This window comes from Phyllostomus hastatus, unplaced genomic scaffold (assembly GCF_019186645.2).
Source record: "Phyllostomus hastatus isolate PE091 unplaced genomic scaffold, TTU_PhHast_1.1 phas_contig_40, whole genome shotgun sequence".
In the NCBI taxonomy this organism is placed as follows: domain Eukaryota; kingdom Metazoa; phylum Chordata; class Mammalia; order Chiroptera; family Phyllostomidae; genus Phyllostomus; species Phyllostomus hastatus.
The window spans coordinates 15,678,919-15,823,097 of NW_025333872.1; the positions used below are offsets into that span (position 1 = coordinate 15,678,919).

Sequence of the window (144,179 nt, forward strand, 5' to 3'; positions counted from 1 at the left end):
AAGATGGAAGGAAAAACATAGAAAATTCATTAGACTGATGCAGATAATAGATGAATGCATGAAGATGTGGCACATATAAATAATGTAATATTACTCAGCCATAAAAAGGAATGAAATAGTGCTGTTTGCAACAACAGGGATGGACCTAGAGGGTATTATGCTAAGTGAAATAAGTTAGAGAAAGACAAATACCATATGATTTCAATTATTTGCAGAATCTAGAAAAAATAAACGAACAAACAAAACAGAAACAAACTCGTAGGTACAAAGAACATTTTGATAGTTACCAAATGGGAGAAGGATCAGGGGCTGGTGAAAAGGGGGAAGTGACTAAGGTGTACAAGTTGCAAGTACAGCATAGGGAACAGTCAATAGTACTATAGTGACTATGTATGGTGTCCAGTGAGTCCTAGACTTATCAGGGAGATCACTTTGTAAGTTATATAAATGTCTAATCACTGTGTTGTACACCTGAAGCTAATATAATATTGTATGCCAACTATGACTTAAAAATTTAAAGAATAATTTAAACAAGGCTGATACAGACATACAGAGTGGGGCAAAGGTAGGTTTACAGTTGTTCATGTGGAAAATAATACAATTAATAAATAATAACATAAGAATAAACTGCATTTTGCATGCTTACAACTGTAAACCTACTTTATCCCCACCCTCTATGCACATATATCTATATGAACTATACATGCATTCATATATAAATGCATACTTATGTACAGAGAGAAAAAGACTGAAGCTGACAAAGAGCAAAAAGAATAATAGAATAAAAAATGAACATTCATTTTGGTAAACAATAGAACATTCCCATCTATTGTTTACCAAGAGACTGCAGACCTAGGGGAATAAATCTAGAAGTAGATCATTGTATTAATGGGACTTTAGTTATAAAATAGATCAATATTGAATTTAGTAAATGATATTGTGGCAAGTAGCTATCGTGTAGAAGAATGTCAAATCAGACCTCTAAATTCTTACAATATACAAAAATTCACATGGCTCAAACAACTAAACATAGGCAATTCACAAAATATAATATAGTGGCCCACAGCTATATAAAAAGATGCTCAATATCTCTTAGGGAAATATGAAATAAAAACAATAATGAGATATTCTTTGACCAGTGTATTGTTAAACAGGAAAAACACTGATAATCCCCCGGCATGTTTTCTAACATAAGTGTCTGCCAAAGTTTTTGATATTCGGGTTGACCAAGGTGCCTCCGGATGGAAAACCGCACAAGTTCTCCTGTTTCAGGTTGTCAGTGGGGTCTAACGGGGAGGGCTTAGACCGGAAGAGATCCCAGGAGGCCCAGAATCTAACGGCTGCTCAGAAACACATTTCTTCAGTGACCTTAGGTGTAGACTTTCAGTGCCTTTTTCTCTATCTGAAACTTTGGGAGGATGAGACCTACTTTTTCCATGTTTCACTGCAATGTGATCAAGATTAATGGCCTAACACACAAAATGTCTCTAGCGAGCACCTGGGAAGACCAGGCACATTACTCAATGTCTGAGCCAATACATCTGGTGAGACAATCAACCTAATTCTCTTAATTTGGGAAAAGTGCTCACCTAAAACCACACAATTTTAGAATGGGCATTTAAAACTGATCAAACTCAGTGTTTTTCAAAATGTCCTTCAGACTGATGGTGTTAATTCAGGCTTAGGGAGCTGATTGGATATGCAAGTATATAGATTTGGAAGCCACACACATCATTAACTGAATCCGAACAGCTGAAGTGCTTGTCTCACATACACTTTCTCACCCTGAGGCTAGACTGTAGTTACTAACTTTGTGTGAACTAGCACTGAAACATTACAAAATGCTTTGTTGCTTCAATTTTAAGCTTTTACAGTGTAACACATTATTTTTCTGAAGTAAACTAAAATCAAATTTCTCAGGGTTCTGGCTACCTTCTTTAGCAACATTTGGGGGAGGAGGATCTTTTGTATTGTGCATTTGTAATAGATGAAAAATAATCCAGATTGTAAATCCTGCTTTATTTTCTTCTTAGAATTTAAACCATGTACAGCTTTGGCCCAACTTAAACTAAATAAAACAATATAACCAATGTGAGTCTGTTTCTGTAAGTAAGCATAGTTGGGTTAAAATACACTATATTAAAAAGCAGAAGCAGAAAAAAAAAGCTGCAACTCACCTAGAATCTATCCTGGAGGGTGAAGCTCCTCTCTACTTCTCCCAACAATTATACAAAACATTAAAATATCTCCTATACAATAAGTACTACTCTGTGCCAATGTTATACTTTAGTTTATTTCACCCTTAATACTCAACTTTCAGTTGGTGGATGAAACAACTGAGGCTTGAAGAGGTTCAGTAACTTAGCCAAGTTCTCACAGATGCTCAGCCTAGAAGTTGAAGAACCATATGGTGCATTCCTGCTTTCTTCTTCAAACAAAGCAGCTACATTAAAAAATTTTTTATTGTAATTTCCCCCTTACCGTTTAACTCATTCCCCCCTGCAATCACCACACTGTTATCCCTGCCCATGAGTCCTTTTTCCTTTTTGCTCCATCACTCCATCCCCTAAACTTCCCCACTCCCAATAGCTGTCATTTGGCTCTCTGTTTACAAGTCTGTCTCTATTTTCCTTGTTAGGAGAGTTTGTTCATTAGATTCCACATATGAGTGATATTATATGGTATTTGTCTTTCTCTGACTGGCTTATTTCACTTAGTATAATGTTCTCCAGATCCATCTATAGTGTTGCAAAAGGTTAAATTTTCTTTTTTATGGTCGAGTAGAATTCCATTGTGTAAACGTCCCATAGTTTTTCTATCCACTCATCTACTGATGGACACTTGGGCTGCTTCCATACCTTGACTATTGTAAATAACACTGCAATGAACATAAGGGTGATTATATTCTTTCAAATTAGTGTTTTGGGTTCCTTCAGATATATTTCCAGAAGTGGGATCACTGGGTCAAAAGGCAGATCCATTTTTAATCTCCATATAGCTTTCCACTGTGGCTGCACCAATCTGCATTCCTTCCAACAGTGCAAAAGGGTTACCTTTTCTCCACATCATTGCCAGCACTTATTATTTGTTGATTTATTGATGGTGGCCATTCTGACAGGTGTGAGGTGATATCTCACTGTGGTTTTAATTTTCATTTCTCTGATGATTTGTGACATTCATCATCTTTTCATATGTCTGTTGGCCATCTGTATGTCCTCTTTGGAGAAGTGTCTCTTCAGGTCCTTTGCCTATTTTTTAACTGGACTGTTTGTTTTTGGTGTTGAGTTTTGTAAGTTCTTTATAAATTCTGGATATTAACCCCTTATCAGATGTATTTGTGAACACATTCTCCTGTTACATCAGTTGTCTTTTTATTTTGTTGATCGTCTCCTTTGCTGTGCAAAAACTTTATAGTTTGATATAGTCCCATTTGTTTATTTTTCTTTTGTTTCCCTCCCCTGGGGAGATAGATCAGGTAAAAATTGTTATGAGCAATATCTGAGATTTTACTGCCCATGTTTCCTTGTAGGATTTTTATGGTTTCAGGTCTATTATTTAAGTCTTTAATCCATTTTGAATTTATTCTTGTGTGTGTTGTAAGGAGGTAGTCTAATTTCATTTTTCTGCATGTATCTGCCCTATTTACCTAACACCATTGTTGAACAAGCTATCTTTAGCCTATTGTATGTGCTTGCTTCTTCTATCGAATATTGACTATAAAAGTGTGGGTTTATTTCTAGGCTCTCTATTCTGTTCCATGGATCTATGTGTCTGTTTTTATTCTAGTACCATTCTATTTTGATTACTATGGCTTTATAGTAAAGTTTAATATTAGGTAGCTAGATTCCTCCAACTTTGTTCTTCCTCCATATCACTGATGCTGTGCAGGGCCTTTTGTGGTTCCATATAGCTTTTGAAATATTTGTTCTAGTTCTGTGAAATATGTCATTGGAATCTTTACAGGAATTGCATTGAATCTATAGACTGTTTTGTATAGTACAAACATTTTAATGATGTTAATTCTTCCTATCCATGAACATGGTATGTGCTTCCACTTAATTTGTATCTTCATCAATTTCATTCTTCAGTATCTTATAATTTTATGAGTACAGGTCTTTTACAAACTTGGTTAGATTTATTCCTAGGTATTTTATTCTTTTTAAAACAATTGTGAGTTGGATTGTTTTCTTAATTTCCCTTTCTGTTAGTTCACTATTGGCATATAAAAATGCAACTGATTTCTGGATATTAATTTTGTATTCTGCTACAAAATGAATTCACTGAATTCATTTATAATTTAGTGGAATCTTTGAGGTTTTTTATGTACAGTATCATGTCATCTGCAAATAAAGGCAATTGGATGTCTTTCCAATTTGGATGTCTTTTATTTCTTCTTGTCTGATTGTTATGGCTAGGACTTTCAGTACTATGTTGAATAAGAGAAATGAAAGCAGACATCCCTGTCTTATTCTTGATCCTAAGGGGAATGCTTATAGCTTTTGCCCATTGCATATGATGCTGGCAGTGGGTTTGTCATATATGGCCTTTATTATGTTTAGGTAGGTTCCCTCTATTGCCACTTTGCTGAGAGTTTTTTTATTATAAATGGGTGCAGGATTTCATCAAATGCTTTTTCTGCATCTATTGATATGATCACATGGTTTTTATCCTTCATTTTTTTATCTGTTGAATCACATTTATTGATTTGCAAATGATGTACCAACCTTGCATTCCTGTAATAAATCCCACTTGATCATGGTGTATGATCTTTTTGATGTTCTGTTATTTTTGGTTTGCTAATAATATTTTGTTGAGGATTTTAGCATCTATGTTCATTAGGGGTATTGGCCTGTAATTTCTTTTTTTGTGTGTAGTGTCTTTATCTGGTTTTGTAATTAGGATAATGCTGGCTTCATAAAATTAGTTTGGGAGTCTTCCCTCCTCTTGAACTTTTTCAAGTAGTTTGAGAAGGAGAGGTGGTAGTTCTTCTCAGAATGCTTGGTAAAATTCCTCCTTGAAACTGTTTGGTCCAGGGTTTTTGTTTGTTGGGAGTTTTTTGATTACTGCTTCAATTTCACTAGGTTTAATCTGTCTGTTCAGATTCTCTGATTCTTCCTGATTTAGTTTTGGAAGACTGTATGTTTCCAGGAATTTATCTATTTCATCCAAGTTGTCCAGTTTTTGGCATATAGTTATTCATAATATTTTCTTACAACCCTTTGTATTTTTTTAGTGTCCATTTGTTATTTCTCCTCTTTCACTTCTGATTTTATTTATCTGAGCCCTCTCTCCTTTTTTCTTGATGAGTCTGCTTAAAGATTTGTCAACCTTGTTTATCTTTTCAAAGAACCAGCTCTTGGATTATTGATTTTTTTCTGTAGAATTTTTATACTCTATTCCCTTTATTTCTGCTCTGGTATTTATTATTTCCTTCCATCCACTCATTTTAGGCTTTGTTTGTTGTTCTTTTTCAAGTTTCTTTAAGTATGAAGTTATTGTTCATTTTAGCTTTTCCTTGACTTTTCTTTGTGTGTGTGACAGGCTGGTAATGCTATGAACTTACCTTTTAGGATTGTTTTCCCTGTGTTCCACAGACTTTGGATTGTTGTGTTCTCATTTTAATCTGTTTCAAGGTATCTTTTGATTTCTTCCTTGATCTCATTGTGACCAATTCATTTTTAATAATATATCATTTAGCTTCAATGTCTTTGTGTATTTTTCAGTTTTCTTCTTGTGATTGATTTCTAGTTTCATAGCCTTGTGGTCAGAGAAAATGCTTGATATGATTTCAATCTTCTTAAATTTATTGAGACTTGTTTTGTGTCCTAATACGTGGTCTATCCTAGAAAACATGCCTGCCACATGCACTTGAAAAGTATGTATATTCTGCTGCTTTGAATGAAATGCTCTGAAGATACCAATTAAATCCATTTGATCTACTGTGTAATTTAAGGCTCCTGTCTCCTTGCTGATTTTCTGTCTGGAAGATCTATCCATTGAAGTCAATGGGGTGTTAAAATCCCCAACTATGACTGTATTGCTGTCAGTCTCCCCTTTTATAGCCATCAAAATGTGCTTTACATATTTAGGTGCTCTGATGTTGGGTGCATAAATGTTTACTAAGGTTATATCCTCCTGTTGGATTGTTCCCTTTATCATTATGTAGTGTCTCCCTGGGTCTCTTACTATAGTCTTAATTTGAAAGTCTATTTTGTCAGATATAAGTATTGCTCCCCCAGCTTTTTTTCCCTTTCCATTTGCGTGAAATATCTTTTCCCATTCATTTACTTCTACTCTTTGTATCTTTTGATATGAGATAGATCTCTTGGAGACAACATGTATATGGGTCTTGCTTTCTTCTCTATTCAGCCACCCCTATATCTTTTGGTTGGAGTAGTTAAGCCATTTACATTTAAGGTGATTAATGATAGGTACATGTGTATCATCATTTTATTTTTACACTCTTTTCTCTGTTTATCTTTTTCTTCTTCTTAAAGTAAGTCCTTTAACATTTGTTGTGGTACTGGTTTGGTATTAACAAACTCCTTTAGCTTTTTCTGGTCTGAGAAGCTCTTTATTTCTCCTTCTATTGTAAATGATAGCCTTGTTGGGTAAAGTAGCCTTGGTTTTAGGTTGTTGTTTTTCAGCACCTTCAATATTTCATGCCACTCCCTTCTGGCCTGAAATGTTTTCTGTTGAGAAATCAGATGACAGTTTAATTGGTGCTCCCTTGTATGTAACTCCCTGCTTTTCTCTTGTGGCTTTTAGGATTCTTTCCTTGTCTTTAAACCTTGCCATTTTAATTATGATACATCTCAGTGTAGGTCTCTTTGGGTATAATTTGTTTGGGACTCTCTGAGTTTCCTGGACTTTTTCCTTCACTGGATTAGGGAAGTCTTTGGTCATTACTTATTCAAATAGGTTCTCAATCCCTTGCTCACTCTCTTCTCCTTCTGGTATCCCCATGATGTGGATGTTGTTACACTTCATGTTGTCCCAAAGATTGCTTAAGCTCTCCTCATTCTTTTTAATTCTTTTTTTTTTTCCTGCACTGCTTGGGTGTTTGTTTTCTACTTTGTCTTCCAAATTGCTGATTCAACCCTCTGCTTCATCTAACTCACTGTTTTTTCCTTCCAGTGTATTATTTACTTCAGATATTACATTCTTTATTTCTGACTGGTCCCTTTTTATTGTTTCTATGTCTTTTCTCATGCTGTTTAGTGTGCTTATAATCATTACTGTAAACTCTCTATCTGATCATTTGCTTGCCTTCTTTTCATTTAGTTCTTCTTCTGGAGGATTCTCTTGTTCTTTCATTTGGCAGCTGTTTCATTGTCTTCCCATTTTGACTGCCTCTTTATGTTTGTTTCTATGTAGTAGGTAGCTCTGCAAAGACTGTGATGCAGATCTATGTCAGACATTGCCTGTGACTAGCATTGAGCAACCTGTTTGGAGCTGTCAGAGATTGATAGCTTGTAGCTTCCTCTGCTAGGCCTCAGTGTGTGCAGAAAGAACCAGGCTGTGCACTAGCACTGGGCTCTGGGGAGGGTCAGCTAAAGTCTCAGAGCTCCTAGAGAGCCACCTTAGTTGTTCAATTTAATCACTGATAGAGCCTCAAGCTGTACTCAGCAGCTGGGCTTAACCTCCACAGGGTGGTGCTATTGCTTCCTCTCAGGCTGATGTCACTTGGAGGGGAGTGCTCTGCCTGAGAAAGATGTCTTTTGCAGTATGGGGAATGACTCAGCTCAGGGAACCTGGCAGCTTTTCCTTCAGTTCTTTCCCCAGAGGCACCAACCCCAGACTCTCCTCACACATCTCTAGTCCACCCTGCCCTCCCTCTGCCAGAGCCCAGGGTAAGTGGCTGCACATTAAACGTTGTGTATTGGCAGGTTGGGACCCACCCTGCCTGGTTTCAGGAGCTGTAACCTCCCCCCCACCCCACCATGGGTAAGGCTAAAAGGAGCACCGCTTCTGCTCCTTTTTCCATAACTGGGCCCCAATGCTTGATCAGTTAGCCAATGACAGGTAAGATTCCCCAAGGGGAGCACAACCTAAGACAGGCATGATCATGTGGAGGCTCCGGGGAAAGACTTAGGGGGCTATAGAGAAAGGGGGTGATCCACCCTCACCCCTCAGCTTTGACAAAGCCTGAGTCCTCACTCTGCCTGCGAGAAGTCTTCTAATTTCTTGGCTATCTTGCTGCCTCTGCCTGATTTAAGCCTGAAACAATGACAGAGGGTGGTGCACCTCTGTGCTGGAAAGGGCGGGCTTCCGGGGCTATCAGGCCTGAGAAAGAATATGTAAAAGTGAAGCAGGTTTCCTGTGAAACCTGCTTCACTAAGAATGCTCTCAATTAAATGATAAGGGTCCAAGCAGGAAATGAGTTTGTTTCCCAAAGTTTTGTAGCCCTTTAGCTAACAGACCCTGACTCAGAATAAGCCCTCATAGTTCTTTGTATGCTATCTATTGTTTGATCCTTACTGCCTGACAATGATGAATGAACTTTACCTGTATTCCTGTGCAATTTAAAAGCCAGTAAAAACCTGTGAAGGGAAGGATCGGCATGCTCTCCCCTCAAGAGAGTGGCCTGCCCCTTTTTCTCCACAGGACTCAGTAGTCCCAGTGAATTTGTCCCGTATCCCATCCATAACACTGCACACACTGCCGACCGGTGTCTGTGTCATTGGCCTTTTAAGGGGCTCTGTGCATCTCTGTTGTATCTTTTTGGCAGGCAGAAACCCTGCTGCTTTTCACAGCTGGATATTACCTGGGTTGCTTTCCCAGCTCTGGTGCAGGAGGCTGGGGAGCTCAGCTTGGGGTTTAGATCCCACCCTCTCAGGGGGAACCCTATGGGCACTGAAATTTCCCTCTGGCACTTTAGTTGCCATCTGTGGGAGCCCAGCCAGCTCTATCGTGCTTCCTCCACACTCCCTACCAGTCTTGTTGTAGTGAAGTGGTTTCTTTATGTTCTCGGTTGTAATGCTTCTCTCCAGCTGATGTTCAGTTGATTATTCTGGATGATTTCTCTATAATTTAGTTGTAATTCCAGTTTGGTCCTAGGAGGAGGTTAGTGTAGCTTCCACTTACTTTTCCACCATCTTGGATCTCCCTATATTTTAATCTATTTTAAATATCAAGCTTTTGTTTCTGATATTGTTGAATGCCTTCCACATAACTTTTAGGTAAGTGATTAAAATGTAACTGTGTTAGTCTTTGCTTGAAACCCTTGGATAGCTTCTTATCACCTAAAGCAGTGGTTCTCAAAATGTGGTCCCTAGACCAGCAGTATCACCAACACTTGGGAATTACTAAAAATGCAAATTCTCAGGCCCTACCTCAGACCTCCTAAATAAAAAATTGAAGGTGCAGCTCAGAAATCTGTAAACAAGCCCTCTGGGTGTATGATGGTCAAGCTTGTTCTTTAGATGCCATTCGAGAGTCTTGTGTGATAAGGCTTACTCCACGGCCTTATCTTGCTGCTCACCACTTCACTCACCATGCTGCATGTATACCCCTGAAGGTACCACAGCTGCTTCCTGACCAAGGACAGTGTCAGCTGGTGGGTAAGCACAAGGATTCTGAAGTCAGACTGCCTAGCCTTGAATGCTAGGTCATGTACTAGCAGATGACCTCTGTCAAGTTAACCTTACCTGTCTGAGTCTTAGTTTCTCCACATATAAAATGGGATGAAGCATCTACTTCATTTGTTGTTGTGAGGATTACATGAATCACTGTATGTGGGCCACTTAGAATAGTGTCTGGCATACAGCAGTTATTCTAGAAATACATTATTGTACTCGCTTATTGCATTAGTTTCCTGTGGCTATAACAAATTACTACAAAGTTGGTGCAGGAATTCAACATCAGTTCCACTGGGCAGGTGTGTCAGCCAGGCAGTACTCCCTCCACAGGCTCTAGAGGGGAATCCAGTCCTTGTCTCTATTAGCAACCTGTATTCCTTGGTTCTGGTCATAGCCCAGCAATCTCTGCCTCTGTTTCCTTGTGGGACTCTCCCCCTGCCTCTCTCTGAAAGATTACTTGTGATTGGATTTAGGGCCCACCCACATAATCCAGGAGAATCTTTCCCAATCAAGACTCTCAATTTAATCACATCTACAAAGACTCCTTTTCCTTAGAAGATAACATTTGCAGGTTCCATGGATTAGAACATCTTGGGTGGTCATTATTTAGCATATTACATTTGCTATCCTGACTACAGGAAGTGCCCTTTTCTCTCAGTTTCCTCCTCTTTAAGACTCAGTGCAGGGTTTGCTTCCTTCAGGAAGTCTTCCCTCGCTCTCCCAGTGCCAGGTTTAGTTCAGCTCCTCCGTGTTCCCATACTGTCCTGAACATACTCTGTCACTAGCATTTTCTTAATGTACTTTGTTTTTAGAGCAGTTTTAGGTTTCCAGAAAAGTTAAGCTGAAAATACAGATCATTTCCATGTGCTCCCTGTTCTCATGCCCTCCTTATAGTTTCTTCCATTATTAACATCTTGCATTAGTATGATGCATTTGTTACTAATTGATTAAACAATATCAGCCATTATTACTAGTGTAAGTCTATAATTTACATTAGGATTTACCTTTTCTGTGTACAGTATATGGGTTTTGACAAATTCATAATGTCCTGTATCTACCTTCATCTTATCATACAAAATAATTTCACTGCCCTAAAATTGTCCTGCGTTCTACCTATTCATCCTTCTCCCCACCCTCCTGAATTCTTGAGTGCCACTGATTTTTATTACTGTCTCCATAGTTGTGTCTTTCCAAGAATGTTGTATAGTTGGATTTGTATAGTATATAGCCTTTTCAGATTGACTTCTTTTGCTTAACAATATTTATTTAAGGTTCCCTCCATGTCTTTTTGTGGCTTGCAAGTTCGTTTTTTATTGCTAATTAAATTCCATTGTTTGGATATACCACAGTGTATTACCCATTCTCCTATTAGTGCACAACTTGGTTGCTTCCCAGTGTCGGCAAACAATATCTGCGTGCAGGTTTTATGTGAACAGACACTGTCAGCTCCTTTGGGTAAATACCAGGGGGTGTGATTGCTGTGTCATATAGTATGAATATGTTTAGTTTTGTAAGAAACTGCCAAGATATCTTCCAAACTGGTTGTACCGTTTTGCATTCCCAGTAGCAACAAATGAGAGTTCCTATTGCTCCACATTCTTATCAGCATTTGGTCTTTCCCTCATTCTGTATTGTAGCCATTCTGGTAGGTGTGTGGTGATATCTCACTGTTGTTTTAGTTTGCAATTCCCTAATGACAAATATGTATAGCATCTTTCATGTGCTTATTTGCCATCTGTATATCTTCTTTGGTGAGGTATCAATTCAGATCTTTTACCCATTTCAAAATTGGGTTGTTTTCTTATTGTTGGGTTTAATAGTTCTTTGTATGTTTAAATACAAGTCTTTTATATGTGTTTGCAACGTATCTGATAAAGTCTCCCTGTCTGTGCCTTGTCTTTTCATTCTCTTAACAGTTTCTTTTGCAGAGCAGTTGTTTTTGTTTTTAATGAAGTTCAAGCTATCAATATTTTCTCTCATGGATCACACTGTGGAACTGTATCTAAAAAACCATTTCTAAACCTAAGGTCACTTAGATCACTCTAGGTAAATACATAAATACTCATCTAGATAAAAAATAAACTTAGCCCTGACTGGTGTGGTGACTCGTTTGGTTGGGCCTTGTTGCACAAAGCAAAAGGTCGATGGTTTGATTCCCTGTCAGGGTACATTTCTGGGTTGCTGGCCTGGTCAGAGTGCATGTGAGAGGCAACCAAATGATGTTTCTCTCACATGGATGTTTCTCTCTCTCTCTTTCTCCCCTTCCCCTCTTTCTAAGAATAAGTAAGAAAAATATTTTTTAAAAAACATGAATTTACCTAGATTTATCATCTTCATTTTATTCTTTTAAAAGGTTTTGTTTATTTATTTTTAGAGAGAGGGGAAGGGAGGGAGAGAAACATTGATGTGAGAGACAAACATTGGGACCCGGCCTTCAACCCAGGCATGTGGCCTGACCCAGAATTGAACTGGCGACGACCTTTCAGTTCACAGGCTAGCGCTCAGTCCGCTGAGCCACACCAGCCAGGGCTAGATTTGCCATCTGTAGAAGTTCTATAGTTTTGCATTTTACATTTAGGTCTGCAATTTCTTGAGTTATGTTGTTATTTTTTCCTTGTTTCTGTCTCCTACCTTGTTGTATCTGTGAGTTTTTCTTGAGTTTATAGATCTTTCTCATTCTAATAGTCTTAGTAACCAGTAGGCCTAAGTAAATGAGACAGTAACCTTCATCTTGCTCAGCAACTTGATCATTCCTTAAAGCCTTATGGCTGCTGGAGGCTTCCTATCCTGAAAAAAATGCAGCAAGCACATGTTGTGTGGAGCTTCTGTTTGCACGCCGTCATGTTCTCACGCTCACGGAACAGCTGTTTCCTCACACCTCTGGGGACTTGCACGGTGGTGCAGGAAGGCCTCTGAGACTCAACAATGCTGTCTTGTTAAAAAACTAAAATAGATGAGGTTTTTATTTTTGTTGGAATTGGATCTACTTTCAGTGGCATCCTACAAAAGAATGTTCTGTGGTAAGGGGTCAAGGTGGGGTTAGAAAGTCAAAAGTTTAAAAAGGGTTGTGCAGCCATTCTTCCATCAATACAAAGTGACTCACAGTTTCCTGGGTCAAATATTTTTTTCTACTTACATGCCCATGAATTTAGAAATAAAGGCAAGCCCCTTAATCAGGGGGAAAATATAGAATACTTTTTTGGTGTTTGAAAGCAGAGAAATATTTGTATTAACCCAAATTTTTTTTTCATGGAGAGATACACAAGAATGAAGTGTTCAGATTTTGCTGGTACAAGGATCAAATAGTATACTTTTTGGGTGACAATCTCAATTTTAAAGTGATTTAACTTATGCCTTTCAAAAAATTTAAATACCTTCTCAAATCAGGAAATTTTTTTTGGTCTGTTTTGGGAGGTGTCCCTGGGACTTTCTCCTGTTGGAGCCTGAGACCCACCAAGCAGACACCACAGTGCTTATGGGTTCTCCTCTGACGTGTGGGAGCCTGGGACTTAAGTTCAAGTTGTCCACCTCCACTTAATTATAATACAGCCATTTTTGTTTAGTACCAATGTGGTACTTGTAATGAAATCTTGTGGTGGTTTTATTAAAAAATGTTTTGAAAGGATTGGTGGGTTACTTGTGCTTGGTGAACTATTTAACCATCTGGAAGAAGTCAGAACTATTCCAGCAGGTCCTAAATAGGGAGTGCCCAATGGTCAGCTTTGCACAAGTTAGTGTCTCAGTTTCTTAATCTAGCATCTGTCTTAATAGGCCTGAAACTTCAAGCCTTGTTCAAGCCTCTTGGGTGGGGAGATGATTATCAGCTCTAGCAATAGCTATTAGGAATGCCCACAAGAGGAAAATAAATTAAAATATTTTGTCTCACCTCCATCTTTTTTTGCAGCACATAAGGAAGCTAATCAAAAAATGGTGAATTGTTAGTTAGATTTCCTGTTACTTCTAATAAGTCTTTATAGTACAACCAAGACAGCTTATAGGGTAAGGCAGGCAGCTGCTTCCGTTTGCTTCATGGACTTAAATAACTCTCAGCTGGGGTTTTCTTTAAATATAGGGGTGGGCAAAAGTAGGCTTACAGTTGTGAGCACACAAAACACAGAGTTTATTCTTGTATTCTTATTTATTAGTTATTGTATTATTTTCCATACAAACAACTATAAACCTTCTTTTGTTCACCCCATATATGGGCAGTTAGAAGGGTGATCTCAAAGAACACACTAATAATTTCTTGCAGTTCATATTAGGATGGGATCTTATTAGTCTTTGGATATAGAAACAAGTGGGATTATGAGTATGAGGTCAATAGATATTCAAGTAAACAGTTAAACAAATTTAAAATAATCATTCTCCGTGCTCATATAGAAATGAACATTATTTCTATCAATGGAAGGTCTTAAGATATAGGACAAAATACCAGTAGATATAGAATTCTCATTTTATAGATTTCTTAACGATAAAATTTCACACACACACACACACACATACACACGCACACGCACACACATCTTCCTGTGCATAGTTTATAGTTCATTCAGGAATGTGAACTCTGGCCTGAGGTGATGTGAGTAGGATGTTTCCATGAACTTTTCATTCTCAGGGATTTCTGGGATAAATTGAGTACCTTGGTTAGACTTCCATGCTCACCACATGTCTCCCTAACCCGTCAGTATCTGGTGACTTTAGGGCATACTTGATCTTAAACTAAAGTCTTGAGATGGTTTGAAGCCTAACTCTGGAGTCCAGGTTATCCTCCTACATGAAACCACATAGTCAGACACCAAATATGGAGACCAGAGGGTGAGAAACCACTTCTGTTTCCCTCCCTAGAACATTGGGCCACACCCAGAATGCTTGGGGTCCAAGTTCAGGCCTGGACTTAATAAAAGAAGGACTTACTGAAGGAGAAATAGGGTCTGAGGTGAGGTAGAGTTAACAGAAACCACACACCTTTGCTTGGCTTTTTTGGGGTTTCGCAGACCTGAGCTGGTGAAAAGGGTACTGCTCTCCTTACGTGGGGTCCCTGGGGAGGAGAGTAGTGACACGAAGGGAGGTGATAAGGTCAGGAAATATGACCACTTTATATGTTTCTGTTCAATCTCAGCTTCTGAGAAGGATGTATAGAGTCACCTAAAGGAAGTTTTTAGGTCACTATGGATTTCAACGTTTATGTGTAGTCATGCCCCCTATTACCAGGAAAAATCGAGAGTGAGCTGGCTTCTGGGGAAATGAGAAGCCAGTGATCTAATGATGGATGGTGATTTGGAATGAAAAACTAGGTGATTATTGTCCCAGAATCACTGAAGTCCTGAGAAGCCCCCAATATGCTGGCTGATGGATGAGGAAACTGCTGACTATGACATCCAGTCAGATGTTCCAGATTCTTTAGGTAAACAGTTTTATCTAATGGAAAATGACATCAACACCCGCTGCTCTGCTTGCCCTTCAAGGAAAGCTAATGAACAGAGCATGTGCTTATACACATTTTTTTACCATGATGCACAGTGAGAAGTACGTTTGACACCCTGGCCAGTTTATATACCCCCTGACACCCACACATATACTCGTGCACACACATAATGGAAATAAAAGTTTTAGAAGCAATACTCTTTACAAATAATATACTAAGATATTTTCTCTTCTTCTCAGCTCTATTGCATTGAAAGTAAACTCTATTTGCAGTACACTGAATTGCTCAACTAATGGGTCATAATTTGCAATTTGGACTCTAGTAATGGAGAGGGTGTTGGGGATTCAGACACTGTCTTGGCATTAGGGCAGGCCATCCTCAGGTTGGCCACAACCGTAGTTTGTCTGAAAAGCCAGGGCAAATTGTTCAGGTGGCCAGGGTGGTGGTACCTGTAGAAGGATGGGTCAAGGTGTGTCGGTTTCGTCCACCCTGTGGGGACAAGCATCTGGGGGTAGTGCCCTAGCTACCTGTTAGGGGACCTGGGTAGGTCCAAGATTTTCTACAGTGGTTAGAATTTATGCATTATATAATTTAAAATGTACCTTGTAAAGGTAAAGGAGCTCTAAAGGGCTAGGTAGATTCTGAATGTGCTGTGTTGAAGGACAGGTCCCAGATCCCAGCAGGGAACTATAGTGCAAGTCAGAACCCAGGCCGAGGCCCCTCAGTTTGGGAGGTCCTCCGAATCCTAGGTCACAGATCCCTTAAGGATAATGGTGTGGTTTACAACATGTGGTTCCCAACCAGGAGTACTGGTGTCACCCAGGAACTTGTCAGAAAGATAAAATGTTGGCCCCACCCCAGAAATACCGAATCAGGAACTCTGGAGGTGGAGCCCCAAAGTCTATGTTTTAGTAAGCCCCCCAGCTAATTTTAATACAAGCTAAATTTAAGAACCACTGATTTAATGAAATAGGCACTTTTACCAGAAACATGCATGTATGCTTATCATATTTTCCACATAATTTCTAATCTTTGTAGAGTTAAGAGGTGCTTAGGTCATAAATTAACAGGGGATAAGGAAACCTAAACAGGTCCGTGGAAATGCAGGTGTGTCCCGGAGAGTGTGTGAGGCCCCAGGCGTCCCGAGGGCGGGTGGGTTCCTACTGTGCGAGGAGTCAGCCTGCAGGTGCTTGCACCTGCCTAGAGGGAGTGGGGAGAGCACAGTGTAACTCCAGGAATGGGGTTATCGTTAGCAGTACAGCACAGACCTGGATAATGAATGAAGCATGAGGAAGACGAACGTCTTATTAAGGACACTACGCATATGTAGGTCCTACAATTTCCAGAATGACTCTGGTTCCATGTGCTTTTTCACTTTTAATGAAAATCAGTTTTTAATAGTATAATACATAGTTTTATTTTTATATCTCATTTAGGAATTTACAAATCAATAAAAGTGCCCTCTACTGGGACACGTGCCTTGGTTTCTGCTTCCGAGTAAGTGGTCACCTCGTCTAGATGACCAAGAGATGGTGTTTAGTGGGGCGCAGGCCCCACCATCATGGGTCCAGAAGTTTCAAAAACTGGAAGAAGTAGAATCACCTGGCATGTACTGCAATTTTCATGGCAAATAACATTTAAAAAATCAAGAGGAAAGTCACATAAAATAAAATTAATCGTTTGAAGATGAATAATTCAATGGCGGTGGTCCATTTACTACAAGCACCACCTCACCTAGTTCCAGAGCACTGTCCTCACTCCCTAATAAGGCCCTATACTATTTTTTTAAAAAATTATTGTTGTTCAATCACAGTTGTCAGCATTTTCCCCCATTGCTCTCCCCTGCCCTGCCTACCCATCTCTCCCACATTCAATGCCTCCTCCCATTGTCCTTGTCCATGGGACCCTTTTCCTTTTAATGCTGGGATTTGACTTCCTATTGCCTCCTCCTCTCAGCCTTTGGAAGCCACTGGTCTGCTTTCTGCTTACCTATTCTGGATATCACACATAAATGGATTCCAGCAACGTATGCCACTTAGCATTGGCTTCTTTCATTTGGCATGTTTTCAGGGCTCATCCATTTTGTAGCAAATATCAATACTTCAGTCCTTCCTATGGCCAAACAACATTCCACTGTGTGGCTATACCCTATTTTGTTTGCCCACTCATCTATTGATGGACATTTGGGTTGTTGCATCCTTTTGGCTATTGTGAGTACTGCTACGTTGAACATCACATATGCGGCTGATAACTTTTGCTTTTCTCCTCTTTGAGCCCTCTCAAAGGATGGGAATGGGAGGAATTTCTCCCAGCTCCCTTCTCAATTCTTCTGATGCTTAATGTCTTCAGTTTCATTCTTATCCCTAGCTTCAGCTTGGCTCACCACTGAGTGGGAACTGAGACAGTGGTTACATGACCTTTTTGGTGCATCACAGTATGCTTGCCACATGTATGTTCAGTAAGTCCTGCCCAGTAAGTTTGGTATTGACTCTGGAGATGGCCAAGAAATGCTGAAGAGATGCCTCCTACATTGTCACCAGTTATACGAATCCTGAATTGAACAATTCTTATGGTCACAAACAATTTGTTCAAAGCTCAGAAGATGCCACCTTTGTGGTGACATGCCACATTTTCTACCCTTTAATCCTTCTTGTCCCATAGCTACAGTTAGTTCAACCACCATGGTTCTCTGCCTTGTGTCCCACTCCGTTAAAACCAGGAGTGCATCCTTCTCTTAGAAAGATACTAACGTCTTATAAGGCAGAAAGGTCTGCTCCCCAGCACAAGTTCTTTGGGTGGGCCCCATGGCTGGGCCCCACCCTTGACACCTAAAGTCACAATATCCCCGGAGACTCTATCACCACGCTTCTTACTGGCACAATACTTACCTCTCCGAGCTACACTTATCTTAAATTATTTCTATAATCACTACCCCCATTCACATAAAATGGGGATCCTGACTCCAACCAGTCAGGGTTGTTACAGGAGTTAAATTAGACATGCAAAGAACCTACCACAGTTCCCAGCTCACATTTGATGTGAGGGATTGTGTTATAATCTCGCTGCCCCTTTCCTCTTGCTGAATCTGTCTAGGTTGGTCCCTCTGTCTGCCCCTGTAATTTTCCTTCCCTGCTGACACTTCTCTGCCTGCATGCTTGATTTCAGCTTCATTCCTGTCCCCACAGCTGGGCATGTCCCCAAGTGTACATTCCATTTCAATCCCTGTATGTCCTCTCCAAGTGTGGGCCTCCCTTGAACAGCAAGTCCCACTGCCTCCTGACCTCTCAATTTAGGATGAGCCCCTTGGGAAACACGACTGTAGAAGGAATGAGGGGCTCCTCAGATACGTCCAACCAACTTCTTATTTGAAAGGTTAAAAATGTAAAGTAAGCCAGCTCTTGCATTTCAGGTCTTCTCATTATCACTTGGAAGTAAATAGATCTCCTGTGGGAACAGTCTCACACACCATGCTAAGTGAGCAATTTGCCTGATTATATCTGTGACAAATCTCCCTTTCACAAAGGCAATCTGAGAAGTGGGAATCAAAAGAGATGGCATTTCATTTGGCATCATTCATCAAGTGCAGGAAACAATTTCAATACTTGTGTTAAGGGCAGAAACAGGTCTGTCTTATAATCAGTATAAGGTGAGCTGCTCTTTGTCACTCTTCTGAATAACTGTAATCAAAGCTGACCCCAAACCAGACCAAATTTTTATTATTTCTCAATTATATGAAAAGGAATGGGGATGAAATAACTTTTTAAATGCTGCAACAAAGTCTTCCAGGCCAAAGGTTTGGAGGAACAGAAGGCATAATTTTACAGTCTTTTCTAGTTTACAAACAACATTGCATTTTATCCTCACAGGACCCAAGGGTAGCATAGCCCACACTTGCACCTGAACCAGCTGTGAAATGTGTGTAAACAGGGTCTGCATGTAGCTAATACTTAACCAACAATAGTGAGCAGAGTGTGTGTGTGGGGGGGGGGTGCACAGAGAGAGGCCAAATGAGCATGTCTACAAAAATTCAATGAAGAATGGATTTTCATGAGAAATAGAAAATACTCTCAGTATTTTTGAAGAGCTATTATAACAAGAGTCCATTGTGAGAGCCTAAGAGAAAAACAAGCAAAGTGGGGTGGGTAGGAGGATATGAAAGATTTGTTTAATACCATTTATTAAAACCCACTCTTTGGGCTGTCCTTTGCACAGTTTTCTATCAGGTCAGCTTCCTGTTATGTAACGACCCTTCACATATTATCTTCACAGAACTCTAAAGCTCCTTGGAACAAAGCCATTCTCCAGGGCTTCAGTGTGCTTGAATCGTTGCCTTTCGGCCCACCCTCTTTCAGAAACCTCATTCTTTATCTCATCCTTTTCCACAGTTTGAATTAGACATGGATTCAAATCTTGACTCTTTAACTAGCTGTGTGGCCTCTGTGTATCTCGGTGTCATCAGCTGAAACACAGGACTGTGCCTACCTTTTAAAGGTATTGTGAGGGTTCAATGAGGTAATGCGTGAATAAGAGGTTCAGGGACTTGCACATAGGAGGTTCCAGAAATATTCCTTTCATTTCCTCTCTGGCTCAACCTATTCCTCTTTCCTCCTTTCCGGTATCAGTTAGGTGATCCTCCTGTAGAGGCCAGTGCATGGAGACACAGGCTGCCTCTGCACGCCACCCCCAAAGCAGTACGTCCTACCTCCGCGTTCGTCCGACAGAAGTGGACGAGCGAGAGCCAAGGCAGGAGTTGACCGTGGAGCTGTAGTTGGTCTTACAGAAAAATGCGTCAGTCACTTACTTTAAGGTCTACCCTAAGGTGGCCTCGACCCAAATTTTAACTTTTACTGCCACTACTCCAGCATATGCTTTGACCCTGCTTGACCATATCTCTGACCCAGGAACAGATACTCACTTCCACCCCCACCCCCACTCTGCCTTCTTCTCTCTCCCCTGCCCTGTGCTTTCACTCTTGCGGTTTCTCTACACAGAGCTTTTTCCTCACTTCTCCTTTGAGAGCCCACAAGTCTTTAAAAGCTATCTTCCCCAGGAAGCCAGCCTGCCCCTTTACCGAGCCCGCTGACTACGGTTCTCCCACCACGCCACAACCCCGCCAGGACCCACCTAGCACACACAACCGATGTGGTGTCATTTCCCTCGAGCCCTAAAGTTTTCTGTTTGTATCGCTAATGCAACGTACACTCTGTATTCCTGTCCTGACTTTTCCCAGAAAGTAATCCAGGCAGGACTTTGTACTTGCATTTCAGTTACTTCTGTGGCTCTACCTAGATTCTAGGTTGTAAATTCCCCAAGGGCAGGGATTACGTCTTCCTCATCTGTGAACATCCGCCCACTACCACACCAACCTTTCCCAATGAGTGAGGTAAAATATTTCTTAAATTTGGTTGAACTTATTTCCTCTTATTTTAGAGAAAGCTTAAAGAAGTGGGGTTCATAGGATTGTCAGATAAAACACAGGATGTTCTGTTAAATTGGAATTTCAGGTGAAAATTGTAACTTTTAGTATAAGGATGTCACAAATATTGCATTGGCTGTACTTACACTAAAAATGTGTTTGTTGTTTATGTAAAACTCAAGTTTAACTGGATATCCTGTATTTATATTTGCTAAATCTGGCAAATCTGACGCGGAAACATACTGCAAAAGGCAACAATGGGGAAACACAGCACATCCATTTGAAGTAAGTTGGAGGGACAGAGGGGAAGGAAATGTAGTTTTGACACTCTCCCGAGAGAACTGCTGTGCCTTTTATGCCCATTGCCAGCGTTCACCTTTTCAACAGCAGCATCATCACTCACCTGGGGAGACAGTGGACACACAGGTCGCTATGTCCCCTGTGAGTCTGCAAGGAGTCCCAAATCCTGCCACACACTTGGTCCTCCCTCACAGTTTTAATGAGCCAAGTCATTGGATCCCGCAAAACAGGGGCCACCAACCTCCAGGCCGTGGACCGGTACCGGGCTGGGCCTGTTAGGAACCGGGCCACACAGCAGGAGGTGCACTTGAATATAAAGTGCTTGGATCATCCCCAAACCATCCCCCCCACCCCTTGGTCCACAGAAAAATTATCTTCCACAAAACCTATCCCTGGTGCCAAGAAGCCTGGGGACCACTCTCATGGAAGGAGCAGGGAGGTGATTTTTCTAGAGTAAAGCACCAGATTAACACAAGTAATGGATCAAGCCACTAACACCCTCTTTCCCCTTTATTCAAATAGTCTTTCATATACCTGTCTCATCTATGTATACACTTCAGACAAATGAAGCTACTCCTTCTCACTAAAATGTTTTCTTTTTCCTATTTTCCTAATATAATATCCTTGTCTCATTTCTACGACCCTGAAGCCCACTTTGTGTGTGTATGTGTTTTAAATTACTTTATTGTTTTTATTGTTGTTCAATACAGTTGTCTCCATTTTTCCCCCACCTGCCACCCTCAGCTAAAACTCCCTTTCTCTGCTGTTTCACACCTTCTTGCATTTCCAAGAAATAAGAAGGCTAATTTCAGTAAATAACCCAAGCTAAAACCCATGTTTTAACCCATGTTCTCATCATTTCATATTCTGAAAAGTAAGATGATGAATATACACACACACACGAATTGAAAGTCGTCACAGTTCTCTTCTGATTGCTCTGAACTGCAGCCTCGCAGCCAGACAGTGCGTACCAGTGAGTGCCGTCCACCCTCAGCGGGCTCAGCTTCCTGAAGGGCAGCCACAGCAGGAGGGCGGCCATCTACCTAAAAGACTGGAGTCCAGCAGAGAACCCAGCAGGGAGCAGGAGAATGCACTGTGCTTATTCTCCATCAGTATCAGACAGAAAGCATCTCTGTTTCTTGTCTTTACCTTTTTTGAAACAAGAAGAAGTAAACCAAGGGGCGAGCGAACACCTAACCCCAGCCCTCCTCCTCTATTACATTTTTTGAAGATGCAAAAGTGTCTTTATTTGCATATCATATAATCTTAATAAATGTAAACCCCAATTTCTTAAAATTTTATTTTTCCATTACAGCTTGCATTCAGTATTATTTCCTGTTAGTGTCAGGCCGTCTATTCTTACACTTTCCAGTGTTTCCTGCCCTGCCTCTGCCAGTCCACTTTCCCCCTGAACTCAGTGAAGTCTGGCTTTTGCTTCTAATCTTTCAACTAAAGCTATTTCTTTCAAAGGTCACCAGTAAGGAGTGTGGCCAGAGACACTCCTGAGAGTGAAAGGAGATGCTAATAATAATTGTAATAGTCAGGACAACAGGTAAAACATGAACTGTCCCTGTCAAGAACCTCCCATCCGATGAATCCAAACCTCTCTCCCCAGCATCTTTCTAGAACTTCTGCAGCATCTGACACGGCTGCCACCCCTTCCCCACCTTCCTTTTCAGCTGTTGTTTCCCCTGATCTCTGTGACACCACAACTCTGTAGATCTGTATTGATCTGGCCTTTGTAGTGGTGGTTATTGTCGCTTGTTTGGTTTGTTAAGAATTTTTTAGTTAAATGATGCTGCCTGAGGTATGGGAAGACTAAAGGGGTGAGCACAGCTGCTCAGAGGCACTGGATGTGTCCTGAGCCTCAGCAGGCAGGCTGCCCCGCCCTTCTGGCACCCTACACCCACCATGACCTCTGCCGGGCAGAGGGCACAGCTGGCCCTGAGCAGTGAAGGCTGATGGAACTTGGGGTGCCAGGGCAGTGAGAGGGGTGGGATGTGAGCCGTTATCCCACCGGACAAATTCAAATTTAAAATTATTAAGAACTCTAAGGCAACAGCAGAGTGTGAAGCCCTGAGCACAGGGCCCATCTGACCACAGAGCCCTGTGTGACTACACTGGTCTCATGCCTGTGATGTCGGCCCTGATGTTGAGTAATTGAATAAATGTAGTGAAGTATAGCCCATTCTTTCAAAGGACAGGAAAAGGAAAGGGGACATAGCATAAAAAAGGGGAAAGGGGAAGGGGTGGGGTGAAGAAGCAAAGGTGTTTTCGGGTCTGTGATGACAGGGAGAGGAGCCTGGGAAAGGTCGTCCTGGGGATGGTGTGGTGGCCTGTGGCAGGACCGCAAGTAGGGGTCCAACCTTGGAGCTGACTGGGCACGTCTCTTGGCTAAGGCTGGAGACAGTGAATGAGTGTGGAAACAAAATGTTCAGAGCTATGGCACTTCGTCATGAATATGGGATGGAAAATGGCAGAAGTATTTTAGACTAAATGAGAGGCTGTTTCCTCTCTATCTGTGGATTCAGCCATTATTTATAAGACACTACTAAAGGCAAGACACTGAACTAGTTACTGTGGCACATACTAAAGTGAGCTGGACCCTGTCACAATTCTTGAAGGAGCGCACTTACAGTTACAGAGGAGACAAAACACAAATCTATCTGTATGTTTCCATGAAATTGAGGGCAGAATGTGTAAGTGATTTGGAAAACCCTTTTTAGCCAAACCAAGCTTCCTAGAAACATCCTCCTGCTAAAGATTCATCAGCTTGAGACAGATAACTCAGCTTGAGACAGAAGGAAAATGCAAAAGAAAATCAAACATGGTAGAGTCATAGCAAGAAAGGTTGCCTCAGGCTACCGCTTTATTTTCATTTCAGGGGCATCTCCCACAGTCTTTCAATAGCTATTTACTGAGGACCTGCTATGTGCCAGGCACTGTGATACATTGCAAGTGGGCTGGAGTTTGCAAATAGCAAAGGGTAGGGAAGCAGTTTGTAAAATTTCAGGTTGTCAGAGGAGAATTTTTAGCACTGGGTCTCCAAGAAAAAGCTTCCTGACCCCAAAGGTCCTGTTCTCCAAAAATTTAGCAGCCAAGACAGAGCAGTGCTCTACCTTCTCTAAGTAATGCCCAAGGAGGCTGTAAGAGAGCATAGGAAATAAATCTTTGCAAAGCAGCCCATGGGGCAGACTCAGAGTTCTTCGTGGCTGCGCTTTGGATATGATGCCAGGACCTTTAAGGAGAGAAGAATGCAGGGCATGCCTAGATGCACCAGAATAAGACATTAGAAGTCAACTGGGAACAACCTACAGTCAGCCACTGCTTACTGGGGTGCCCTGCATGCCAGGCGTCGTCCTAGGGTCTTATGAAGTGCTGGTGAACAAAAAGCCCCTGCAGCTATGGTACTTACATCCTACTGCATGAGGCAGGCGATGAACATAACACACAAATATGTGACATAAAGTCAGATCGTGGTATGTGCCTTGCAGACAGACCCAGGAGGCCAGGGCAGAGCAAGATGATGTGCCTGCAGTGGGCACGTCTATTTTAGATCAAGGTCAGTGAGGGCCTCCCGAGGGGGTTACCTTTACATGGGAAGAGGAGTCCATAGAGAGTTTAAAAGCAATAATAAAACCAACTAAAAGCCAATCTCTTTCATTATCACCGTTTACCTAGAATTCTAAGCAACATCCGTGGTGAAGCTTCCTTCCTTCTGCGGGGGGCCGTCCTTCCAGGACCTGCCTGACCCCACCTGCACAGCAGTGTAAAAGTCAGCGTATCTCTTGTATCCATTTCCTGAACCCGAAGTGCCACAGACTGGCTGGTTTAAGCCACAGGATTTCTCTCCCTGTTCTGGAAGCAAGAAGTCCAAGATCAAGGTGTTGGTGGTGTTGTTTTTTTCCTCCTTGTGTCTTCACATGGTCTCTCCTCTATGTGTGTCTCTGTTCAAACTCCCTCTTCTTAGAGGGACACCAGTCATGTCAGATTAGGGCCACCAAATGGCCTAATTTTAACCTAATTGTCCCTTTGAAGACCCTATCTTCTCATACAGTCACATGCTGAGCTACTGGGGGGTTAGGACTTCAGTGCATGAAGTATGGGGGGACACAGTTTAGCCCCTAACATCACTGATTCCATCTGTTTGTATTTGAGGTTGTATGAATGGTGAAAACAAAAATCCTACTTTTTCTAGGAAACTCATTTACATTTCCCAGCATTCGGTTATTGTAGTTATTACTGCAGCATTTCAAAAATGGGCTGCTAGGAAATACAGTTGCACAGCCATTATTTGACAAAAAGAGGTCCATAGTTAATTAAGTTCAGAAACAAAAAAGTAGCAGAGTTCCCCAGACTTATTTTATTATGGAACCCCTTTCTTATTGGCTTTCCTGTAAATGCCTTTCAGAAAGGTACTCTGTAGGACAAAGTAGAAAATATATAAGCTGGTTTATGGCAACATAAAAACTACAATGATATTTTTAGGAGTATATTTAATTTTCTTTTAAAAAACTAAACTAATGTCATTTGTCATTGAGAAATGTAATAATACTCTTGTATATGTATTTTACTGCCAATGACAAAAAGATAAATAAAAACTGGTAATATTGTTAAGACTACCTTTTCTGCCTTGAGTCTAGGACACAAACATGAACTTGAGAGTTGAAGAAGAGCTGATTGGTAGCAACCCTAATGTCAGCAAATTGAGAACCACTGGCTGACCCCTAGTTACATCTCATCCGGACTGAGTTCGAAGGTAGGGACGGCATGTTCCACAGAGGCCCTGGAGTGGCCTTAGAGCCACTAAAAGAATGAAAATGACAGAAAAGTATAAAGAGTACAGTAAACCCTCCCTAACTTTGACCAGACGGAGGGAGTCATTGTGCATATCTCACACTGCTTTCGTTCCCTCTGCTCTGCTCACCTATGTTTATCGCATAACGGTAATTATGCTGTGTGTTAAATTGTATGTGCTCTTTTAGTGCTTAATTTACACCACAGCCATTTTCTTATGTCATTAGAAATTGTTCGTAAATGCCATTTCTAACAATGCTGCACACCACTTATTCCATACCACAACATTTGATACCATTTCCTTGTTGGTAACTTTGGGTTGTCTCATTTCCTTTATTGTAAATAACACTATAAAGAGACATCTTTTACACACACACACACACACACACACACTGTAGTTCTGATAATTTTTGTAGAATAGATTCCTAGAAATAAACCTCCTGTATATAAAATATAAACATTGAATATTTTAAGACTTTCAGGTTTAGTGCTACTGAAGTGTGGGAAAGCACCCATTTTGCTATATCAGTGCCAGTACCAAATATGATATCTTAAAAAAAAACTCTGCTAATTTGATCAGCAAAAACTGATTTCATATTAATTTTCATTTTCTTAATTACAAATGAGTTTCTATATTTTCCCTTATACTCATTAGCTTTCCCTTATTTTTTATTTTTAAAATGTTTAATTGTGGCAAAATACCTATAACAAACTTTATCATCTTACCCATTTTTAAGGGTATAGTTTAGAAGTGTTAATTAAGTACATTCACACTGTTGTGAAACCAGTCTCCAGAGTTCTTTTCATCTTGTAAAACTAAACTCTATGTCCACCAAACAACAACACTCCAGCTCTCCTCCCCCGGCCGTTGGTAACAACCATTTATTTCCTGTCTCTATAAATTGACTACTCTATCGCACGTAAGTGGCATTATACAGTATGTATCTTTTTATGACTGGCTTATTTCACTTAGCATAATGTCCTCAAGTTCATCCATGTTGTAGCATGTGTCAGAATTTCTTTTTAATGCTGAATAATATTCTAGTGTATGTATTATACTACTTTTTGCTTCATCTGCTATCTGTTCATCTGCTGATGGGTGCTTGGGTTGCTCCCACTTTCAATCTTTTGTATATAGTGTTGTAATGAACAGACATGTAAAAATATCCTTTCAAGACTCTGCTTTCAATTCTTTGGGGTATGTACTCAGACATGGGGTTGCTGGATCTTACGGTAATGTTATTTTTGATTTTTTGAGGAATCGCCACACTGTTTTCCACAGCAGCTATGCCATTACACAGCCCCACATACAAGGTCTCCAATTTCTCACATCCTCCCCCCATTTGTTGTTTGGTTTTGGTTTGGTTTTAATGTATTCATCCTAATGGATGTGAGATGACACCTCATTGTGGTTTTGATTTGCATTTCTCTGATGATTAGTGATGTTGAACACCTTTTCATATGTTTGTTGGCCATCTGTATATCTTCTTTGGAGAATTATCTATTGAAGTTTTGTCCATTTTTTAAAATCCTCACCTGAGGACATTTTTTCATTGTTTTTATAGAAAGAAGAAGGGAGAGGGAGAGAAAGAGAAACATTGTTGTGAAAGCCAAACATTGATTGGTTGCCCCCTGTACATGCCCTGACCAGGAATCAAACCCACAACCTAGGTATATGCCCTGACTGAGAATTGAACTCGCACACTTTTGGTGTATGTGACAATGCTGAGCCACACCAGCCAGAGCTGTCCATTTTTATTTTAATGAGTTATTTGGCTTTTGTGTTGGCGGTGATAGAGTTATAGAAGCTCCTTATATTTCTGGATGTGTATATTCAGATACATGATTTGAAAATACTGCTTCTCATTCCATAAGTTGACTTTTCACACTATTGATTATTTTCTTGGATATACAGATATTTTAAAGTGTGGTATAATCCCATTTATCTAATTTTGCTTTTATTGGCTGTGCTTTCCACATCATATCCAAGAAATCATGGACAAATTCAATGTTTTGAAGGTTTTTCCTCAAGTTTTCTGCTAGGAGTTTTACAGTTTTAGGTTCGGCACCTAGGTCTATAGTCCATTTTGAGTTGAGTTTTGTATATGGTGTAAGGTAAGGGTCCAATTCATGTTTTTGCTTGTGATATTCAGTTTTCCCTGCAGCATTTACTGAAAGGACTGTTCTTTCACCTTTGAATAGTCTTGGCACCCTTGTCAAAAATCCTTTGACCATAAATGTAAGGGTTTATTTCTAGACTTTTTATTCTGTTCCATTGGTCTGCACGTCTGCCAGCCAGATGTTTGTGATAAATCATATTGTCATTATCGTTTGTGTCTGTGTATGTTTTGATCTCTCCTTTTATTTCCCCTTTGACCCAGTCATTGTTTAATAGTATGTTGTATAATGTCCATATATTTGTGGGTTTTCCTGCTCGCTGTTTGCAATTGATTTCCAATTTCAAAGCATTGAGGTCTAAGAGTGTGCTTGATATGATTTTAATCTTCTTAAATTTGTTGAGAATGGTTTTGTATCTATGTTTCTATCCTGGAGAATGTTTCATGTGCACTAGAGAAGAATGTATAATCTGGTGTTCTAGGGTGAAAGGCTCTGTAAATGTCTTGATGTATTATCCCCTTTATCATTATAAAATGTCAATTTTTGTCTCTTATTGCCTTTTCTATGTTGAAATCTATTTTGTCAGATGTAAGTATGGCTACATCCTCTTTTCTCTGGATGCCATTTGCTTGGAGAATCATTTTCCACCATTTCACTTTAAGTCTGCTATTTGTCTTTGCAGCTGAGATGTGTCTCCCAAAGGCAGCATGTTCTTGGGTTCTGTTTTTTGGTACAGTCCACTGCTCTTTGCCTTTTCATTGGAGAGCTCAGCCCATTTCCACTCGGGGTGATTGTTGATGTGTGAGGGTTTCCTGCAGCCCCTCTACTTGTGTTTCCTGGCAGCTCTGTGTCTCCATGGTTTCCTTTCCCTTGTGTTTCTGTCTGTTACTTCAGTTCGGTAGTATTCTTTAATTTATTCCTCTGTTTTCTTTCTTTCTTTTCTTTGATGTTATGTGTTTCAGTTCTAGATTTTTTGTGTTTGTGTGTGGTTACCATGAGGTTTATGCAAAAGAAAGTTTCACATACACGGTAGTCCGTATTCCTCTGAATGAATCTTATCTCCATTCCCCTTTGCAAATTCAGACCTTTACCCCCTCTCCTTGATGATGTTTTGATATAAATTTTATATCAAGTTAAAATTCACTATAGTTTTTGAATATTTTCTTTTCATTTAGGGTATTTTTTATTGTGACATAATTGACATATAACATTATATTAGTTTTAGGTGTTCAGCATAATGCAAATGGGATAATTTTTAAAACTGCACTCAGCTAGTACAGCAGCTCGTGTTCATTGAATGCTTACTACTCTACAGGCACAGTCTGAAGTGCTTGCACATACTGGCTCTTTTATCTTTACAGCTCTACAAGGTGGTACTATTATTGTCATCTCCATTTTACAGTGAAAAAACCGAGGCAGCAGGAGGCTAGGTAACTTGTCCAAGGTCACCCAGTAAAAGCCAAGCAGTCAGGGGTCAGAGACCTCATTCCTTGATCTCTGTCTTCTGTTGCCTCCCTTCCTTACCTATGCTTTTTTTCTCTCTACTCACGTTCATTCAGACCTCTTTTAGATTTATCAGGGAAAGTGAATAAGGAGCAAGGGAACTTTGCAGGCTCGAGGGAGAGTCTTTGCCGACCGTGAGGCGTGGTATCCTGCAGCCCTGAGAGGAGACCCGCTGCAGGCCCCGATTTGGCTGAGAGGAGCAAGGGTAAGAGTTTGTTCCTAGTAGGGTAAAACCAAGCCTGCCCCTGGAGCAAAGACCTTTTTTTTTTTAGCTTGGTGACAGAAAAGGGGAACAAGAAGCTGTGGGAAAAAGAACATTGGGCGATTGACTTAGAACTTTATGTGGCAGGGTTTCAGGTGAGCGACTGCTGAAGCTGGGCGTGGCCTCTGAGGACACTGACTTAAGGGGAGCAGCACTGACAGCCGCTCACTGTGCTACTGGCAACCTGCTCGGACCAGGGCTTGTGTGAGGCAGGAAAGAAAAGGGAAGAATCATCCCTATTTTTATTTTTATTTTTTATTTTTTTTAAGCTTAGGACTGTGCTAAACCCATCCTTCCTCTATCTATCAAAGAATGCACCTTAGGCTCTCTTGACCAAACTCAGACATGCTTTATTAGGGACTTATATTCAAAAGGCAGAGAAAGCAGAAGCTTTTGAATACCATTCTGGACCATCAGGATACCAAAGGCAACTTGGATCCCTATCCAGGATGGGGTTAGCACAGTGCTAAGCTTTAAATATCTTGTTTATTTTTTCAGGGAGAATCTTCTTTACACAGAGACCTTGAAAAAGTTGCTCCTCTCTGTTCGATTGTGTAAGTGATGCTTCTCAGCCAGTGTGGGTGAGACTTCAGTGTGTTCCTGATGGCTGTCTCATGCAAGCTCACAGGCACGTCTGTTACCTCCCATACGACTCGCCTGACCTGAGCAGCCAGATTGTGGGGCCCAGCTAGGGATTTATGCCTGAAAGTGACAACAATGCCTATTGTGTTGGAACCCTTAAGGCGGCAAAGCTATTCAACCTTCAGCTACAAAATGGACAACAGCGTCCTCTGCCCTCTGCTTTGTTTTTTGTAAGAATATTGAAGAGAGTTACTGGTGCCCCACTATTCTAAAAGACTTTGACGAAACGGCCCTTTTGTGCTCTCTCTATATTTTAGACATAAATCCAGAGGGGCTGGACATGAAGAAAATCTGAGTCCCAAGCCCTGCATGTGACAGTTGCTGTGCACACACGAGAATGCAGGGTTCTCGGGGCAGGAACTGTCTGTCTCTGTCGCCCTGCATTTCCAGTTCAGCAGTTCCTGGCATGGAGCGGACACGCCATAAATCATTGCTGGCGGCCTCATCAAGGCTTTCTTGGTCCCAGGGCGCTGAGGACCGAAGTAACCTCCCAGCTGCTCCAGGGCCCGGAACAGAGAAGGTGACCTAATGTCCCATCTGCAGTGGAGTGATTTAAAGGTACTCCAGTGGCCACCATTTATATAAAATTTTTCTTCACAAGAGAGACCATTAGCAGGAGGGGCAGCTGCCCCACTGGGAGGACTCGACTCACCTGCTCCAATATTCCCAAGCATGTGGGCCCCAGACTTGCTCACTCATACTTCAACACTGGCCTAAAACACAGGAGCAGTGCACACCCCTTCTTTCCATAGCCTATTTCCAGGGAGCAGTGACACCCCCACCTCACCCTTACAGGCTCCAGCAGAGAAAAATCAATCCCTGGCTAAGCAGCCATAATTATGGCTGTGTTTCTTTTTCTTTATAGGAATGATAAATGTATTTTCTATTAACAACTCCCTTGGTGTTTTCGTGGCTGGCATTTGAGACTCAGCCAAGGCAGAGTAGAGGCTGACATTCCTTGAGCATCTGCTTTGTGCCTGGCAGATCCCTGGCCAGAGGAGCGCCTCCTGCCGGAAAGGACTTTGCTAGGTAGATGTCATCATTAACGTGTTTACGGAGAAAAAGCTGAGGTTCTGAGAGAAACAAAGGGCATTTGCAGAGTCAGGAAGCTGGGTTGGACTCCAGAGACTCAGGTGTCTACCCATGCCTATGGGGGCAGGGAACAAGTCAGAAATTCCTTTTTATGTCCCCACTGGACTTTACACAGAACCTTGGTGCCTTTCATAGGGAATGCGTGTAACAGAAACCCTCTCAAAATAAGCTTAAACAAAAATGTGAATTTATTGGGAGGGACATTCAGTACCAACTAGGATCTGAGGAAGGAAGACAACCAGGTCGGTCATCAGTCATTGGCAGCATGAGTCCTTGGGCTTTCTCCCTGAGGCTCCACCCAAGCTGGGGCTCAGTGACCTGCACCAGGTGTTTCTTAGCTGGAGTCCTTGAGAGAGAACCTAACTGACTCCTGGCTAGCTAATGGCTTGTCTCCTTCAGTGTCAGGTGTTCACCTCTAGTCCAATCAGCTATGACCAAGAGTCATGAGACAAAAACATGACTTTTGGATGCTGCTTTTGTGGCTAGATGGGACAGTTCTCTAAAAAACAAACAAACAAACAAACAAACAAACCATTTCTGTGCTGGGCAGACAATCCAAAGGTATTTATTATATTTGTCTGTAGCTCAATAAATGTTTATTGCATTTTTTTTTTTTGTCCTGATCAAACACTTTGAGAACCTTGGCTGAATTACTCTGTTTTTCATTTCGTCCCTCAGCAGGGTTCATATGTGTTTAAGAAAAAGATGTGGTATTCCTACATGCCAGTTGTGCCCTTGTTCACAACCGTTGAGACAACTCAAGAAGGTGGAAATGAACTACTTACTCTGGAATGCTTGGTTCCAAGGGCACAGAGGAAGTGGGACAACGTCTGTGGCTCTGGCTACTGTGTTTGCTGCTGGAAGGCTATGGAGGCCACTTGTTAAATGGGTGGGCAGCAACACGTAGGTGCTTTGTTTTTCCCCATAGGAAGTTATTTTCTGGTTTTGCAAGTTTGTTGAATTTCTATTGTGTCTGGGGTAAATGTCCTGAATGCCTGAATCTCTGTTTTCCCTTCAGAGTGCCCTAATTTTGTATTTTACATAACTGCTCAGCTGCCCAAAAGCAATTGCATGGCTCGCCGGTTTGCTCCCTGACACCAAAGGCTACAAGCACATGGATTAGTTTTATACTGCCACCATGAGGGGGCTGCTGGAATTCCAAGGCACTTTGGGTTACAATGATTTATTATCCAATGTCAAGCTTCAGAAAGAAAAATGAGCAAGTAAAAAAAAATCATAATAGAACAATCTGCCCTGACTGATGTGGTTCAGTGGATTGAGCACTGGCCTGTGAACTGAAAGGTCGCTGGTTTGATTCCCAGTCAGGTCACATGCCTGGGGTACAGGCCAGGTCCCCTGTTGAGGGTGTGTGAGAGGCAACCGTATCTCTCGCACATTGATATTTTTCTCCCTCTCTTTCTCCCTCCCTTCCCCCTTCTCTAAAAGGTAATTAAATAAAATCTTTTTTAAAAAGAACACTCTACCTCCTAAAAAATGATCTTCTGAAAGTCTTAAAGGGGTACACAATTTTTCCAGGTGTGGTCAAGTTAGGTAGGTGAGAGTTTGAGATCTGCCTTACCTGCCACAGTTAGTGAGTGTCCTTAGACCAGCTGCTTGGGTTTCCTAAGCCTCAGGTGTCAAAAAGCAATGGTACTATCCATTTCACCGGGTTCTGTGTTGATCGAGTGGCCTTGCAGTGTCACTCTTTAGCACTTGGAAAGCTCTCAAGAAATGACTGCTATTGTTATCTGAAATTGGCTGTGCTGAGTCTTCCATAGGAAGAAAGAGAAAGGTGACAGGGGAAGGGGCGGGGGTGGAAAGGGAGTGCATCAGTAACCCAATAGAACCAAAAACTCAGTGTACACCCTGGAGCAAATGAGCAACGTTGTGGGCTGGGGACAAGAATAATATCACAGGAGATGGTTCTAATTGTCAAAATGGGGACAAAAACATTCTTTTTTTACTATTAATTTAGAGTCAGGGAATTATATAAATATAGAATGCTCATGTGGTAATGATTCTAGAAATGTACTCCAATTTCTTTTTTTCAAATGGAGCAATCAAGTGGTTGAATCACTTTTCAAATTAAAGTGTAGCTCAATCAGTAGCAGACTGAGATTAGAACCTAAGACTTTTGACAAATCATCTGGGCCCTTTATAAAATGCTGAAATAAAATGAACCAAGCAAACAACTAGAACAGGAACAGAATCACAGAAGTGGAGATAACATGGAAGGTAATCAGCAGGGGTGGGGAGGATGGGGGAAAAGGTATAGGGAATAAGAAGCATAATTGGTAAGTACAAAATAGACAGGAGGAGGTTAAGAATAGTATGGAAATGGAGAAGCCAAAGAACTTATATGTATGACCCATGGACATGAGCTAAGCGGGGAGAGATTCTGGTGGGAAGGGGGTTGCAGGGCAGAGGGGAATAAAGGGACGGAAAAAAATGAGACAACTGTAACAGCATAATCAATAAAATATACTTAAAAAAAAGATTGGCCAAATCGGACTGCCCTAGATTTTTAAAAAAATTCCTTAGGCAAGCCTATAGTTTCCTTACCTTCAAAATGGGGATAATAATAATATCCTACGTCAGAGGGTTGTAGTACAGATCAAATGAGATACTACATATAAAGCATTTTGAACTGTGTATTAAATGCTCACCAGTATGATGCCCTGACAGTAGAGGTCACCTCTGTCAACTGATCTGTCTCCTGGATGTGACCAGTCAGGCTTTGCCACCATTCGAACCATTCACTCCTGACTCCGGGTCTCCATGATTAGAAAAAACTGATGGCAAGAACATGTGTTAGTTACTTCTTTATACATCCTGGCAGATGGCACAACTACCTTTTTTTAAATTACGCTTTTTTATTTTGAGATAATTATATTCATATGCAGTTGTAAGAGATAATACAGAGAGATCGTGTGTCTTTTATCCAATTTTCTCCAATGGAGACAGTCTGCAGAATCACAGTACAGTATCACAACCAACATGCTGACATCGACGTAATCCACTGAGCTCATTCAGATTTTCCCCGTTTCAATTGTCCTCATGTGTATTTGGTTCTTTACAATTCTAGTACACGTGCAGGTTCGTATGTTCATCATCAGTCTAGGCTCAGAGCAAGTCGATCATTCGCAAAGGTCCCTCGTGCTGTCCCTTCATAACCACACCCATTTCTCTGCTGCACTCGCCCCTGCCCGTCCCTAAACTCTGGGGACCACTGAGGGGTATTGGGCCTACTGGGTCCTTTTCACTCCACATAACTCATGGGGGAGCCATCCAGATTGCTGTTTGCATCTATAGTTTGTTCCTTTTTATTGCTGATGAGTATTTGGTGATATAGATGGACCACTGTTTGTTTAACCGTTCACCCCTTGAATGACATTTGGGTTGTTTCCTGTGCTTGGCCACTAGGAGTAAAGCTGCAATGGAAGTTTGTATACAGGTTTATGTGTAGATATATGTTCTTATTTCTCTGGAATAAATGCCCAAGAGTGCAACTGCTACGTCAAAAGTAATTACATTTTTATTTTGTCTATTTATTTCCCACCCCCACTCCTGCCACATACCCACCCTTCCCCTTTGGCAACCGTGGGCTTGTTCTCTACATCTAGGGGCCTTTTTTTTTAAATAATTAATTTGTTCTGTTTTTTAGGTTCTACATTAAAGTGAGACCATATGGTATTTGTCTTTCCTTGACTTATTTCTTTAGCATAATAACCTCTAGGTCCATCCATGCTGTCACAAATGGCAATATTTCATTCTTCTTTATGGCTGAATAATATTCCATTTTACACACACACACACACACACACACACACACACACACACACATCTTTATCCACTCATCTACTGATGGACATCTAGGCTGCTTCCAGATCTTGGCTGTCACTAGTAATGCCTCAATGAACACAGGAGTGCATATATCTTTTTGATTTGTGCTTTGTTTTCTTTGGATAAACATCCGGAAGTGGAATTGCTAGATCATATAGCAGCTTTATTCTTAATTTCTTGAGACATCTCCACACTACTTTCCACAGTGGCTGCACCAATTTACAGTCCCAGCAACGGTGTACAAGGGTTCCTTTTTCTCCACGTCCTTGCCAACACTTGGTAGCCATCTGAAGCTGTGAGGTGATATCTCACTGTGGCTTTAATTTGCATTTCTCTGATGTTTACTAACATTGAGCATCTTTTCATATGTCCCTTGGCCATCTGTATGTCTGCTTTGAAGAAGTGTTTATTCAGTCCTTTGCCCATATTTTAATTGGATTGTTAGGGGTTGTTTGGTGTTGAGTTGTATGAGTTCCCTATATATTTATTTTGGATGTTAACCCCTTATTGGATGTATCATTCACAAATATCCTTTCCTATTCAGTAGGTTGTCTTTTCATTTTGCACATAGTTACTGTTATAAGAAACTGTGAAACTTTTTTCTGGAGTGACTGCCCATTTTGCACCCACCAGCAATGTATAAGTGATCTATTTTTTGGCACCCTTGCCAGTATTTAGTATTATTGCTACTTTTTATTTTAACTTGTCTACTAGGTATGTAGTAATATCGTGGCTTTAATTTGTTTCTCTCTATTGGCTAATGATGTTGTACATCTTTTCAGATGCTTCTTTGCCTCTTTCCGATGAAATATCTCTTCATATATTTTGCCCCTCTTAAAATTGAATTATGTGCTTTGTACTCGAATTTTGCAAGTTCTTTATATATTTTAGATATAAGGCCTTATGACATTTTGCTTTTAAAGTACCACAATCCTGTTGGATTATGAGTAGCATAACACATGTAGTAGTAAAATATATGACCATAGCACAAGAATGGGAAGGGGTAGATGAAATATACTATTGTGTGGTTCTTAGCATCACATGTAGACTGATATAGTGTTAATTCATGCTAGACTGTGATAAGTTAGAGATGTATATTTTAGCCATTTAAAAAAATTCAGAATGAGGAAACATAAAAAAACCCCAACCCAGACATATAACTAAGTCAGTAGAAGAAATAAAATGGAATAACCGAAAGAAGAAAGGGGAATTAAAGGAACAAAGAACAGCAAATACAAATAGGAAACAAATTACAAAAAGGTAGACGTAACCCTAACCATATTACCATATTACAGGAAGTGTTCATGGGTGTGCACTTCAGTGAAAAAGGATTTAAAAAGTAAGACCAATAACTGAGCTGTTTACAAGAGATACAACTTAAACATAAAATCATAGATAAGTGGTAAGTAAAAATGATAGAAAATAATTATTATGCAAACCCTAATCATCAGAAATTTGGTGCAACTATCTTAACATCAGACATAGTGAACTTCAAAACAAGGGGAGTATTACCAGAGATAAAAAGGGGTCCTTTATTATGACATCAGGGTCAACTGGTCCAGAGGACATAGCAATTCTAAATGTGAAAGTACCAAGCTTCAAAACACAGGACACAGAAAACCTGACAGGACTAAATGGAGAGATAGACAGAGCCACAGTCATATGTATGAGTCACAATCTCCAACTGAGATTTTTTCTCTACTCTTTAGTAGCTGCTAGTAAAGCAGACAATAGGAAGTAGAGAGGATATGGAGACCCTGGACAGTGATTCAGCCTGGTAAACATTACACATTGCGCATGTCAAACACATTTTCAAGTACCCATGGAATATTCATTAAGAAAGACTGTTGAGCTATATAAAAGAAGTCTAAAATTTAAAAATTTGAATACAGAATATTCTGTGGCCACAATTAAATTGTCAGACATAAATAATAAAAAATAAATCTAGAAAATCCCTGAGATTTTTTAATAAAGTAGCACACCACTAAACAACCCATGAATCAAAGAAAAAGTCACAGAGGATTAGAAAACATGTAACTGAACAACAATGAAAATACAACATAAGAAAAAAATGTTACCTCTAAAACAGTAATAAAAGTGAAATCGATAGCTTTAATTGACCATGCCAGAACACAAACTTATTTCCATTTCAAAGTGGGAATAGAAATAAAATAGATTTCAATATGGAATTTCATTTTATAGCATCTTTGTTCAGAATGAGTCTCTGAATTGGGAAGTATTTGTAAACCAGTGAAACTAAATAAAAAGGCAACTACAGAATAGAGCACCAGAGGGCACTATTATCTAACATGCAGGAAAAAGCTTTCATTGTGGAAAACTTGAGTATTACCTCTGCAACAGACCTGAGATAGCACGGAGGTTTGTATCCCTTTATTTTTGAGAGTAAGACAGTTGAGTCCACAGGGAACAAATTAGTTGCCAAACAGCACACAGATAATAGGAATCGTATTAGAACTAGAACCCAGCCTCCTGATTTCTCATGAAAGCAGAGACAGACCCAGACTTTCCTATAAGGCTTATGGCCCTGAGTTCTGTTCAGCTACTGAGCTGTCTGCCTGGAGCTGCCTGGCTGTGGGGAGAGGCGGGTAAGGAGGGAGGAAGCACGAGTTCTTTGGGGAAAGCCTGCCTGAGTGCAAAACCTGGAGAGCGGCAAGCGCAGGCCAGTGATGGAGCAGCTAGGGACTGGTGGCATTTGAGCCCCAATAAGCTGTGCTTGAAACTAGTGACTGCTTGGGTGTTTCAGTTGTGCAAACTGGCACCAGCTTTCACCCATGGGTAACCACTAGTGGGACTGAGATAATCGTCACTTAGGTCTTTGTCTGTTCTTGAGCTTAGAAATTGAATCATATTCTTTTTTTTTGTCTGACTTCTGAATGTGACATTTCTGAGATCACCCATGTTATCTGTAACTGTTCTTTCTTTTCCATTATTGTGTTATAGTCTATTGCTCTTTTTTTTTATGGAGGTATAATTGATGTATAACATTATGAGTTTCAGGAGTACAACACGATTTGATAGTTGTACACATTGTGAAATGATCACAAGTCTAGTTAGCATCCAACAGCAGTCACAAAAATGTGGTGTTTTTTCTTGTGGAAAACTTTTAAGATCTTGCAGCAACTTTCAAATAAGCAATACAGTATTATAAACTATAGTCTCCATGCCGTACACTATAAACCTATAATATATTTATAACTGAAAGTTTGTACCTTTTTATCCCCTTCACCCATTCACCACCTCTGGCAACCACCAATTTATTCTTTGCATTCACGAGCTTGAGTTTTTTGTTTTTGATTCCACATGCAAGTAAGATCATATAGCATTTGTCTGACTTATTTTACTTAGTGCAATATTGTTGCCAATGGCTAGATTTCACTTTTCATGGCCAAGTAATATTACATTGTATATATACTACATATTTATCAATTCATCCATTGATGGACATTTTGGTTGATTCCATAATTACCTTGGCTACTGAAAATACTGCAATGGACATAGGGGTGCAGATATATTTTCAAGGTACTGTTTTCATTTTCTTCAGAATTGCTGGGTCGTATGGCAGTTCTACTTTTAAGTTTTTTAGGAGCCTCCATACTGCTTTCTATGTGACTGTACCAATTTACATTCCCAGCAACAGTGCCCAAAGTTCCCTTTTTTCCACATCCTCATCACTTTTATTCTAGTCTTTATCAAACATCCATTTGAACAGGTGTGGAGTAGGTGACATCTCATTGTGATTTTGATTTGCATTTCTCTCATGTTGGTGATGTTGAGCATCTTTTCAGATACATGTTGGTCACCTGCATGTCTCCTTTGGAAAAATGTCTATTCAGATCTCCCCCTTATTTTTTAAATGATTTTTTATTGTATTTTTTCCATTGTCACTATCCCCCTTATATCCTCTTCCACCTCCATCCACCCCCACCCCCCACAATCACCAAACTGTTGTCTGTATCTATGAGTTCTTTTTCTTTTTGCGGATCTGCCTATTTTTAAATAGGATTGCTTGGGAGGATTTTTGGTTTTTTTGCTATTGAGTTGTACGAGTTACTTATATAATTTGGATATTAACCCCTTATCTGATATATGACTTGTAAATATTCTCTCCTATTTAGTAGGTTGCCTTTTCATTTTGTGGATGGTTTCTTTTGCTGTGCAGAACACTTTTTAGTTTAATGTAGTCCCACCTGTTTTTCACTTTTGGTGTCAGATTTAAAATAAATCACCAGACCAGTATGAAAGAGCTTACCACCTACGTTTTCTTCTAGAATTTTTCTGGTCTCAGGTCTTGATTTTCAAGTCTTTAATTCATACTGAGTTAATTTTTGTGGATGGTTACGATAGTGGTCGTTTCCCCAATGGCATTTATTGAAGAGACTACATTCTTGGCTTGTCATAAATTGACCATGTATGTATGGATATATTTCCAGGCTCTCCATTCTGTTCTTTAGGTCTGTGTATCTATTTTTAAGCCAATACCACACTATTTTGAGTATTATAGCTTTGCAATTAGTTTGAAATAAGAACAAAGTTGGTGGCACCATTGTTCGTTCTTAGTGCATCTTCCATACTTAGCTGTGTAATGTTTCATGTCATAGAATGTTAAGAGTGAAGGGGGCTTTAGGGATTATCCAGTCTATTTCAGCTCCATTTAACAAGAAATGTGAATGGGCTAAAGAGTGTATCTTTGCCAGCCAAGGCCGCCCACCCAGGTTTCACTTCTAGTCCAGACCTCATCAGCTCCCTTAAAATTTACACTTTTCTAAATATCGCTTGGCATGTATGTTCAGAGAATGTTAAATATTTACACAAGCATAATGGAGAGGAGAGAGCAGCTGGCAGAGCTCAGTGGCTTATCTTCAGGGACAGTGGAGAGAGACAACCTAAATAAAAAGCATATTAGCAGCACCTCTAACCACCTTGCAATTAAGCAGCCTATTTAGTTCTGAAAAGGGCCCCTTATCTATCCAGAACTGTGAAAGGCCTGGCATCAAAAGGCTCACTTCCTGTGGTTCCTTCCCCCAAGTCGAGCACTACTAGCTGCCTGGATGCTTTCACCTTCTCTCTGCAAGGTTTCAGGTCCCCAGAAATCTACCTACAGCTCAAGTACAGCCTAACCCACACCACATCCTGGATTTCCACATCTCACTTGGTTAATTTTTCATCAGGTGGCCATTTAGATGGGAGTGGCCAAGGCAAGCTCCCTCCATTTCTGAAGGGAAAGGCTCACTAATAGCTTCAGGGATGAGCCAAAAGGGAGGGGCACAGGCATCCTGGAGCCGGGAAGAAACCTCTTATTAATTCAGGAGAAACTGATGGGCAGGAAACTGGGCTTTGGGTTAGAAGTGCGGTGGGTTAAGTTTATTCTGAGGGTCTCAGAGTCTTCGCTGGGCCACTGAGGAGGGAGCCCGTTAACTTATCTTAGTGTTTCCAGCTCTGTTCCTAAAACTTGAGTCCTCAAGCTGTGTTCAGGCGATAAAGCTCAAGAAGGCGGAATTCACTTTGTCTTCTTAGAGACAGAGTACTATTTATTCCCTGGTTTTTAGCAGCAGAAAAATCTAGATACATTCCATTAATTGAAAAGCAAGTACCATCTGAAATGTACAACTGATGTGTCTAAAACTTGGGCATGGAAAGTGATCAATCCGCGTCACTGGGTGTGGACCACAGACCAGCAGCAGGAGCATTACCTGGGAGCTTACTAGAAATGCGGAGACGTGGGCACCACCCCAGGCTGACTGAGCCAGAATGTGCACTTGAATAAGACTCCCAAGAGATCTGTAACCTGACAAGCACAACCCCAGGATCATTCAGGTAAAGTTATAGCTCTGAAAAAGGTAGATTGGCCCCAGGAGGAACATCAGTACAGAACTCAGGTGTGAGAAAAGGATGTGGATGCAAAGCCAGGGGTTGAAAACAGCTCTCTTGGGGGACTTGCTGATTCTCAACTAAGTGCCCCCCGCTTGGATGGGAGTGTGCAACAGCACCCAGGTTGTTCAGCGTTCCCTGGGTGGCCACTGGCTCCCACAGGCAGCAGATTTGGGGGGGGGGGGGGAAGCACTTCCAGTGTCCCAGCAGTCACTTCGGTAGAACATCAAGTCCCTCCCTTCCTCCTTACAGGGGCTGACAGCTAGTAGAGGAGATGAGGCATCTGTTTTTGTTACTATTCTTTCCAAAAACATCTGAGGATTGCAATGAAAAAGATAATTTCACAGAACATCTGAACTAATTAAAAAAATGAATCCCAACACACACACTTGAAAGTTTTCAGACTGTTAATTCCATTCTTTATTTCCTCATACCACAAACACTTTAGTTTATCTTCCTTTTTACAACCTGATTTACAAGCAAATTGAAATGAAAAACAGGCATTCTTTAATCTTCCAAAATACAAGTAAGAAATATAGCATAGACCCTAGTATTTATACATAAATAGGTTTAGCAGAAGCAGCTTTAACACAATCTGGTAAAATTAGCATTATAGTTTAAATATTGATGCCTGTTAAGGTTTGCATAATCTATGATACATAGTTATTTCTGAAGCAGATAAGACTTTTAACTAATTGGAAAAAAAAACCTTCAACAAAATGCTCTAACAACAATTATGTGAAACTTAAATTATTTACAATTAAACATTTAGAGCCCTGATTCACAAACTTAGTGCACACCATGATTTATGTATGAGTTTCACAGACAGTAATAAGCATCATGTAGACTATCTGCCAGGTAATGTCTAGATTGTCAATATGCTTACTGGAAACTGAAAAAGTAACAAAACAGACACTTCAGCAACTGCCCTTGATCTGCAAACTGAAACACACAGCAGCAACCAGAATAGACATGGGCCACATCAGGAGCCCTGGTGTCATTTTCGACAACACTCTGTGGATTATGCACAGGAGGAATCCCCCCCCCCACTTAACAACAGACTCACCCCAATAATCACTACATGTGAACTCAGGGTAACAGGTTCCTGCCTTCCTACAGAGTTCCCTATACACTTAATGCCTGAATCAAATATATCAAATAAAGACAGAAGTATTGTATCTTTCCTAACAGGTATCTGTTCAACGGTGGCGAAAGTTTGGAGCAGGGTAGGGAAATGGCTAGCTATTCCCATCACAGCAGAAATGGATAAGGTGCCAGAAATCCAGGGTTAAGTTACCCCTGAAGTCCTTCAATGGATTCAAAGTGATTCTGCGTACAAAGCAAAGGTGATGACTCAAAGAAAATTAACAAGATGAACTGTTTTTAAAGTGAAATAATAAATTTCAGTGAATCAGGCTCCAGGTAAAGTCTTAAAAAAAAAATTTACAGTAAACATTGTGAACTCTGGAATGCAGGTATAGTACAATTACTAGTACATCACATTCACGAAACTGCTCAGACAGTTGTTGCTCCAGAGTATGAATTCAAAAATGTACAAGCCAGTTCACAATGACTTTAGATGTGTTAATAAAATACACTGTTAATCATAAAAATACTTTACTATGTACATGTTCACTGTATAAACTCTAGATTTACCTACTGACGGAAGCCTCGAACCCACTTGTGGCCGACGGCCCGGAAACAGCGCAGCCCGTATCTCGGCTCTCGCACCCCGCGCTGGCCGAGAGACTGCAGCCGGCTCTGCAAAGAATGGCCACACGTCCTCCCTTCCGCAAAATGTCTAGTTGGAAGAGTCAGTTTTACTTCCACTATATTTCACTTTCCTAAACGCTGGTCCAAGTAATTCTGGGCACTCACGTAATTCATTTGCAATTTGGTTACACTTTAAGATAAGGCTGTAGTTCATTTTATCAGTTATTACACTGTCTTGCTTGTAGTCAGGATGGTTTGCGATAAACTCCCTCATCCACCTGGCAACTGTCATTAGCTCTCCTGAAAAAAGAAATTTAAAGACACTTTAAGTTAATAGTAGGGCTTTTTGAAAATAAGTTGACATTTATTTAGTGGCCAGGAAAAACACAATCCTGAAGAAAAATCGGTTTGACCTTTTGGTGTAGCCAGATGGCAGGGGCTGGGGAAGAAGAATTTCAGGGTGCAGGCAGGCGCCAGAACACATCCATCCCATTGCTACCTGTTAGATGCTCCCCAGTGACTGACCCTGTCCACTGGTGAGAAACGGGAGCCAACTCGGGTGCCAGGACAGGGGTCCTCCCATCTGGCCAGGGGGCTAAGACCATATATGCTGGTTGGTGCCATGAGACTATCTCAGGACGGCAGGTCGAATTTTCCAGAGTGATCTTTGGTCAAAGATGTGGAGCAAATAACTAGTAAGTAGAGTGGGTGAAGAGAGAAACTGGCAGGTATGCCATTTGGGGGGCATGTCTTTGTGACTGCAGAAGGTTTAGAGAAGGCTCAAGTGAAATCAGATGCCATAACCGCCATCGCTGTTGCTCTTCTCACAGCTGACTGCTCCCCTAGGCCCGGTCAATGGGAGCGCCTCTCAGCTAGTAAGGCGAGTTGCTGGGGGTGCTTGCTGTACGCATGCAGGCTGATGACCCACACGCCCTAGCTGTGTTGCTCCTTTAGCCTCCGGAGTTACTGAGCCCTGAGAGAAGAGCCCGTGACAGTGCAGAGCGCACCCGGCCAGCCTTTGGTGACAGACAGGGCCCTCTACATACTGTGTGGCATTGTCTACGATGCCACCAACTTAAAAATGGATCTGTTTTATGAACCAGTATTAAAAAAAGAAAGCACTGCTAATTAAGCTGTGACTGTCGAGAGTTATAAAGTATATCTGACTGCAGAGATGTCAAATGTGAAAAGGCGTGCACTGATAAATGCACCTCTTGAAAGACCACTTTAAGAAACAGTACTGTAAGCCTGTGAGGTTCTGCCTACATTATGAGATTTTTTTTTAAAAGAAGAAGAGAAAGCAAAGGATACCATACCAGATGCTCTCTTCTTAATCAGCTTTAGGTAGTTCAGAATACTGCATCTGGTGTCCACATCCACTTCCATGCTTTCAAGGTAGGAGTTCAGAATCGGGATCAGCCCAGGAAACACGCCTTCCTACAAGAAGCAGGACATGCTGTCAGCCCCTCACCCGTGGGTGTCGTGGTGAAGGGTGCTCACAGGAACCCTACCTTCCCGTTGATGATGGTGTCGATGCTCATCAGGGTGTACTCCTCTGTGGCCAGCTCCGGGCTGTTCTGGGCCCTGCCACAGCCATCCACCACAGCGTTGCCGCCTGCAGGGGGAGAGCGGAGTGGCAGAGAGAAGCTTTTAGGGGCTTGGTGTAGCCTAAAGTGACCCGAGAAATCCCAGAGAACGTACCTTTGCAAATATCTTTCCTGAAATAGAACATTCCCTGCCGAACAGCATCTCGTCTCTGCGCTACTTTCATGTTTTCGTCAACCTGAGGGAGAAAACAGTCATGGCTAAGGCTGGGTCCCTTGACCGAACAGGGGTCAGGTCGTGCCTTCCTCACTTCTGTAGTCAGGACTCGCCCCCCTTTAGAATTCTGTCCTGTCAGTGCTCTCTGGTTGGAAGAACAGACTTTCTACTTTTATGTGGGGCCCTGTCACTCAACCACAAGATGGTATGTGCTTTTCAATAACAATGGGAAGTTCTAAGAGAAGCTTAGAAATAAAAACCCTACAATCACTAGGCTGCCTGCATTTCAAAGCACCTTTGTGAGGAAGCTTACAAGAAACTTGTCTTGTGTTGGTGGCTGGTTGTTTTTATACAATGGGTAAGGAAAGTCAGAGAACCCAGTTCTCCTGACTCCTCGTTCCACACTCTGCCCTCCCCTCCCCTGCAGTTTTGCTGCCCCCTCTGCTGTTGGATCTGGAACAAGGCTAGCCCTGCAGGGCTGGAGAGTCTCGAATGCTGTTTGCCCACCTAGTGGCACTTGCCACGTCAACTAATTCCTGAGGCCAAAAACTCTTCATTTGTGAATTTTCCATTTCTCCAGTAACTTTTTAAGACAAAGTAGAGCTTTTAAAACTTCTTAGAGTCCCTTATTTCCTATAATGAAATCTCAGGGAATCTCAATATATAAAAGACATAAGGTAGAGGGTAACATCAAACCAGCACTGGCAGTACAAAGTCTTTGCTTACTTAGCCTCTTTACTGTACTCACTAACTCTTATTGTTGTTGTCTGTGTGTGTGTTTAAACCTCATACCCAAGGATATGCCTGTTGATATTAGAGAGGGGAGAGTGTGGGGAGAGAAAGAGAGAAACATCATTAGTTGCTGCCCATAGGCACCCTGACTGGGGTTTGAACCTGCAACCTAGGTATACACCCTGACTGGGAAACAGACCCACAACCGTTGGTGTACAGGACAATGTTCCAACCTACTGAGCCACAGGGCCAGGGCTATTGCTTTGTTGTCTTTTTTTTTTTTTTTTTTTTTTTAAAGACACATATGACCTGAATAATCTAGGTAGTTCCAGGAGCATATTCAAACAGTCTAAAATTCCACCATGGTTATGAATGTTTTCATTTCTAATAATTTTTTTTAGTTCTAACAAAAGTGCTTAAGATCACTGCTTTTATTTTAATTTCTGCTTTTGTGAATTCCTTTTGCAAAGTATATTTTCCTATTGCTCTTTAGATCCTCACTTTGACTGCCTAGGTTTGTTTACTTTTCCATTTTTCTTTAAAGCATTTAATAGTGTAATTTTCCCCTCAGATTAGCTTTGCCAGCACCTCCCGGCCATTCACTTTCCTATACAATCTATAATTCTAGTTTTTACTTAATGTGAAACCAATTAGGAAAAACACTTAAATTTAAATTAACAGTTAAATTTCTCAACATCTTGTTGTTGTATCTGGGTGGGAATGCGCCCTGCATGGTATCTACTTTTTAGAAGTAAAGATTTTCCGTGATTAATTTTTCTAAACCTGCCTCAGGGCATCTGAATAAATGACGTACCATGGCACGAGACCTGCGATGAAGGTTGTGTAGCTTATTAACTGTGTCATTTCATCTCCCTGCAGCCTTTCTCCTTCTGTGTGGGACCTGTCAGTTACTGAGTAACACTCAAGGCACTCCTCTGCCAAGCGATGGACGTCCTTGACTCTGGCCTGGCTGACAGCCCCCACTCACCCGACCCTACACTTGCAAACCGAGGCACTGACAGGATAAGGAACCTGCCTGGGTAAGAAGCTAGTAAGGTGTACAGTGATTTATGAGTTTACTGCTCACACCAAAGTTGTGTCTTTCTTACCATACTACAGTGCTTTTAAATGCTGCCTCTGCTTCTCAGAACTGTGTACACTTTACAGTGTAAAAAGAATCACAAGCCTAACATTATCTTGGAAAAGCATAGAAAATCACTGTCTCTATTTCATTTAATACTTTTGATCTCAGATTTCATTTTCTGTTACTGATTTGTCATTCTGGCTATCTTTTTAAAGGTCACACTATGGAGATCTCTATTTTCCACGTTTATCCTTGTTTTCTGCCTATCATAGGCAAACAACATATGCCATCATGTGGCCATTTTATATCATGTCTTTTAGCATTTTAATAGAGTGTTCAGATCTGTTGTCTTCTTTCCTTTCTTGACCATTTTATGTTCTTGGAGCTGTCCTGTGTTACCATATCCCCGGCCCCACACCTCCTCTAAGGACTGGGAGGTTTCTTTCTTCTTTGCCCACCCCTTTTAGCTGGCAGGTTAAAAGTAGTAAATCCTACTTTTATACTATTTATGGTTTGTCTTATACTTTTAAACAAATAGTTTTAAAATTCTTTCTAAATGCCAAGCATTAAAGAGCATCTACCACCCCTCTCCTTCGCTATCCCTTCACGAGATAAGACTTCCAGCATACTTTTAGCCCTAATAGTCTATTAGGTTTTGTTAGAATAACCTGAGATTTAAAGAATAATTAGTCTTGGAAGAAAATTCAATGGTTGAAATTCTTAATCCCTCAGGATTCTGAAGACTTTTCTCAATCTCTTTTAGTATTTATGTTTTAGATGAGAAGTGATATCAATTGATTTTTCCTCCTTCTTGACAGCTACCCTAATTTTCTCTCCTATTTAGACAGCTGATTTTTTTTTCCTTTGAGATTCAGAAAGTTCTAGATTTAGATTTGTCTTTAAATATTTCTGTCTCAACCTTAATGGACTCTCACAGGGAAAATAACTGTCTTATTTCTATGACTATTGTATCTCGCATCTCTTTTATGTTGACCATTCTTTTCTTTTAAATTATTATACAAACACTGAACTTTCCAGAGTGATTCTCCATGTTTGGTTTTCCCTTTCATTCCTTTGCCACCTGCTGGGATGAATCTCAGTTTGGTTTCCTAAATGACTGACTTTGATCTTCACTGACACCTGCCCTACTGGTGCACATACTGGGTTTTAAATGGGTGGCTGCCATGTTCTTTGTTTCTGACAACTGTCCCCCAAATGCTCTGTGGTCCACAGTCCTTGTTTGTTTCATGGATGTGACCCCTCTCTAGAATTTCTTATAGGGCACTAGTCAAAATTTCTTAGCCCTGGCTGGCGTAGCTCAGTGGATTGAGCGCGGGCTGGGAACCAAAGTGTCCCAGGTTCGATTCCCAGCCAGGGTACATTCCTGGGTTGTAGGCCATAACCCCCAGCAACCGCACATTAGTGTTTCTTTCTCTCTCTCTCTCTCTCTCTCTCCCTCTATCCCTTCCCTCCCCAAAAATAAATAAATAAAATCTTAAAAAAAAAAAAAGTTTAAAAAAAAATTTCTTTAGGAGTTCTTTCCAATTTCTTGAATTAACTATGTTTCACTAGGATAACATACTCGGCAGGCCCAGCTGGGCCCTTCTCTTTAAGGCTATTAAAAGTTCTTAGTTTTCTATTGACTTTCAGACATCTAACTATTTATACTTGTAAACAAATGTTTAGACTGGTAGCTTTCACAGACTGTCTCAGATGGGTTTCTCTCCCGATCAGAGCAAGCAATGTGGGCCCACACGATTCTGTGGCCACCACTGGCCTGGATGGGAAGAGCACACAGGGACAAGCTGACTGCCAGACTTCCTTCAGGTGTGTGGGTGGGACAGGTGCAGGCTGGAGCACCCTCCAGGAGGCAGGAGGGAAGAGGGAGCAGATGCCAGGCTAGGCAGTTTTCTTCCTCCTTCCACACTTGCTGTGACAGGGCTGCTCTGCTTCTTTCTCTGCGCTAGCACCTCAGCAAATATCTCACTGTGCCCACCAGTGTCTCCAGCCACTCTCTGTGCCAAGACACCTACTGCCCAGGAACTGGAGGCCTCCCTCTATTTGCTGCCTGTTCCAAGGCTCTGCCTGGAAACTGCTTCCAGCAAGCTCCTTGGGCTGGGGCTGATTAACTCTGATCTGTTTTTCTGATAGTGCAGGGTCATCTACATTCTCCAGAAACATCTCTAGTTTGGTTCCACTGAGGTGACTGCTCTCTGCATATTTTCTTCTCCCATCCTAATTTTCATACCAAAACCAAAATGAGATTTGGGGGAGAATGAAATCAGTTTGTGGGACCCACTCTAGCCATCATCTTTCAAACAGGCTGAGTAAGAACTAATATTAGCACTTTCGTTTTTCAGGAGTCTCCACCAATGTATTGTAGTACCAAAATCTAGAGCATAAAATTAGGTTTAAAAGGGAAAAAAAGATAGGGTGGAGGGAGAAACATTTTATTCTACAGAGTGAACAATTCTAAATGAGGTCAGATTTAAAATGCATATATATATATATGAACAGAATAATCTACACATATCTAGAATATTATGGTACTGAAATACATCTTTACCTTTGACAGTGGAATGAGAAAATCCAGTTTGTACGAAAGTATCACTCTGGTGAGCAGCACCACAAACACCACATACGCAGAGTTCTCGAAGTCTGTTAACTGAACCTGGACAAGCAGGAGCCCAGAAGGGTTACAGACCAACCACACAAACGTGCTGTTCCCCAACAAAGCCCTCTGTGGGTCACGTCACTCCCTAACTCCCCATCTGCCCACAATCTATTCTCAGAAATCAATCCTCCTTAGCTTTTGGACTTGCTTATAGCACGCACACACTTGATTTGTATGGCCTTCCGACTAATTTAAGAGCCTCTGAGAAGAGCACCAGAAGGGTGGTGGGCAGTCAGAAGACAGGTTCACGTGAGTTGGTTCCCGCTGTCGCGTGTCTTACCTCCATGGGCCGGAATTCTACTCTCCATCCAATATCTGAGTTCGGAGGAGGAGGCTTAAATCTCATTGTCTGCCAATTTGTGGACTGAATATTCTATAATAAAAAGGCAGAGAATAAAACCACCTTTGTATAGGTCCAAAAAAATACTAAGATGATTTGATCTTTGATGAGGGAAGACTGTTCACTGTCCATACCTAATACTCTTCAATTTACAGTTATAAAAAGGTACAATTAAAGATTTTCTTGGAGTGTGACCTGCTAGGAAAACAAACAGCAAGCGTTCAACAAAAGTTGGGTGGTGTGTTAGCAGCACTGAAGTGACTGCTCAGGTTATTTTTACGCAGCATGTTTGAATGTTTCACCATTATGCAAACAAGAGAAAATACTGAACAAGAAATTCAGAATCAGAAATATAACCTGTATGAATCATAATAAAAGCACTTGAAACCGATTTAAAATTTTCCTTAGTTCTTTACTGCACTGGGTAACGTAAGGCATATGAGATTTCTACTGTCACTAAGGTATAGAAAACTGCCTCCATCTTGGTTAGTGAAATAAAAATGCATTTAAAACAGGAAATACCTCAAAATGGTCAGACTCATTGGCATCATCCAGGTGTATTTTCTCCTCAAACAGAGTCAGTGGGTCTCTAATAAAGAGATGAGCGACGTGCTGGGCCAGGAGATGATCAATGCCTGCAAAGAGAAGTCATGCTGGACTCACTTCAAAGCTCAAGACTCCACTGTTCTCTAAGCTCCGTAAGAAGACAGGACAGCTCAGGAAGTTTGAAGAGAGGGCATCTAGAAGCGTAGGCAACGGCTGGTTTGTTTAGTGTTCTATTGTGGAGGATTTTATCCTATGGGCCCTGGGGAAGTGCCAGAGTTTCACTCACTACTTACACAATGCCTGCTGGGGCACTGAGGTGGACCTAGATACAGACCTCCAAAGTAAGTTCCTTTTGCTAAAAGTCAAGTAGATCTCACAAGTGTTTGGAACTTGAAACTTTAGGAACAAGCAGCCTCCTAAGAAAAGTTAGAGACTTCACACTAAAAACAGAAACCAGACCAGGAGTCAGCAAAAAAAGTTTAAAAGAGCTTTGAAGAACTGAAGGCATACAATAAAAATCTAGGAAAAAAAGGCATGGATGCTCACCTTCCTGTAACAGCTGTTTGTAGATTTCTTTATCTATTGTCAAGTCAATGTCATTGTATTTCTCGCCACACTCAGATAAATAACTGTCTATTGAGTCATATCGGGATTTACTAATCCGATAGTTATTGTTCTTCAGTGGCTAAAATTAAAAACATGTGAGTGAATGTCATATAAAATCATCTGGAAACAAACTAATGCCCCAAATAATTATATTAAAAATGCCATATGTTTTTATATATAATAATTATATAAAAGCATCCAAACTTAACATAAGACCCTGAAAGAAAAGTTAACATTGAAAAATACTGTTAGGAAAAATTATATTTAAAAAGCCTGGAGACAAATTAAGTAGCCATTTTCCCTGATATAATTTAAATATACTTTAACTTTTTTCTTTTTTAAAGCAGATCAACTTCATTCTTGTTAAACTTCAAAAGTGCCAAATTGACAACAGAAAACCAAAAAAACAAAAACAAAAAAATCTGTATAAACAGTTTATAATGTAAAACACAGCTATCAAAATGATTTTTCCTTTAAAATTCTTTCATTTTACCCTTACTGGTGTGGATCAATTGGTTGGGCATCATTCCACAAAGTGAAAAGACACCAGTTTAATTCCCAGTCCAGTCCCTGGCGTTTACAAGAGGCAACCAATCAATGTTTCTCTCCCTCATTTTAAAAATTTATTTATTTTCAGAGAGAGGGGAAGGGAAGGAGAAAGAGGGAGAGAAGCATCAATGTGTGGTTGCCTCTCATGCACCCCCTACTGGGGACCTTGCCCACAAACCCAGGCATGTGCCCTGACTTGGAATCAAACTGGTGACCTTTTGGTCTGCAGGCTGACAATCCACTGAGCCACACCAGCCGGGGCCAAAATAAATTTTTAAAAAGTTCATTTATTTTTAGAAAGCATGTTCAACAACTTATGAACAATTACATAAAGACCAGAGCACAGTTGCATGGTCCTGGTTGAGAAAATCAAGACTGATTATTTGTGAGGGCTCCTTTAAAAACACCTGTCAAAGTTCTTGTCCTGGAGATACTCATTAGGTCTAAGATGGGCCTGGGGGTCTGTTTTCCAAAGATCTCCAGAGGTGGTTGTGACGGACATTCTTGGATGGAGAAATGCACAGTCACAGTTCAACATGCAAACAAGAGCACTAACCAACCATTATTAGGCAAAACCTAACCCTTTTATCAGATAAAAAAAAAATCTTGGATGACACAGTACACTTTCCATAGCAGAAAGCATCAAAAACAAAGCACTCCTGTAGCACGATAAAGCCTTGTGGTAAAAACAGCCATCAGCAATGACTTCCAAAATGTTAAAAAAAGAAAACAAAAACAAAAACAAAACTGCACTATTAATTTGAAACAAATACAGATGTCAACAAATGATGAAAATTAATTCCCCACTCAAACCAAATCACATTTCCCACATATTCACCCCAAAACAAACACTATAAAGCCAAGACTACAAACAAAAAGAGGTTTATAACCCATAAATTTCACCCTATATGTGACTAACGTATTCAAGGCAAAAAGTTAAAGGAAACTTCAAAATCGCAAGTAGTTACAATAACTCCATTTTACCTGCTTGATATTAAAAGGCTATTAAGGAAAATCATTCCCACCTCCAGGCCTCTTTCCTCCCGAGTTCTATCATCTACAGATGCAGAAATCACTCCCCAGCGACAATCAATGTCTGACACATAGCCTCGGTAAAAAGGAGACGCAGCACTCAAAGCCATCTAAAAACAAACAAAAGTCAGCACCTGCAGGTTCAAAGTGTCACTTTCATGCTGAAAAAAGCTCCATGCAATTATCTCTGATGAAGAAGACTCAGTTATGCAACACATACAGAGCCCTACTACATTATCTGTGGCTGTTTCTCACAATGAAATAAATACACGAGAAGGGACTCAAACCTTTGGATCTGATCCATTTAAATCACCCTCTCTGTCATGTGAGGACATGAAGGATGGGAGAGGGAAGATGGTTACACTCGAACTTGACACTTTCACACATGAATGTCTTACTAGCAACAGTAAATGCCTACGGCTTAGATTCTTAGTCCATTGGCTCTTTAACTATTGTCTGTGTTAGTTCATTTCTGAATGAAGTCTTAACTGGACTTAAATAGCACATTCAGCAAATTCTGCACATGCGGTCTTTATTTTATACAAAGTATTTAAAATAAGATGTGATTTCTACTTACAACAATTGGGCAGATAGTGGCCAACTGATCATATAGGTATCTAGCCTCAGATATGCTGCAAGCCTGGAAGGTTACCTGTTTAAGAATTGCAAGTTATTAACAACAAAGAATGATTAACCTCCTTCCCCAAGGAGTGAAAGTCTGAGAAGGCGGCTTGAGAAGGAAGGGGACCTGGTATGTAGTGGTCATTCCACTAATGAAACATTTCATACAGGAGTTTTCTTTAAAAGTGGTCTTAGATGAATTGTGCTAGAAAATGGTATTTAATCATGTCCACAACAATATCAATGACCATGTTCCTAAGCTAAGTAAGATTTTAAAAGGTGAAGCCAGAAAAACAAGGCACTAGATAAATGATGAAGTTCAGTAAGGCATTTCCTCTTCTGTTGAAGAGGAATTCAGCTGTCTTTCAAGAGCTTCCCATTCACTTTAGTTGGCTGAGGGGTTATATAGGTTCTGGTACAAAAGGGATTTGGAGATGCTAAGGATGGGTTTCAAGTTCACTGGCAGCAGTATGAGGAATGGCTTAGAAGGGCAGCACTGGAGAGAGGCTGAACAGTTCAAACACTGCCACCAGCTAAGAAAATGTGGAGCACACCAGAATTAAAGCAGCAGGCTCTTTACAGATAGTGTAAAGAGTACAGATAGTGAGGGCTTGACTTAGGACTTGGCTTGGGTGTTCCCAGGACAGACGGAGGAAGAAGCACCATGACAGATGGGGTTATAAGCCAAAGATCAGACAAAGAGGCCCTATAAGTGGCCGGGCCCCAAGGCTGGTGCCTAGCAGAAAAACCTGAGCTGGGGAAATATTTGGGGAGTAGACTCAGATGATGTCCTGAAGACAGGCAGATCAGCAGAGTCTGTGCAAGGTGGGTAAGTAGTATGTTCAAGAGTTAGGCAAAGAAAAAGATCACAAAACAATTACTAGAAATACTCCATAAACAATTACCAAAAAGAAACTAAAAAAAATGTCCTACCTTCTTTGGGGTGGGAGCACTGGGCATGGTGGAGGAGCAGGGTTACAAACCGTGGTTGTGTTAGCACATCTGTATTGACTGGACATCGGGAACAGTTCTAATTTCCTCTGTTGTTGTTATTTAATAATGACATTTTTAATTTAGTGTGGATGCAGGAAATGATTTAAGTGCTTATATTTGAAGTAACAGCTGAGTGAACATGTTTATTGTGACAATCCCAGTATGTTAGATCCAATAGTTTTAGCTGGGTCTCAGCTTTGCCTTTCTTAAATGCTGAGAAACTGTTGGAGAGTCACAGGTGTGCCTGCTCAAGCACAGTGGCATTTCATGTCCCTGTGGTAACTACAGAAGACAACCACTTAGACGAGTTCTTGTAGCATAACGAACCAGCCACTACCGATTAATTCAACATTGAGTAGAGCTGTGTCATAGTCATCAAGGAATAGGAGTATGCATGGTTAAAACAGGTAAAGATTGAGAAGGACTGGAAATTAGGTCACTGATGACAAGAAGAAGGGTAGTTTCTGCAAAGAGGTAGGAACTCAGAAATCAGCTTGTGGCTGGGTAAGGGTTAACTGAGAAGTGAGGAGATGGGGAGGTGAGTAGAGTATTTACACACTCATCTGCTGTGACCCACCACAAAAAGCTCCAGCACAGCAGAGATCTATTGGCCTTGAGTTCTCGATCTCAAGTGTGCAGAACAATCTGACATCTACTTAGCATTTAATAGGTATTTATTAAATGAGCAGTACATTGTCTTGAAGGACAGAGGATGCTAAAGAGAACACAGGGACAAAGATAAGTTGTATTTTTATACAATGGCTGAAACACTGAAAAATTATGACCTTACGGGCCAAATATATTATAGTACCTAAATGTTCCCCAAGTGTTTTGACTGCTGAATTCTTCTGAATATGTATCTCTAGTTTATTTAGGTCTTACTTCTACACTTTTGAGTTTTTTAGTGTGTGTTTTACTTAGTTTTTAAGAAGATACTATGATAAGCATCTTCTCTCTTCAGTTTTTTGACTGGCTTCTCTGAGCTGGTCTAGTGCCTATCAGACGACCCACAGACAGATCCTGGAAAAGTCTGTAGAAAAGTGCACTTCAGAAAATCAGCACCTGGAATTCACAGTGGAGTCACAACAGTGAAGGAACTTATACTGAATCTATTTACTAACATCTATTTGCTGCCAAGCTTCCTCCTTATTCTAGAGGCAACACAGTCATTACCAAACCAAACGCGACATCACAGTGGATAACAGCGTTAGTCGGGGGAGGGAAAACATGTTCCCATACCTTAAGAAGGTGTGAATATATGAACAGTTGGCTTCCGGTATCCTCTTACAGTATATAAAGAGGAGAAGCAATGTCACTAGGAGACTGATGATGGGGGGAGGGAAACGAGGAAGTATAGAAAACAGATGTTAGAAACCTAAAGTATCTGGAACCCAGTTTGAAGGCACATGATTTTCTTGAGGGCGGGAGACCTCTCACAACATGCATGGACTTACTGACATGAGCTCACGAAATGACACCTGAAAAGCTCCCCAAGAGTCTAGAATCTGAATGTGGTTACAATGATTTTTTTGCTTTGTAAAGTAAATTTTCCATTAATTTTTAATTACTTTAAAACTATTATTTCTGCTTTACTGTAATAAGCAGTTTCTTGAGTTCCACTTGAGATTCAAAGCAGGATTTCTGTGTGGATTTGTGGAAGCTGTCCCGTTTGCCACACACTTCGCATTATCTGTGCTGATTTTTTTGAGTACTGAAACTGGGGTCCTTGATGTGCCACTGAGAAAAAAAACTTCATCTGGAACCCATGTCAAAGCTTAAACTGGATGGGAAACTAGCAATAAAAATGGTAACTCCTACCACTAGAACACATTTCTTTATCAAATACAGGATTTCAAAGGAAAGAACAGCCCTCTGGAACAGAAAAACTGTGATGTCCGTGGCAACACACCCTGGTTTAATATTAAACTGAGAAAAGGCAAGTGGTACCCCCATGGCACCCGAACGCTTTTAAAGCCGTGCACTCTAAGTTCTAGAGCTTAATGGTTCCCTTTGGAAATATTTGTAATTAAGATAGGAAAGCAGATATTCAGTTAACAGTCAAAAGGTCTCTTTTTTATGAAGTATAAACATTTGTAAGGAAACCTTCGGCCTATGTTTGTTTGTAAGCCACATATTTTATACTACCTACGTAGTCAGGAAAAAATTTTATCCTTGCCCTTGGTTACCAAAGCACATTCACATGGAAAACTCTGACTCTGGCATTCCATTTTGATACACACAGCTGTAAAAATAAACACAGCAGAGATATGTGCAAGAAGGTGTGTGTCTACGTTGCAGCTGCTTTGGGATGAGGGGATGCTGGGTTTCCTGGATGCTGCAGAGAGTGCTCAGGCTTGAGGCCCTGGGGGCCTTGCTTGGGGCCAGGCTCTGCACTACTCCAAGGACACCTTTCTAATCAGACGAAATAATTAGAACTAGATAAAATCTCCTTGGAAAATAATAGGAGACCTCTATTTTATTTTTCAACTTGAAAATTTTTATTTTTGAATTTTCAGCTCCTGTTCTAAATCTTTTAAATAAATTAAAGGTTAAAACAAATACTTCTGTTAATAAAAACAATGAAATAAATATTAGTTTGGAGTCAGACCTAGAAGGGGCCTTAATATAAACCCTTCTTTCAACTGCTGAGAAAACTGAGGCCAGAAGAGCTGAAGGAAGTTACCCAAATCCCTGGGGAGCCAGACCTGAGCACCCTCACTGCCCGGGGCACCGAAATCTGATTAGACCCAGAAAGGCCCTCCCACCTCCTGTGTACCCGAGCCAGGGGCAGAGCAAACTGGGGTTGCTGATATTTATTCTTCATCTACTGCTAGATGGCCTTGCATGAATATAAAAATTTAAAGTGCAAAGGGCCCTTGCATTACACCCATCAGAGTTCATTTTCCGAAATAAGAGATTCGAGCCATGTTTACAACCTCAAAGCTGCACTGTCACTATGCCACTAGATGGCAGCAAAAATTGGGCATCAGAAAGAACAGAGACAATGACCTGAGAGTATTTTGCATTTTAAGCTACTTAAAAACTACCTATGTTTGGAGTGAACGATAGAGTCTGTAAATTCTGTCGAGAGATAGCTTTCAGTGAATTTACTGAAATAATTTCATTGGTTTTCAGAAAGGCATGCTAGCTACCATTGCAACTTGATTAAATGTGATTTTTAAAAAGGAAGTACAAATACATAGAGAAATCACACACAGAAATGGGTGCGGGCACTCTGCCTTGCTGCGGGTTTGACACAATACCTGAAGACAGCAATTGCCCATCCCGAATCCCATGGCATCCATGTAGATATGATCTGGCTTTGAGGCCTTTGCTGCCTCATCATCCTCAGGAAATGTTTCTATAAATGGAGATGGTGTGTTCTTATCCTTAAATACTGCATTTGAAAAAATAAAGTAAAAAAGGAAATGGTGAGACCCAAGGATTCAACACCAATGCAACAGGGACCTCTCCCACAGCCACCTCCCCGTGGACCTACTTGGAACGTTGATGACAACCTTTTCTCCCCTCCTGTGTCGGATATTTCTTGTCAGGGTGCTGAAAGAGACACCAAATGTCATAAAATCGGTCACCAAGGATCCACTGTGTAAAAGATGAATTTGCTCATATACTAGTAAATGAATGAAATCCTATACCTTCAAACTACTTCTGAGGCCACTGTACAGGTAATTTATGTGTATTAAGATACTTTGAGGGATCGCTGAATGAGGGCTTCACCTTAATGCCGCTTCCTTGGGTGCTTACTCAAGAACACCACTCTCTCTCGCTGGCTCAATCCCTCCTTCCCTAGCTCCTCGTAACCCAGCAGGCCAAGTGTTTCACGTCTGCCCTGGTCAGGTCTCACCCTACCTTTCTGACACTCCCCACAGGAACCAAACTTTAGTACTTGTTCTCCCTAGGCCCCAGTGTCTCTTTACTCCCACCCCAACCTGAGGCTTTAATACTTATCCCCTAGATCTGCAACGTTGAATCCGGAAACTACCGGGCAAATGTGGCTACCGAACACTTGAAATGTGGCTAGTTCTATCAAAATATGCTGTGTGGTTAAAACACACCAGATTTTGACAATTTAGTACAGAAAACTTTCTTATACTTTTTGAAATACTGAGATTACAAGTTGAAATGGTATCTTAGATATATAGGTTTAAATAAAACATTATAAAAGTAAGTCTCCATTATTTCCTTTTCAAATGTGGCCACTAGAATATTGAACTGTGGCTCACATTCTGATTCCACTGGACAGCGCTGCTGTAGACTCAGCTTACGTGCCACCTCTTCCAGGACGCTGCTTTGGTCCCTTCAGTCAGAAGCACCCTCCTTTCTCCATGGAGTACCCCTGGTGCTGCCACTTTTTAACACAGTGATAATCTATCTTTTTTTTACAGCTGAATATCTATCTGTTTTTTCCCTTGGCACATTCTAACATTTGAAGTTGGGAGCTATGTCTGTAAACCTTTGTCTCCCCCACAAGACTTTGCATATGGCAAGTGTGCAGGCTTCTTTAAAAATGAATACTGAGAAGTCCCAACATCCCCAACATCTAGGTCAGGCTCCTGGGTTCAGGATGATGGGTGAGACTCAAGGTACAAAGCCAAGATCAGACTGGTGTGGGCCCTGAAGTAACTTAAAACCTAAGAATAAACTACAAACTAATAGAGCTAGAGAACAGAATAGAAGGTAAAGAGTACCTATGATATGCATATGTACATATTTTACATTATCAAGGTAGAGTGGGATATGTAGATCACATATACTGGTGGTAACTTACAGAGGGAGAAAAAGGTAGAAATAATTAAGAGAAAGCTCCCCAAATAGGTGTTTATAGAACTAGGATCTCCCTAGAAAAGAATCTGATAATGAAAGGAGAGGACAGTGGCTAAGTTAATGATTTTAAGATGAGCTGGACTTGGGCAAGCCAAGCTCGGCACCAGAGCAACAATTGAGCAGCCTTGGCAGCACTGAGCACGCAATGGGGTGGGGTGTGTGGGTGTGCACGTATCTGCTGTCTTCTCTGCTCGATTACAAAAAGAGCCAGAAATCAGCAAATGCTCAAAGAGGACTCCTGTGCAGGAGTGTGGTCCCTCTGAGAAGGCAGGGACCTGAGTGAGGGGCACCTGTGTTGGAACAAAGCCATACTCACCTGAAGCGGGGGTGCTTGTTTATTGCTTCATCAGGAAAGAAGAGCGACTTAGAGGCTCCACCTTCGACCCGATTGGGTTTGAACTCAGGCAGCGTGAACCCCGGGCAGCCTAATCTACAACAAATTTAGGAACTAAATAGATAGGCATTTTTTTCAAGGGTTATTACTCCTGGCAATCACTACACCTGTGCACCTGTTACAATAACTTGTGTGTATTATGCCCCTTTTCAGAGGGTCAAGCACACAGACATTTTGTAATACTGGGCCCCATTACAACCACCTCTCTGCACTTTATCTTATTCACCAAGATGTCCTTTTGTGATGCCAGCCTTCTACTGACCTTGTCAGAGAACTTCCGTTCACACACTGTCTGCAGCACACCCTACCCATCCTTTCATTTAACAGCCATACCCACAGCACAGAAGTCCCTTCCCTTCATCCTGTCAATTGTCAGGAGTTCCAGGTCCCCTTCCCCCCACAGAGCTTCTGAGGCTTCCTCTTTTACTAGCTATAAACTCTCAACTTATTTTTTGACCCCTGCACACTGTCACTGCCTGCAATCTCTGAGTAAGTTTTGCCTGAATTTGAAAGGGGTCTGCTTTTTTTTTTTTATCTCTGCAGGTCACCTCATGAACCCTTCAAGATTAAGGACTGTCCCTACAGGTGTCCTCATCCACCGGAAGCCTGAAACCCGACCCTATTATCTACTGGACCTAAAGAAGTTTTAATTCCAGCCCAGAAAAAAAAAGCACTGGGTGTAATCCTAAATGCAGTGATACCACCAGTCAGTTCTTCAGAATTAAGAATTTTAAGGTCTTTGTTAAGTGCACTGTGAGGGAAGACAAAGACCAACAAGTTGGGGGAAGCAAAACTGGGAAGGCTCTTGACAGGGCTTTGGATCAGTGATGAGAAACTTTTGGTTGAGAGCCAAGACTAGTCTGCCTCATTTTCAACCCCTACCTTTTATAAAATGAAGTGCCAGTTGGCTGAACTTCTGCCTGTGAACAATTGAATTTGCTGATCTTATCTAGAAATAGTTCCCAGGGCTGCTGGGAGCTCCTGCAGTTCTGTGCACTATTTACTGTGAGCCCGTGCCCTTGGGGAAAGGCCCTCAGGGAAGTGACAAACGTGCACCTGGGGGTTCTCAGCCAGCAATTGTTGACCAGGCCAGTCAGAGCTCAGATCCATGCTTCTCCACTAGACCAACCTGCATGGACCGCAGAGCCTCCTGCAGCGCAGCCGGCGGTGTGAAAGCCTGCGGGTCCAACACCAGCGTGGTGGTCACTGGTGCGGTCACTGGCGGCAGGTGGCTACCCAGCCCTGAAATGCGGCTAGTGAATGAGGACTTGGATTGTTCAGTTTTTGTGCATTTGATTACATTTAAATTGACACAGACTATAATTCCACACTACAGTTTTGCCTCTTTACAGAAAGAACAATCACACCGTTTACACTTAAAAAAGTGTAAATAATGGCTTTCTAAATAGATTTTTAGAATAAAACTTTTAGTTTGTCTCAACTCTCCCTCATAATAACTTAAGAAAAAGAAGCTAAATCTTAAAAAGAAAAAAAAGGGGTGGTGGTGGCAACTATTCTATACGGAGCTGTTCTCACAGGTAGAAGACACATTAGATTTAATCAAAAGTTTCCCTTTGTGGCCCACTGCCACAATACTATACACTCCGAATTTTAAAGTATGAGCTAAAACCATTCTAGTTTGTATCACAAATGTCATTTTAAAACTTGCTAAGTAAAAGGCAGAACTCTAATGTTAAGGGGAAAAAGGAAAACCTAAGATATTGACTTTTCCAGTTCCCTGAAACTTGTCAAATGACATCTGTAACATACTTCTTGGCCTTTATTATTCTAAATTTCATAATAATTACTTAAACAACAGCCTTGACATCTCTCCTCTCTGCCCTAGGTTTGTTGATTTTGCAGTCTCTTGATCTCCCCACCCACCTCACGCGTCTGCAACTGTCCCCCTGCCTGAGGGTGCCCCCTTACTCCCCTCCCAGTGAGCCCCGCACTGTCCAACAAGCATGCTGACACCACAGCCCAAGTGAGCACTGCCGAGCTGAACTGTGATGTTCGCTGCCCAACCCAACCTTGCCAAGGTCTCCCATTGCTTTTAGGATAGCAACCAAAATTGTTAGCTAACACAATCTGGCCCACCAGCCATCTATCTGCCCAGCGTCACCTTACCCCATACTTCTACTTCACTCTCAGCATCCTTGGCACACCAGCCTTCTTCCAGTTCTCCAGAGGCTCGTGCTCCCTGGCTCATCCTAGGGCTCGTGTCCATCTGTGCTGCTCCCTCTCCCGAGGACATCCCTTCCCATTCTACTATTAAACTCCCACCAGAACTTGGGGCGTCACTCTAGTCATCCTCCCTGGGAGGGGCCTTCCTCGACGGTGCAGAGGCTGTCAGAGAACCCTGTCACACGCTATTTGCTCCACACCCCTTCACTACTTCCACTCCAGATCGCAGCCCTCACTACGCCGGGTCTGGTGTGCAGCAGGCATTCTGACGTCTGAGTGAATGGCAGTCATGATTTCTTTACCTGCTCCTTCAAACATCAGGGCAAAGGAACATACCAATTCTCTTCCAAGAAACCTGTTCACCCTCAACCAGCTGGGGAGTTTTATTTCTGGCAGGGAGAGGGGCGTGGTCTGCACAAATGGATGAAGGAATCGCAGAAAATAAGAGATGGTTTTCTAAATGTTTGGTGAGTTGCTTAGCATAGATTTCAACTATTCAGATGTGACAATGGAAACTTCAAAAAATTCTTCTTCAAGTGTCCTTCTGAGACCAATGGTATGTATGGCTCTGCTTGTGTTCATTACAAACACTTATCAGAAAAAAAGGAACATTTGAAAGTACGTTCAAACTGTTCCAGGCCATGGATACTAATCCCTACGGATGACCGCCTCCCCTCACCCAGTTCACAGTTAATTCATGTCTATAGTGCCCTGGGGGCACTGATGCCAGCCCTGCAACGGGTGCCCCTTTGATCGGCCACCAACATCATCATTTGCTGGTAGGCAAATGAATGAGAAGAGCCCTTGATAATCATCAGGGACTCAGCGACTCCTTCACGGGGTCAGAGCTGCATGGCATTAGGATGCACTGCTCCCACCACCCTGCTTGGGGTGAATGCTGCCACATGCTAATCAGTCAACCAGTCACTGTGGTCCTCGAGTCCTTCCCACCAGGCCCAGAAGAGGGCTCTCACCACAGTGCTCTAGGCCGCCACCACCCACTGACGCCGGCGTGCAGTTTTTGCCTATAGCTGTAACATCAGAGTCCACCCAAAGCAGGACTGTGCAGAACGACCTGTCTGTAACATATGAGAACTGCAGGGCCAAAGGCTTGGTCACGACGTACTCTCTTTATAAACTAAATGTCTGCCGGGACAGGTTCATGGAGGAACTAACCTGGGAAATGAAGTTATTGTGCAAAGAGCTTGATTTTCTTTTAATAAAGAAGTCGCCTCCTTCCGGCGTTTTCTCATGTTGTCTTCAACTGTGTTGAACTCGGACATGGTCCCTCCATACGGCTGTCCGGGTGTCCCTTCAATCATGTAACTCCCATACTCAGGTCTCCAAAGCGTAGGGTGGCTATAGAGGAGAAAAAAATTCGCTCCATCTTATTCTTTGGCTGCAGTCTATTCAATTTTTAGAAGTTCCTTTGTTTTTTTTTAAAGCTGCCTCAACAATTTTAGAAACTGTTAGGTATAAATGAAGCTAAAAACTTCTTTATAATTCCCGAAGGCCACTCATTTTTCAGTTCTTCAACTACATAAGGGTTGAAAGTACTGGGTCCAAAATATTTATAAATAACTGAACAGGCATACAACAGGGCACTTGCTGTCTAAAACGAGCTCGTCCACTTGGCAGGAAAGAGATCGGGCCTTCAGGGCTCTTTCAGTTCTACGCTGAGGCCCAAACTCAGGCGCAGCCCACCCAAATCTGGTGAGGAGAGGAAGGCCCCTTCGCCTCTGTCTACTTAAATATTTAGTAAACATCTTGCTAGCCAAACAAAACCCGTCTGCAAGTTTTATCTGGTACCATAGTTTGTGATTTCAGTAACGCTATGGCAATTTCTAAAAGCTTAATACTAGTAACAGGCTTTATATTGAGTTTACTATTGTAAGTGTTTTAAGTATGTTAAAGGATTTAAAATGTCAATACCATACATGGTAGATATTATTATTATTCCTACCGTACAGATGAGGAAACTGAGCTGCAGAGAAGTGACGTGACTTGCCTAACAAGGTAACCTGGCCAGTAAGTGTAGGAATCAGAGCCTGGGCTCAAAACTGCTATGCAATCCTGTCTCCTTCACATCTGAAGAAAGAGTCTGTTTTAGTAGTTCCAACAATTTCAAAAACACTAAAACAAGTCTTCAGCTTACTTTGGGTTTGTCCTTTCCCCCTTTTCTTGTAGAGTTTCAAGAAGTTCCTCTCCAAACAGGATCAATTGGACTTTTTCATGTTCATGATCAAAAGACACCAACATGTATTCCACCTATTGAAGAGAGGGAGAGAAAATTGAATGCTCTTTCAGATTGGTGCTCAGTGTGACCTTTAAGAGAAGAAGGCAGGAAAATGTGAAGTTCAGACAAGACCGACAGTAACTTGAGACTGTCACATTGCTTTATACTACAGCAAATAATAAAGTGTTTGCATAATGTGGAAACCTAGAGAAAATGGTCAATGGTGGCATTGTGTGAGGACAAGAACTCCTGTATCTCGATTTCCTCTTTCCTGTGTTCTACTCGATATCCTCTACAGAAAGGTTGAGATGCCATGTTGACAAATTATACTTCAAGAGAGAGGTATTTCAAAGCTGAGATTCTTTACAGCTGCAAGAAGTCCAATTTTTTTCAACTTTATTTTATTTATTTTTACTTCATCTTTACTGTATTCTTTTCCACTACCATTTAGTCCCCTTATGCCCCCCCCCCCCCCAGCAGCCACCACACTGTTGTCCCTGCTCAGCTGGCTTACTCTACGTTTATGGAGGCGGTTATCTGGGCATTCTGATCAAGGTACATTATCCTTACTCACAGGCAGTTTATTTAATAATCCCAGTGTAAGCCCTACTATTGGAGAGTTCAACATACCAATATGAAGCAGTTATTTTAGGAGTTACAACCTATTAGTTTGGGCTTTTCAAAAATAATATAAGACAACTTTCCGACTCTGAAATCAGATTAAATTGACAATGCAAGGTGCACTAGTGCATCTACAATACCTGAGGGAACTCTGATAAAAATCAAGAGTTCAATACCAAAGTAAGACTTTTCTGGGCAGAGTACAAACAGAACTTGCTTTTGTTTTCCCTGAAAGCACATACTTTAGATCATCATTAGTGATAATAAACAGTGAAGATTATGGATCATTGTGGTTGAAATAAAACACACATTATGTGTATGTAAGGGAAAGGTATGGAACTGGATCATTCAGGCAAACGTTTGCGAGTGCTTTTTGCACAAGACAAAGAGGAGGAGGCAAAATGATGCTCCATGAGACAGACCAGTGCACAGATAGGTTTTGTTTGGTTTATCCTAATATTTAAATTAAAATTTTAAAAAAGGCTAGCAACAACATATCTACTACCTGCCTGATAGTTCACATGTGAATCCAGACTCTGGAGTCCTGCAGGGCTGGGGCCGGGCTGCTCTCCTTTGAGGGGGCGCATGTGGTCTGCAGGGGACTATTCCCTCATTTATGTGCGTCTGCCCAGTCTTGGAAGGCATTTACCCAGACATCCCTATCATAGACATGGTAATGATCAGAAAACTGTTTTGCCCTTTAGCTAAGAAATACAATTATGAAGGGGAAAAAAGTTAGTAATGATAGGAAATAGCCTGGCAGGTTTAAACAACAGAAAAGTATACTTTCCATTAACTTTTATTAGTTGTTGCTATGGACTGAATGTTTGTGTCCCCCCGGCAATTTGTTTGTTGAAGCCCTTACTCTCCAGTAAGGGTGTTTGAGGTGAGGCCTTTTGGGTAATTAGGTCAGGAAAGTGGAGTCCTCATGATGCAATTAGTGCTCTTATAAAAAAGGATGAGGCCCTGGTGGGCAGTTCAGTTGGTTAGAGCATCTCCTGATGGGCCAAGGTTGTGGGTTAGATCCCCCATCAGGGCTTATACAAGAAACAACCAGTGAATGCATAAATAAGTGGAACAACAAATCAATGTTACCCTCTCTCTCTAAAAACAAAAATTTTAAAAGAAAGAGAGATGAAAAATGATCTCTCTTCTCAACCTTTGAGGACACACCAAAAACACAGCCATTGGTAAGCCAGGATGAGGGCCCCTTACTTGGAACTGAATCTGTCAACACCTTTGACCTTGGACTTCCCAACCTTTTAAACTGTGAGAAATAAACCTCTGTTGAAGCCACCCAGTCTATGGTATTTTTTACAGCAGCCTGAACTGACAAAAAAAAAAAAATGAGTTTAAGTTCCTATTCATATTCCTCGATTAGAATTTTTTACTTGGGGGAAAAAAAAAGTAAGACTACTTGATTTTGGTACACGAACCAGAAATGTGAAATTTGTACCTATACAATCACTCAATGTCAAATGCCTGAAACCTGTAGGCTGTAAAATCTGGAAGTACTCCCAGTTTTAAGTACAGGTTTTCAGATAACATCTACAGATCCAGGATTCCTGAAGAGCTAAAACATGATGGAACAGGAAACTTTAAGTCTCAGGATGGGTATATAAAAATATAGGTATGAGAAACAAATTTATTTTTAAATGAGCAAAATGAGAAAAGGTATAACATGAACTTTTCATATATGGATCCTAACCTTCAAACCCATCATGCAAAGCAGGCATGAACACCCTTTTTACAGATGGGCAAAGAGGCTCAGAGATGCTAAGTTTCCCAGGGCCACAAGTACTAGGGCAGTGATTTGAGCCCAGCTTCTCTGGACTCAAGGCCCAGCACACCTTGCTGCTAGGACTATAGAGGATGCCAGTCTTGGTTAGTGATAAGCTTTTAAAAAATTGTTGTAAGCTATATGAAGAAAAGAAAGGTTATAATACTGCCTGAAAAATCTCTCAAATTGACTACGCTTCAATTTTACAAAGTGGGCGTGACATTGTATCATAGTAGCTGAGATGTAACAGTTCACGGTTATAGATTTAAATAGAGGGGCCAGCCCATCTCTCAGGCCCAGGACAGAGCACACTATGCAGCATTCCTAACTTTCCCAGTTAGAAGGAATCTTCTTCAGCACTTCCTCCTTCCATCACCAGTTCCAACACATCTGCTATCGGGATTAAGTTATCTTCTTCACCAGATAACCTGCTTCCTGAAGATGAAAAGAAACTTCCCAGCATACTGGGTTCCCATCATTCACTATTACAATGAGCAAGAACTTTTACACCAACTGTATAACCTCAAATGCAATAATAACTTTTGTTAGTTTACTAGTTCTGAAATAGTTGAAGTCCCTAGTTTTCAAAAACACTCTTAGCCTACAATTTAGAGCATGGGAAAGGCAAAAAGAACAAAAAGCTTAAACTCAGTCTGAGTTTTAAATATCAGCCAAATGAATGACATTTAAAATACTAACAAACCAAATTCTCCTTAAAAAATAATCATTCATGATCTCATTAAGGAAATGAAGTAGAAAAACATCAGAATATTTATCAAGTGGGAAAGCAAAACAAACTTACTGTTAGTAGCCTTAAGAATTCCCTAAAGATTTCTCAAACTCAAATTTAAGGTGTTCTAAAGTAATTGCCCCCTTTCTGCACAAGTGTTCAAAATGGTTCTTTAACCTTTTGGCTTTCTGTTATTTTGTTTAATCCTTTCCCCACCAACTTCAATACATTTATGTTTATTTCCAATTCTAGTTCATGCACTCAAATAATTAATTCAATCTTTAAGAGTCAAACTAGAGCTGAACTGGATTTTGGTTCAGTAACCTAGTTGTTAAGAGATAATAAAAAGTGATACAATAAGATAATCCTTTCCCAGTATAAAATACCTACAACCACAGTAATTTATTTTCCTGTTTCTGGATTTTTTTCCCCAACCTAAATTTAAACGATGCATTTTTGCATTTAAACGATGAGAGGAAAAGACAAAACTAAAGAGAAAATAACAAAACAGGATGGAGAGGCCCTTCTGCACACAACACAGATTCTAAGGATTAACTGGCACCGGCTTCCTGACTTCGAGTATCACGCAGGCTGTTCACCCAGGGCCATAGCAACATCACATGCGGCGCACATGCACACTGCGAGGAGCGTATGCCCAAGGAGCATTATTAATGGACTGCAGAGCGACTGATTCAAGTTTGTATAATTACCACATCATTTGGAAGAAGCAAAAATAGTACTATTCTCAGTGCACAGACTACAATGCCCTGGATGTACCTGTGGAACACTACTATTTGGTGCCCATCAGTTATCTCTTTAAACGGGGGAGAATAAGCCCTATAAAAATAACCTACCTCTCCTTGTGAGACACTCAATTTTTTAAATGTACACAATTTTTTCTACAAATGAAAATCAAAGTCCTTTACATTTCACCGCCAATGGGCTTAAGTGGCTCAATTTTACCCCCCTAGAAGATTAGTGATAATCACTAATGAGCTGCTGAATCAAAGACAAAGGCACATTCAAAAGGCTATCATACAGTTTACAGTTACATACTGTTGGTAGGAATGGACTGGACAGAGTAACTCTCTAGTCATTTAATACAGGTTTGGACAAGCACAAGGTGCCTTACGCTCATCTGAAATTAGGCCAATAAATATAATCTTAATTTAGGGTGATGTAAGTATCCAGTACATTGCTGAACACAAACTGTGAAATACTCAAGGCATTCAAGTTCAAGATAACAGTTAAAATATTAACTGTTAATATCCCAATATTAAAACTTTTAGTATTTATGTTGTCTTTAAATGGCATTTAACCATAGTTCAAAATCAAAGTTTTCCTTTTTAATAACAAAAACATTTCTGATACTCTACCATTAAGGTAAGGGTTTCAGGTAGAGCTTAGAATTTAAGGAATGGCTCGACATTTTATGAAATACAAATTTTAAAATTTCTGCTCTCTGGAGGTGAAAGCAGTGCTTCAATAGGAAAACAATCTAGTTCTATATGACCCAGAAGCAGTTATAGGCAGTTCCCTACTCAGAGAGGTTATACTCTAGTCTCGGGCCACCCTACTGAAATCCGAATTCTGGGTGCGGGGCCAGCTCCTTCATTCACTGCTGGCTTTCTCCCACTGGCCCAAGCCTGCAGTCCTGAGTCCTGCTGGAACCACCTGCTGCTTCTCAGAGACCCAGTTTTCTCCCTACACTAACTCGGAAAAAAAAAGCCCACTGCCGTTTTGAGGGTTAAGGCTCTAGTGACAGTTGATTACTGAATCAGTGCCAAAAAAGCATCTTGCTGTCTCCCTCTCCTGTGCCCACCTCCCTTACTCCCCCACCTACCTTGTCCCTTCACCCCCTCAAGAAAGCCCTGTGCTGGGAATACTGTGGAGGGCCAGGCAAGTGTGGTTCCTGTTCTCAAGCTTACACTGCCGCTGGAGCCACAGTATTAACACAATAGAGCCAAATGATGTGTGGGAGTGCTTGAAATGTGCACATTACAGGAGAGTCAGATCCAGTCTGGGAGACCAGAAGGCTTCGAAGAGGAAAGCAACTCCCCGGGCAAAGGAGAGGGTCTGCTGCTGCTAGAGTATAAACACAGCCTCCCACAGGGACCCTGTGCTTTCCCGGCCCAGCATTCTAACTGCTGCAGCAGAATCACCTGCCTGGCTGGTCGGAGATGCAGATGAACTGGTCCCAACCAGCAGAGGTCAGGCCACAATAGTCCCTCCCTGGATTATACACTGTTTTAAAGCTAGTGACCGTGCTTTCTGTCCACAACACTGGTTCCCCACATGCCAAAATATTAATGACCAGTATTTTTGAGCACTCTCAACCACCTAATTGGATGGCATCCATTTCCATATCAAGCACAATATGGACACTTGGAGGGCCCAAAAAGGTGCTAGCCACAGATACACTTTCGAAAAAAATCACCTATATTTGGGGAAGACCTGAATTACAAGACCAAAAGAGCCACTGAGCCTAAAACAATGGCTACACGTCAGCAAGAAATTCTAACACAGATGTAATAAAATTTTATATGGCTCAGAATTTAGTCAAGCAGACTCCCAGGTTAGATGTATCTAAGGATGATATTGCTTCTGTTACCAAAACCAGTGTTTTATGTGGTGATATCTGAGCACTTTGGGGAAGCAAATATAAACCAGAAACTGTAACATGCTTTTTGTATCATTGTGTATATATTTCAAGATGGCAGTTGTTGATATGTCAAATTAAACTGTCCTATGTCTCCCAAAGAAATGTTCTAGTAGTGTAGACTAAAGTTGTATCAAGTTCTTACAATGGGATGTATTTTCACTCTCCCCCCACCCGTCACCATGAAATGTCATTTTATACCACAGACTTGCACAGGTGAGCTCCAAAGAAGTTCACACTTTTAGAAACCAAAATCAACATGGCCTCACCCTGACCTTATCTTTGCTGGTATCCTAGAATAGGACTTCGGCTTACAGAGCAGCCTAAGAACAATTAATTTCCTTTATGATTAGGTGAAGTAACTTCCTTGAATCATTATCTTGGCCCACATTGAGAAAACAAATTCTTCACATGCCAAGATTAGTGATAGGAAGCCTCAGTAAAAAATCTGACTTTGAAAGAGAAGACACTGGGAGCTGCTGGAAAAATTGTGGTGACTCTCATAAGAGGGACAATGATACCTTTCACTAAAGAGAAGTAAAAAAAATATCACGCTGTCAATTACCAGGCATGTGTGGCTTTTTTGAGTTAAAATTAATTAAAATTCAGTTCCCAAACCCCACTAGCCAACTATGGCTAGTGCAAACATTTCTATTACTGCAGTAAGTTGTACTGGACAGCACTAGACTGAACCCAACAGACACAACCTTTGAGCTGTACCTGGACACATGGAGTCATTACATAGGAAATCCCTGAATGTAGATCTGCTCTTTCATGGCCTACAGATGGAATGAGACATTTCATTTCTGGCCCTGAGAATTTACATTGGCTGACTTTTTTTAGAAAAACCATACCACTATACTTCAGGCCTATGTCAGTTGTAATTTTCCAATGCTTATAAAGACCACGTAATGTGACTCTTATTATTTCTGAACCAAATCTAACAGATCTCAACCAGTCTCCTCACACAAATGAAACTCAGAAAAAGCAGCAGATCAAGTGAAGTTATCAATGGTAATGTTTGCTATGGATGCCAAGGTAATGGAGACAGTCGGCAACTGAGAAACCTGAACCTAAAGCCAGAAGATTTTTCTTCCTAAAGAAACAATACCATAAATGTAAATTGTTTTTATTGACCTCAAACCACCTGTACTTTAGACTACAGTTTCTGGGTTCCAAGGACAAGTGAATTCCTGGGAACATATTCCCCTGCCCGAGTCCCAGTTACTGCATGGCTGACAACAAAGGGGGTATCCTGGTTCCCAGAGAGGGTGCTCCGGATCAACTGCTCTTCAGTGCTCAGCTGGATGTAGGGTAGGAAGAATGAGGGAGTGAGGCCACATCAAGAACCTTTGAGGTGACTCCTACCAGGTGCAGAAGAGCTTAGGACTTGAGCAGAGGCATGGCTATTGCTAGAGAGAACACCCGCCACGGTGGAGCCCAGCTCAGGGCCTGATGCACTTACTAGAGCTGAGCAAGCAAGAAAGCAAGCACATTCCCTTGTGACATGTGTTTATAAATTAGTTTGGTCTAACTTCAGGGACTGCCTATGTGAAAATCAGGGTTTTAGTTCTCAGCAACTGGTACAAAGAAGGGAAAGAGTGCTTTCTAAATAGACTGTGAGAATGAATGCTACAATACAGGAATTCTAACTCCCAAGTAATTGCTGTGCTCAGAGGGGGCCCACCATGTCCTCAGTGACAGTGATTCAAGACCTCCAAGTTTAATGCTAGTCCACCCTCATAAGAATCTGAGTGCAGTCACTCTTGCATGATCACATCTCAAAGGCAGCACCAGGGCTCCCCTTAGGGAATTACTCCTGGATGGCAGGGCAGATCCCACCAACAGGCCTGCTTCAGATGGGATTCGGAAGATGGAGACTCTTGCTACATAAACTCCTGCACTGCTGTATTTGAAATGCATGTTAAAGGAGCAAAAATACAAGTTAAGTCCAAGCTCCTGTCTTGGGCCTCTGATTCTGGCCCACTACCTGCTGCCCTGGGCCGAGGTAGGCACAGGCTGCATAACTATCAAGTGAGGTCAGCTTGATCTTCATATAAAGGGTGCATCCGTATCTGCCTTTTCATAGGGCTCTACTGCCAGCAGGAGATTAGCTGAGAAGGCCGTGGCCACATTACTAACCCTGTTAGCATTCGTCCTGCAGACCGAGACATTTACCAAACATATTCAACATTACAGTTTTGAAGGAATGCTGGCTCGGTGGTGAGTGTACATCTCCTGCAGTGTGCTTGGCAGCTGCTGTGCTACCTGCTCCCTTGCACAGCTGCCTATGGCTGATTCTCGATTCTCGCAGGCAAGTACGTCTACAGTGTGACAGTAGGGTGGGAGGGGCAGGCGGGGGTGTTCATGTAGACTGGTATGTTATCCTCGAAGAAAGCATGAGCTCCTGGGGCAGTGCCCCTTCCCAGATTCACCACTAAACTGGTGACTGAAAGCCTAAGGTTACTCCAAGCATCCCAGGGTAATGGTTCCTGCCACTTCAGGCTCTGACAAGAGCAGCCTAGTCATACTATTATGGTGCCCCAACCAGGGACCTGGCTCACAACCCAAGCACGTGCCCTGACCACCCTGACCTTGTGTTAACCGCTGACCTTTTGCTTTGTGGGACAACTCTCAACCAACCAAATGACGAGTGACAAATGATGAGTGACGGAGGATTCTGCTGACACAAAGTATGCCCTTGATCTGGTGTTAGGCAGATGCTAGGAACTTCCTGCATTAGCCAGTGTGAGCAGCTGTCAACTTCCTGGAGAAAAAAACTGCCTTGAAATTTGGGGGAGCTTAAATATCATTTAGCTTTCTCTCTTCACTTTGTCTTAAACAAGTACTTGGTTTTTTAAAAAAGATTCCAGTAATATATAGTAAAGAAATAATAAAAAAGAAAGAATGCTGGTATTTTATTAGAAGGGAACCACTGGCTATCTGGTAACAAAAATTACTTAACCCTGCATTTGTGGCTCTAAGACATTTACATTTTTATTCAGAAACAATCACCTGCCCCCAACCCCCAAGAACCCCTACTTTCTTTGTTGACACCACCTCTTCCTCTTCTTTTCCTCTTACCTTCGAGCTCATCTCAGCATGGAGCTGAGACCACTGTCAGAGCTCCTTTCCTCCCAGGTATCGGGATGTGCTCCCTGGGGAAGCAGCCAGGTGTGCAGGCTTTGGAGTCAATCCGTTTGAATCCTAGTAACTCTTGAGTTTCTGTTTTTTGCTTTTGTAAAAGGGGGATAGGGCATAACAGCTACCTCACAGAGCCACTGGGGGGAGGATGACAGAAAAGGATGCACGGAAGTACGCACACCACTCAAACGTCAGTGGTTATTACTTTCTAGCTCTAGGGTAGTGACACACTTATTGACATAGAACAGTGCCTTATAAATGTTTTTTCAATTCTGGTTACAGCCCTTTAGTGAGCCATGGTAGGTGGCAATCAACATTATAAAAAAGCTTTGAAATAAAGTAGAATAAAATATCAGAATATGTCACTTATGGGAAGGGAAGTACTATTTTACCAATATTGTTTCAAACAGTTTCAAATAGCACTTGTTCAGGTACTACTCGTCTCAGTCAAAGGTGAAAGCTGCTAGAGTAGAATACTGCCTAAATCCGCAAGAAGGCAGACCTGGCTGGGCTCTTTCACCAGGTAGATCAAGTCACTCCCTCCTGAAGCTTACAGGTGTTCCCACTCAGCAGAAAATCCAAAGCCCCTTGCCAAGGGCATTTGTGGCCTGTCTTTTGGCCTCTGCCTCCTCCATTTCAACCACCACCACCACCACCACCACCACTCTGACGCCACACTGTTTCTCCACCAACCACTTCAAGGCCTCAACACACTTTCATTCTCTCTATTGGGAAGATTCTAGCTCAGCCCTTCCAATAGTTGGCTCCTATGGGTCTCAAGCCCAGCGCCACCTCTTGAGAGAAACCTTTGCTGACACACCCCAACACTGTGACCCTCTTCTTGTCCCCACCCTCAAGGGGTCCCAACCACACTAGTGCCTCTTGGACTTGTGCAAGGTGGTTACCCTGATCAGGGCAATCTTAATTTGTCCTCTATTTTCACAAGTCTTACAATTATAGGCATTAGAATGTGTTCTGATTTCTGGGCCTTAGTTTCATCATCTGGAAAATAAGAAAAAAATGTCCTTTCTGTAATTAAACTCTTCTGGAAATCCTCTTACTATATAACCATCAATTTTTATTTCACTGTCAAATACATTACTTACTCTGCATTGCCAGGAACATAATTTCATTCAAATGCATTTTCTTGTTACTTATAGTTTATCTCCTCTTTTAAGAATACGATCTCTTAAAAACCTGTAAGTGTGTACTGGTGGAAATCTGTCTAAAATCGATTACATGCTCTTCCACTATCAATAAGGACATCTTCACTTTCCATTAAGGCCTCAGGCTTCATCAGCCACTTCAGTTCTAAACAGGGTCCTAACCGAGCCAGGTCCTGGAGGCCCACAGGGCTGCATCTAGATCTGCTTTTCACAGCTGCTCTCTGTGAATTGCTCTCATTTCTGTCTCACGTGATTTTTTGTAAGTTCATCCCGAGCTGGGAAAGGAGATGAAAGAGCTTGCAGGAATTGTGTATGAAGTCAGTGAGCTCTGGGTAAGGAAGGACTGGAGATGCTTCCAGGAGTCAAGTGCACAAATTCTGTACTTATAGGACTTTGGATTACTTTACAAAGTCAGCAGATCATGACCCCTAGATGGCCAACTTCACCTGATCGAAGTGGCCCTGGGGGCACAGAGGAGAGGACTACCATACTTAGCACAGGGAGGCCTGTTGAAAAGTATTAGATCGGGGTCCCCAACCTCTGTGCCTGTTGGGAACTGAGCCATACAGCAGGAGGTGAGCTTGAATGCAATACACTTGAATCATCCAGAAACCATCCCCCACCTCTCACCACTGTCTGTGGAAAAACTCTTCCACGAAACTGGTTCCTGATGCTGAAAAGGCTGAGGACTACTGTACGCGATAACAATATACCTTCCAAGTATCTGATTTGTGTAAATATTTAGAGAGACAAATGAGGGAAGCCCCCTTAAATAGCCTCTTTAGGTCATCTGAAACTTACAGTTCTCTCAGAGTATATACAAGATTTTAAAAGACAAACATAGAAAAACATCCCTTAACTTTGCAGTGTTTAAGGTCAACTGCTACAACCCCTAACTCTTTAAAAAAGTTTCCAAGAAGAGCCAGCCAGCTTTCATAGGTACTTCGAGATCTTCACTACCTCATCAGAGTGTTAGAATATGTGAAGTTCGGTGCACCCCAGCCCATGACCCCAACCCCTGTGAGTGATCCAAAAGTGGCAGAGTTGCAGCTCAGCTGAGTCTTACTAACTTCCAGGAAAGGGCTCATGGAATACCTCTTGCTTTAGGGTTTTGTTTCAGAGCTGCAAAATCAGCATCCAGTTCAAAAAGAAGTTAACTGACTCCAAAGGACTGAAAAAGGAGCTGGGGGAAGGGAGGCAGAGAAGACAGTGTATCTTTGTGACTACTTATGTAATCAGGAACATCTGGTTTGGGGGTTCTTTTATAATCTTGTAGTGGAAATAAGTTCAACTTCCAAATCCTGACCGTAACAGACACAAGTATCTAAGAATACAGAAAGCTTTCCCAAGAGTGTCCAACAGAGTGGAACCTTTGCCACATGAACTCTCCAAGGATATAGTGATCTGGACCAAGTTTTCCAGATACTTAAAAAGATGTAACCAAAATAAGCTCTTCTGGCTAGAAGTTTGAGGCTTATTCATGTTTCCCTATCTTCTTAAACAATATCTAAGAAAGCCGACCTTTAAGTGGAGATTCAGGGTCACCATCCCAGCATATTCGATCCATTACAATCAGTTTCAATATACAACAGAGATAACTTAGCAGTCACATAGATACTACACTTAAATGACCCAAGCTCATATGCTTTCTCAGTTCAATCCTGTTTGTTTCTGAAAATTATCACCCTGATTTCAAGGACTCTGCAAGCTGTGAAAACATGCATGGGCTCTGTGCTATTAATTTTTGCCTGAAACAAATTTTTGTTCTTTTCCCAAGTTCCTAATATGTTTGAGATAGGTTGCTGCCAAAGCCTCCATTTCTATCTAACTGCGAAATCCAATGGCTTCGCTTCAATTCCCATCCTTCCACACACAGCAGTCCTACTGCGCTCATCAGGATCCCACACCAAGTCCCTGTACCTTACCTATGTATTCATCAGGGGTCTGATTACCAGCAATGCTTCCTCTCTGGGCTACCTGGCTCCCCATCTTTAGGTTGTGGCTGTGTGGACACATGCACAGCCAGCTCAGATCTTGCTCCAGCTGTCTCCCACTGTCCACCTGGGAGAGGTAGCACTGGGCTCCTTAAATTAAGGGTTCCAAACACTACCCAAACCAGTTCCCTCAGAAACTACCTCCACAGGGATTCTTACTCAGTTGGTCATCTAAGCTACCTGGGTGAGAGACATAACCAGGTGCCAGGTACTCAGACTCCTCCTCAAAGTGGCTCTTTAACATGCACAACTCTTTCTGGAGCCTCAGGCTGGACTCCTCTCTCTGTAGAGATGTCCTGTGCAGTGTGGACCCCTGGTCCCTAGTGATCCTTCCAAACTCTTTTTCACACTATTACCAAAGGGGTCGTATCTAGAAAAAAATCTCCTCATACCCTTCCTGGACTTAAAAATGCCCTCATGGGCTATTGTAAAGGGCCTTCAATAGCCTGAACCCCGCCCACTTTTCTAACCCTACCTTCCAGCTGTTCCCTAGTCCCTGCTTCAGTCCTATGTTTTGGCAGTACTCCCTCAACTTTAGGCACCTTCACAGATTCACGTTTGCAGATGCCCTTTGAGAGCCTCCCCAAAGATCCCCATCTATGCTCCCAGGACCCATGTATAGAGCAAACCCACCCCACCAACCACTGGAATTCTTCAGGGGCAGAGAGCTTCTCTCTTTTCTTGGTTTCTCTCTTCAACCCCATGACCTAGCACAGGAAGCATTCAATACGTAGGAGGTATTCAATAAGCACTTTTTAATTTAAAAGTCATCTACTATGGAAACAAAGGCTTTAGTGTTTTACCACATATAAGCAAAGGTTAAGTCTTAGTTTTTCTAAGAGAAACATTTTGTGATACCATCTTGCTTTTTATAAAAAAATCTGTAAGGCTCAAATAGAAATGAGAACGCTAAAGAAAAAAAATTCTAGAAATCTAATATCTATGGCTTTTTGATTAGACTAGTTTCTCAGTAGCCAGGAAAATATGTTATCTTAGAAAAATCCTAAAACCCAAAAGGTGATAGGGCAAGGAACTAGATTCTACCATTTCTGTGTAATAGGCATTTCCTGATTTTCATTAGTTGTATTGCGTTTAAAGCATTCTGTCAAATTGTTAAAAGACACAATTAGAAATACATAAAAATATATGTTATCTGTATGTAAAAGTGTGCAATTCAAAACAGGATTTTTTCAATTTGTCTTACAGATGAGGAAATTGTGATCCTAAAAATTTAGGTTCCATATCTAAGATCACACAACCATTTGAGAGAAGACTCAGGGCTTGGACTCCTATCTTCTATTTAAAGTCCATTCTGAAAATGTATGCAAACTTTCAAAATAATTGTTTTCACCAAATACCTGCTCAATATAGGATGATAACAGTGATACCAAGTATTGAACATTGTAAGAGCAAAGAAAATCCTGACTTTAAAAATCTGTCTACATCTTGGTTGCTGGAGATACAACCACAAAGGTAGCCAGACTTTGGACAAAGTTTACAGACAAAGGAGAGCAGAGCTGAGAGAAGAGAATTTCCACTTCTGATCAAGATGGTGTAACAGCAACCAATTTTACCCTCCCATCTGAAATGGGGCAGGTGGTGGGGGAGAAGGGGAAGAGTCCACACAAGAAAGCAAGAGCATGCGAATAAATATGAGTGAAAATATAAAAGAATAGTTTTTTTTTCCAAGACACTGGACACCAGATAATCAAGGGCAGAAATACCTGAGATACAGGGAGGGGAAATTAAGTGAGCCCTACAATTGCCCCAACTTATTGACTGAGGGGAGACTCTAGATTGTGGCAGAGAGGTGAACCGAAGCATTGAGGACTCCCTGAATTGAAGAGATGGAGCAGAAGGTCTGAGGAAACCAAGTCAGTCAGAGTTCACAGGACCAAGTAAGTACCAAAGAGGAGAGAGCTGCACATAAAACCCCAAAGAGCTGCAAAGGGAACCCCTTAAGGATTCAGCAGTAAATCAACCCATGCATGTGAAGCAAGCACTCAAAGCAGTGACACAGTGTGTTCTCACAAATCATAATGGAGTAACTCCTAATGTAGGGCCATTGGGGAAAGTACTTGTGAAGGACTTGTCTCAGTAGAAGGGAGTAATAGCCCTAAACTGAGTTTTCTCTGGATCTGCCTAATAAATTGTAAAAGCAAGACCTAAGAGAGGAGTAAACTATCTCCCAATAACTATATTCCAGAACCAATACTTAAGAATACTTTTAGGAATACACAAATATCAAGTACCCAACAAGGTAAAATTCAGAATGTCTAGCACCCAATCAAAGATTACCACACATGTAAAGAAGCAGGAAAACATTCAAAATGAAGGGGGGGGGGGGGCGGACCAATCCAACCTGCCCTTAAATGACAAAGATATTACAACAGTGATTAGAGCCCTGACTGATGTGGCTCAGTGGGTTGGGCATCATCCCACAAAGCAAAACGTAACTGGTTCAATTCCTGGTTGGAGCACATGTCTGGGTTATGGGTCAGGTCCCGGACTGGTGGCATGCAAGAGGTAACCCACTGATGTTTCTCTCCCTCTCTTTCTCTCTCCCTTAAAATTATTAAAAAACAAACAAACAAACAAAAAAACAGTGATTACAACTGTTCTCCACATGTTCAAAAGTGAGTTTAGTAAGGTTGCAGGATATAAGACAAATATACAGAAATCAATTTTATTTCAATATACAGGATAGAGCAAAAGTAGGTTTACAGTTGTTCATATGGAAAATAATACAATATAAATAATATAAGAATAAACTGTTTCACATATTTACAACTGTAAACCTACTTTTAAAAATATTTTATTTTTAGAGGGGGAAGAGAGAGAGAGAAACATCAATCAGATGGCCTCTCGCACGTCCTGACTGGGGACCAACCTGCAACCCAGACGTGTGCCCTGACCAGCACCTTTTGCTCTGCCGGATGATGCCCCACTAACTGAGCTATACTAGTCAAGAGCTGTAAACCTACATTTGTCTCACCCTGTATTAGCAATGAGCAATCAAAAATCAAAATGTAAAAGTAATAATGCCATTTACAATAGAATAAAAAAAATGAAAGTGATAAATCTGACAAAGATGTGAAAGACAATGAAAACTACAGGCACTGATGAGAGAAGTTAAAGAAACCATAAATAATGAAGAGGTGTATTTGTTCATTGGTCAGAAGCCTCATTATGGTTAAGGTGTCAATTTTCCCCAAATTGACCCATAGATTCAATGCAATCCCAGTCAAAAAATCCCAGCAGGGTTTGTTTTGTTTGTTTTTGGTAGAAATTGCAGCTGGTTCCAAAATTCATGTGGAAATTCAAAGATCCAGAAGAGTCAAAACAAGTTCAAACAGAAAAAGTTGTAGATCTAACACTACCTGATCTCATGACTTACTATAAAGCTTAGCAATACGAAGTGTGGTTTTTGCCATAAAGATAAAGCAATCAATGGAACAGTACAAAAAAACCCAGGAATAAAACCACACATACACTAACAACTGATATTAGACAAAAGTGCAAAGGCCATGCAACTCTGACAGCGGAGAAAAGATAGTCTTTTCAACAAATGGTGATGGGGTAACATGTAAAAAAAAAAACAAACCAAAATCAAAACCCATACTTTGCACCATATACAAAAATTAACTCCAAATGGATTATACAACTTCTAAAGAAAACATAGTAGAAAATCTTTGTGGCCTGGGAGTTAAGCAAGATTTCTTAGATACCACACCAAAAATATGATCCATAAAAGAACATAAGAACAAATTGGGCTTCATGAATATGAACAACTTCTGTTCTTCAAAAGACACAGTTTAAGAGAATGAAAATAGACTAGGAGAACATAGGTGCAGAAGCATACTACTTACATCCAGAATACATAAAGAACTCTCAAAACTCACTAATAAGGAAATAGCTCAAATGGACAAACGATTTAACACAAAGAAGATACAGACATGGCAAATAAGAACATGAAAAGATACTCAACTTCACTGCTCTTTAGGGAAACACAATTAAAAATACAATGAAATACCACCACACACCTCTTTGAATGGCTAAAATTAATGAGATCGAGTATACCAAGTGTTAGCAAGAATTCAGAACTGGAACTGGTATATACGGCTGGTGAAAATGTAAAATGCGATACAACCACTTTGGAAACATTTGGTAGTTTTAATTTAAAACACATCACTCCTAGATAATAATCAAGATTGAAAGCATAAGTCCATACAAAAACTTGTATGTTTATGTTCACGAATGTTGTGTTCGTAATACCTAAAAATTGGATACAATCCAAACAGTGAGCTATGTTGAAACAAAGAAAATCACCTGGGGAAGGCGGGAAAGGAGAAAGTACAAAGGGCACAAGGACATGTTTGGAGATGAAGGATATGTTCATCATTTGAATTGTGTAAGGGTTTCACAGGTGGATACATATATCAAAAACTTATCAAACTGTACATTTTATATATGTGCGGTTTATTTTAAGTCAGTTATATCTACATAAAGCTGTTACAATGTTGAAAAACAAACCAAAAACAAAAACTTGGCCTCTGGTCAGGTAGCTCAGTTGGTTAGAGTGTCATTCCCATACACCAGGGTTGTGGGTTTGATGTCCAGTCAAGGCACATCCAAGCAACCGATGAATGCATCAATAAGTGGAACAACAAATTGAGGTTTCTCCCTCTCCCCCAAAATGAAAATTTTTTTAAAAACTTGGTTAAATCATAAGTGTATAAACAAAGAAAATTAATTAACAAGCTCATTAGGATGATATACCCAATAATACCAACATCAGTAATGCCCCATATACAGTTTTCTAAATTAACAACAGTCAGATGACTTGAGTATCTAAAAATGTTCAGAAACACAAATTCTGAAGTTAAAGGTTCAATTAATATTCTGGCATCTTTTATTAAGATGTGGGGTCTTAGTGAGCTTTACCTAAATTCATACCTCAAAATGAAGCTACACACAGGATACTAGCAATTACATTTGCTAATACCACTTCTTGACATCACTGTAAGTGGTATCAGAAGTAATACCCCAGACATTCCTCTTCACAGAGGTATGCAACCATGGTATGGTGGGGATGTAGTAACTGGTTCAGAAACGTTTTCTAGAGGAGCCAGATACACAGAAGCATTAAATCTTTTCTTCCACTCTACTTTCCTCATGCTTTTAAAATACAGCAAAACTGCTACTTATCCAGAACTACATAAAGACCTGTACAAACTGATCATACCTATTCACAGCATGTACAATATCTAAGTGCACATAACCCTCACGTGCCAATGTTATTTCTCACCTTTCTTCCTTTATCACAATTGTTTTTTTTTGCCTGGAAGGCCTTTCCTTCTCTTCATCTAATTAAGAGCCACACATTCTCAGGGCAGCTTCCCAGAGGTGGTGTCTGAAGAATCAGAACCACCTGGAGGGCTGTGTTTCTCTTTGTCCCTCTCTCACAAACATGTGCAAAGGAGCACAGGAGCTTCTGGATGGTGATGGAAGCGTTATAGACACAAATGTTATATTTTTAAGTTTGACAGTGTCGGCAGATATCTGGTCATATACACTTGTTAAAAGTCACTGAACTATACATTAAAATGAGTGCATATTATTTATGTAAATCATAAATCAATGAAATTGGTTTAAAAAGCAAGTCCATGCAAAACTAACACAAAATGAACAGCAAAAATCTGAAATTTACCCAGTCAAGCTCACATTTAAGCTTTAAATTCTCCACCTCAATACCTAATGTAAACACAGGGTCAGTTATCTGATTTCCTAACCTTCAAAAATGAACCTCTTGGTACAAACAGTAATTATGGGGGGAAAAAAAATCACCAGAAGGCTCCAATCATGTTCCACTCCTTTCCTTCATTTCACCACTGTGCTTTAGGCACACACCAATAAATGCTATTAAACTAAATCCACAGTGACAGCTAAGAAAGAGATTCAACAACTTTATGTGCCACAAACCCAAACTCTCCATAATGACTGTCAAAAAATAATTAATTTGTGCTCAATCTTATTCTAAGAAGTAAATGTCAAATAATGAATTTTAAAAATAAAATTTAGATTTTGAAATGCAACTTAGAAATACCATAAAAAATTACTAAACCAACAGATTATAATTATAGCTAAGGAGGCAAATTTCAGTTAATTAGTTTAGAAAACCCATATACATGAAATTCCTCATTCCCCAATGACTATTCTATTTAAATGAGATATACCGGATATTAAAAACTTTTCAAGTAACATTTTAAGCTACTATTTATGAGTATTTTGTAAACTATTTCATCAACATTATCTCACTCAATTTTATCCCTTAAGGAAGGTATTATTAATGTCCCCATTTTATAGATGAAAAAAATAAGGTTAGAGAGATTAAGTAATTGGCCCAAATCTACACGAAACTTTCTGTTAGACTAAAATGACTATGCTTTAGCCTATTCTAGATTTATAGCTCAGGATTACGTATTTTTGTTATAGGCTCATAACCATAATCACTGACAAGCTACACATTTTTTTTAATTCTTTAAAATATTTTTATTTTATTTTTAGAGGGGAAGAAAGAGGAGAGAAACATCAATGTGTGGTTGCCTCTCACACACCTCCTACTGGGGACCTGACCTGCAACCCAGGCATGTGCCCTGACTGGGAATCAAACCAGCGACCCTGTGGTTCACAGGCCAAAGCTCAACCCACTGAATCACGGCATGCATTTTCTAAATAGTCACTTAAGCACTCTTAACCTACACAGGCAAATATGTAGTGCAAAAATCAATGGAAGATATTCCAGCCCTTAAATCCCACCTCAGTTTTATTAGTTTTATGCCTGTTAAGAACATACTAATAAACATTAAAGACATTATATTTTCCTCTCAAAGTTCACATGCACTTTTCTACTAGAGGACAATTTACCTTCTTGCCTTTGAAAGCTGCACTACATTGGGTTAAAAAAAATTAGAAAAATTATGTTTGCTTTTAAATGCCGTGTTCTGGTACCTCTGTAGCCTGCAGAGTTTAAACTCTGTAAATGGAGATTTGATGAAATCTCATACATTGTAAATAATCCAAAACCTGGTATAAGGTGTTTAAGAAACGGACCTGGAGTCAGACAGATTTCAGTTCTGATAATGCCTCTGCCACTAAATAGCTGAAATGGCCTGGCAGGTAGCTAACAGTGGAGTGATTATTAAGAAAAATTCAAGAGTTGCATTTATTGCCACATTTGCAGCATAGATTTCCTAGGTTTGTCTTTTAATGTGCAGACTCCAAGTCATAAACAAAATCTGTAACTCAAAAGTTGTGTGTGAGCTGTGAAGAGAGAAGTGCTTACTTTTGGCATACACACGATGCTTAGCAGGCAACAGAGCACCCAGGAACATTCATCTTACTTCTCCTCTTTACCGCATCCCCCATCCTGGAGCAAAGAGAACAGATGAGTTCCTGGCACCTAGGAGTTACAACTTCTATTTCCCACAGAAACAGCACCATAAACGGTGGCAAAGCTTAGGACATGTCACACTAAAGGTGAAACACACATCTCTAAGCTGATCTTGGAATCTCCCTATTTACAAGGTTCTCACCTTTTGAGTTCCAATAAGCCAGCATACACACACCTTTATCATACAACCCATTTTTACCATGGCAGTCGATGACAGCTTTCTCTTTACTCGGCAGTCTAAAGATTATCTACAGGTGAATTTAAAAGAGGAACATTCTAGTTTGAAAGTTGTACACATTTAAAAATTTATTCAAACTGTACTTACTCAAACTGTAAAAGCTGGAAGGGAAAGAAGGTCCAACCCTCTCACTTGCCAAATGAGGAAGCCAAGGCCCAGAACCACACAGGCAGTTTTTGGAAGGCCTTGGAATACACAACACAAGTGAAACTCCAGATCCAGGGTTCTTTCTGAATAAACACTATCAGATAAATAACTGTCCTAGAAACTAGGGCTGAGCATTTCTAAAGTGGCAGTCTGTCCTTCCACTGTGCTTTGGTTTCAAGGCACTTTTTCTTTCTTTCTTTTTTTTTTTTAAACATTCAAGTCCATGCCCCTGTAAGTACACCAAAACTTCCCATGAAGAGCAGTATTTGGGTATCACACTAACAACATCCAACATAATCGCACCCCAAACACCGTTTTCTGCCTGGCACAGCCATTCTTCATCTCAGGGCCCACACCACCCACCACACCCTTCTCTACTCTTATCTGCCCAGCCTGTTTTTCAGTTATTGCCCAAGGCTTCTGCGTCAAAACAAAGCTTGCTTGCTGTCTGCCCCTGCCTGAAGACCACTATTCAACAGCTGTGATAGTAAATTCCTACTATGTGTAAGGATTAGTGCTAACACTGGAGAAGTTATAACCATGGCTCTTTTTTCGGAGGTTCATCTCATCAAGGAAGGCTTCCATGATAAACCTGGGACTCTTGACTTTCAAACTCTTAACTGTGACCATGGTAAGAAATAATTTATACGTGACCCAATTACACACGTCAAATAACTCAAAAGTGTGACGTGATAGTCTTTCTATGTATGATAAATCAATATTCTTCATCCTACTCCATTTTTATAAAAGCCCTGGATAGAAAAAAATCTAGGGGATAGAGAAGCTAGATAATAAAATACACAAAATACACAAATACTTATATAAAATGTCCAATGTAAAGAAACAATGAACTTTAGACTTCCAAAATCTTTTCAATGTACTTCTTGACCCACTCACTAAAGGATCATGATGTAGTTTGAAAAATAATGCTCTGTAACATAAAAGTGATTCTGACCTGATGCTAGAGAAATAGAGGCATCAATAAATACTTAAGCGTGAGACCCTCCTCATCCCCAGGAAATGTCACACCTTGTGTCTGCCCTAAAGGATGTAGAGACAGAGATACTACAATGGAGAATGAGAATCACACTAAAGGTGAAGATGGCAGAGAACCAACTCGGAGGGGAGTCTAAGGCTTCCTGAAGTGCCATTTCAGGAGCAGGAAGTAAAGTGGGTTTTTTTTCCCTTTAACTACCTGGGAATTCTTCACTCTCTCAATTCTATCTCTTGTGTCAGGGTGCCTGTTTCCAGCTGGACTGTCAATAGGCACAAACAGAAATTGTATTCCTCTTGAAAATCCTACACTCTACCCAGACATGACTGAACCAGAACTTAACAAACAAGCAGCAGGTTATTTTTTAAATCTAAGACAACTTTTCTACTTCATTGTTTCTATTAAACAGTAAACTCCCGACACCAAAGGACACTGGTTTATTTATTAATGGGGGGACAAAAGGAAAGGGAGGTAGGGGAGAGGAAAAAAAAACCTAGGGGGAATAGAGGATAGATCATAAAATACACACAACACACAAACGGGTATATAAAATATCAGATGCCATAAAGAAACAATGAACTTTAGACTAAAGCTGAACAATTACCATCAATCACATACTGTACACCAACACTTATAGTAGCAATGTGAATTATTGGTCATTATATTTTTTCTAACTTGAAGCAGCATAATTTCTTGCACTGCAGAAATGGAATTATGTTCCAATCTTGGAGAATAGAAAAACTTTATGCAGGGATAGATTCTGTATTGGTGAAGCACTTCATTCACACTTAGGTCAAGAGTGATAACAATGACTACAAGACGAATCATTAACACCTGACCAAGGCTACAAAAAGCAAATGATAAAAGATTTAAGTGGACTTTTCAAAAAGTCAATTATCTGAACTGTACATACATGTGATTTTTTAAAAATGAGAGAGCACAAAGTGCTTTGGCAGAAAATAATTTAACTCTAACGAGAGGCGATGCTTTCCAGATCATTCCAATTAAACAATGGTTCAACATATTGCGAATCCAGACACATTTCACCTCTAGGTAAAACATACGTTGATGAAGCACTGATTTGTCAAGTTTAGATGCTGGATTTATGCCATGGAAAGGTACTAACAAATCCCGATTATGAAGAGGTACGAGTTCTCTGTTACAATTAAACAGGGCCAGAAAGATTCCTCCCCTTTAGGACAAATGATTCGTTCATTTCTGTTTTAATTTATCCCTATAAGCGTGTGAGTGTTTGGGGAGGTGGATTGATGAGGAGTTGGCTGTTTAAAAGAGAGCTGGAATGAGGGGGGTGGCAGGCAGAAGTGAACATCCTTTAGACCTAATTCCTAATAGCGACGGGCCTTCCTAGGACAACTTTCCCTTCATATTAACAGCAAAAGCGCATTTCGAGATGGGACAGTGGGTAGCGGAAAAGAGACTGTAAACTCCCCCAAGCACCAAATGTCACACTTTTTCTCGGTGGCGCCCTCCAGGTGCCCTGATTGAATGGGAGAGACGAGTGTAGCCAGAAGGCTCAGAGCCGGGCCCCACGCCCTAGACAGTTTTGGACGCCCAGAGGGAGACGGCGCGCCCGGGGACCCTCAAGGGCGCAGTGCAGGAGGCGGACAGCGCGGGGCCCAGGAGCCAGGGTCAGGGTCAGGGTCAGGGTAGCAGGTGGGGCCTTGCGGAACAAAGGCGGCATGGGGTGGGCTGACAGGGGACCCCAGAGGAGACGGGGTCGCGGGCGCTCACCTCGTCGCCCCACTTGAGCACGTCCTTATGCCGGTCCTTGACGGCATGATAGATGTTCAGGAACTGGAGAATCCCGTGCCGCCGCACGTGGTCGGCATAGCGCTTGGTCTCCTCCCAGCTCAGCGGCGAGCCTTGGGACAGCAGCCCCATGGCCGCCCCTGCTCCTTCTCCTCGGGGCTGAAGGCAGTCGCACGCTCCGGGCACGGGGCGCGAGCTGGACACTCAGCAGTTCACCGGAGGCGGCGGCAACTGCTCCACACCGGGGATGCGCCCTCGGGCCGCAGTCGGTAGCAGGAGGATCCCGCCCGGCTCTCCCGCGCGGGGTCTTTACCGGCCAGGTGACCGCCCCAGGGGTCCGGCACACCTCGCGGGCTCAGAAGCAGAGGACGGGAGGGCAGACTGGGCGGCTCTCGGCCCGGCAGCCTCGTCCCTCGCCTGCTCCAGCTCCCGCCCCGCTCTTGCTCTGAGGAGGCAGCGACGGACCCTACAGCCACCGTGCCGCAGCGGCTCCCGCTTCTCTTTGCCGGTGTCGTGCACTGGCTTCTTCCTACTTGTGACCAAAACCTGCGCCGCCGCGGAGCATGCCCAGTCCCGTCCGCTCGCTCGCCCTTCCAGACAGTGATCCGACGCTCCGGATCTTATAAACTACGGGGCCTGGAGTGGGGTAGGCGGGGGGCGGGGACCGGGAAAAGGGGGCGGTGCAGGAGAGAAGGCGTGGCTGAGCTCCACCCGAGACCTAAGCGGACTGCAGAAGAGGCGTGCGCGGGAGTGGTTGGGGCGGAGTCAAAGGAAGGGAGCTGTACCAGTGCGGCGAGTGCGGGTAGGCCTCCGTGGAAGCAAACGCGAGGTGTAAAAGTCCCGTTTTCTGTTATCTAAAGAGATCAACTCTGGTTTGGGGAAGAAGGTTGATTACTTGAATTAATGAAGAGCACACCAGATTTTTTTTAGGTTAGAGGGCCTTCACACTGACAAAAGCAGAGTGAGGACAGCAGGATAGGTCAAGAAAAAATATTTGGTAATCAGATGAAATACGTTCAATTCTAGTCTCCACCATTTACCGACGATGAGACATTGGACAAGTTATTTCCACACCTGTACAAAATTATATTCTATCTTTTATATATGTTGTAAAAGTTGTGCAGTGAAGAGGTGCATTGAGTTAATGTTCAATAAGTGACCTCGTTATTAAGAGGAGTCAGTTTGTCTACAAGTTTTTAGACATGCATATATGTTACAAGCATTTGTGTATTCTCTAATGATATACATTTTTTGGATGACACAGACATGATTGATTGCAACAAAAGGGGCTTTGTTAATATCTCCAGATGGATCATTTGAAGGAAACATCTCAAAGTATATACTCAGTCCAAGCCTAAGAGTCATCCATAGAGTAAATTAAAATGATGTTCATGTGACTTTAACCATGGGGGTAGAAAATAGAAGAAACAGCTGGGTTGGCCCCATCCTGGCAAGAAAGGGAAGATATGAGGTATCTTGCCCCAAAGTAATTGTTCAATAGATATGTGTTGAAAGAGTGATGAACACAACAGGTCAGAGGAAAAGTGACAGGAACTAGAACATACAAGTACTGAGGCCAGAAAATGTGTACTAATTGTGCCCACTTCCTTCACACTTTTACAAAGTTAAAATTTAATAAGCACTTATTAACTGCTGAATGGACATATGATAGTAAGAATCTCTTCTTCCACACCCTTCATTTGGATGTGCCTATCTCAGGGCCTAGGGACATGGGTTCCTAAAGTGTGGCTGTAATTTCTGCAGCAGGGTGTATGTATGTGTGGGAGATTGTGTGATGGTGTTTGAAGCTCAGGGATGATGTTTCACTCCTCAAGAGCAGAGCCAGTATAAAAACCAAGCCTCATTTAATTTGTCCACAGCTGATTTAACATCTTCAACTATTACCCCTACTGTTCCTTGTACCTCCCCACCAACTTCTCCAGACCTGTGTGGCCCTAGCTTTCTGTTGTTTGTTTCTGCTTGGAATGCCCCACCTGACACATTCCTGTTCATCATTTGAGTTGCAGTTACTCCTTCCTGTATTTTGGTTACATTTGTACATGCCTCTATTTCTACGTTATGATAGAATCATTTTAAAAATATCTCCACACTTGAGAGTGGCTTCCTCTGTTATAGAGACGATTTATGCCTTTGTATCTTTAAGTCTAGAAAAGTGCTTTGCATAAATGTTTGCTTCCTACGAAAGGAGGGTAAGTGTGGGGGCAGGGGTGGGGACAGTGTTGGTCATTGTTTGAAATACAGGAGAGTCATCCAAAGGATCATTTTGTTATTCTCATAATCTCACCACATATTTGCATAGACCTGCATTGTCCAACACAATAGCCATCCGACACAGGTGGCTACAGAGTGTTTGAAAGGTGGCTAATTTGACTGAAAAACTGAATTTTAGTTTTATTTAAACCACTTAAATATAAATTTCAAAACTGGTATCTCATTTGGTTGCTGGAAAACTTTTAACTAAATTTGGAAGACTGGGAATGTGAATCCACTTTTTCATCTGTTAATTTTATGCAATCTAAACACAGATCAAGTATTTCCAATGAAAATTTAGTAGCCTGGGAGATGTGCTGTGGATGTAATACACCCAATTCAAAGACTTAGTACAAAAAAGATATAAATATTCAGTAATAATTTTATAGTGATTATGTTAATTACTATACTAGTATTTTAAATGTTAAGATAAATTTACTGTTTCTTTTTAGTGTTTAAAGGTGGCTAATGGAAAATTTTAGATTACATATGTGGCTGGCAGTCCACTTAATTAGAACAGCGCAGGTGTAGACATTTACACTTTGCAAGGCACACACTTTCCCCCTACACCTGCTTCATTTCCTCACAATACTGTGAAGTTGGTCTCTTGGGAAAGTGTCAGTTTCGCTTTAATAAGGAAACAGAGACGGGGAGGTGGGGGAGGGGGGAAGGGGAGTCAGGAAGAGACAGTTCTAGTCTAGCCAAAGCTCTATGTGATACTTAATATAGTGAGTTAATGCTATAATTGAATCACTCAGTCTCAGGTTCCGGTTGATACTCACAGAAGGGTGCCTCTCCCACCCTGTGCCCAAATTCCAAACCGACATCCCAAGAGGGTACTCCTGGGCTCTGGACAATCCCAAATAGGCTACAGCGTGGTAGCACCATCTGGCAGTTATGTCATATTAAAACCATGACCTCTACAATGCCTTTGCCAATTACTGTTACAGGGGTAAAGAAACTTACTACAGATCAACGAAGGTCATATTGAACAACAGTAATACCCGTCTATTTGACAGTCTTTTGCATTTTTAGGTTTATTTCTTCTCGATTTCATTCTGTAGATTGCAACCAGAACTGGGTTTCGACTACCGGGAGTGAGTTTTCAGCAGACAGCCTCGCACTGATCATTTAGGACTTTAACGATCATTAAAAAGAAAAGAAGGAGCTCATATCTTATGTAATCAGCTCCTCCCCAGGTTTGCCCAAAGGCAGGTTCTTGGTCATTTCTTCTGCAGAAAAAACCTAGACTCCTTCGAAGGCAGGTTCTTGGTCATTTCTTCTGCAGAAGAAACCTAGACTCCTTCGACCGGAACCACGCCCTGATAGTAGTGGTTCAGAAAGCGCCTCCAGGGCTCCTAGCACCCGGGGCAGCTGCCGGGAAAACCCGGACCGTGGAGTAGAGCGGCTGGGTACTCAGCGCAACCGCGCAGCCGAGCTGAGCATGCTCAGAGAGCTGGTTTGTCGCGGGAGGAAGAGGCGCGGGCTGCACGCTGCGCTGTTGTTGTGGTACAGCCCCTGCCATGTGACTGCACCGGGCCCGCCTCCCGGCGCAGCGCGGCACCGCCTCCCCGTGACTCAGCACTTTGTACGGGAGCGGTGCTAGAGGTCAATCCCAGGAGGCTCCTTGGGGGCAAAGTCACAGTTGGTCAATCCTACCCCGGGCTGCTGCGAATGCTGGTATTCCCTCGTTTTCAAGACTCCTGACAAGGAAGGAAAAAAAACCATCATTTTCCTGTAGTCACGCTGTTCCCAGTTTCCCTTGAGTCAGCGCTTCCGTGGAGAGCTGGAGCTGGCTGAGCAGAGGTTAAATAAGGAAAGCGGAGGGGTGTGCCTAGGTGTCTCTGAGGGAGGAATTTGTAGGTTCGGGTCACTTGTCACTCGCCCAGACCATACTGCCCTCTTTGGTCTGAGCATCCCCCTAAATGGTGTCTGGAGGTCTCAATAACTTGCTCTTTATGGAGCACTTGGTTTATGCTAAGCACTCTAATGTGGAATTCAAAGAACAGTCCTCGGTGCCGCATTTTATTGATGAAACAACTGAATCCAGTACAGTAGTCCCCAGTTACTCCTGGGGGTACATTCCAAACCCACAGTGGATGCCTGAAAGCACAGATAATACTGGACCCTATATTTAGTGGGGTTTTTTTTTTTTTGCTATATATACACATTTTTACAGTAAAGTTTAAATTACTCTTGTGTTTTGGAGCCATTATTAAGTTAACTAAAGTTTATTTGAACATAAGCAAGTTGAGATAGTTGAACTAATAATCGAGATGGCTACTAAATGGCTAGGGCAGGTAAGATACACAGAGTGAATGAATACCCCAGACAAAGGGATGATGCACATCTGGAGGGGGATGGTGGATCACCAAACTACTCAGAATGGCACATACAATTTAAAACCTATAAATTAGTTTTGCAATTTTCCATTTAATATTTTCAGGGTGCAGTTGGCACTGGTAACTGAAACTGTAAAAGGAAAATCAAAACCCTGAATAATGGGGGATGGGGGGCTACTGTGACCATAAATAGCAGGTAGTGGCTATGCAGGGATTTGAGCTCCAGAATAATTTCAAAGCCTGTCCCTTTTCTACTACACCTCACAGCCTGGGGAAAGCTGAGGGCCCCGTTCCGTGGGACTCCTCCTGAGGGTTGATACCACCTCTACAGAGCCCTCCTTCTGCTCTGACACACGGGTTCCCCAAAAGACCTCTGTTCTGCCAGTGAGGCGCTTAAGACTTACTTTTGATTTTAATTAATTGGTAGAAATGAACACAGTTATTTCTTAACTTCAGTGTAGATGGTACAAAGTGCAAAAGGTGTAGAAAGGATTTCTCCTTACAATTGCATTATTCTTGGAATTTGATTTAATCACACTGAACAAGGCCCCCAGGAACTTATGACAGAAGGGCAGTAGCCAAAAGACATCGGAGTCTTCACACTAGCTCACAGGGTAACCTGCTGTGCTGATTTAAGCAAACTTCTATTTATCTTCAGGGACTCCTCCCTCTTCAACTCTTCAAGTGAGAGTCTAGAATGAAATGATTATTCTCTTCTAACCTAAACATTGTCTGATGTCAATACTACTAAATTAGCCAGGAAAAGCACAAATCTTTTTGTATTGTGTATTATTTTTGACATATGCTTCTGAGATGCACTATTGCCATTTTAAGTAAATAAATAAATACCATCTTTTGATTTTTTAAAAGCATGTTATTTATTTACTTTTAAAGAGAGGGTAAGGGAGGGAGAAAGAGGAAAAGAAACATCAATGTGTGAGAGATACATTGATCAGCTGCCTCTCACATGCCCCTAACTGGGGACAGGACATGTACCCTGACTGGGAATCGAACCAGCGACCTTTCGTTTCACAGGCCAGTGCTCAATTCACTGAACCACACTAGCCATGGCTAATTTGGTTTTTAAAGCCACTTCTTTTAGCTTCTGAGGGTTTTTAAAAATAAATATGGTCATTTTCTTGTAGAGTTACAACAGGTCTGCTCTGTCAAATGAAGGCCTTCATTAAGATAGGGAAGCTTGAGTGAATAGAGAAGATGGATAGGAGTCAACGGTGGGGGGCGGGGTAAGATTAAAGATGTGGGAGTGAGAAAGGATGCGTTTAGCCCAAGGTGTCTCAGGAGACATAACTTGATGGGACCCAGAACACACGTGAAGTGGTGAGCTTTGTTTTGTAACAATATCAATGTTTTCCTGTCAGGTTCTAGGCAAGAAAGTAAGAATGCCAAGAACAGTGTGTTGGGATGGGAGAGGTGATAGATAGGTCAGTAGAATCAATCTTTTCACTGGAGTATGGCTAAAGAAACACAACTTTTTATAATGGACTTTTCCAAATAAGCACAAAAACAGAGAGAACATAGTGTAATGTACCGGTTACCTATCTCCAGAATCACCACATGGCTAGTCCTTTTTCAGATATTCACCCTCTTTTGTTAGTTTAAAGCAAATCTCACTGGATTATGATCTCAGGTAGTTAGCTTGATGTGAGGGCTGAAGAAAGAAAGAGGGACATGAAAGGCAATTTGAGCAACTGGTATGAGGGACAACGATCCAGGAAGATGGAAAAGAATGAGCAACAGGCTAATCCCTTACTGGAAACCAATTTCCTTCATTCTGAAATTGGAGACTATTGATGTTGACCACTTGTTTTTATTCCAAATTGTCTAGCTATTGTGGTCCTAAATTATGGTATGTTGTACTTACAAGCAAAACTAAAAAAATATGCTTGTCACACATAGCATAAACTATTTCACAATGGCTGGCACAGATGATTATTATGGTCAAAGTAGGCCCATTGTTGAAAGGTGAGTGAAGTCTTTAAGGCAGTATTTACCCTTTTAAAGATTCCTAATCTTAGTTACCACGCTTTTCCTCCTATTTCTCTCACCTTGGTTCACATAAAAATATGTAAATTTTATTCTACGTTAGATAACACCAAATAATTAATATTTGGCACATAGAAACCCATCATTTGCAGGTGATGAAATGTGAAAAAGTGGCTAACCATAATTACATCTATGCAGAAAGGCAATTATACTGGATATTGAGCAATTTTGCTTCAATAAGATCAGTTCCTCACAGATTAAAAAAATAACATAATCATACTTCCTGAAAGTATTGTATTTTTCCACACACAATTCCCTCCGCCACATATTGCAGTACTTAGGCTAAAATGTACCTGGTGTCTTTGGGAGGAAGGGGGAGGAGTCAGGTCATCTAGAAACAAGGTGTCCTACAATGTACAGGTCAGCCCCACACAAAGAATCATATATCCCAAAATGTCGACAGCACCAACGTTGAGACACCTTGGTCTGTGTGCATCAGGATTAATTCTAAGTATTACATGAGTCCCTTTCCGTAAATATTTGCAAGAGTTTCTAAGGTCATCAAAAGGATTAGTTGAGAAGTGAATATATACAGTGGTTAAAATCGCTTTCTGTGTAGTTATGAGTAGAGATATATACAGCTATCTAATATCCTACTGGGCCCTAGTGTGCTGATGGGCCCATTAGGAGGGGTTAGCACCCCTTCTTTATCTGGTTTCTTTCTCCCCCGTAGCCACTTACTGGTCTGTTCTCCACAGTGTCTCATTTTCTGTCCATGTGAGACTAGTTATATACTTGTACCAGTATTAATATTAACTGCAGAGTTCTTAGTCCCCCTTAAGACCATTCTTAAAAATTCAATTTTAAAGAATGAAAACTCACTAGATCTCTTAGAAGCTCTGTTACTACTCCAAAGGGAATATGGGTGCTGGGAAAAACCCCGGCATGAGTGTTAGAACTGAGCTGGCCCCAGCTCTGCCCACTTCCAGCTCTGTAACCTTGGGTAAGCTACTCTGCTTCAGTTTTATCATCTGTTTAATGGGTGGGGGTGGGGGGGTGAGTGACACTTTGCTGAGTGGTTGTAAAGATTGAAAATAACATGTAGAACATCTGGCACATATTGGGAACTCATTAAATGGTATGTCTTTTGCCTCAATCAAGGCAAGGTAGGACTTTCAGGAGGAGCAATACTGCTATGCTCTAGTATCAGTGAGCTCAGAAAACACCTTCCAGCCCTGGTTGCTTCTGTTGCTGCAGTGGCAAAAGTTCAGACTTTCCTGGAAAAGACACTCCCCTGTTACTCAAAAGCCCAGCACCTGTGAAATGCAAGGTTATAAGCTCTCTGCTGGCTACTAAAAGCTGCTTCTCTGGCACTTTAAGTTTTGAGGTTTTGTGACTATTGCCTATTTTTTTCTGCACATGTCATTCAGGCAAACCTTCCCTGGCTCCTCTGTCTTCTTCCTCCCCAAGTAGCACACTGAACAAAGTAGAGAACAAACTGCTATTCAGCAGCTGCTTGCATGGCCTCTGCAGGGGTGTGATAGAACCTTGCTTTAAGGAGGGCAGATGGCAGGGGGGCCAGTGAGTTCACCAAAGAGTTAGTCGCCATGAAGCATCACTCGGTGTGGGCATCTCTGCTCTGGCACAACCCAACCTTCAGCCTTCAGAGTTGTTTTCAGCCAGGGTGATGGGCAGGAGCTAAGCGAGTTGCTCTGTTTGTTCTTAATCTAGGGAAGGAAAGGAACTAAGAAATTATTTAACATCTTTTAGGATCAGGAAGGTTTACATTTATTTCTCTCCACAAACCAAATAGTGCAAAGCTTCCCAAAGAGTATGCCCAGATCCTAATGTGCCCTGAGGAGTCACAGAGTGCCAAAATGCCCATTCCCCCAGCCTTGCAATGGCAAAGCAAGACCCGATTTGGTGTTCAGAGCCCTCTGGTCTGGCTACATCTCACTGTGGGCAGTAACATCCTTGGCAGGAAAAATATTCTCATTTTCAAGACGTGCAGTATTATGAAAAAGGTTGGGAAAGATTACTACTAATGAGGTATGTACCCATTTTACAGAAGAGGAGACTGAGGCCCACGGATTAGGAAGCATACTCAAAAGCCATGCTTATAAAAGGCAGGTATATAGCAGAACTAGGATTTGATTCCAGGTCTATTGGCCTTCAAAGTCCAAGTTCATTCTACTTCCCTTACATTGTTAAAAACAAAACAAAACCATATAAACAGTAATAACTAAATTTTGAATAGGCATTTATGGTCTATGAGAGTTTTGATAGAAAAGGGAATTAAAAGAGAAGGGAATGAGCATTTTTCAAATACCCACACTGTAGCTGTGCTTTATATCAACAGTTTCATTTAATTTTCTAACAGTTTCGATTTCTTATGTATAATCTTGTGGTGGATAGCTTTCATATGTTTTATAAATTTAATATGCCCTTTCATAGTTTTCTCTCTATACCTCACTCTTTCTAAACTTTAATACAAGGTCTATCCAGAAAGTATCCTGCTATGTGCTATGCAAAATAGAGACAGTTATTGAAGAAGATACAAGAAACATTGTACGTAGGACAATGATGCCTCAGTCCCCCTCAAAGTGGACACCTTGGGACCTCACACAGTTCTCCCAATCACCATCAGCTGCCCCGTTGTATTTCCCTGAATATCATTAATGGTCTGAAATCTCTTCCCTTTCAAAGGTGATTTTAGTTTTGGGAAAAGCCACAAGTCACAGGGTACCAAATCTGGGTTGTAGGGTGGCTGAGTCACTTGGGTCACCAATCTTTGTTGATTGCAGCCCATACACGTTCAACATTTTCAAGTGTTCTGCTTGTTGCAGGCCTTCCAGATCGTGGATCAGTTTTAACAGATGCTCAACAATCTTTGAAGAGTTTGTGCCACACCTTTATTTGCACTGCACTCATTGCATCATCTCCAAAAGTCTTCTGAATCTTCCGAATAGTTTCTAGAGGAATGTTCAAACTTAACGCAAAATTTGGTGCAGACTCATTGCTCGACTTGCTCAGTCATTTTGAATGCAGTAGTCACACAGTACACGTGCTCACTCAGTGGCATCTACTGCCTCCACTGACTAGTACTGTGAAGTCTGGTTGACATTGTTCACACACATATATTCCGTCCACTCCTCTTGGCTGCCAGGTACATCGATGTTGCGCAAGCTGTTCTCATTACATTAACAATGGCTGGACTTTTTCCAGGCAGACCTTATATATACACACTATTTTATATGCTCTATTTTCACACTGGATTATATAATCTTGAAGAATTTTAAAACAATTTCATTTTAGCGGTGAGAAAACTGAGCTAGAGGTCACTTTAATGGTAGAACTTGTGCTGAAACCCAGGACTTTTGACTTCCAATTCAGGACCCTCTTTGCCCCATGAGTGATGGTGCAATTTCATTCAGTAGAAACTTTCAAAATATGATAGTCATCTTTACTGGGTAAACACTATACAAAAGAAACTCTTAAACATGATGACATTTAAAATTTTTATACATTTCTAATTTTCTCTCTATACCCTTTGATTTCTTTGCCCATAATTTCAGGATTTTTAGAATAGTACCTATGTCATGTGCTGAGAGAGGAAGATATAGAGAAAGAAAAAAGGCAGACCAGATGTTAAATCATCAATCACACGAACAGGCTCGAGAAGTGAGAGTACTTACTGTGAGCCCTAGTGTAGGTAGAAGACCCTTAAGAGATGATTCTTTTTAAAGGAAAACCTTCATTAAGTATGATTTGTAAAGTAAATCCGTGGATGGAAAACAAGACACTCCTTTTTTACTGAAAAGAGAAGCTGCTGACATTTAGTAATATCATTCACTAAAAGAGAGAGAGAGAGAAGAGAGAGAGAGAATTCTCTCTCCAGAGATGTCTCTTGAGTACACAGCAAAACTTTTTTCCTGCCTGGAAAAACCAAAGACAACTTTTGTGAGCGCTCACGAACCATTCTCACATACAGGGAACCAATCGTTGTTCACACCTGACCTCAGTAAGGTCAGGGGCACAGTCCTGTATTTGCTGGCAAGTGTTCTGGGGAAAGTCAGTAGGTTTTCTGAGTCATGATTAGATTGCAATAATAATGGCAAATGCTGAAGCCTTGAATGTGAGAATTGTCCTTGGAAGTAAGATTATTTTGAGGTTAGATTTAGGTACTATCTTTTTGTTTTCACTGTGCAGAACAAATAACTAAGAAATCTTTTACAGATGACTTTTAACATTTAATAACATGGATTAAATATGTCAATAAGTTAGCTATGAAATCAGTATCAATGTTGATCTGGGTTACAAAAAACTGGAAGTTTGGACACTACATAAATGTCCACGATTGCATAACTAAGGTGATTCTCTGCCAGTTGGATTACATTTCTGATTATTGAACAAACATGTACTAGGTTCCCAGTCTCTACAGGTCTAGTTCTCGGTACTGGGATGTTGGGTGAGTGGGAAGGGCAACACTGCTGTTCCCATGGAGCTTTCCTTCCAGAGGGAGAAGGCAGACAATAAACAAGGAGATAACTCGACCATTTGAGATGCCATTTTGAAGAAAGTATTGTTATTGTGGTGATTTTCATGTGCCAGACGGTCTTCTGGTTAGTTTTGCTAATGACTTAGCTACCAGGGCTGGGGTTTTTCAGGCTGAAAAAGCTGCCAGTTCCAGAAAATTTTCCTTTGCTCCAGCCGGGGGTATAATCTGTCTGTTAAAGTAGAGAGAAAAAGTTTCCCCTCTTTTTCTTCGGATAGGGCACATACCTTCCTTCTTCAATTCCTTCAAAATGAGAAAATTATTTTGAAAAGTTATTGAAAAACAGATATTTTAGTACCTTTGAGCAGCCGTACTTTATGTTATAAATCTATAGATCGTTAGGAACATAATATCTAAACAATTTCTAAAGCCTGAAGGTTTTGTGAGAGATTTATGGTATGGTTTATTTAGAGAGCCAAACTGTGTCAAAATGTCAAATATTTGATTTGATATTTTAAGTTTGTTGATGAAATTGACATATGTTGTTACATGGGTAAGATTTTAATTTTTTCACAATTTACTTGGGATGAAAATGATGATTAATGGCATGTCTTTACTAATATTACACTAAAATATTCTGTTGGCAGACAATATTGTTATTAAGTTCCTAGCATAGGGTGGTGGAAGGTATCCAGAATGTAAAACAAGAGAGAAAAAGTACAAATGGTTTTGTTCTTCAGAAATTCAGTGTATTTGATAATGTCAGATTTGTAATAAATAGATAACCCATGTTAAGTATATTACACCTAAGGGTACTTATAAAGCCCATTTTCTTTTCTTTAAAAGAAAGCAACAAATTCTTCTTTAAGATGGAATTCTCAACAAGACTTTTATCTCTTTTACCTGTTTTTGTGTTTTCTAGCTGTGAAAGGAGATTCAGGGTCATCACATTTTAACTAAAGTATTATGCTTAGAGGTTTCCAAGTTTTAGTTTTCAAGTTATGCCTAGTTTATACAGTTTTAGGCCTGTTTTATAGGCACATGATTATGTGGTAGTTTATTTAAAAGGCGAAAGCAATGCCAACGTAAGCCTGAAAATATTTACTTCAACATTCACAGCTCAATTCAGGTAACATGTTGTTGCATGATTCATCAAAGCTGGGTTTCTTTCAACTGTACTTAGAAAGAACACTGTTGCAATAATAAAAAACAATGGCTGTTATGTTTTGTTTTCTCTGAGGCTTGTAGTTTAGTAATCGCATTACTGTTGCATTCCAGAGTCCCAGAGGAAGCACATAAGAACCGGTGTAAATTAGGGAAATTACCAGAACGAGGCAGAGAGAAAGAATAGAGGGACAAATAACAGAAGAAAGGGAGAAAAGGGAAAGGAAGGAAAGAAAACAGTGATAGAATGGATTAGTGTCTTAGATTCCCTGCTTACTAGCTCATAAATTAACTCATTCATTTCTTCAAATATTAGTATGCTACTGATAGGACTTTGGGCCAACAAATTAACCTCTTAGCCTGAGTTCTGGGGTTGGGGGATAGATTAAGAAAAAAACCCTGGAAATGATAATAATACCAGCCCTGTCTCACAGTGATTGTGAAGGTTAAACTGCAGAACATATATGAAAGTGCTTTGAAAAAATTCTCTACAGAAGAAAATTCTCTGTAGATACTATAAATAAAAGGCACAGGCCCATTTACCATTTTATTTCTAAACCACACCTGAGGTATTTCAAGGGGCCGCCGAGTGGGGCCCAGGCCCTGTGGCACAGAGAGTGAGGATGAACATCCCTGATCTTGTGAGACAGCTTGCAGAGTGTCTCAGTACTCGAGCTGAGTATGTGAGGATACAGTAGGAACAGAACATTATCTCTTTGATTAGTGCTTATGGTAAAATTTTAAAGAGCTATACTTTTGCACACTTAAATGTGCTATCTCATTGTTTGGGAAGAAATTGGGTAAATGATTCATTCCACAGACAGGAAAGATTAAGGAGGCTGATTTATCTAATTCATGGCCAGGATCAAATCCTTATGAAGACTGAGTTCCATCAGCTGAGGCCAAAGTGTGTGTCTGTCACTGTGCTCAAACTCTTACGGATCCCCTATTTCAATTCTCCCAACAACCATATGAGGTGGAATAATATCTCCATTTAGAAGTTGAAAAAAAGCAACTTTTGGAGGATTTAAGTATATTTTTAGAAGTCATATCTAATAAAAGGAAGAATACCAATTCAAAAGTAGGTGTTCTCTTCCTTGCATTTCCAAGTATCCCTTTGCCATCAGCTCCTCTCCAGCTCCTTGGGGGAACAAAGGCACTGGGCCCAGGGCTCTCTTGTAAAGTCAGCTGTTGGTTCTGGGGAGATCGGGGTCAGTGACCCCTCTTTCCCCACCCCTTCCCTATTTCCTGTAGCATTTCCAGAGAGTGTTGGTGCTCCTCACCTCTCCTGGTGTTGGCATCATCGTGGAGAGCAGCTGTCTGTCTAGTTAAGTCTAGTCATCCCCTGCCTCTCAGTCATGTTCTCTTAGCTGCAGTCGGCAGTGAATATTTTGCAGAGGTCATAGCATAGTTGGCCATTGGCCTGTGCTAGACCCTTCTCATTCATTCATTCATTTAATTTAATTTCCTTTGATTTCCACTTCTGATTCCATCCCCACTCCCACCAATCTAATGCACTTGATGTTTATACTTTTGGTATATACAAATACCACTATTTGTCAGCCAACAGCATGCTTTTGAATATACCCTTTATTATGAACTATGCATCATCCATTTGTAAGAATTGTAAATTTATGTCTAATCTTGCTTCATCTATAATCCAACCTACTTAGCAGTCCCTCCTCTGAGAGTATTTTGAAACAAATCACAGACATCATATTGTTTCTTCTGTAAATATTTCAGTATAAATCTTTTAAAGATAAGAACTTTTTAAAGGAAACATAACATTAAGGCTATTGCTTGAAAAAGTAGTGACAATTTCTTGACTATTTTTTTTTAAGATTTTATTTATTTATTTTTAGAGAGGGAAGGGAGGGAGATAGAGAGAGAGAGAGAGAAACATCAATGTGTGGTTGCTGGGGGTTATGGCCTGCAACCCAGGCATGTACCCTGGCTGGGAATCGAACCTGGGACACTTTGGTTCCCAGCCCGCGCTCAATCCACTGAGCTACGCCAGCCAGGGCTGACTATTTCTTAAGTAAGTGTTGTTCCTATTTCCCAAACAGTTCTGCAGAATATTAGAAGAGATTAAAATTATTAATCCATAAATTTGGAAGAGGAGTCCGATAGAGCTGAATTGGGACCTCTGAGTATTCCATTATATGAATGTACTGCAATTTGTTTATCTGTTCATCTGTTAATGGACATTGGATTGCTGCCATTTGGGGCCATTACCAATAAATTTGTAATAAACATTCATGTATAAGTCTTTGTCTGACCATATACTTTCTTTTTCCTTAAATAATGCATTAGAGTGGAATACCAAGTTAAACATATAGTAGTGTATTATTAACTTTTTAAGAAACGGCCAAACTATTTTCAAAGTCATTGCACCACTCACATTCCCACCAGCAGTGATGTGAGTTCCAGTTCCTCCACAACCTTGGCAACAGTAGGTACAGTTGGTGTGTGGAGGTATTTCATTATGGTTTAATTTGCATTTCCCAAATGACTAATTGTGTTGAACATCTTCTCATGTGCTTATTTGCCATCTATGTATCTTCTCTGGTAAAATATTTGCTTGAGAAAGACCATATTTTGGGCCATAAGACAAGTCTCAATACATTTAAAAGGATTCATGTCACACACAGTATATTTTTAGTTTACGTGGAATTAAATTAGAAATCAATAACAAGATAATATCTGGAAATTCCCCAAATATTTGGCAGTGTTGCTGTTAAGAAATGTGACACCAATTGGATTCTTGTACTTTTGTAGGAAGCTCTTATAATTTTCTCTTTTTCTTTGATGCTCTTAAATTTCCCAATGCTTTATATGAGTGCTTCACTACTCTTATTTAGGACACAATTCTTTCCACCTAAGTTCTTTCATCTTTCTTTAATTCAGGAATATTTATTTTCATTATTTCCTGAAATATTCTCCCTCCTTTTGGATTCCATTTTTGATATGTTAGCATGTCTACTTTTACCTTCCATGCCACTTAACTTTTTATTTCTATACTTATCTCTTTAATCTTTTTTTTCTGCTTCTGGGGGATTTTCTCAGTCTGCTCTTTTAGTTCTGCAATTTATTCCTTGGCTATATTCAGCTTGCTATTTATTCCATCTACTTTCTTTCAAGTGGTTTTTTTTTATATACTTGAGCTTCCATTTATTTCTTTTAAAAATTTTTTACCTGCTTCCTATTACCAATATACCAATATCTTTTGATGTGATAAGTTGTGTTTATTTTAAATACTTAATCTGTTTGTTCTAGTATTTCTGCTTGATGTGTTGTGTGTTGTTCGGTTTGTGGTTTTCCTTCTATAGCAGTTCAAACCTCAGGTACTTTAAGCTGTAAACTAGTGTTCCCTTAGAGTTACCCCTTAGGTACCAGGATGAGATACCAAGGGTCAGGCCCTACTTTATGGCTTCCTTGTAATTTTAAGAAGAAGTTAGAAGATGAACCCAGCGCAGACAGTCCTAAACAAGAGAACTACAGTCAACCCATCTGTTGCCCCTCCATTAGGCATTTCTCTGATAAGGGTTCTCCTCTAAAGTTTTAAAAGGTGAAGATAGTCATCTTACACATGATGGGCCATCCCTCATCTAGGCTTGGTGAGAAGGATCGAAGAGGTGAGTGCTCAGAGCAACTGGTCAACCACCCCGACATCATGTGGGCTGTCGTTGCTGCCTTCTGACTCACGGTGGTCATGGAGCAGGCAATGATCCAAAGGAAATCTGAATGAGAAGCAGAGCAGAACCTAACAACGCCCTCTTTACCTGTTTTTCCACCTCTGCATGTCTCTCCATCCAAAGTTTATGATGGCCTTCAGTCTTTTCAGGAATTTCTCAGTTTTTAAGATAAATGTATTCCTCCTTCTAGTTTCCTTAGAGCTGATTCCCTGGGGCCTGTGCCACATAAACATCTTGTCGGTACTTCATGGGGCAGCAGGGGCGAACAGGTTACTGAGAGCCTTTGGGTTATGCTGTGAGAGAATTAATTTTGCAGCAGAGTACAATAAAAAAGGAAGGAAATATACTTACTAGTCTAGGCAGGCAGTAATGAAGATCTGAAGTAATAGTTTGTATGTTGAAGTGGGAAGATTTTTATTTCTGTATAAATGATTTGTTAGTTGAGCCCAACCTTGAAGAAAGCTGTTGTGGAAAGCTGTTATCCCAGGAACTGAAATGCATGGTCTATGTGACTCCAGAAGACCTTGCAGTTCAACCTTTGTGTCCCAAGGGTCTGCAAGTAGTGGAGATGGTATCTGAGTTATTGATCAACTGATAAATTGATCAGCTGCTGTTTTACTTTCTACTTTTTCTCTGTACATTTACTCTTAGATTTTTTCTTGTTTGATTGAATTACAAACTCAGCACTGGCACAAAGTAGAGATGTGAAAAGGGATGCTAAGTGAGGCCAAATCAGAGAGCAAATTGTTATTATTTAAAACTTATGGACCACTCTGAATACTCCAAGTTCTATTTAAGAAAATAGAGAAACACAATCTCTTCCATTTACAGCTAACATTTTCAGGAAATACATGCCACGTTTCTATGTGTGTTTTATTCCATATACCACTGATATTTACTCTTGTTTTGTTTAAGGGATCCCCTCAATTTTTTTTTGAGAGTGGTTCCCTTTTTCTTTTTTGCAAAAATAAAGACCATGAATGAATGTTATTGTATATATTCATAATTTAGTTGGTAACTAAACCACCACCTTTATCCGATGACTCTTCATAAATCAGGTTAGATGGAGTGCTTTTGAGCCCCTGGTAGCTGTTCAGTGTGTTTGCCCCTCCACTCAATAGTGACTGGTTGGGGTCTATTTTTATTTTAGACTAAAATTAAAAAGTTGAACTGTAACATGCTAGATTTGTGTTAACTATAAACATATGAAGAATGTTCAGTCTTAAGACAAACAATTTTTTTTCTTGCCTATCAAGCAGCCAAAGATTACATGTAAAAAGATTTTGGCAGTAAGGACTCTCGTAAAATACTGATGGAAACATAACTCTGCTGACCATGGAGGAGACTCACAGGCACAGCTCTAGCAGCCTCTGTGGAGCAGATGAGCCCCACCCCTGGCACATCCCATACACGGGTGGTCCTAAAACTTCAGCAGCCATCAGAGTCACACAGGGACTTGTTAAAACATGGATCGCTGGGCCTCACCCCCCAGATTTCTGACCCAGTAAATCCGGGGGAAATGCCTGAGAATTTGTATTTCTGTTAAGTTCCCAAGTGACACTGATAGTCCAGGACAAGCTTTAAGAACTGCTGCCATATAACAATGGTTCTCAACCCTGGATGTACCTGGGGATCTTTAAAAGAATACCTTTGCCAAAATCTAGCAGAAGGGTCACATAGTAAACCTGAGAAGTTCAGGGGAGGAAGGCCTAGTGGACTTACAAGCTCAGAGACCAAAAGTAACCACATAGGATGGTCTGAAATTGAAGCTTTCTAACTAAAAAACGTTCATGGTGGGCAATGATGTCCTAGACTGCTATATTTACCTAACAAAGGTCAATCTTTACCTTAACTGAGCCTGTCTGTTGTCTTTTCCCCCCATCTATAATAACATACCTGATAACAGTAACTTTGGAATATCAAAGTAATTCCTTTTCTCTAGATTCCTCAAAGCACAACCACTACACCAGAGCAAAGACCACAAATCCCCCTCATTGTTATTATCATGTTAATTGTTAATTGTTAACTATCCTATACCCACCTACATAAAAGAAGTATGTGTCTATTTGTTTTACTTTTTATCCAATCCTAGAGATTTCTCTCCCTCCCCACCCCCTAATCTATTGCTAATGAATTTCATGCAATCCCCTTAGGCCTCCTTCATTGGTTATAATGTATAAGGTAAGGTGCAAAATTGCCATTCTCAGATGCATTTTCTTAATCCATTGAGATTTTGCTTCTGGGCAATTGTCACTTTTGCTCAAATAAACTTGTAAAAATTCTAACAAGTTTGGACGTTTCTTACACTGACATCACAATGATTTCAACTGATTAGGAATGGGGTCTGTATATATGTATTTATAAAACTTTTCAGGAGATTCTACAGTCCTCAAGATTGAGGACCACAGCCATAAACTCATTCTCTACCCATCATCCAGAGGAACTCATGCAGTTGCTGTTCCACTTCCATTCAAGCCTTCAGCATTAATGTATTATCAAGATATTTTTATTTAATTTGGTATGCCCATTGGTCTTGGTCACCATGAAAATGCATCATTAACTGTTTCTTTCTCATTCCTAATTGTTTTCTGTGATTTCTCTCCTCCTTTTTCTCTCTTCTCCCTCATTCTGATAGGGGAATTCAAGAGTTAAATATTTTAGCTTTATCGATAGGCTTAAGTGGTTAATGCATGTGGAAAGCTGTTATCCCAGGAACTGAAATGCATGGTCTATGTGACTCCAGAAGGTCAATGAGCAGTTCAACCTTTGTGTCGCAGGGGGTCTGTCTGCAAGTGATGGAGATGGTCTTGAGTTATTGATCAACTGATAAAGAAGTACTAGGAAAATCGCCCCCAAACTGCAACTGTTACCCAATTAACCTTTTTTTCCAAACCCCTTACCTTCCATTTCTTCTCCTTATAAAAATGTCAGCTTGAGATGAGATGTTAAGATGTTTTTTGAGTGTACACAATCTGCCATCGTCTCAGATTGCTGGCATCTGAATAAAGCGTCCATGGAGATTCAATCCTTGTCTCTACTCCTTAGTCCTGGTAGTGGCAGGTAACACGAATGCTGACACGGTTTCTATCCCTCTCTCATCTTCCCATTGCTTCCTTTAGAGTTCTTCAGTAAGAAGTTATTAACAATATCATCTACACTTTCAATCTTCCTACCCTTTTCTCCTTTGCCCTGCCTGAACTTGGTTTGTTTCTGAAGACAGTGCTTCCCTGCAGCCCTTCCAAATGCAGGCCAAATTTTTCCCACATTTCCTGGTTATTGCAATCTGGAGCCAGTTTGCAATCCTCTTTCCATCTCTCTGAAGCTTCCAGACATTCACTCTTATGCAAAGTTCCTGTTATGGAACTTTAGGTTATGATTTAGGAACTTTAGGTTGGGAACAGAGGTTATGCTGTCTGGCTATGTATGCAACCTTCTTCCCTATATATTGTAGTTGCCCACCAACCTCTTCATCTCTTCTTTATTCACTAAAGGTTTTATTTTTTTATTTATTGATTTTAGAGAAAGAAAGAGAGAGAAACATTCATTTGTTGTTCTACTTATTTATGCATTTATTGGTTGCTTCTTGTATGTGCCTGACTGGGGATTGAATCCAAGAAGCTGAGTAACCAACTGAGCTAACCAGGTAACCAACTGAGCTACCTGGCCAGGGCTAATAATTATTTTTTGATAGAGACAGTCATGTTCTGGCCAACTATACAGAAACTGGATGCACAGAAAGATAGGAGATATAGTGGGATTGTGGAAAGCACAAAAGACCGGAACTCAGAGTGAGAATTTTTGGACTTACTAGCTTCATGATTTGGGGTAATTTACTTGGGTTGTGTGAGCTTCAGTTTCCTTACCTGCAGAATGGGGATCAGAGCGTCTATTTTATTTTCCTCACAGGGTCATTGTGAGGTTGAAATGATTTTATGTGTGTGCAAGTGCTTCAGTAATAGTAAGGCGCTAAAGATAAGGTGTTCTTATAGAATGGAGCATGGTGCTCCACTGAGCTTCAAGGCGAATAGTAAGCTAAACTGACTTAAGAAATCTGTAAGGTTGACATGTTAGTAATGATGCATTATAAATTTAAAAAATGATTGGGCTAAATTGTAGTTTTTGGAATTATAAAATGACTAAGTGAAAATGAATAAAGATATCAGAAATGTATTGAATTAAGAAGTATTTCAGGTTTTGAAATATTCTACATAAATAGAAGCAAATATTTTACTATGCAAATAAAAACACTTAGTCCTTGCATAAGCCCTTTTCTTTTATAATAATGATTCCTTGTTTTTTAAAATATTAAAAAGTTGGATGTAGGAATGGTTGAAGTATTCTACTCTACTATCAAGAATAATCTTTTATATTTTACATTAAAGAAAGACCAGTAAGTTTTCACATAGTGTATATGACATTGTCAACCGTTTGGAGCATCTTGATTTCTGGAATCTCATTGGTCATGTAGGTTTCATACTCTATCAAGTTTATGATCCCTTTAGCCCTTCAGACCAAAAATTCTCCCTACATAATCTCATTGTTTGACAAAGAATATGAATGTTCCTCTTAAGGAACATATCTCCTAAGACACTCTAGAAATAATTGCTTATTAAATAAGTAAAGAAGTAAAGAATAGATGTTCAGTGTGCCATTTGTGGCAGGAAGCTTGAAAAAGTTCAGGGCTAAAGGAAGGCATACAAATGTAATGGCGAATGCTAAGATTATGGGTGAATGAGAGAGTAGACACAGCAATCTATCTGCTGCAAAGTGTGTTTGTTCCTCCCAGCAAGACATCATTGTTGGTTCCCCATCTCCCAAATTCCCACCAAAAGGATTAAAGAAACACGAATAGGGGAAGTTAGCATTGTTCCCATGTGAGAAATAATCAAGGAAGTTCAGCAGAAGCTCTCATAGGGAGAAAGGCAACAGGGTAAGCAGTGGGGCCATGGGTGGCATAGTATTGGGCCTCTCTCCTCTTTTTCATGCCTTCTGTAAGCCTAAAGTCTTCAACATTCAGGTTCCATCCAGAGACCCTGTTCTCACTGCTTTCTGCAGCTCATTCTGCCTTGTCCTATTGGAAGGCTGTAATTGCTATTTCTCTGGCTTTCTTCACTGCAGTCCACAAAGAGAGGAAGGCTGGGGCTGAGATGACTATTAACTCCAGTCTAAGAGCTGGGTGTGAGCTGGGAGGCTGTGCCTGGGGTTCGAGTTCCAATCTGTGCTTCTCAGGAGAACTGCTAAGGGATGCCCCCTTACTGAGTTGGGAAGAGCGGAGCAACGTTAGAGGAAAAGAACTGATGTGAAGGAGGGTGGTCCTGGGAAAGAAGTTAAGGAAGAGAGAAGGTTAAGGATGGAGCTTACTTCCTGTTAGCATCAAAGGAGAAGTCTGGTGATACAGGAACCTGGAGGGGAGTGTGATGCAAAAAGGGTGAAGGGACAGTCTGAACCCAGTGAAATAAATTGCCACTGTGGTCTGAAGCAACTCTTCTGTGTGTTCACTGAGAATACTCTCTCTTCCTTCCCAAGTTTCCATCTACACCATTGAGAACCAACACCACAGAACAGGGGGAAGAGTCAGGTCAGAGTCCATCTCTACAAGCCACCATCTATGGGCTTTGGTTCTTTGGCCCACTGGTTTCTACTAAGGCCTGTGGTAATTTTGACCACAGGAGGTGATTTTATGGCTCATTGCTGAGTACGTGAACGTACTTCCTTTTACACCATTTTGGGGAGTACATGTTTTCTTTTTCTTTGAAGGGAGTTCATTCTCAATGTTTCTTCTTAGGAACTGTTCCTTGTGAGAAAACCCAATAGCCAAAGATCACCAGCAACAAATCAATATTTCAAAAAAGTTAGATTTATTTTATTCTCTCCCTTGTCTCCTCCTCCCTGGGTGATTGTGCTAAACCAACTGATACCAAAGTTGCATATGCAATGAATAAGAATCACTTACAAGCCTTCCGTTATTTGGTAGCCCACAGATGACACAAAGGAAGAACTGCCATTGTGAAAGAAGGCTCTGACTGGGGCCAAAATGGGAAGAACACTGCATGGAATGCATTCTGTAAAGAGTGGTTTCTGCCTTCCCCAAGTCCATTTCCTTTAGCTCTTTCAGGGGAGCGCTGAAAAGTATCAGCATATAATGAATGTGCCTTGCCAGTAAATATCTATCTGATGTGTAGAACCTTGAAATAAAATGTACCATTGTTTCTTTAGTTCTTTTTTCTATTATATTTATAAACAACACAGAAGTTTAATATCTAGAAACCAGTAAAATAAAACTGAAACATATGCTTCAGTGTATTATTATATATTCTAATTTTATGTAATTCTTTCTTCTCTATTGTCAATGCATGAAATTAAAGGTCTATGAGAATCAGCAGCCCTTATTGTGTTTTTCCCTTGCTGTTTTGACTTTAGTAGATATAGGCTACAAACCATTCATTCAAATAAAATTACCGTACTGTTGCAGATACAGACAAGAAGCAGACATGGATCCAGCCCTTAAGGAGTTTAAAGCCCAGAGAATACACTTTCTACCTTGAACTTTGGTGCCACCTCTAAAAAAAAGAAGAAGCACAATTCTTCTGTTTTGAATACATGGTATATGTATGACTCATGATATTTATGATTCCTTTAAACTTAAATTAAGAGGAAGTTCCTTGAGTGACTATTTTGTACATTAAGCAAAAGATAGTTGTGATGGATTGCAAAAATAGGCACAAATTATTTCATCCCTGCGTGAAATGTGAATTTATGGTCTTTCCAGCAAGAGGTAAACTCTATTCCTCAAATCAGTAAATTTGAACTTGGCCGACGGGACATTGACAAATGTATTACAAGCAGAGACTTGAAAAGTACTTTAAGGTAATTAAGGCTTGCTGTCCTGCTGTATTTGGAATCCTGAGACAACCATGAATGAACGTCAGCTCTCTTGCTGGTTGAAAGGAGACACACGGTCATGGTCATGTCCATGTCACTCCAGCTAACATGTGCCAACCACCAGATGTAAGACTGAGGCAATCCTGCACCCTACAACCCCAGCTGAGCTGCGACCTGTCTGTAGGTGTAGCCGCACAGACCCAGATTCTTCCCAACCCACAGAAATGTGGAAAATAATAAATGTTTGTTGTTTTAGGTCACAATATTTTGGGGTGCTCCTATGCAGTAAAAACTAACTGATATAATAGTATTTTTAGTCTCTTAAAATTTATTAAAATGCATTTTAACCTGATGCAACTGCTGGATTAGGATGAGTTTAGAAAGTAAAAATAAAGTCCTCTAATGTAACATTTCTTAAGACTGCTTGTCAAATCTATTGAAATTTTTACCTTAGGAATTAAGTAATTGGCAGAGGTCTTTTAAAAAAAACACTTTAGTAAGATATTATCAACATATTAAAAAGCTGTAGATATATTTATTATTTCTAGCACAAGATCTGAAATTAAAATGGGTTGGGGTAATATTTTGAGTTAGTAGATGAATACAAGAATAGCTTTCACTCTACCTATGCCTAATACATTATGACTCAATGTTTGCTTAATGAGTGATCAATATTTATTGCCTTTCAAGTCATATGTTTTAAATGTAAAAATTACCATGGTGAGTTATCTGCACCAACCACTTGTCACTCGGCTACTCATTCCCTCTGTGCAATGGCTCCAAGGGATACATTCTAGGAAGCGATAGTTACGGTGCTTGGCTGGAAGCCCAGGGGATGCAGCAGTTGTCCGTGCTATCTTCCTCGCCTGCTGTTCTCCATCCTACTTTGACTGGGTTCCTGCTCTACCATGCCAACAAAATGCTTCTCGTCAAGGTCACAAAGAACTGTATTGCTAAATCTAATGGATGAGTTTCAATTTCTATTTTAACCTCTTAGCAGCATATGACACTATTGGCCAATCCCTAATCCCTCCTGTAATTTCTGTTACTCCACTATGTTCTGGTTTTCTTCTTCTCTGAACACTCTGCAGTCTCCTTTGAGGGCTCTTTTTTCTTTTTTGAATCTCCCCATCTTTTAAGTTTGGTGTTCCTTCAGGGATGCTGTAGGCTACCTTCTGTTCTTATTCTATACTCTCTTTCTGGGCAATCTCATCCCTTACATAGATTTTTATCTTCTATGTATTAATCTCTTCCAGATTAATGTCTATGGTTGAAATTCCTATCCTGAGCATCAAAAATCAAGCCATCTACTGAGCAGCTTCCCTTTGATATCTCTCAAGCACACCATTCTCAACATGTTCAGGACTGGAGGCTGAAGTATGAATTGATAGTTATAGAATATCTCAGGTAAATACATTACAGCACAGGGGATATAGCCAACAGTGTGGGGGCCCTGGTGGGTAGTGGAAATATTAGGAGCAACACTTTTTAAAGTATATGACTGTCCAACCACTATGCTGTACACCTGAAACTAATAGAGAATCATATTGAGTGTAAACTGTAACTGAAAATAAAAATAAACAAAATGAAAAAAACCTGAAGGCTGAATTCTTCTTCCTTTCCCCAGAACTCATACTGCTTTTTTCTTCCCCCATTCCTCGACTTCTTTCATGGTCCCAACTCTAATGAGTGGTGCTGCTATGTAATTGGTTACTGAAGAGAGAGACCCAGAAATCATCCTTGACTTTTCCTTCTCCTCTATCACACCCTCAACTAATTAACCAGTCTTGTCAATAGTTCTTAAGTGCATCTAGTCCTCCTCAACTTTCTCTCTCTCCATTTCAGGGAAGGCTTGTTCCCAAATCACATATGTCGCTAAACCAGCCAGTGTTCTGATTCTTGAAACTACAGGCCAAACTTCTTGACTCCATTGTTATTTTCATTTTGCCAAATATTACCTGCCCAGAAGTTATAAAGCAAATGCCCTGGATGACTTAATCTGAAAGGGCCAGAGACATGGAACTGTGAGTGGGTGCATGGGAACGTCTTTTATTTCAAAATATTATCCAGCTGCATCTGTAGTCATTTCTATAGCTTAGTCATTTCTCCATTTATTTTTGAGAGCTCCATATCTACTTTATGTAAATAACCCTGTAAATAGCATAGATTGCTTTTTTCTCTCAGTAATTTTAGCTTTGAATTGCCTATGTTGAAACTCAAATGTTTGTTTTCTAATTTCTCACATATTCTTGAAAGATATTTTTCCAAGCTGTTAGAATTTTTCATCCTCACATTTTTCACCCTACACTGTCTAGTGTACACGGCAAAATTAGAACTCTGTATAATAACTGATCACACTTTCAACTATAGAATGACTCCTCATTGCTCACAGTTTATTTTTTACTCTGAAAAGTGCTTATGTATACTATTTCCTTTTTTTGGTTCCAAAAGATAATTAGAATCAAGAGGACCACTTAAAAAATCTCCATGTGTAGATGTCACTAATACTTTGGGACTGAGAAAAAAAAAGATAGGTTATGAGAATATCTTCTTCAAAGATTCTTCTTATTTTCCTATGCTTTAAAGCACTAATTAGGTACCATGTGGCAGTCAATGGGCCTATAGAAATGGTGGTACCATTTACGAGCTGTATGAGGGATAGAATCAAGGTGTATAGACTGCATGGATGTATTTGGTGTATATGGGACCCTCACGTGCCCCATCTGGCATCAGCAACCAGATGCAAAGGTGTAATCTAGCAAAGCCTTGCCTCAGTTGTACTGTGTGTCTCTTGCTGCCTGTTTCTTCTCTGTTCTTACAGGGTGTGAGGCCTTCAGGAACTCAGAGACATTGTAACAGATACATAAACCAGAAGTGAAAGAAAATAATACTCCAAGGGGTGATCTTTGACCAATGAGGGATGAGAGCCAGGCATATTGTGAATAAATATACTTTAATTACTTGATCTCTCTCAGCCTCAGTCCCCTGCTCTGTAAAGCAGAGAGAAAAATTTCCACATAATAATAAATACTCTCCAGCACAGAGAGGGTTAAATGAGATAAAGTATACAGAGGTTTGTCAAATAGTAGATGCTCAATGAATGCTAACTTTCCTCTCTGTTCTCACATTCATAAAATTGCGATAATGAGTGTTATTATTTGGTTAGTGGTTTTACTCTTAGATTTCAAAAATAATTTAAAGAAAATAATTTTTTAAACTTAAAACTCTTGGAAAATTGGAATTACTAACAATAACTAATAACTATAGCCCAATTGTATTGTTGAAAGAGATACCTTTGTACAATCAGAAAAACCTAAATTCTAGTTCTGGTCCCGACGATTGCCATCTGTATCACTTTGGACAATCTGTGGAGACTTACACAACATTGGATGCAGACATAGTCTTGTTTTAACTCCCAAGCAACTGTTGGCTGGAGAGGGGAAGCAAGATGGAGAGAAGAATGTTTAATAGTAACATAGTCAACAGGGAATTTATTTCCAGCTTTCACTCCAAGTAGAAAGTGATTCTTCACAACTAAAATAGGTTTAAAACCACATACACTTAGTTACAGCAGGCAAAATATTGATCCACAGAAAGGACACCATGACTTCAGATCCCTCAGGTGAGGCAACAGAGCTCAGAAATTCACGGCCAGAATTTTGCTGCTAATGAAGGACAAAGCCTGTCATGGAGATCAGCTGATAAAAACTCAGTCTTAACAGAATTTCTGTAAAACATCTAAGAAGCAATGGCAATTTCCTGAAATCCCCACTAAGGTTGCCTAAGCAAGAACCAGATATCTACTTGAATGAATGGCGTAAGCATATCATGAGTCACACGGAGAATCCAGACTGAACTCTAACTGGTCCCTTTACTCCACTAAGAATTTTAGGGAAGAGGAGCTAGAGATGATATCAAACATGCTCTATGTTCTTTAGAATTTGTTGTATATATGGGTGGAGTGTGAACTGTATGGAAGTCTCATGATAAGGTATCATTTTGGTCATTCTCACCAATTGTTTAATTGCTTTAAAATCCTTAATTAACTATTTTAGGGTGTTTTTTGTCTTTTTATTGTGGTAAGAACATGTAACATTAAGTGTTCCATCTTAACCATTTTAAAGTGTACAGTTCAGTAGTGTTAAATTTATTCACATTGTTGTGCAACAAATATGTAGAACTTTTTCATCCTGCAACACTGAAATTCTATACCCACTAAACACTAACTATCCCTCTGTTCTAGCCCTTGGCAACCACGTGTCAACTTTCTGTTTCTATGATTTTGACTACTCCAGATACTTTATATGAATGAAACCATACACTGTTTGTCCTCTTGTGATAGGATTATTTTGCTCAGCATAATATCCTCAGGTTTCATCCATATAGTAGCATGTGTCAGGATTTCATTTTTTCAAAATTGCGTAATGTTTTTTTGTATGTATATACCACATTTTCTTTACCCATTCATCTCTTTATGTACATTTGGGTTGCTTTCCACCCCTTGGCTATTGTGAATAATACTACCATGAACATTGGTGTCCAGATATCTCTTTAAAATCCTGCTTTGAATTCTTTTGGGTATATATGCAGAAGTGGAATTGCTGGATCACATGGTAGTTCTATTTTTAATTTTTGAGAAATCTCCATTCTGTTTTCCATAATGGTTGTACCAGTTTACATTCATACCAATGGTGCACAAGGGTTCTGATTTCTCTGCATCTTTGGCAACACTTTTTATTTTCTGTTCCTTTAACAGTGGCCATCCTAGTCGTTTTGATTTGTGTATGTCTAATGATTACTGATGTTGGGCATCTTTTCATATGCTTGTGGGTCATTTCTATATCTTTTTGGGCAATACCTTATTCAAGATTTTCTCCTATTTTTAACATCAGTTAATTTGTTTTTTTGTTGTTGACTTGTAGAAATTCCTTATATTGTCTGGATATCAAATTTTATGTCAGACATGATTTGCAAATATTTTCTCCCATTCTGTAAATTGCCTTTTTATTCTGTTAGTTGTTTTCTTTGATGCACGGAAGTTTTTAAGTTTACTTTTGTTGCCTGTGTTTTTGGCATCATATCCAAGTAATTATCATCAAATTCAATGTCTTGAGGCTTCTTTCCTATATTTCCTCTCTCTTCCCGCCCTCCCTCCCTCCCTCCCTTCCTCCCTCCCTCCCTCCTTCCCTCCCTCCCTCCTTCCCTCCTTTCCTTTTCTTTTACATGTAGGCAGCCAAAGAAAGGTAGAGGAAGTTATGCATCACCTTCTCCCCTGGAAATCTGAGGCATGTCAGTCCCCTGTATTTTCTTCTCAGAGTTTTATAGGTCTCACAGGTCTTACATTTATGTCTTTCATTAGTTTTTACTTTGTTGTGGGTTTTTTTTTTGCATTTAGTGTAAGGTAAGTGTTCAATTTTACTCTTTCGCACGTGGATATCAAGTTTTCCCAACATTTATTGAAGGCTCTACCCTTTCCCTATGTGCAATTGTGTTGAAAACTATTTGTCTACATGTGCAAGGGTTTACTTCTGGGCTTTCTATTCTGTTTTGTTGGTCTGTATATCCGCCTTTTTGCCAGTACCGCCACATCATCTTGATTACCGTTGATTTTTAGTATGGTTTGAAATCAGGGAACATGAAGCCTCCAGCTTTATTCTTTTACAAGACCATTTTTGGCTACTCAGAGTCCTTTAAGATTCTATGTACATTTTACATGGTTTATTCTTTTCCTGCAAAATAGCCATTGGGATTTTGATAGCCATTGCATGGAATCTATAGATCGCTTTAGGTAGTATGAACATCTTAATAACATTGTCTTCCAATCCATAAGCAAGGGATATCTTTCCATTTTTTTATCTCCTTTGATTTTTTTTCCAAGCAATTTTGTAGCTTTCAACGTACGAATCTGTTACCACCTTGGTTAAGTTTATTCCTAAGTATTTTATCCTTTTTGATGTCACAGTAAATGGCGTTATTTTTTTAAATTTCCATTTCAGATTGGTTATTGCTAGTATATAGAAATGCAATTGACCTTTATGTGTTGATTTTTTATACTGCAATTTGCTAAAATCTTTTATTAGTTGTAACAGTTGTGTGTGTGTGGCTTTTAGAGTTTTCTGTGTATAAGATCAAGTCATCTGCAAACAGAGATCATTTTACTTCTTTTTCAATTTGGGTACCTTTTGTTTTTTTATGTTTGTTTTAGACTTTTGAACAATAGAATTAAGATTCTAGCCTGATATACAACACCTGGTGAGGAAAAACCAGAGCCTTTGCTGTCCCATATGGCATCTTTGTTTAAAGAGAGAAGTGAGACACTTCCTCCCCGTAGGTACAGCCTGCACCAGGGCTCATAATGTGTGGAGCAGAGCACAGGATGAATTTCTGTTCCTCTAATCCCCTTGACTGAACATTCTTAGATAATGGACACTTACATATCACTTCACATCCTTTTGGCCTCCTCTCTATACCAGCCATAGCTCCAGTGACCAGTTCTGTGCAGGCATCAACGAGTTTCATGCAGGTGCCACTGAATAGTGCCTCACCTACCACCCCAGGCCTCTCAATTCCTGTTTGGGGTCTTTTGTGATTCCCTCATGATAAGGCCCATAGAAAACTTCTTGGAACTCACACATGTACAAGATTGGAGTGTGGAGCTGAGGAGGAGCAGGGCGTGTGGGAGGGGACAGGACAGAGGAGTTAATAACGTTCCATGGGGCAACCCTTGACCAGTGGGGGAGAGGAGTCTGTGGATAAATGCTCTGCCCACTCCACAAACTTCCAGGGAAGGTTCTGAGACACGGTTCACAAGAATTGTCATCGGGTTCCCCAGGATAGAGTAACTGATTGTCTGAAGCACTGCTTTGGGGAGCCTACACGTACTTGCACACCTGTATGCAGCAGTTCTGACAGCAACCCCTGACCCCAGCCTGCTTCAGTTTCCCTTAAAAAGACTCATTTGTCTCTGGTGCTTACATGCTATATAACTTTGCATTTATTTTTTAAACTACATTTGACATTCAGTGTTATGGTATTATAGTTTCAGGTATACAGCATACTGGTTACACATTGCCATCACTTACTGTTATTTTAAACTTTTGTCTTATTTTTGTTATCAAAAATAGTCATTCACAGGGGAGAGGAAACACTGAATAAAATTTCTTCTCCTTATGCATTATAATACAATCAGACTATGGGCATTCATTAAAATATGTTTGCTTTTGATCCTTTGATCCTAAGTATTTTCATGACTGGAGTCAAGCTAGTATCAGAGAACACAGTGTTTACTGCTTTTCATGACATGAGATCATCACATCACCGACTTCACAGTCACATTTTTGGTACAGTGCTGTGAAGACTGGGTGTTTAAGGACCTCAGCCTGTGCCCATTTCTGCCACTAGCTGCATAACCTGGGATAGTTATTTAATTTCTCTTGGCTTCAACTTCTACTTTTATAAAATGTGACACCACCCACCTTCTCTAAAATTCTGTGATTATCTGCTCTCTGCATTGGGGTCAACGGAGCACACACGGGGTCAAGGTCATCAATATCAGTGGTGGGTCCTCCTTTCTTATTTTCTCAGTTGTTATTTTCATTTTTTAAAGGACTCATACAGTACTTTGCTCTGAATCTTATAAGGTGTATTGTCCTGGAGTGGCAAAGCCTTTTTTATTGTCAAAGTATTATACACATGCCATGTGTCTTTCCATATGTATTTCTACTCATGGAATACTATTCAACATAGTCTTCCAGCCATGTGCAAATGTTCTGATTTCCTATTTAGCATTGGAGCAGTGAGAATAGTGACAATTTTAATTTAGTGACCTCCCTTCTTTTGTCCACTCCGCTGTCAAAGAATACATTTCTTCGGGAGTATCCAGTGAGCACAAAGCAGGAGGGGCTTTGCTGAATGAGGGGCTATGGGGAGCAGCACCTCACTTCACCCAGGTGAGAGACTTAGGTCAAGGGTTTATGTCTTGTCTATTAATTGTAGGAATAGCCTACAGAAGGAAGGTGCTTTGCTTGAAGACATGAGTTAACAAGTCAGTTTGAACTGATAAATGAAGTCAGGTGTCTAAAAGCAGAAGTTTCTGTCTATTCATTTTTTATTCTTAAATTTAATTATACACTATTAGACTAGATGGTGAAGAAACCCTGAATTACAGTAAGGGAAAGCATATTCATAGATGAAATGGTGTAAATGTTACAGAACAGACCAGGAAGAGGGGGTGAATGATATACTATTACCAAGTGGACCCACCCTCGTGTGTCCCCCACCCCGTACTAGGTTCACCTTGCCCGCCACCAGGGAAAGACGTCTCTCAATGCCAGAGATTGGTGAAAAGGTAAGAGATTATTTATTTAAAGAGTTACACAAACTTAAGGGTAATGACTTAATGTCTTCATTGAGATCCCAAAGTCCTTTAGAACACCTACAAATGCACAATTCTTCCTTCCCTCTCTGCCCAGTCTGGAGTACTGTATCTCAGAAAAAGAAATAGAAGTCCATGGTTCTTCTCTGACCAAGTCTTGAGTCCCCAAAACAACCCACATGGCTGCTGTGCCTGGGCTTAAATCCCAGCCCCAATCTTCCTCTGCCGCACCATTTCCGACTCCTCCCACAATTGGCCACAGCTGACAGCATTCCCATATTTTTCCAGATTTTCTGGGCTGCCATAGTAAGTCTGGGTAGGTGTGGCCCTGTGGTGTGGAGCCAAACATCTCCAAGCTCTTATGCAGGCTCTGTAAACGGGGGGAGTTGCTTTCCAGTTATATCCTGGGTTGAAGTCACTCCCATCCCCCTGGCTCAAAGCCTGGCCACAGCTATTTAACATATCTATGAAACCAGTTAAAGGTTATAGAAATGTTAAACGACCATGCCAGAGGTTAGCTGCAAAACTCTTGCTATGCAAAACAGCTCCCAATGGCCCTATTCCAGGTGTCCCATCCCCCAGCTCAGACTTGTGGGGGTGAGAACATCCTATATATATATATATATTTTTCTAATATTTCCCGGACACCCTGAGTTCTGGACACCATTACAAATCCCTTTTTGGTATTTGCTGCACCCTGTTACATAAAGACTTTAATTAACTGTAACATCTAATATCTTTTTTCTTTTTTGCTAATTGGATAAATGCTCTGTCCTTTTACTTTATAATTACAGACATCTTCCATTCATATACTTTAATTTTGGGAAAAATTTCATGTCTGCCATACTCTTCTATAGTTATAGGGAAAGTTCAACATTATGCATTTATTTTATCCTTTTCAAACTACCACTACTAGAAAATAACTCAAAGCTAATAGCACTATTTTCCTATGCCAAATAATTTATTTTTAGAACTGGAAAAACTGATCTGAAAGCTATAGATATCAGAGTATCTAGCTTTAATTTATTGCTGCTTCCTCGTGTCAGATTGTGTGAGGTCCAGTTTCTGCTAATGCTCCCTAAATTTAAACTTCGAGGAACTGGAGGCAGGACATGTTTAGAGAAGGTGACGTGTTGTGCTCATTGATCAGATTTGCATGGCTAAGTTGTTTTTTTTTTCTTAATTTCTGTGACTCAAAGAAGGTATAGATTAGCACATTAATTTGGGCTGTTTCCTTGAAATTTTAGTTATTTTACACTTTATCCCAATTTTAGAACTTATGTTATTACACCAGGATATTTTGGTTTTAAATGACTTAATTTTAAATTAACATTGGGTTTTGAATAACTAAGTACCTCTTGGATGTCAAATTGATAAGTATCAATTTGAATTTTCACAGTAAGTGCCCATGGGCACAGTGATAAATTGCTGTCAGGAGGAAATTACTGGATTTCTGGGATGTGTCTGACTTACCTCAGAGGAACCACAGAAGGAGGTGAGGCCAGTGATGGACGTGCTAAGGTGACTTTGTAAGTGTGCTCAGGGCTAGTTTCAGTGCGGAACAGACTATTCAGAGGCTTGCTTAAGCTTTAAAAGTTAATAATAAATTCTATAGTTACAGATTAAAAATCATAGTTTTTCCTTAAGCTTTAAAATTCAGCTTATAAATCTTATTTTGTTTATAAACTAAGCAAACTTCTACAATTACTTGCTTAACTTTGACAAATATTTGGTATTATTTATGGATTTATAAGTTCTTTAAGAAATGGTTTGATGCATAAGCCTTTACAAGTACTTAAATAATTTTTATAAATCCAACACATTAAACTTATAAAGGTAACAAACTTAAGATCCTGTTAAAGGTTTCAGAGCTATTTCCTAAATTTAAAAGATCTTAACCAAAAACAACAAGTCTGTATTGAGTACTCAATTATACACTGAAATTCTGTTTAGGAGGTTGAGACTGATAGACTTAGTTCTCCTAAATATTCTCAATACAGAAAACACTAGATTTGCACACACACTCCAGTCCTAATAGAGCAACATATGGCCTTGATTATCATAAACATGTCTGTGTTTGACTCCGAGTCATCCTGGAGTCTAAAGGTGCTTGTCCTCGTGGAAGCAATTTCATCACCTGCGCAGTGTGGGGGCTGCTGTCTCGCTTGCATGAGTCTCCATAATGCCTGGAAACCTCAGCCAGGAGGCTGTGTTCTGTTTGGGGAGTTTGATGGGACACATGAAATCTGATTCCTGCAGCTTTGTCACTGACTCTATCATTTCCAGAGCCAGGTGGTCACTTGGACTCTAAACGTCTCATTCTCTCCTCAGGGAAGTCTACCACCCTTCTCTCCTCGACTCTCAAGGTTTGTTAATAATTATCTTTTACATGCAACTCTGCAGTGTTTTTCATTTTATGAAACCTCATAGAGCTATTGCCCATATTAAAATGATATCAAATTGAATATTGGAACTCTTGTGGCTTTGCACACTAGTTGGTCACAACTTCCAAAGTCACATGCCTGACAAGTCTGATAGGGATTCCTGCCTTATGCTGTATTAGGTGACTGGCCAGAACCCAGTAACCACAGATACAGGAATTCTATGATTCTCACAGGAACATTATTTGTTTGTTGGAACTGGGCATCCACAGATGCCTCATTTTACCTATGTAACAGGTGTTTTTCAAGAAATCTGGCCATTCAGTTATGAGCCATCTTAGTTTACAGCCCCGGGGTATTGTGTTCGATGATGTTCTTTCTCTCATCTTCCCTCTAACACCTGCCTCTCTTTTTCTACACAACACACATAGGCATGATTCTGGAAATAAAAATGTAAGCAATGTTGACACAAATGGAGATTAAATCTGGAGAGGCACACTAATAATATTTTAAAATTTAAAAATACTGAGCTATAACTTTCATGTAGTAAAATGAACAAATCTTAAATATAAGTTCAATGAATTACCAATAACTTATGAGTTTTCATAAAAGCTAGAAAACTTATTCAGGGATAATGGAAATTTTACCAATGAGCACAATATCCCACATAAAATAAGTGGACTTTGGCTTGAAATTCCATTTGAAGGTCATTACAGAGATATCTCTGAGTCATTGGTTTAGAGCCAAATCAATAAACTAATAGTTCTGTCCCCTGTGTCGGGGACAGAACTATTTCTGTGTGACCAAGGAACTAAGAATAGTTTATATTTTTAAAGGATTTAACACAAAATAGAAGAAGTAAAAGAGAAGAAGGAAGAGTGACTATATGTGGACTGTAAAGTTTAAAATATTTACTGTCGGGCCCATTATAGAAAGAGTGTGTTTGCTGACTGTGGACCTGGAGGAAGGAAAGTTAGCTAGAAGCCAAGGATAATCACTCCTCTTCTTTGCTCTCTAGCCTAGTCGGCCAGATATGTCAACAGGTTCTCTTGGACTGGCATTAACATGTTACTCAATCGGAAAAGGGCTTAAATTTTTACTAGCTTATGTCAGCCCCACCTTGTGAAATTTAGTACAAGGAAGAGTGTGCTGAAACACTCACTGACTGAGCTACCATCAGGACCTTCAGAGGCTGTGACCTCAATCTTGGTATGAATTCAATTTTTCAGAAAGATAGGAAGAGTGAGGGCTATGTTTAACTCTCGTTACAGCCACCTGTGTGTTCTAATGACTTTGCCACAGATGTTGTCATTATCTCCTGGCTTGAAGATGCCCTGAGACCTTTGCAGCCGATAAGGGGAGGGGAGGAGGCAGGAAATGGATGTGTGGGGCCATGATTCAGCAATCTCCAACCATATACCCTACCCCTCCTTTTCTCCCCAAATAATCCACATGCCTTTTCCTCAAGTCTATTCCAGCTTGGAGTGTGCACCAGCAGTCAATATTCTACTCTCCAGAGGGGAATTTATGCTCAAATCAGGCCAATCAGACCAGTATTTGGTCTGATAACTGGTAACCGGTAAGGGGCAGCTAAGGAGTTTCCTGATGTTAGAATTGTGACTATGGCTTGGGTTGTTCTGTTATTGAATCAACTGTGGTTATGGCATAGAAAGGGGGCCAGAAAAAACTAGGAGAGAGTTTGAACCCTAATAAAATAGGTGGATCTTGTCCTGGCCAGTGTGGCTCAGTTGGTTGGGCATCATGCTGCAAAGGGAAAGGTCACTGGTTCCACTCTTGCTCAGGGCACGTGCCTCTGTTGCAGGTTCAGTCCCCAGTGAAAGCATGTACAAGAGGCAACTGATCTGTGTTTCTCTTTCACATTGATGTTTCTCTTGCTCTCTTTCTTCCTCCCTTCCCTTCTCTCTAAAAATAAATAAAATCCTTTAAAAAATGGGTGGATCTTAGGGGAAAGTTTGTCTTGGAGAGAAGAAGCTAGGGTACAAGCCAGGAAGTTTGTGCAAAAGCCAAATTACACAAAGATATCCTTGGAAGAGGAAGATCGACGTTTGTTGGGTGCAAGCCTCAGGATAGGGTCAGGAAGAGGAACTATAGACTCTCCCCATTTGCAAGGTCTCTAATAATCTTGACTTAGCTGTTGGGACTGAGCTTGGCAGTTAGAGGTTGAATGGCAATAGCTGGTTGTGGTTGGGTTGGTAAGGCCCAGGATTCACAGGATGAAGTTACTATTGATATTATTACTAAGAAAAATACATAATGACACTTGCCATTTTACTGAGCAGGTGCTATGTGACAGACACCTTATAAACAATATCCCTACTCCTTACAGAGCAGACAACTAACTGTAGGTCAATGAAGTGAAGTGATGACTTTGGGCTGGTAAGTAGCAGGACTGGGCTTTGCGTCACATCCCTTTGAGTCCAAAGCATAAAAACTGCTTAATGTCATACCCAATGTTCTTTTTCTGATGCACATTTAACGAATGCTGTAACCAAAAAGGTTACTTGTCACACATCCCAGAGTAGAGATACCTTCCCTTGCATAGATTTGGGTCTATTGAGGGGCTTTGGATACAAAATACATATAACCTCACAACCCTCTGAAACATTAGTGTGAAATACCTACGTAGCCAATTTTAGCTGAGGATGTTTTTGTGTGTGTTTGTGAGGTACTGTGCTACCTGCTGTGAGTATGACAGCAAATGAAATATACACAGTTGTAGCCCTCATTGGATAGAATGTGTTAGACCTTAAACAAGTAAGTAAGATAATAGGTACATAATTATGAATTGTACAAATGTCTATTGAGGAAAGGTCTGAGGTGATAGAATAATAGAGGGTTTACTTTAGGTAATCAGAGAAGGCTTCTTAGAGGAGGTGACATTTAAGTTAAGACCTGGAGGATAAGCTGGAATCAGCTAGAATGATGCTGCTCAGCTGGGCTGATTTTGCCCCTGAAGGACATTTGACAATGCCTAGAGAGGTTTAGGTTGTCACAGCTGGGTGGGAGTAGGGTTCGGTGGGCTAGTACTTAACACGGCTCAGAAATGGGAAATGAAGGCAGCGGGGCTAGAGGCTAGTCAGTGAGATGGGGCCAAGAAGGACCTGGCCATGCAGGGAGGGCCAAAGCGTCCTGTCCTAATAAGGATTTAGATTTTATTGAAAAATGCTCAGTGAGTTTGCTCATTCATCCATTTCAAAAGATGTGATACAATTGAGTTCCCATTTTCCATAGGTGCTAACTCCAAATAAGGGGAATGTCTTAGATGAAACATTGTAACAACCCTTCCTTACCTGCTTTTACAGTGTATAGTTGAAAAACAGCTAATACAGTTTTAAGCCTAAATTAACCAGGTCCAATGCTGTCTACTGGCTTTCTTGCATCTTTAACAAGACTTTTCTATCAAATGTTGCACTTGCCACTTTGGTGTCTTTCACATGTGCCCACAAGTTTCTTGCTGGTCTATGTACCCTATGGGCAGGGTCAGACTGAGTCATTTTAAATGGTTTGATATGACAGTCATTTCTAGAATAATGCAGCATTGTGGAAATACACTAACTTTTCCTAGATTAAGTAGGAGCAAAAAGGTAAAAAAAAAAAAAGAAAGCTTTCCACAGTTGTTTTTGTGCAAGCTTTTAAATGTGATTTTTCTTTTCTATACAGCAGATTTGTGTTTAGTGGAATAGTTTTGGTATTGTTGCAATTCAGAACTAAGGTTGAAAATCCTAATTGCTTTATGGAGGGGATTAAAGAAAATAAAATATGAAGAACAAAAAACACCCACCTTTACTCTGCCAGTGGTACATTTATACACTAGTCAGAAAGACGTAATTTGATTAAAATGATTGCACATGAATCTGAATGCTCTGTGAGTAAATAGGTGAGACAAAGCGAGAATGCTGTGAAGGCCTCCATGTTCGCTCTTTCACTTGGGCACAGATGTGGAAGAGGAGCCAGTGATCCTTAGCCCTGGCTGCATTTTCCTGGCACCTTCCCTGACCAATCTTCCCTACTCTGCTGGAACGCCTCATGTCCAGGGACTGCTTCTTTCTTTTTTCTTTTCCAATAACTTGAAGCTTTTTCCTGACCCTTTGGTAAGCACCCGGCATGTTGGGATAGAGGTTAGCTGAATGGATGGGGGACTGAATATTAATTGTTGAGCTGTTCTGTCCTTAATGCTTTTATTTGACCTGAAGGACAAACACGATGGAGTCTCTTGATAGCTGTGCAACCTGTCCATCTTTTAACCAGCGCACACAGTTCTGCCAACGACCTTTTGGTGTCCTGTGAAGTTCTCTTAGCCTCTGTTCTCTCCACATCAGATTATTATCTTGAAGACTGAAAGCACAGCAACGTGGATGGATTTTGAGGGCATTATGCTAAGTGGAATAAGTTGGACAAAGACAAATATTGTACTATCTCACTTGTATGTGGAATCTAAAGGGGGAAAAACAAGCTCACGAACACAGAGCACAGGCTGGTGGATGCCAGAGTTGGGGGTGGGGGGTGAAATGGGTAGAGGGGGTCAAAATGCACACATTTCCAATTATAAAATAAATGAGCTGTGGGTGTAATGTACAGCATGGTGACTGTAGTTTACAGGACTGTATTATCTATTTAAAAGTTGCTGAGAGAGTAGATTTTAAAAGTTCTCATCACAAAACAATTTTTATAACTGTGTGGTGATGGATGTTAACTAGAATTGTGATGATCATTTTGCTACATATACAAGTATTGAATCATTGTTGTACACCCGATGCTAATATAATGTTGTATGTCAATTGTACCTCAATGAAAAAGTGTGAAAAAAGGTAGTGGGTGATAAAAAAAAACTAAAAGTGGGTGTTATTGAAGAATTTTCTTTATTGTGTATTTTCTATGTTGTTCACATACTCAATTGCTTGTGATTTTAGGTTTTAATTTTTAGTTCTCAGCTTACATATTAGAATTACTTAAATGTTTTGGTATATATTTTTATTATTATTATGAGTGATTTCATTCTAGAGTGAGATTCCATTCCTCTCTAGCCAGCAGCTCTGTCCTTTTCCTGACATTTGACACACAAGCAACTTTCCATCCTCTTATCTCGTTCAGATCCTTATTTTTTAACCTTGATTCTTGAAACTGCAGCAAATGTGTTGAGACACTGTAAACGTATCTAAGTAAACATAATGTTGACAAGCAAGGGCAGTGTCTGGACCTAATGGGGACTACACAGCAGGTCCTACCTTCTCTTTGGCAAATACGACCAAGAGCGAAATACGGCTCATGGCATGCACAGGGTCTACGAAGAGAAAGGAGGCAGTGTAGTCATTAAACAAACTGTCACCATCTGCTTCACCAGGCAAACAAGAGCACTTGCGCTTGAAAGTAAGCTGTGGAGAAAACACCCGCTTTCACAAGGTGTAGGGGTCTGGTTGCTGGATCAAAAAGGGAGAAAAGACTGGGGCTGGGAGAGTGGGGGCCATGTAAGAGGTGAAGTATAGGAAATAGGGAAAATGAAGTCTCTTCTTTCTCTTCTGAAGTACAGGGACTTAGGTTATGGTGAATGTGTGGAATGGCATATTGATTTTCCTTTGTGAGCTGACATGAATGTTGGCATTCATTCATTCATTCTTCAACAAATGTTCATTGAGCACTGACTACTGGCCAGGTACAGCTCTAGGTGCTTGGGATACATCAGTGAAAAAAACAAACAAACACAAAGAGGCTTGCCCTTATAGAGCTTAGATTTTTACCAAGAAGAGACACATAATGCACACAGGAAATGGGTAATTCTATAGGAAGTAGAAGGTGGTAAGTGTGAGGGAAAATACCAAAAATTAGAACAGGGGACCAAGAGTGTGAGGCTAGGTGTGTGGTCAGGGCATGAGAAGGCCTGGATAGGGTGGCCAGGGTAGTTAGACCTCCCTGAGAAGGAAGCATTTGAGCAAGGGCTTAAAGGAAGTAAGTGATTCAGCCAAGTGACTAAGTGAGGGAAGAGCATTCCAGACAAGGCAAATAGCCAGTGGAAACACTTGGGCAGGGAGCATGGCTAGAGAGGTCAAGGGGCAGCCAGCAAGTCAGGATGGTGGAGGTAGATGAAATAGGGGAGATGACAGGAAAGGAGGCAAATCTGGGAATCGAACAGGGCTCTGTGTGCTCCTTCTTTGTTCTCTAGTCTATGCCCACCCCACCCCCAACTTCTAAAACCTTTCTACATTTCCTCTAAAATTCACAACCCATTATCACAAAACATACTTCCAATACCAGACTCTAAATATCTTTGCCTTTTTGTTCTAATGTGGGCTGTACTTCAGTAACTGTAAGAGGGGGTTTCTTCTACCCGGGAATGGCTCGGTTATTCTCATGGGCAAATAATTTTCCATCCTTTTATTCCCAACTGATACAATGGCTTGCTGTAGTTCATTTCTTCATAAGTGGTGTTCAGGAACAAAATCCAAGCTCAGGTTCGTGCTGTGGCAGTTAACTGTGGCTTCAGCAAGACATTTAATGACTTGTATCCTCATTTTCATTGAAAAATGGGGATAATAAAATCTGTCTTTTGGGTTTATAGTGAAAGTAAAACGTGGTAACATCTCTGAAAGTTATGTTACTTTTATAACTTTCTTGCTACTCTGATGGCTCAGTGGTCAGTGGCCCACTATGATGTGTCCTGACACTTCCATCTACATGCTCAAGCCTGCTCACTATGAGTGCCTGAGACTCTTTACCTGAGAGCTTTGTTTTGATCTTGGGATGTGCTCATTCAGCAGCATGTGGGACCAGTCAGAGTGCCAGAGAGTTAATGCCCCCAGGAAGAACCCTGAGCCAATGAACCCTGAGGACAAAGGTTGGTGAGTAAATACCCCAGCTTCCTAGCACCTGGCTGGGCTCTGAGCTATGCTCTGTTCTGTCTCGCAGGATTCTCCAGGAGGATTGTGTTCCAGTTGCCCCCTGTGATAGTTGACTTGATAATACCCTTTATTAGCTTCCTTCCCTTTCCTATTCTTTTTCTTTACTCCTTTGCAGTTGCTTCCAGGATTATCTCCAATATAAATGGCAGAACTAGAACTTGATCTCAGCCTATCTAGATTCAAAGTCTATGCCTTTAACCTCTAAATTATAATGCCATTGATATTGCTTTAAATAGTGTTTGAGATAAGGGTTATGTTTTATGTGTAACTGGCTTTACCTACTTCAATTTAAGTATAGTTAATCACATTCTTTTAGATTTTCATATTAAGTTCAAGAAGACCCCCAGTTGCCAGGTTAATAGGAAGCCTAACAGTCCCCTTTTCAGATTCCTTTCTATGAATTATTGAAATAAACCCCTCTAACACTGTGGTACTCCCAAAGTTTGAAAGGGGCCCTTGTCTAATTTTCATAAATGATATAGCAGCTGTTGCCATTCATTCTTCCCCAGCCCCAGGCCCACCGTGCACACACTGTTACAGAACAACGAATCCTCCTCAATCCACAGATGACGATAGTGCGCTCTGAAATGGTGCCTCCTGGTTAACTCCTGGCACCTCCGTTCATTGACCATAGGTGGGAGACCCCAGCTCTTGGTTCTGAGCCTTGATACAGGTGCATCGCTGCTTCTTTCACAACCCCATGTTCATCTCCTGTTTTGGGGTCACAAACACCATGTGCTACTGGCTGATCAGGAGGCATTCCAGCCTAAGTGGAATCTATGTTTAATGCATTCCTTCCCTATTGACTCTGGGGCCCTTGACCTGAACTTCGCTCACTCGTTTAGACCTCTGCTATCCTAGAGTTAACTAAGTTTCAGAGCCATTCTAGTCCACCTTAATAGCTCCCTGTCTTCACATATCAGAGAACTGAAGGTGGTTAAAACTTCGGTTTCTGGCTTCCCAGAAGATCCTGGACTCACTCAAATCGATCCGCTGCGTTCTCGGTGTTCAGTTTTGTATAACAAGCGTCTCAGGCTTGACTGAAACACAAAAGTTTGGGTTCCATCCTGATCCCAGGACAATGCCTTCTTTCTTGTTTAGTGTTCGCCTAAAAATGTTCCTCATGTGACCATCCCAGGGCAAAGAAGGCTCACCTCTCTGGGAGAAATTATTTGAAAACCACTCATTGGTACACATGCGTTTGTTAGATCCCGGACGAAGCTTTATGGCCAACCTCTGTATTAAGGAGATACTATTTGCCTCCGAAGCTCTGATTCCAAAAGAATAAATGATAAAATAGGAGAAGGCTTTTTCCTGTCTTTGTGACTGGGAAAGTATATAACTTGTAGTTTTTTTTTTTAAGATTTTATTTATTTATTTTTAGAGAGGGAAGGGAGAGAGAAAGAGAGAGAGAAACATCAATGTGCGGTTGCTGGGGGTCATGGCCTGCAACCCAGGCATATGCCCTGACTGGGAATCGAACCTGCGACACTTTGGTTCACAGCCCGCGCCCAATCCACTGAGCTACGCTAGCCAGGGTAACTTGTAGTTTTTTATTCTTCTGGACCCAGCTTCGAATGTCACTTTCTGCCTGTAAATTGGGACAAGTGTGGTCCTGAAAATAAAAGAAAAAAAGGAAGAGAGTTTTTTTCAGAAAAACTCAGAACTCACATGTGAAGAGACTTTGCTGATCAGCTGCCGCTGCAGTTGTGTCCTTCCCATCCTAACCTGCGGCGTCCTGAACCACACAGTCTGGCACGAGATTCTGTTGCAGCAGGCACAGTTTCCTACTTGCTCTCTCTATATAATCCTTGCCTCCTCAGGTGGATTGAAAACCTCAGTTTCAGCCTCAGTGTCGAGCACAGTGTGAACATAACAGCCTTTGCTTACATCCAGGAATTCCAGTGTTCTTATTTTCTGGTAACATGTACTACTGTTCTCAGATTCTCACAGAGTAGGGGGAAAGGAAGAAGGCCCAACATGGGATAGCAACAAATTTACAATACTCCTGTGAATAAAATGTTATTTTCCACAAAGGTTTCTGATGAGGACAATTGTACCTATCTTCCAGAAAATATGTTTTCTTTGTTCTGTATTTTAGGCACACTCGTCTTTTTTCTCACTACTTTTAAGTTATTTGTAAATAGGCATTCAAGGATCCATATGTCAGATACTCTTGGACAGCATTTAAAAATCCCACTTTGTGGGATGTGTAATGTGTATTTCCCAGTGTGCACACACTGTTGGTTGACTAAGCCTCCTAGAGTCCACTTGCTCTGGATAGTAGGGGTGGCCACATGACTTACTTCATAGGCAGAATTCTTCTAGATGAAGCTGGTGAAATGGCTTTGACTTTTCTAGGTAAAAATGGACAGATTTAGTTGTCAGGGCCCTCTACCTTCCCCTTCCTGTCTTAGCATAGGTGATGTTGCTTTAGCACATCTGTAAGATGCTGCGTCTCTGTGGGTGGCAGCTGTGGGAACTGCTAAGCTACCCTCAACCAACACAGAGATTTCTTCCGATCCCATTGCATCTCTGCTGGAGTCCGTGCATGCCTCAGATTCCATGTAAGGAATGTGACTGATTTGAACTCTAGAGATGAGGAAATTGCTGAGGTTTTTTTTTTTTTTGAATGGGTTTTGATACAATTTTTCCATAAGAGGCATGGATTTTATTTATTATTTTCAGACAGTTTTTAGCTGTTAAAGTAACACATGCATCTTATGCAGCTTATAAAAAATTCAAACTATCCTAAAATTGTTAAGTGAAAGTCTCCTCTTTTCCTACTAACAGAAACATGGTTAACATTTCATGTGCACTCCTCTAAAACCTCTCAGTTGCATGTGTGGATATATGTGTATTTATACAAACATGATCATACCATGTTGTGGGAGACTGTTCTGCGTGGTGTGGGCCCAGCTCCCACTTGGAGATGCACAGGACCCATTCCCACAGATAGGTTCTCCCATGGGGAATCAGGCCTACAATGTGCCTAGGCCCCTTTGAGTCTTGCTCTTGCTAAAAAACTCCCTCACCCTGAATTGAGGACAATTACTGCAAAGTAACTTCCTAAAATCCATGCTAAGCCTTCAAAGGATGAGTGTAACCACTTCAACCACTTTTGCCTTTTCATTTGGGAATATCCCTCTTCTGTGATGTGATTAGTAGCATTGGCTCCTTTGTTTTCTGTAAAATGTAACCACCTAAAGCGAACCTGTGCTTAGTAAATGAAGACCATCATGTAATGTGCTGAGAAACCCAATAAAGGCCGGTCATGGCAAGGGCCATGGCTTTTGCTCCCCTCGAGAGAAAAACTATGCTGTCTCTTTTCCTCCACTGGACTCAGTAGTCTGTGTGAATGTCTCATTTCATCCATAATGACTCGGACACTGCAGGCCGGTGTCTGCATCACCACGTGATATTCTGCAACTTGCTTTTAAACATATCTTTTCAAACACAGGTACATATACCATATTTTCAGTTGGCACATGTTATAAAACACTATAGGGAGGACGGTCAAGGTGGAGGCATAGGGAGGAGACATGCTTCGCCTCCTCAAACAACCACAGAAAGAATTACAACCAGATCTCAAAACTAATAACACCCAGAACCATCAGAAAAACAAGCTGTATGGAAGTCCAACAACCAAGGGTTTAAAGAAGCCACATTCATCCAGCTGGGTAGGAGAGGCAGAGTCGGAGAGATGGGGTGGAGAGGCAGTGTGGCTTGGAAAGGCATCAGGGGCAGAACAGTTGGGAGAGATACCTTGGGAGCAAGTGATCCCAGCCCCGGGCCAGGCTGCACAGGCCTGGGTTCCACTGGGAAGATAGATCCCCATTATCTGCGGCTGCAAAAACTAGTGGGGGTTGGGGTGGTGGAAGAAACTGCTGGATTTTCACTGCCTAAATGTCCAGCACAGTCTTAGAATGTTCACAAACCCACCCACTCCAGGATTCACCATGGGGGCGGCAGCTGGAAGGCCACCAGTTACACACGGAAAAGGGGCAAAGTGACTGGAAATGGGGCAAGCACTGGAAAAACCGCCAGAAGCCAGGTGGTAACATTGTCTCCTCTTGGAGCCCTCCCCACACAGCCACAAAGCAGTGAAGTGGTTGCCTCAGCCTAGCAATTACCTAAGGCTCTGCCCCACATAATTTACAGGTGCCTTTTCTACATACGCCATACTTCTAAGACAGGGAGTAAAAGCAGCTCTACCTAATACATAGGAACAAATACAGGGAGGTTGCTAAATTGAGTAGACAAAGAAAAATGGCCCAAATGAAAGAACAGAACAAAACCCCAGAAAAAGAAATAAATGTAATGGTGATAGTCAACCTATCAGATGCAGAGTCCAAAATACTGGTTATCAGGATGCTCGGAGAACTCCTTGTATGGCAAAATAATAATAATAATAATGAAAGAAATGAAGGTGAAATATAGAATAAACCACAAGAAACCAACAGAGAAGGGAAGGGATCTGGGATTCAAACCAACGTTTTGGAACATAAGGAAGAGATAAACAATCAACCAGAACAAAAAGAAGAAATAAGAAATTTTTAAAATGAGGATAGGCTGAGGAACCTCTGGGATATCTCCAAACGTGTCAACATCTGAATCCTAGGGATGGAAGAAAGAAAAGAGGAAGAGCAAGAAACTGAAAACTTACTTGAAAAAATTATGAAAGAAAACTTCCCTAATTTGGAGAAGGAAAAAGACATACAAGTCCAGGAAGCACAGAAAGTCCCAAACAAATTGGACCCAAAGAAGACTACACCAAGACACATATAATTAAAATGCCAAAAGCTAAGGCTTAAGAGAGAATCTTAAAAGCAGCACGAGCAAAGCAGTTAGTTACCTATAGGGGAGTTCCCATAAGACTATCAGCAGATTTCTCAAAAGAAACTTTGTAGGTAAGAAGGGGCTAGTAAGAAGTATTCAAAGGGATGAAAAGCAAGGACCTACAACCTAGATTACTCTATCCAGCAAAGCTATCATTTAGAATGGAAGAGCAGATAAAGTGCTTCCCAGACAAGGTAAAACTAAAGGAGTTCACCATCACTAAGCCATTATTACAGGAAATGTTAAAGGGACCTATTTAAGAAAAAAAATGAAGATCAAAACCAGAACATTAAAAAGGCAAAAATTCACTACTGGCCACAACTGAATTAAAAACAAAAAACAAAACCTAAGCAAACAACCAGAATAGGAACAGAATCATAGATATGGAGAAATCATTTGGAGAGTTACCAGCTGGGAAGGGGTAGGAGGAGAATGGGAAAATGATTCAGGGATTAAAACGCACAATTAGTAGGAACAAAATAGACAGGGGAAAGTTAAGAATAGCATAGGAAAGAGAGAAGCTGAAGAACTTACTTGCATAACCTATGGACATGAACTAAAGTGGGGGGCGGGGAGAATGTTGGATGGAAGAAGGGTACCAGGTGGAGGGAAGCAAAGGGGGAAAAATTGGGACAACTGTAATAACATAACCAATAAAATATACTTAAAAAATAAACACTGTATGGATAAACCATAATCATTTGCATTAGAGAAATGCAAATTGAAAGTACAATTTGATACTGCTATAGACCTACTAGAAGAACTCAGGTAAATTTATAAGAACCTGACTATCAAATGCTGACAAATGCTGACAGTGTTCCTTCCTGATGGAAGTCTACAAGTTCTTTCCGTAGAATGTAGTCCACAGCACTTTAGAGTGAAAGGAGAACTTTTATTCCAAATACATGTTTGTGTGATTTTAAAAATATTAAGAGAACTTAGGTAAGGTGTACAAATTTTATATATTAATAAATCTTGCTTTTCAGAAAGGATAAAATCAAAATCAGACATTTTATAACAAATATTTTTTAACCAGGAGAATAACAAACTTATCAGAAAACTTCTACACTTTATTTACTTAAAATACTGATAAGTAGCTCACTGTTTTTGCATATCTTTATATAAGAAATATATTTCACTACTTTTTCTTTCACCAATTTGTCTGGAAACCTGGTGTGCCATTTTATGCTGTTTGTAATTGTTGACATGTATTATAGTTTTAATAAATTAAATATATTTTAAATTGTGGTAAAATACACATAATGTAAATTTACCATCATAACCATGTTTAAGTGTACAGTTCATTAGTGTTAAGTGTACAGATATTATGGAGAATATTCATATTGTTGTGCAAACAATCTCAGAATGTTTGATCTTGCTAAAACTCTCTGACCATTGAGCAATAACTGCCTGTGTCCCCGTCCCCCGTCCCCCGGCCCCTGGCAATCACTCTTCTCCCTATCTGTCCCTACGAATTCAGCTACTTGAGATACTGCATGTAAGTGGAATCTTATGGGGTATCCTTTTGTGAGTGGTTTATTTCACGTACCATAATGTCCTCAAGGTCTATCCATGTTGTAACATGTGTCAGAGCTTTTTTCTTTTTAAGGCTGAATTATACCTATTGTATAATACCTGTTGTACTACATTTTGTTTGCCCATTTTGTTTATGGACACTTGGGCTGTTTCCATCTTTTGGCTTTTGTGAATAATGATGCTATGCCTATGCTTGTACAAATATCTCCTTCAGATCCTGCTTTCAATTCTTTGGGGTGTACAAGGTCTTTCCACAAAGTACCCAGCCATGTAATTTGAAAAACAGAGACATTTATTGAAGAAGATACAAGATACAAGAAGCATTGTACATAGGACAATGATGCCTCAGTCCCCTTCAAAGTAAGCATCTTAGGACCTCACACAGTTCTCCTAATCTCCATCAGCAGCCCCAGCGTATTTTCCTGAATCTCATTGATGGTCTGAAATCTCTTCCCTTTCAAAGGTGATTTTAGTTTTGGGAAAAGCCAGAAGTCAGATGACGCCAAATCTGGGGTGTAGGAGGGCTGAGTCACCTGGGTGTTTGATGTTTCGCCAAAAAAATCTACACGAGATGTGATGCATGAGCAGGCCATGTTGTTGTGAAGAGGTTGCCAATCACTAGTTACCCATAGCTGCAGCCTTCTGAATAGTTTTACTGGAGGAATGTCCAAGCTTAATGCAAAATTTGGTACAGATTTGTTGCTCTACTCACTCAGTCATTTCAAATGCTATGGCCACACAGTACGTATGTTCACTCAATGGCATCTACTGCCCCCACTGACTAGTACAGTGAAGTCATCATTGTTCATGCACATACATTCCAGTCCACTCTCCTTGGCTGCCAGGTTATATCAGTGAATGTGCAAACCATTCTCTTATGTTAACAATGGCTGAACTTTTTCTGGGCAGACCTTGTATATCCGGAAGTGCAATTGCTGGATCATTTGGTAATTTTCTGTTTTATTTTTTGAGGAACTACCATACTGTTTTCTATAGCAGCTGCACCATTTTTACCAATGGTACATCTATTTGATTATTAAATATTATGATTTATGTGAATTAAGCTAATTCATATAAATTAATTCTAATTTACTATTTACTATATATATTTGAATTAAACCTTGTATTAAAATGAATATACTGTAAATCTCTGCTAAAAATTTAGTTTCAGAAATATAGCATCTAAAAACCAAGTGATACAATGTTTGGAAAAAGAAGAAAGAATACATGGTGAAATGGATCAAAATTTTATGGGGCAGTTACAAAGTTTGCTAGAAAACACAGTATTTCAACTGTTAAAAATAATTGGGTCTCCAGGAGTGACATTATTAAAATAGAACAATCATCAAATTCAGAGTCAACTAAAGAATTGTTTTTAGAATTGTGAAGAAAAAAGGAAAAAATGTTAGATGTTTTAGTAACTAACTAGTAAGCAGAAATGTGAGTGAGAAAGTTAAGAAAATGCCATTTGTAATACATTTTGATGATACTCCATTATGGCCACCAATTTCCAATAAAAGAATAGTGATTTTAGTAGAACATACACTAAATTCAGGATAAGGATAAGACACAGATTGTAGAGAATTATTTTACATAAAGGAGGAAGATTTCAAAAGAATTTTTGTTTATTTATGTTCTAAAAGCATGTAGGTTCACTGTGACTGGCTCATTTATTCTTAAGATGCTTTGTTTTAATTTTGCTTTCCATGCATACTTCTTAGCAGTAATACAACAAAATTAGGTATTTGCTACTCCAAAGGTTTTGAAGATTGGAATAACTTTAACTTTTTTGGCTATAAAAATTTCATGTTTCATGATGATGCTTTCTAAAAATATTCAAAATGATTAATAGATGATGTTTTGCAGAAGGAAATAAAATTAGAGAAACAAAAAATAAGGGAATATTTGCAAGTGTTTTCAGATGTTATGTTTTGGTGAAAAAATAATGTATTTCTTAGAGAATGAGAAGAAATTATCAGAAGTTCAGATGCTGGAATGTTTCTAAACTTAGTTTATTTTAACTTATAGGTCATTAATGTCAATAGAGCTAACCATCCAGCTAATCACAGAAAAAAACTCATGATTTTATCTAATAAAATTCAAAACAAATTAGTAACACTATTGGGAAATCATAGTAAAACTGAAATGTTATTGAGAATAGAAGAAGCGAAATACTGTATTTTGATTTTTCACCACATGTAGGCCATTGTGGACAAGTGTGTCAGATTATTTATTAGGTGTGCTCACATTAAGAATAATGACATAACAAGAACCATATGATTTCAGTCATGTGCATCTATAAAACAGCAAGCCACAAATGAACAAACAATCTCATAGACACAGACAACAGTGTGGTGCTTACCGAAGGGGGCGGGGGTCGGGGGCAGGTGAAGAGGTTAAAGAAAGTCAAATATGTGGTAACAGAAGGAAAGTAGACTTTGGGCAGTGAGCACACATACAATTTACAGGTGATGCATAACTGAATTGTACGCCTGAAACTTATATAATGTTATTAACCAATGTTACCCCCAAAATATAATTTAAAAATAATGTCATCAGTAAAAGAACGTTATGTTGATTTTATTGAAATAAAAAACTTGATGTAGTCTAGCTCAGTGGTGTCAAACTCATTTTCACCAGGGGCCACAGCAGCCTCTTGGTTGCCTTCAAGGAGCTCGGCGCTGCCGCTGGGTAGAAACAAGGTGCCAGGCTGGATAAAACAAGGTGGAGGGCCGGATTTGGCCTGCGGGCCTTGTGTTTGCCATCTGTGGTCTAGCTTGTGAAATTATTAATTAATTGAAAAAATGATATTAACATAAAAATGCTCACACCCAGGAATATGATAATGGAACGAACATGGCTGGTGTACACAAGACTGTCTAAGCCATTATTTCCTCCCCAAACCGACTATGCCAAATTTCTGCAGTGCTCAGCTCTTAACCTTAATTTACTATGCAAAACCACTGCCTCTGTGAATTGAAATATGAATAGCTTTTAGTATTGTACATAGCACATATGCTTTTTTTTGTGAGTTCAGTGAACAAATGGAACATTGTTATGAGTGTTCAAAAAATTCCATTACAGATACCTAATGGGCACCAAGATCAACTGCAGTCAAGGCTCTTCTTCAGCTGTGTTAAGAAATGTAAATTCATACAAAAAGATTCTAGAAACAAGGGCATTGGTTTAAACCTAGTATAATATTCTTTGTAGAAATTGTTCACTCTGAATTCCTTTTTGTCTTTGATTTTTGTGTTCTCCACTTTGCTCTACTTTTTAATGGCCTATTATCTAGCTAACATCTTATTTGTTTATGGGATCTAAGTCTTCCTTGCAAGCACCAGACCTGAGGTGTTGACTGGGTCCTCTGGAATTGCCTAACTCTACCGAGGCTGAGAGTTCAAGAACCTCTTTAGAACAAATATTTTCTCAAGGTTGGACCTAATTAGCTTTTAGTTAAATCTTGGCATAGGGACAACCATATTCTGGGTGCAGGTCAGAGCAAAGGCTTCTAATCTTTGGAGTTTTTTGTCCACATCTCAATTATGTTTTTCACTGTCGTCTTGGCAAGCCGGATGGATTTCTAAATCACATGGAGCTCTCCTTAGACTCTGTATATTTCAAGAGGTGTTTTCCTCCTAAGTGACTAACAGTGGTAAACTGTTATTACTCTGCTTTCATAGTCCATTTCACAGATAGATTATGTGAACCCTTTTATAAAGGATTATGATAACTCAGGGCTGGAAGAAGCTTTAGGACTTTGCTATTCAAACTGTGGCTCATCAATAGGAATCTGAGTCACTTGGGAGTCTGGGAATGCAGCATCTTGGGCCCAGCTCCAGGCCCACTAAATCAGAATGTGCATTTTAACATCTCCCTGGCCTTGGTTCGTGTGTACATTAAAATGAGAGGAGCCTAATCCGCTCCTGGTGCTCAGCTCTGCTGTTGCAGCCCTACAAAGAGCTTAATTAAGTCCAGTTAATTTGTTGTATTTTTGTACCTTACAGCACTATTTGTATACAACTTGTATAATACAATGCTTGTACATAGAATGCAGCTATTGAGCAAGATAATATATTGAATATCTTGGCTATCATTCATCATATAGATAAATGTGTTTTGGCAGAAGTTTGATAAGCACACAAAGTATTTGGAGGGGACTATTAGGTATCATTTGTATTCCGATGCTGAGAAATATGTGCTTAAATATTTTCAGGTAAAGGATCATATCTCAGAGTAACAAACAGCAGCCAAGAATTCTTGTGCAATTGTTGTACCCTCACCCTTGTGACATCCTATGGTGATATGGGTTGGGGGACGAACATTAATGTTAAGTCATACTGGTCAGTGATAGTTCTGGGACTCATTAGCATTCAAATATGTATAATGTTCAAAATTTAGAAATAATTCTTGAAGCCTTTTTTCTAAGTGACTGATTTAAATAAATGGCTTAAATTACTCACACTTAGGCAACATATGTATCTGACCTTATTCCAGGATTTTATAATTTCAGGCTTTTTTTCAGATAATATTTTTAATTTCTGCCTTCTTAATTTAAAGTTATTATGTGAATGCCCTTCCCCTTCTGTCAAACTGTGTACTTACGTTAAGGCCATCTGTGCCAGTGAGGTTCCACAGCCTCCTGTTCAAACCATTGGACCTAGCGGTCTGCAGGAACTCAGAACTCCTACATTTAAAAGAGACTGTTTATTGCATGAATTTCCAAGAAGAGTCTAGGGTAGCATCCCTTAATTGCGCATTATTATTTTTGCAACATTTAAAATAGACATTCACTCTAAATTATATAAAACCTCTAAATAGCCTCTTTCTAGTCAAATCAAGTTTTGCCTTTGCCTTTACATTTTTTTTTTTGCCTTGGTCACAGAATTTCTTCTGTTTTAATAGTTTTTGTCATGTTTTCACATTTTGCAGTTGTGGCTAAAAACAGTAAAGCTGTTAATAACAACAAAATTAATAGAAAAATTTGGAAAGCTTTAGTTCACTTTTTTCCCACAAATTGGGAGGAGGACTTAGCAAAAACTAATATGAGTAGGTGTTTATTCAAATAAACTATAGTCATTCTCCATAGTTTAGTTCATAACTTTCTCAACATTTAATAATAAGCATAGTCATAATATACGAGGCTGGGCTTCACCCTCTATCTGCTGATGCCAATTCTCATCATCAATTTCTAGAAGAGCCTAAGTTTATCCAATGTGCCAAACTAAACACATTTGCTTCACCACGCTGTCAAGCAGCTAGAGGGACCGGGCGACCCAGTAGTGTCCCATGAGGTATAAGCTGAGGCTTTCTGTGAAAGCCTTTGTTTTCCTGTCACGGATTCAGCCCTTTCCCACCTCCTTATTCCTGACTCTCTGCCTGGAATACAAATGTAATACCTGGAGGTGCAGCAACTATTTTGCAACAAAGCGTGAAGACAAAAGCCTCTTCTCAGGATGGTGGAAGTAGAAAACAGAAAAAGCCTGTTGAGCCTCCTTAGCAATCTTCGACTGCCCTGGAATTCCTGTTGCACAGGGCAAGCTTATTATTTAACCTATTGTTCTCAAGCTTCTGTGATTTATGGCTAAACTCATTCTTGAATGCTACACTATATCACACTACCCTTTTTCTCTCTTTTATTCTTATAAACAGTAAATTGGCTCTACCCACATACACTCCCAGGCATGATAATTACAGCTCAGTGCTATGTCCATGCCCCTAATTACTTACCTCATCAATTAAAAACACCTTTAATTTGCACTAGTTCTCAAGGTTACCTTTTATCTGTGAAGAAGAATTACTACACAATGCTTCCTCTTTCATCTTTTGGGCCACTCTGATCTTAAACACATGTTTTCTCAGGTAAAATGATACCCTTTTTCTTCTAATTCAGGAAGAAATTAGAATGAGTGCTTTTTAATAATGTTTTATAGTACTATTAAACAAATAACTAGAACTTCCAGCAAAAGTTTAGAATTATTTTAAAGATTTTTTTCTAAATAACTTTAGATTAACAATTTAATTGTCAAATTCATATTTCTTTTCTTCATTTTTCTATTCTTTTTTCTGTTCTTATGCAATGTTAACAACAAAAGTATTTAATAATTGCTCAGTTTAGTATTCAATTCAGGTCAGATCAGTGCACTATAATTCAATCCATTCCATGTGACCCTCTTTCAAGTATACTTGTTCTTTTCTCAAAGTGTTCTGTTCTTGCCTTACAGATTCTCTTCCTCTTTCTTTTTAACATTTGAAATGTTTGTTTGAAAGCTGCCTTCAGATGTCCTATTGTGTTTAGAGTGACTGAGATTCCTCCTATCGGTGTGTCTGCCGACTCTCCTGGGCCTCTTGTTTTCCATGAGCACATCTGCAGAGGTCCTTGTGACCTCTGTTTAGAAGAACCTTCATGGGCTGGTTTCTTGTTGCTTTAGCTGGAATTTGACTATGGACTGAATATTTGTTTCCCCTAAAATTCACACGTTGAAAGCCTAATCCCCAATGTGATAGTATTTGGAGATGGAACACTTAGAGTGATTAGGTCATAAGGGCAGAGTCCTCATGAGTGGGATTTGTGCCTTATAAAATAGAACTCATCATGCCCTGGCCAGGTGGATCCATTGGTTGGCGCATCATCCCGTACACAAAAAGGCTGTGGGTTTCATTCCCAGTCAGGGAACATACCTAGGTGGCATATTTAATCTCTGGTCAGGGTGAGTAGGGCAGGCAACTGATTGATGTTTCCCTCTCACATTAATGTCACTCACTCTCTCTTCCATTTGCTCTAAAATCAATAAACACAGCCTTGTGTGAGGATTAAAAAAAGATACCCCTTCATGTAAAGTTATAGTGAGAAGAAAGCCATCTATGAACCAGGCAGAGGGCTCTCACCAGACACAGAATCTGTCGGTGCCTTGACCTTGGACTTCCCAGATTACATTACTGCGAGAAATAAATTGCTGGTTTTTTTTAGAGCCACTCAGTCTGTGGGATGCTGTTGCAGCAGCCAGACCAGACTAAGACAGGCTCCATGGTGTTCACTGTTCCTGCATACATTTTTACCTTTGTCTCTTGGTTGGAGGCTTTCATACTATGGAAAGAGAGAGATTGGGAAAACTTGGGTACTCACCTAAGAATAGTGACAAAGGATGGAAAATCCAAATTAGAGTTTGCAAGCTAAGCAGTCCATAGGTTATTCAGCCCTCAGGTGTGTTCTGTCTGTTTAACCCAGTGTTAGCTCACTGAGTCTTTTAAAAAAATTGAATTTATTGGCAACATTTTGACCTCAGACTACTTCCCTTGAAATATGGACTTTGAACACCTTCTGAGAAGACCGCGAACACTGGTCTCCCAGTCCTCCATGACGACCTGGGGAGAAGGAGCAACTCCCCTCACACTCAGATGCTCTTCCAGTTTGCAAGTCTCTCCACTCTCTTTTTGACTCCAAGTGCCAAGCCTTTATTTGTCATTTATCACCATGTTTGTGGTAGTGTGTTATTTTTTCTGTAGGTGTAAGAAGAAAGTACACTATTTCTTGAAACTCTGTCTTTATAAATAATGAGAAATCAAGGGTCGATGAAGACAACAGCATGTTTAACAAGAAATGAGAGACTAATGATTAGAGAAAATGGAGAATAATTTATGCACTTAATATTCAGACAGATGTGTCTCTTTTGAAAGAACACAACTGGGCCAGTTAACTCACTTTAATTATCAGCCTGGCTCCTACAGACACTTGAGTTTTTCTGCTGCAGGAAAAACAGGCTCTGAAGTCAGTGTAACTTATGGGGCTTTGGACAAGTTGGAAAGCTTCCAAGCCTCAATGTAATCATCAGTGAAACCAGGACAATAAAACTACCCAATGTAGAAATGAAAATTGACTGAGGTTGGGGAGGAAAGCACTTCGGGAATGATTAAGTGTTATTAAAATGTTAGTATCATTTTCATACTTTCACTTCCTTAATTTTCCTTATAATAGCTCAGAAATTCTGTGTTAGTACTTGTAAATGAATGTTTGCCTTGAGCTTCGTATGAAAAAGTCTCTTTGCCTAAAAGTTAGTTGAGAGCATGAACCAAATAAAATAAAAGCTTACTCTGGGTTTTGCATATTTACAACTGTGGGCCTACTTTTGCTCCACCCTGTATGGTGGAATATTACTAGTAATGAAAATGAATGAAATCTTGCCATTTATGACAACATGATGGATCTGGAGGGCCCATGAAGGTTCACTTGATGTTAAGTGAATTAAGGCAGATAGAGGAAGACAAATAGCATATGATTTCATCCATATGTGAAATCTAATAAAACAAAACTAAATAATAAGCAAAACCAAATTAAAGCAGACCCAGAGATACAGAGACCTCGCTGATGGTGCCCAAGGAGAGAGGGGGGAGTGACGGAAAAAGATGAAGTTATATCCACACCTTACACCTTATCCCCAAATAAATTCCAGATTAACCAGACATGTAAACATAAAGGAAAAAAACAAGTTATTAAAACACCAAAAAAAATCCATAGGAGAATCTTTAATTATCTTTGGTGGAAAGGTCAGAAGCTACGCAATAAAATTCAACTGCATAAAAAAATCTTTATAGCAAATGCCACCATAAGGAAACAAAATGATAAACAATAAACTAGGGAAAATGGTTGCAAGACATTTCATAATTAAAGCCTAAATTTCTTAATATGTAAGAAACATCTTCAAAGTTATAAACCAACAATCAAATAGGAAAATAAACAAAAAAATAAAAGGATGAAACACAGAAAAGGAAATAAAATGGCTCTTGGACCCATGAAAATATACTCAGTCTCATTCACAATAAAAGACACAAAAATCTGATATGCTCAGAGAAACCTTCTTTTCTTATCAGATGGGCAAAGATCCAAAAGTTTACTACTACCTTGAATTGGAAAAAGTGTGATAAACAGGCCTGTGGAGTTTAAATTGGAATTTAAATGGAAACGATTTCTATGTCATTGTGGTAATTTTGTAAATCAATAAAAACTGCAAATGTCTATCTCCTTTGCCACAATAATTCTGGCTTTAAGATTTTTCCATAGATTTATGTCTATGTGTGGAATAACATCTCTAAAATTTTTATCGGAGCAAAAGGAAATAACCTAAATATTTATTAGCAGGGGACTGCTTCAGTCATGGAATACTCTGTGGCAGATTAAAATAGGGCAAGTCTTGAAAAGGAAATAGTATCCATAATATCTTGTGTGTGTGTGTGTGTGTGTGTGTAAAATACAAGGCATGAAACATTGTGTATACAGCATTCTACAGAACTCCTATGAGAGGAAGAAAACCATGTATACACATATGCATTTGCATGAATATGAATGAATATTTCTTAGAGATGCACAAGAAGCTGCTATCAATAGTTGCCTTTGTGTAGAGGAACTAAGTGGCTAAAATTCAGAGCTGGGAGAGGGGGGAAAATCTTTTTACCTTTTAAAGGTATTGCATTTAAAAAAATTAAATGAAATTGAAAGTCAGTGTCTTACAGATTCACATTATATAAATGTCAAGAACAGACAAAATAAACTGTGGTGCTAGAGGTCACAGTAGTATGACCTGTATGGGGAGGCATTGAACAGGGAGGGGCAAGCAGCAGCTATCTGGGAGGAGAAGAGCAGGGATGTCGTCTACCTCGAACTGATTGGATGGTGGTGATAAAGGTAAATGCATGTGGACAAATTCATCGGCTCCACATTTAACATCTGTGTACTTCACAGTATGTGTATTACACCTCAGTACATTTTTTAAAGCATATAATTTAAATAATGAGAAAGGAAACTGATCTCAGTAGTTCTCCCTTATCCACTGGGGTGGGGGGTATGTTCCAAAACCCCCAGTGAATGCTCGAAACTGCAGATGGTCCGAAACCCTGGCTAACTGGTTTTTCCCTATACACACATGCATACCTACGTAAAAAATAGTATAAATGGAGCCACTTTAAAACAGAGTCAGAGCTGCCATTCCTGAGGAACCGCCTGCATGTCTTACTCCTCAAACCTGTGGGATGTACACAGGGCAAATGAACTTTGGTCTGGGCCTAAAGTGGCACTGCACCCCAAACAACCGTTTGTTATGACTAGCACTGGAAATTAAAGACATTCTTTATAATTAGCATCACTGTGCTAACTTATCTGCACCCATAGACATTCCTCTCTTCTCTTTGTGTAATCACTCCCCTTCTTTTTCTCATAAACACCCCCTGCTTTCACCTCCTAATCAGAGCACTATTTGGATTTATGGAAAAATCAGCGCTTTCCTAATATTTCTTCTAATTAAATCACAATCAGAACAAATCACGTCATTCCCCATCTATTTAAATACTATTCTTTTGGATCTCAGATAAACACTGGTTGCCTCTCCTTCTGGCCTTTTATTTTTAGGTTAACACCTATGATAAAGTTTAATTTATAAATTACCCACATAAGAGTTAACAAGAACTAATAATAAGACAGAACAATTACAACAATAGATTGTGATAAAAATTATGTGAGTGGCTTTGGGGACATGATTAAGTAAAATAAAGGTCAGCCACTTGAACACAAGCAGTGCCTTGGCCTTCGGGACAGGTGGCTATACAGCATGAACACTCTGGGCAAGGGGATTACTCACGGTGGGGGCCAGAAGGAGCAGGGTGCTGAGGAACAGGTGAGATTTCATCACGCTATTCATAACAACATTGAAAAGCAGTTTAAAACGCGAGAATTGTTTCTGTCTCGAATTTGCCATTTAGTATTTTCAGACAGCAGTGGAACACTGGAACTGAAACTGAGGAAAAGGAGACCAGAGGTAAGGGGGACTACTGTGTACAATGAAGTAGTAATGTTCTAAGGACTCCTTAGAGTCTGAAAGTGTTAACTCTCTCCATTTATTTGGTCTTACGTTTTTTAAATTAACTATAATTTAGAAACTTTTAAAAAAGATTTTTAAAAGATTTTGCTTATTTGTTTATAGAGAGGGAAGGGAGGGAGAGAGAGAGAAACATCAATGTGCAGTTGCTGGGGGCCGAGGCCTGCAACCCAGGCACGTGCCCTGACTACTGGGAATCAAACCTGCGATGCTTTGGTTCGCAGCCCGCGCTCAATCCACTGAGCTACGCCAGTCAGGGCTGGTCTTAAGTTTTTTAAAAAGAGTTTCCATGTGAGAATGTGTTTATATACATATGAATATCAATGCAGAGGGAAGTTGTGAGTAATCTCTGGTGTTTTTTTATTATTTCTTATTTTAAAAAATAACCCTTTAATGACCTATGTGGTGGTGGGAGAAACTTTTCTTTATCCTTCTAAATCCTTTCAGGTGGTCTAATAATTAAATCTACATGAGGTAGATTTGCAAAACAAAGTAACCAAATTTAATTACGTACATATATATGGGAACCCCTCATACCTGAGA

The 144,179-nt window shown here is 40.4% G+C and overlaps 1 protein-coding gene across 1 annotated transcript; it reads right to left on the reverse strand.

The window, feature by feature from the left end:
• Window positions 1–41,264: 41,264 nt before the first annotated feature.
• On the reverse strand, window positions 41,265–86,009 carry GCLC (glutamate-cysteine ligase catalytic subunit). The gene is made up of 16 exons (XM_045843125.1): window positions 85,857–86,009; window positions 63,098–63,210; window positions 62,119–62,301; window positions 58,681–58,794; window positions 57,019–57,077; window positions 56,783–56,916; window positions 52,483–52,557; window positions 51,899–52,015; window positions 50,265–50,403; window positions 49,695–49,807; window positions 49,113–49,205; window positions 48,725–48,829; window positions 44,283–44,364; window positions 44,093–44,196; window positions 43,898–44,018; window positions 41,265–42,881 (listed from the first exon to the last, which is right to left on the reverse strand). The coding sequence occupies exons 1-16, from the start codon at window positions 86,004–86,006 to the stop codon at window positions 42,670–42,672; spliced, it is 1,914 nt and encodes a 637-aa protein (XP_045699081.1). The 5' UTR covers window positions 86,007–86,009; the 3' UTR covers window positions 41,265–42,669.
• Window positions 86,010–144,179: the final 58,170 nt, after the last annotated feature.

Coding starts and splice junctions, on each gene's coding strand:
- GCLC (XM_045843125.1), bottom strand. CDS start 86,006: ATGGGGCTGCTGTCCCAAGGCTCGCCGCTGAGCTGGGAGGAGACCAAG. Junction 62,302..63,097: donor GGGGAAAGGACAAACCCAAA/GTAAGCTGAAGA, acceptor TCTCCTCTATAG/CCACCCTACGCTTTGGAGAC. Junction 48,830..49,112: donor TAGAATTCCGGCCCATGGAG/GTAAGACACGCG, acceptor CTGCTTGTCCAG/GTTCAGTTAACAGACTTCGA.